General features: G+C 41.0%; 4 protein-coding genes and 1 long non-coding RNA gene across 12 annotated transcripts; 3 read left to right on the top strand and 2 right to left on the bottom strand.

Annotated features, from left to right (window-relative positions):
- Nucleotides 1-22,299: 22,299 nt before the first annotated feature.
- On the bottom strand, nt 22,300-31,092 carry GFRA3 (GDNF family receptor alpha 3). The gene is made up of 8 exons (XM_042016099.1): nt 30,975-31,092; nt 27,252-27,527; nt 26,465-26,557; nt 25,695-26,040; nt 25,512-25,621; nt 24,298-24,432; nt 23,197-23,327; nt 22,300-22,896 (listed from the first exon to the last, which is right to left on the bottom strand). Exons 1-8 carry the CDS (start codon nt 31,015-31,017, stop codon nt 22,762-22,764), a joined length of 1,269 nt encoding a protein of 422 aa, XP_041872033.1. The 5' UTR covers nt 31,018-31,092; the 3' UTR covers nt 22,300-22,761.
- A 5,523-nt stretch (nt 31,093-36,615) lies between these two features.
- Nucleotides 36,616-37,267, bottom strand: LOC121658799. Its single transcript, XR_006014051.1, has 2 exons — nt 37,177-37,267; nt 36,616-36,906 (listed from the first exon to the last, which is right to left on the bottom strand). It is a non-coding gene; the product is annotated as an uncharacterized LOC121658799 (long non-coding RNA).
- Nucleotides 37,212-48,563, top strand: LOC121658798 (C-terminal-binding protein 2). Its single transcript, XM_042016097.1, has 9 exons — nt 37,212-37,377; nt 37,970-38,124; nt 38,215-38,359; nt 40,827-41,033; nt 41,642-41,856; nt 42,642-42,772; nt 43,057-43,184; nt 43,731-43,851; nt 44,895-48,563. The coding sequence occupies exons 1-9, from the start codon at nt 37,212-37,214 to the stop codon at nt 45,064-45,066; spliced, it is 1,440 nt and encodes a 479-aa protein (XP_041872031.1). The 3' UTR covers nt 45,067-48,563.
- Nucleotides 48,564-50,504: 1,941 nt separating this feature from the next.
- KDM3B (lysine demethylase 3B) lies at nt 50,505-101,168 on the top strand. Of its 3 annotated transcripts, none has more exons than XM_042016095.1 (24): nt 50,508-50,752; nt 58,124-58,291; nt 60,711-60,824; nt 61,275-61,380; nt 62,843-62,967; nt 63,690-63,758; nt 64,678-65,259; nt 67,657-68,941; nt 69,261-69,462; nt 70,795-71,009; nt 72,071-72,223; nt 73,203-73,310; nt 74,777-74,904; nt 75,572-75,848; nt 76,715-76,971; nt 80,524-80,790; nt 88,588-88,759; nt 92,358-92,448; nt 92,535-92,665; nt 95,825-95,944; nt 96,447-96,586; nt 96,920-97,096; nt 97,690-97,824; nt 99,822-101,168. In XM_042016095.1, the coding sequence occupies exons 1-24, from the start codon at nt 50,582-50,584 to the stop codon at nt 99,900-99,902; spliced, it is 5,274 nt and encodes a 1,757-aa protein (XP_041872029.1). In that variant the 5' UTR covers nt 50,508-50,581; the 3' UTR covers nt 99,903-101,168. The 3 variants fall into 3 exon arrangements, 2 of the variants coding, with proteins under 2 accessions (XP_041872029.1, XP_041872030.1); XM_042016096.1 differs by having other exon boundaries at nt 50,509-50,752; nt 67,657-68,899; XR_006014050.1 differs by lacking the exons at nt 88,588-88,759; nt 95,825-95,944; nt 96,447-96,586; ... (1 more) ...; nt 97,690-97,824; nt 99,822-101,168 and having other exon boundaries at nt 50,505-50,752; nt 92,535-92,626.
- Nucleotides 101,169-107,191: 6,023 nt separating this feature from the next.
- On the top strand, nt 107,192-128,084 carry REEP2 (receptor accessory protein 2). Of its 6 annotated transcripts, none has more exons than XM_042016082.1 (9): nt 107,880-107,894; nt 108,263-108,335; nt 111,627-111,684; nt 113,547-113,623; nt 114,890-115,010; nt 115,577-115,690; nt 116,051-116,198; nt 116,486-116,643; nt 118,551-128,084. In XM_042016082.1, the coding sequence occupies exons 3-9, from the start codon at nt 111,634-111,636 to the stop codon at nt 118,623-118,625; spliced, it is 744 nt and encodes a 247-aa protein (XP_041872016.1). In that variant the 5' UTR covers nt 107,880-107,894; nt 108,263-108,335; nt 111,627-111,633; the 3' UTR covers nt 118,626-128,084. The 6 variants fall into 6 exon arrangements, with proteins under 6 accessions (XP_041872014.1, XP_041872012.1, XP_041872010.1 ...); XM_042016081.1 differs by having other exon boundaries at nt 111,627-111,699; XM_042016079.1 differs by lacking the exon at nt 111,627-111,684 and having other exon boundaries at nt 107,781-107,894.
- Nucleotides 128,085-141,324: the final 13,240 nt, after the last annotated feature.

The raw sequence follows: 141,324 nt of genomic DNA, 5'->3' as shown, positions 1-141,324 counted from the left end.
CATAGCCCCTCGCGTCGGCCCGACCAATCATAGCCCCACGCACTGCGCTCTCCCGCCCCTATACGGACTCCTCTCCTTGCCCGGGCGCGAGGGCTTCCGTGACTAATCGCAGGCGCGCGCCAGAGCTTTGCCGTCTGATTGGCCAGTTGTGGCGGGCACGCGCTCTCCCGGTGTGGGTGCTCAGTGCCTTGCGCCCGGGGCGCGGAGGCAGCGCCAGTGGCGTTGAGGTATCAGGACGTTCCGAGACCAAAACCACCAGGCTTTCTTATGTCTTCTTTAGTTCTTAGCTGATAGGGGAAATACTCATTATGTGCCACCCTGCCCTCAGGTTCTAGTTTTCAAGATCAGATGATTGTTTCTTAAGGAGGTATTTCAGTTTGTATTGCTAACACCTCCTCACTTAGTATAATTTCAAAATTTTTACTATAATTTAAAAACATTGAGTAGAATCAATCGGTGTCTGATTCTAACAGTACAGAAATTGAAGTACTTGTTTAGGGATGACCGTGCTCCACAACTTTTTAAGCTTTTCCAGAAAATTAACAACATATCTGTGTGCTCATCCTAGGCTCAGAATGTCAAATTTAATTATGACTTTTAAAACAGAAGTGAAGAAAAAATAGTGTGAAAATTCATTTTGTATGTCATTTGCAAGTTACAGTTTTTGATTTTTTCTTTTTCTGATGGTAAGGGCAATAAATGTTCTGTAGCATGAAAGTGTCCTTCATAATCACTTTTCTTGCAGAAGCAACTTGAACCAGAGGACCCAGTGTTTGAATTGGCAGCAAGTTCCCTGGTGATGAAAGGAGTGTCACTGCTGAGCATGGTGTCATCGTACTTGATTTGTTATTATCGTAAGAAAAGATTTTTTTGTTTTTTTGATGAGTTGTGAATGTCGCTAATTCTTACGCTGACTCCAGTATAGAGTCTAAGGCTACCACTGGCTTTCACTTTACTGATGATTACTATGAAAATTTCAAGATTGTGACTGTGTTGATCTGGAACCATTTCATCTGGAGCCACTTGCTGAAATTAAGGTTGTTCTACAAAGGTTTACAGAGGTAGGAAAAGCCCACTTTGTTGTTAAAGTGGGAAATGATGAGTTATTTATAGTCTTCCATGGTCTTTCAAATAGACAAATCAAATTAGTCCATTATTAGAAGTATAATTTTAGCATTACATGGGTTTTTTCCCCTCTCTTAATTTTAGCCAAATGTGTTGCAAGTTCAGTTGTAGCTTTGACAGAAAATGCGTCTATTACTCTGCCAGCCCATATATCCAAAATGTAAATAAAAACTTCTTTGTTATTGTTGTTACTACACAGATGGGTCTAGTCAACACAATGCCTGACTCATACCTCATTCTCTCTCTCTTTGCCCCCTTCCAAAACACGTATGAAAAGAGCCTCAGAATTTTTTTTCTGATGATAAATTTGTTGTTGTACTTACCATCCCTTTTATGTTCTCCATATGTAGGGATCAGCTGTTAGTGTTCTATGCTCCTAAACTTTGTATTTGATATTTGTTTGATAATTACATTGGTCCATTAATTGGACTCTATGTTCTTCGAACTCTTGTCCAACCTAAATGATTCTGTGATTCTCTGTGTGTTTTAATTTAAGGATGTTCGGTTTTTACATGAGTACAAAGAGTGATTAACTTAAAGAAATCTGTATGTATGTGTGAAGTCTATGAAGTAATTTTATTAAGGTCTGTTTATCTTCAGTTTTGAGCCCACTGGGTATCGTGCTATTTTCCTGCTGGAAACTGTAACAATGTGTTTGAAGTGAGATTTCAATATGAAATACGGAACCGGCTGCAAAAATGCACAAAGTGATACTTGTCTTCTTCCTGAAATCTAGGCAAAATACCCTTTATGTCATGTTCCTGGTGCGTCAGCCCTGGGCAGCTTTGATCCAGCTGTTCATATGACTGCTACTCTCGAAGAGCAGCGTTTCTGGCAGCTGTGACATACTGAGCTGTTCAGTGAGAAAACGTATTTCATTGTTGGTACTTACCCAGACGGATTTGAGTCAGGAGCAGTTCATCAGCTGCCGGAATCAGTATTTGTGGTTCCAGCTGCTTAGCAGGAGATGGCGCTTTGGGCTTTCGAAGGAGCAAGAAGAGGGTGAAAGGAAAGTTCGTATTGGGTGAGTTCAGTAATTCAGTTGCTCAAGACTTGCTTAATAATGAGAACTCGTAATTCTTCCTGTCATTCCATTCTGTAATAGCTAGGTCTGAAGTGACACCAGAGGCTGGCTGTTAGAGCCCTGAGACTAATTAAATCCTCTGTGTGTGAAAACAGATAGTATCTTGGGGAAATACAGATTAACTGAGCAGTACTAACTGGATGCTCTAGGAAGAAAGGAACTTGTGCCCCGTGTTATTGGACAGCTACCTGGATGAGGTTCTCTAGTCCCTCACAGAAACATGTTGACAAAACCAAGGAAGGTCGCTGATGGAAGGGTGGGAATTGTGTCCATCATACCAATGGGTTGTATAGGTGCTTTAAAAGGAATTTTTTCTTTCAAAGTTAAAATCTTCAAATGTACAGCTGATGCTCAATGAAATCCTGTGTAACTGGCCTTTACCAAGTGAAGTGTCTTGCCAATGCAGTGAGTTTCATGTGTTGACTGTTAGAGAAAATTTTGCATTATCTGAATTGAACTTATTTATTATGATGCTGTAAAACTGTGCTTTTTACCTTTTTTAAAGATTAGCTATGATTACAGTTTCTTGTATAATTTTACACTGAGAAGTTTGATGTGGTAGGAAGTTCTTTTCTACTACTGGTTGTATTCTCCATTTAGCATAGTTAATGCAACTCCCACTTTTGCTTTTTGTAGTCTGCTGGGACTTCATTAATGTTAAAACTTGGAAAGCATGTGACCGTAAAGTAGGAGGGAAACCTTTTATACTTGATTTACATTGAGACCAAAGACTAAATTCGCACCACCTGGGGATCGTTTCAAACGGTGGGAGATTGCTTGTTCCAAATGAAAAAAGGTCACCCAGAGATTTGTGTCATCTCTGTGACAACGGTTACTGAGTTCAGTAGTGTGGGGTTACTTTTATTTGTTTAATGAGACTCTTGTCAAACTTCTAATCCCATGCAGACAAGTTTTGCTTTCCAATATCCTTTCTATTTCTTCTTTCTAACAGTTAGTGAGTTATTTCTAATAGAAATTAGAGTTTTATTTCTGCCTAGACTGTATGAGTATGCTGTTAGTATGCACCCTTTAAGCGACCTGGCATAGGCTAGAAATTATCAATAGTTATCAATAGACAGTGGAAACTTTAGGCTGTGTCCAGTTCCTCTGGTAGGTACTGCCAATCCTTGAACTCCTGGTGAAGTGCTCAGAGAGAGTACAGTACTGGAGAAAAGTGGCAGAGCCATTCTTGGAATGTGAAAGGGAAGATTGGCAATGAGATGAAGACTGATAGGGAATTGGGAGGATATATGAAAAGGCTGGTAGAGCAGCACTAACAGATAGGAGTGGGATCTCTTGGATCCCAGTAGATGGTCCCTGTAATGGAGGGAGCAGCAGAGAGAGTGTGCTAGTGCTGTAGGGGAGAGGGTGGGCCAGTGCTGCCAATACACTTGTCCTGGTTGGATATTTCTAGAGCATTTATGATTTCAATAACTTTGCACTTCTCCTTGCCACACCAATCTTTCCTTCAGATTTTTATGATTGTTATGAATGTTAAAGTGCAGAAGGGGAGTGAGAGGTACGGAAGGTACAGAAATATTTAAATAACTCAAAGTTTACAGACAGTAAATTTCAGATAGAGAATTTCGCCGTGCCGCTAGAACCCCACAGGCCTTCGCATTTAGCTACAACAATCCCTGAGATTTTCTGCTCCAAAGGAAGCACTTAATTTTCTTCTGTGGAATGCAATATAGCATAATGAAAAAAGTGTATTAAAATAATGTAGCAGAGTAGTGAGGGTTATTTCTGTCAGTGCTGCTATGAAAAGGTGGTGCTGGAACAACAGTGTCAGAACAGGTAGTGGCAGGTATAAGTATAAAGTAAATTGTCTTTTCTGGAAGCAAGGAAACAGAAAGCCATATTGTGACATAAAAGTTACTGTGAGAAAGATAGAATTATTCATTTACAGTATGTACAAAATTGACATGGGGAACATTTTGAAGCTGAATAATGTGTTGAGGTGCAGTTGGGAAATCTTGACTTTCAGCAGCAATAACTTCATTGACATCTGAAATAACTTCTCCTGTGATTCAACATGCAGCTGTTCTTCTGTCTATATCTCCTGCTTTTCTGCTTCAAACCTGAATTCCAAGAAATCTGCCTATGACTCAATTAATACAGAATTATGACATCAGAGTAGGCTATTGTGTAGTCAGTAATGTCGTTTTTCCCCTCTCTCTTGTCCAGATCTCAATTGTTTTCTTGGGAGGTTAATTGAGATGAAGTGACATAAAATGCCTCTGAGGGCCATGGACTAATGCAGCAAAAGTGTTTACTGTGCCTGAATCACTTCTCCATATCTGAAAAATTCATTGACTCATGCCATATATTTTCTAGTTTTGAGAGATTTTATTTAATTGCAGCTTTTGATGAGCTTGAAAGTAGTAGCAATTAGGCATGCACATCTAGCCCATATGGTCTGAGAAAAGCAGCATGCACCATTTGCTTAGCATATTGCCCACTAAGACCTCTGGATATCACAGTGAGGTTGTAAAGAATTATGCAGGTGCTTAGGATGCTGTTATTCAAGAACCTTCATGTTGTTGCTAAACTACAGTTCCCGATTTAAATGGAGCACGGGCTTGCTCCCTTTTCAGGAGACCAAGAAATTTGTTTTAACCAGTGGTCAAAATTATGCTTAGGCTGAATGTTAGGAACTAGATTTGTTTGATTGGGCCACATTTAGTGTACTGCTGTGCATCCTAGAAGTCATGGAGGAGAGGGGAGCCTGGAGACAATACAAGGAGTAGTGATCATTTCGCCATGTGTGCAGCTGGAATCTGCAGTGGATGAGCAGTCTGGGCAGTGCTAAGGCCCTGCAGCCTGTGGTTCCACAGGCACTGCTGTCTGACACAAGTGTGTGGTGTGTGCTGAGAAGGTTAGTCTTACACCTATCATCCTCCCTTCAGTGCTAGTGACTGTGTACCTAGGCAGTAATGAAAAACTAATCTGGTTTCAAATCCATTGTTGTTTTTTCTTGGGGCCACTGAAGTCAAGAGTGAGGCAAGTGAATTTGGGAAGGCAGAACTTCCCCTTCTGTTATTGGTGAAAGCTTATGCTGGAATAAATAGAAGTTACTGGTTTGCAATGTTTTTTTTTTTTTCCTACCCTCCCTCCAAGACGGAAGTAAATGGTGCTGTTGGTAAAAAAAAAAAGTAAAAAAGCCACTGGTAGCTTCTTTATGTGTGAGCTTTGTTACTGAGCAAGTCAGAACAGATTTCTAATGTCAGGAAACTTAGAAGTTCTTTCTAGAAATCCTCATTTATGTTTGGTCTGTCCAGGCACTTTCCCCCCCCTTTTTCATTATACTTACTCTCCATTTGAGAAAAGAGGAGGATGTTTTATGGTGACCAGCAGTCCATTACTATGTTTTAAGGCTGTAGCAATTTATACAATTTTGACCTTGCAAAATAACTAACTAAATGTCTGCTACCCACAGCTCCTCCTGATTGTAAGAGGGGACTTAGTTGAGGTTGCTCAGTGTATCACACAATCGGAATGCTTGGTAGCATTTCCATTTTGCAAAAGTGTTACTGAGAGGATATATTTAATAGGAAGGATGTCATCATCAACTTGATCTTTTCAAATAAAGCACAATGTTTCTTTGATGTTCTTTTGAACCTTAGTGTTTAATGTTTTCTGCATACTGCATCAGTGAAAAAGCAATTATTTAAATACCTGCTATAAAACCAGTGAATCTCCAGAAAAGAATGTTCTGACTGTTTGCTGTATAACAGTTCCTGAGAGGCAAATGAAGGCAAATGAAGGCATAGTGCAAAGTAGAGCTGTATGTACTGGAGAACAAAAATGAAACAGAGGTGGATAGTTGTCAAAAGGGTGTGGTTAACATCTTCACGAATATGCTGAAGGTGTTGGTACTCTGGATACACTTGTAGAATTTACCTTGAAAAATAGCTTGTCTTGGCAGCTATGGACAGCTTATGAGAGTTGATGAGCATCATCATCACTGCTCAAGAGCAGAAATCCTAACTAATGTCTGAGCAAGATAATAAAGAGAGTCACCAAGTTTTGGTTTGGATACGATTTTGATTTTGCTTTTTTCTTTGGTGGGTTGCTTTTGCTTTTGTTTGTTTGAGGGTTTTTTTAATAGCCGGAGTAAGTAAAAGTTCAGCAGATAAGTAAATGAAGGATAGTTGAAGAGTTTATAAAGCAGAACTCTTGGGTTGTGTGTTGTCCTTTACTCCTACAGGAGAAAACTAGAATGTGACAGGAAGAAACGTGCATAAAACATGATACTTTAGAAGGCTTTTTGGACTACTGCAAAAATCTTCTTCATTTGTGAACTATTTCTTGTTCATCAGCTTTGTGGCCCCTTTGTGGGACTCTCTGCAGTATGTCTGTGTCTCTCCTGTACTGGGGAGACCAAAACTAGACACAGCACTCCAGGTGTGGCTTCATCAGTGCTGAGCAGAGGGGCAGGATCACCTCCCTCGACCTGCTGACAATGCTCTTCTTAATGCATCCCACTCGGTCTGCAGGAATGGTCACGCTCCTGGTCTCTCTGCAGCCTGGTGCCTCCAGGATCAAGGTCCTTTCCTGCAGAGCAGCTTCCTAGCTGGGTGGTCCCCAGCATATATTGGTGCATGTATTAAGAAAGTAATTTTCTTTCTGCTTCGTAGGTCTGTTGTTAGAATGAAGTTTAAAATGGTTTTTAGCAGGTTATTTTCTACTGTTGTGGTGATAAAATGAATTTTAATAAACTTTCCAGTATAATTGTGATGACTGCTGAAATTTCAACAATTCTTTAGGAACGTAATGATTTGTAAGCCTTGCTCAAGTGAAGAATTTCTGAGGACATTGTGAGTATCCAAGTAAATGGCAGTGCTAGATTACAAGGCTTTTTAACCTGTGCTAATTAGATTAAAATTTCTAGCTTGTTAACTGAGGTGTACTGATTTGGATGGAAGACAAAGTAGTGCGCGTGTAGACTTCTACCACGTAGATGAGTTGCTGCAAAAGTGTTTTCTGTTGTCACTGGATCTGATTCAAATGCAAAATTTATTTCCTTGGTGTATCAGTGTATCATATTAGACATCCTGAGGAAAATTACGTTAAGTATTACTAAAGTATGTTCTGCACATAATTGACTTTATTTTCTTTATTGGAGAGTGATGCTGTTCTGAAACAGAATTTAGTATATCTAAATTGTCTGGTTCTAGCTGCATTATGATGGAATAGAAAGTCCAAAAAACCCAATAGTCACTTTGGTGACAGTTTATTTCCTATGAATTTTCCATAGGTCAACAGCAATTGAGGTAATAAGGACTTCCAGTTTAACTCTGACACTGATATGTTCAGTGCTACCTCTAGCCATTGAAGTATTTCTTTTCTGTAATTCATGCTTTTAAACTGTTTCTGGGAGAGTTCTGTGAATTTTGTGTAGATGCCCAGGTTGTTAAAGTATTTTAAACATGTGTATGGGTTATGTCTTTTTTCTTCCCTTTTAAGAGCAGGAAATATAAAATCCCCACAAAGCCCACTAGATCGCATCTCAATAATGGAGATGCAATATAAGGGAATTTATAGGGGTGTTTTTGATAAAAGTAGATTACTTTTTTATCACAATGAAAAATTAGGATGAATCCCAGTAACCATAAGTGCATATCAAAATATAACATTACAGGAATTCCTGGTAACTGCCTTGGTTCAAGAAAGAAAAATACCACTTTATATAGGTTTTCTTGCAGTGGCACATGATTTACTGCTTATCCTCATTCTGTGTTGACATGATCTGGAATAACTTTTATTGCACTTGAGGCCATCTCTTCCAAGGTTGCATAGTATCATTTGGTCACTGAAATCATTAAGTTAATAGTGATTTACACTACTACAGCATCCTCTGTGAAAGATACCCCTTCATCTGCTGAAGGAAGGCAGCTGAACATACATTCTCCTCTTGTCTGTTATCACTAAAAGCAAAGCAGGTAAGCTTAAATCACCATGGTGTTTCAGTGGGCTAGAAATGTATAGCCATTTGAAGGATACTCATGTTTTAAAGTTGCTCAATATTTGTCTGAAGTCATCTCCCCACACTGCTGTTGCACTGTTAAGGGAGATGAGTAAGAAGATTCTGTATTCAAAGGCGAAGAGGAGGCTTTTCATGCTCACTGAATCAATGCTTTATGCCTAACTGAAAACTGAACCTAAATCAAGTGCCTGTGTTGCTGCTTAGTAAATTGAATTTCTTCTAGTAGTTTCACTTCAAGAAATGTTGGTGTCCTGTCCTCCTTCAACCTCTTGGCCACTCCGAAGAAGCAAGCTACAAGAGGTATGTTGGTACCCAGCTCATATGATTAATTCAGTTCTACACACATATCAAATCAGTAACTAGCAAAGAAGGGTCCAAGGAGGACTGAGTCTGAGAGTCTGGAGTTTTCAGTGAGTGACAGGTACAATAAGCAGGGATGACTGGACTGAATCCAGCCAGTTTATAAATGGAGAAGTCAGCACTGGCAGCATGTCACAAGAGTGTAAGCATAAGATTTATTCAAGGAATATTTAATTAAACTGGAAGGTAATGGAAGATACAGTGTATAGCTCTTCCATTACAGAAAGTACTAGACTGCTTAGATGATTTATTACTGGGGAGAAGTAATGGCTTCATGTTTTTTCCAAGACACAGAATGAAAGTGATATGACATTTTAAAACTACACAGATTGCATTGATATAAATGTAAGAATTTTTGTTAGGCGGAGTTGGTTTTTTTGATCGTACATGCAAAAGCAATACATTCTGATAGCATGTGTGAAAAGTTTCAGGTAATGCTGTTTAAAAAGTACTTTTGACAAGCAGTACAAAAGTCAGAAATGGAACCATAGGCTGTAATTCAGTTCCTTGTGCCCATGTATTTTGTGAATTGATAGTTATTGGTAGGCATGGCACTTCCTTGATATAATTTATTGTCTATTAGTATGTTCTCTGTTAAAATGCTTCTACGATTCCCTAGAAAGACTTGTCATTCTTTTTTCTTCTTTTCTTTTTTTCACCCTGTGATTTTGGGTATTTTGGAATGGAGAAAATTTGGGTGGATGTACTGCTTGTCAGCTGGAGTTTGACAGTGCTGCATGTTTACATTGTTGGGCAATTATGTATTTTGTATTCTCTAGAAGTTGCGTAAGGGGAAGCTGATATTTGCAATGCATTTTTCAGGGGCATAGTTTTAAAAACGAGTAGCATAGTAACTGGGGGTTAATTGAGCAATACCTTCAGCAACAAGGTGCCTTGCAGTGAGTGAATGTCAGTTTTCTTCCTACACTAGGCTATAATTTTTTTCCAAGTGAAATCTTCTTCTGACAATCACATTGTGCAGTGAGCACTGCTGATCCTTTACTTTTGGAGTATTTTGCTTATTTATAGATTCTGTTCTTAAGGCTGTCTTCAAAAAGTTCAGTGGAAAACAGCTCTGTCTACTTTGTATGACCTAGTAATTAATATATTCTCTCCAGACCTTGAATGGTGCTTCATGTTTTCTGTTTCCCAGTATGCAGCCTTCCATGTGAAACCTTTCTGATGGTTTGGCCACAAAGTCACTCTTTTCATTTACTGAGTTGACCCCACAAATAAAAGTAAGGCTGGTGAAAGATACTATGTGAAAGAGCATGTGTTTTGAGATGACAGTCTTTTAGAAATAAGTATTGTATTGGATGGGACAAAAGGGCAGATTTTGGTAAAGTTTGGATAGACTTCAGTATCAAAAAATTTTGTGTGCAGTGTATTAAACCAACTGAAAATGTGTAGTAGTATTTGTAATCCAGCATTATAATTTGTGCTGTCATATAAATACTTTTGCACAAGCAGTTACCAGTTTCAAGAAGGCTTTTGGTTAAAGACACTGAAATATAGAGACAAACTTTGTGTCTTAAGCTTGAAACAATGGAGACTTGGTGTGAGAAAAGGGGAGAGAAAAGCTGTCAATTACCACCCTCCTTTTTATGCATAAGTGAAATGTGAGAATTTAAACTATGTAATAAGGTCTTACAATAAACTCCTGGGAATGGGAGTGTTATAGGAGAGGTAGAGATGCATGTATTTTAAGAATTTAGGTCTTGAAACATGCTTTAAACAATAAAAAGTTAACCAAAGCATTAATATTTAGAGAGCTCTTAGGAAGAGGGCATTTGAGGGGGGAAGATATAAAGACTTTTCTTTAGTCAGGCTGTTTGAGGTTTTCTTTATACTGTACCATGCAGTATTTGTGGGAAAGACATCATATTCAAGTCATCTATCATGTTCACTTGCATTTATGCCTAAATCCTTTGCAGGATGGTCTGCTGTTACGAATCTGTTTCTTTTGTGACACTTGAGCTTCTCAAGGTATACAAAATGGAGCAAAGAAACTTTTATCCAGACAGGAGGAGAATTTCACTCTAGGGTACAGATTATTAATTTGTTCTAGAGCATCAGAAATATTTTTGGTTACTTCTTTTGACAAAATGTTAGTATATAGGTGGGCTGCCCCAGTGAAATCTCTTATAATCAGACCTGCAGTATCCAAATCAGTGAGACAAGGCGCTGTCCTTTAAGTTGTCGTCCTATTGAGCTGTGTCATGGCCAGAATGGAGATAGGACATCAGAACTCTGCTCATGTCATTGTCTCTCCCAGAACTTTTACAACTGGGTTGTAGAAGCCATACGGTCAAAATTGTTTTACCCTCTATAATAAAAGGGGTACCTCTCAGAATTCCCTTCTTTTTGAAGGAATCTCTGCTTCCAAAATAGTCAAAAGTTAACCAGGGCATTGAGCACTTCTGCACCAAAGGCATGTGCTGTTTCTCATGTGTAGTTAGAATTCCTGAGTTCACTTTTATTTCTGATTTTTGTGTTCTGTAATATCTCTGATAACATGCTTCTCTGTCTGCTATAATGTTCCATGCTGTTCTGCTTACCCATCTAGACAAGAATAATGAAAATTCCATGTCACTGCTGTTGTCTGTCTTACAGATACCAGTTTCTCTTAGCGCATGGATGTTGTAACTGTTCTTGTCAGATCATAGTGCCAATCAGTACTAGCTGCAGTACTGTCTCTTCCTAATCAGTTATGGGATTTAAATTTTTGTCAGAAAATATTTAGACTAAATATTCTGTGGCATCTTAGATATAGTTAATATTAGCTTCTATTCTGCTTGAAATGTCAAAGCCCTCGGTTGCACACATCTGTGTAATGTGAACATGATTCTTGTTTCTTTCAGTACTGTCCTTCTGTAGATCTACTTGTTTCTGATCTTGTTAGATAAAACATTTCAGAGGAAAGATTTGACTTTGTTTTGCAACATCCACTCTACTGCGCAGAAAATTTGTGGTGTAGCTGCTGTATGCTGCCTTTAAAACAAAGATAAAATTCAACACAGTAAAAATAACTTCCTGGTTAGGGGACCAAGACAGTGTTGCAGTTTTACGTAGAGAACATACAGAATGGGAAGTGGTTTCAATTTTTGTCGTGAGAAGTGTATGCCGCAACACGTAATGTTGCCATGTCAAATCTCATACCAGTTACAGGAGTTCTCAGTTGAGTATTTTACATTTGCTGATTTCAATTTAGATTTGTGTTCTCTGCAGAATAAATACAGTAAACTGTCTGTTGGTATGACTGATGGGCTCTTGAGTAATGAAGCCGGGGACTGAAATAGCAAAAAGGGTGGATCTGCTGTTGCCAGTATGGGTGGGGGCTGCTGAGTTTTACAGGATGAAGCAGCTGTATGTAAAGATGCTTTTCAGCCACTCTTAAGGTAACTGTGAAAATAATACTATTAATACATGTTGGAAAACCAGTGAGGCTTTAATAGAAGTAAATGTGGCTTCTCCAGTCTGTGGGCTGCTGGTCCCATTTGGGAAGGCATCTACATTAATCTGACATCTTGTTTAGCACTGATAACACTAGAGAGTCCAGTTAAAATATTTCAAGAAGACGTCCCTATACAAGACTACACTGATTGTCCACTAATGTGTATTGAATTTTAGCTAAATACAGCCCCGGGTGCTGTGCTGGAAAGCAGGGAAGCTTGCTACTCAAGCTCTTAATTTCTTTTATATTGATTTGACTACTAATGATATAACCTTCTACTCTAATTAACGGACATCTGCATTAGGCTGAAAAAGAGCCCCCTGCTTGAAGCTGTCCACTTGTTTGTGTTATGAAATGTGTCCTTCTGTTATGTTATATTTTGCCCAGATTAGCTCAGTCTGTGCAAAATAGACCATCTAAAGGATTGACTTTCCTTTTAAATACTTTGTAAAGCAGGTTTATCTTTTTGTCTCCATTTCTGCCTGTTTTTCCAGGAGTTATGTTTCTGGGAAGCGTATCCAGAGCTGGTTCACTGACTGGGTGCTTTTCTAAACCTTCCTTCCCCATGGACTATTAGCTCCTTTGACTGATTTGAGGCTGCCAAGAAAGGTGTAAATTGAGATGAAGATGGGCTATGAAGACCTGAGGATAATGGGTCATTTTGTATGATTTAGGCTATGAAACAGCTATGAGATGTAAGGGACTTAAGCTAAAAAACATTGCTAGATTGGACTAGGCAATCTGCTTATGAAACCATGTTGCCAAAATTACAAATCATCAGTTCTCAGTTTGGGAAATTTTGATGTCAACATATGAAAAAAATAAAATACATGGGTTTTTTACATCACTTAATAAGTTAAAGACACTTGGGGACACTTAGTTTGCAAAAGTTCATCATGAACAGCTGTTTGGGTTCATTACGTGTACTGTTGCCACATATGTGTTTGCCCATTTTCTTTAGGAGAGGGTTGGGAATCTCAGGAAGTTATGTGAAGTCAGGATTCTCTGACATTTTTACCTTTGTAGAAGCTTCAAACCCAGTGACAGGTGCTGCAGGAAGCTGCTTTCCCTTGCTGTGTGTTTAAAATGATGTTGGGCTTCTTCATTGAATACTGTTTGAGCTGCTCATTTTCTGGTGTTATTTGAGGGGTTAGAGCTGTGTTTCTTATTCCTAAGAAATAGGGGTGTGTATGATTGCACTTCCAGTGCTCATTTGGTTTCTCTTTTGCCTAACTTTACAGTTAATAATTCTGTGCACTTCTGAAGCTAGCAGTTATAAGGAGAAATAAAAGCAGGTGCTGAGTGGGAAAGATCTGACAGAACTCAGGTAGCAGCTGCCAGCTTCTTCAGTCAGCATGTGCTTATGTCACTTAATGGACAGCACATACGTAATCCGGAATGGATTTGCAGCATTTTCCATTTCTTGCCTGATGGGCATATTGTTAGGAATGCAGCCTTACTGGGGGTGGGGCTGTGTGTATATACATACACACCCCTCTCTCTGTATACTGCTACTTCTAAGAGTCCTGAGTGCCATTAATAAATGGAGGGTGAACCCTCATAACAGAGGACACAGAGAAGAAAGAGTTTTTGAATGCCTTCTTTGCATCAATCTTCACTGATAAGACCAGCCCTCAGGGATCTCTGACCCAAAAGACCAGGGTAAATGAATGTTGGGAGGAAGACCTTCCCTTGGTCAAGGAGGATTGGGTCAGAGAACACCTAAGCAAACTCAACATTCCCAAGTCTATGGGCCCTGACGGGATGCAGCCATAAGTCCTGAGAGATTTGGTGGACATCATATCCAGGCCTCTCATGATCGTCTTTGAGAGGTCACGAAGATCAGGATGGGTGTCTGAGGCCTGGAAGAAAGCAAATGTCACTCCAGTTTTCAAAATGGGCAAGAAGGAGAACCTAGGGCACTACCAGCCAGTCAGGCCCACCTCAATTCCTGGAAAGGTGATGAAGTGGAAGCTGTTTCTACTCATATGTAAGACATTCTGGAGGCCATCTCTACCCATATGTAAGACAAGAACATGATCAGGAGTAGTCAGTATGGGTTCACTAAAGGTAAGTCATGTTTGACCAACCTGATTACCTTCTGTGATGAGACAACTACTTGGATGGATGAGGGGAGAGCAGTGGATATTGTCTACCTTGACTTCAGCAAGGCTTTCAAAACTGTCTCTCTCAACATCCTCACAGGCAAAGTCAGGAAGTGTGGACTGGATGAGTGGGCAGTGGGATGGAGTGGCAGATCCTAGAGGATCATTATCAGTGGCACAGGGTCTAGCTGGAAGTCTGTCACTAGTGGTGTTCCCCAAGGTAGTGTACTGGGCCCAGTGTTGTTTAACTGCTTCATCAGTGACTCAGATGAGGGGGTAGTTGCCTCCTCAGCAAATTCACTGATGATACAAAACTGGGAGGAGTGGCCAATACCTCAAGACAGTAGTGGAGCCCTTCAGAGGGACCCTGATTCTTGCAGAGATGGGCAGAAAAAAAATCCTTCTGAAATTCAACAAGGGCAAATGCAGGGTCCTGCACCTGGGGAGGAATAAATCCGAGCGCTGATATAGGCTGGGGTTGACCTGCTGGAGAGTAGCACTGCAGGGAAGGACCTGGTGGACAATAAGCTGTTGCTGAACCAGCAGTGTGTCCTGGTGTCCAAGAAGGCCAATAGAATCCTGGAATGCGTTAGAAAGCGCATTGCCAGCAGGTCGAAGGAGGTGATCCTGCCCTTTTACTCAGCCCTGGTGTGGCCATATCTGGAATGCTGCGTCCAGTAGTGGGCTCCTCAGTACAGGAGATACATGAAGCTCCTGGAGTGGGTCCAGCCAAAGGCTGTAAAGATGATGGAGGGACTGGAGCATCTCTCTTATGAGGAAAGGCTGAGGGAGCTGGGTCTGCTCATCCTAGAGAAGAGGTGACTGAGAGGCGATCTCCTTAATGTGTATAAAAGGTGGGTGACAAGACGACGGAGCCAGGCTCTTCTCAGTGATGCAAACCTACAGAACAAGAGGCAACGGGCAGAAGTTGATGCACAGGAAGTTCCACCTGAACATTACTGTGCAGTGACTGCTCATTGGAACAGAGACCAGAGAAGGCATGGTGTCTCCCTCACTGGAGATACTGCAGACCCATCTGGACACAATCCTATGCTATGTCCTCTAGGATGATCCTGCTTGAGCAGGGAGGTTGGACCAGATGATCCACTGTGGTCCCTTCTACCCTGACTGATTTTCTGTTTCTGTTAGTCCTGAAGCCAACCTGCAGTGGTTATCACTGAGCAGTGCCAAGGAAAAGAGTCTCGTGGAGAATTTCTGTGGTGTCCTGTTAGACAGAAAGCCCAGTCTCTGCTGGGGATGAGAACAGCTGGATAGAGGTGACACTGATGGCCTAAAAGGAGCACATCACAGAGTAATTGATGCAAATCCATGGTTCAGTTTGTGTTTTCTCCAAAAATCATTACTCTGTAATTCACATGCAGAGGAATGGAACTGTTCATTCCCCTCTCAAGCACCTGGGAACACAAGAACAGAAGAGAGGTGTTTTATTGGAACCGAGTTTTGATCTGTTCCTTAGGACAGCTTTGCTGCTTTTGCTGGGGAAGTTGGCTGACATGCCAGAAAGTCTTGACACATCAAAGGTGTTTCAGTTGATGGTTCTGCTGAAGTGGAGTTTGTCCTTAAGGAAGACTGCAGATTTGCCATACCCTGGTGCAGAAGGTTGTGGAACCTTTGACGTGATATGTGCCTTAGTTACCTGAGTAGTGCCATGATAGCAGGATGTGATAAGATTGAGCTTTAGTTTGAAAAGTTATGTTTGTATTTTTTTGCAACATGTAAAATTATACAAACTTTTAACCCAAAAGCAGAAGTGAATTGTTATCAGGAAGTGTGCAGAACATTTTTACTTGTATCTGTGTGGCATTGCTGATTGAAAATATAATCAGAACTAAACCACTAGAGACATCTGAAGAAGAAAAATTAAAACAGGGCATTAGACTCAGTCTTGGAACCTTAACATAGGCAACTGGAATCTGAATTGAAAAATTAATGCTTGAAAATATGAATTAAAATACAGACTTGGGTGGATACCTGAGCAATACTATGCTATCGTGAGTAACAGCAGGACTCCTGGTGACATCTGCTAACTGAGATCAATCAAAAACAAATGAAAAATAGTCTAGTAAATTGATCAACTCATCATCTTTTCCATTTAATTACCATTTTATTTGGCCTGATTTACCAGATGGAAGATGTAACTCAGTGGTGCTTGAGAAGAGAGGCCAGCCTTGATCTCTTAGTGTTAGCATTTCAACCTTGTAGAGGGACTATTATGTCCTACATAGTATGTATAAAACAGCTCAGATATTACTCCAAATATTTTAGTAAATTGCTTCATGACAAGTCATAATCTTTCTCTCAGGGCTGAAAATGTATATGAAACTGGCATTTTCACTGTGATTTATAGTTCTTTATTAGTTCCATTTACACTGTGATTTGTATTTGCATATTAAGAATGAAGTGTTCAGTGCACAACAGAGATTCTGTTGTGATATCACTGCAGCTCCCAGTTGGGAGCAGAACAGCAATTGGTTGTGTAGTGTATTTGTGGAACTGGATTCCTTGTGCATTAAAATTTTTGCACAAGAATGGATTGAAATTGAGAACAAAAGATGGGAAATCTCTTAGCTGATTTCTGCTAGAGCTATCATAACAGGTGCACATACTCTGATTTGGAATGATGGGTGTGAAATGCAAAGAACTTGAGGCTGGAAGAATTAGCTGCTAATCTCACATTTCTACAGAAAGACTGAGTAATTCCTGTTTTGTAGCCCTGAAAACATAATGGAGCCCTGGGGATCATTGACAAAACAGGCTTCTTAGAGCCACTAGCACTTAGCAAAATTGACTTCAGTTAATCAAAAGATTCTTTTGGTGGGGGGGGGGGGGGGGAAATGGAAGAAGCTGATGGTTTGGAAAGCTGCAGAACAAGTAATTGTGTGCAGATGGTTAAAGAAATTTCAGTTTCTTGCAGTGAGGCTCAGTGACCTATAATATCAGTATCTAATGGGCAAACTTATATCGAAGATAAAGTAATTTAAGTACTAGACTGGTGGTGAAAAAAAGGTGAAAGGGAGGAGTGTACAGTGACACTTTGCTCACCCTGTGTGGACATAGAGCCATTGACCACAAGTCTCTGGTTGCATCCATCCAGCCAATTCCTTATCCACCAATTTGTCCACCCTTCAAACCTCTATCTCTTCAATTTGGAGATAAGGATGTCATGTGATTTACTAATTAACTTTGATTCAGCCATATTATCAGTAGAGCATTTCTCAGTCTTTTTACGGTTATCTCTGTATATAAATAATCTTCTTCTGTGTTCTCAGGCTCACTAGCAATTCTTGTTGCAAAGTACTTCTAAAGGGTCCAGTCCATACCTCTTAGCTCTTCAAGCATCTCATGGTGTGAACTCTGTGATTCTAGCCATACAGTACAGCAAATGCAAAGATGATTCTCTCTGCATCAGGATAAGTGATTTGAGTGTTGCTTAATAAATTTTGTCATCTGATGGGGGGAGGAACAGCTGAATCACATGCCTTACAGGAAAACAGGTGGGACCAATGGGAAGAAAGATGAGCCAAAAATCACACTATTATTTTGTGCTAGCTTAATGTCTGCTTGTTCTGCCCAAAGGTAAAGACATAGTTATCAGCGCCATTTATCAGGTACACCATTTTAGTATAAACTTGTTTAAAAAAGGGTAGAGCCCCTTTGTCATCTTAATTAGACAGTAACACATTGATTCCAAGTAGGCCTTCATTTTCTAATTATTTAGTACATAATGTCATTAAACATCTTTGAGTGGACATGATTGCTCTAAAAGCTTTAGTTCCAGAGCCCTAATATTAGGCTTTTGGCATTCATCCCTGTGTGTGAAAAGCAGTCCGTTTGTTTACCAGGAATTTAGATTCCCATTACTGGGGGAATTAGCAGTGAGCTATTAGTCTGATTCAAGCACTTAACAATTGCTGATCATCTCCTGCTAGCTTGGGGATAATGGAGGTGATCAGCTGTAAATGGAAAGTATGTGGGGCTACTTTCATGAAGGCACTTGGAGAAAGTGCAGCATCCCCTGACCTCTGCTAACCCTGGGGTTTGCAAGAAACCCAAACACCAAGTCACTTCCTGGAGGAGAGCTAATCACCGATCAGAAGAGCTTCCATTATAGACTAACCAAGCTCAGCCTCAACTGACCTTGCCTCAAATGAAAAAATGTTCAGCCACAAAATCCCTGGGGAAGAAGTGATTAGCCTCTGATTGTATTTACCAGGATCTGTTTCAATGGAGGAAGCAGCTGTGGAATAGCTGTGGGTTGTGATTGCATAGCAGTGCTGAACGATCCTGTGGAGCTCAGCAGTGCTGGCTGGCTTCCTCTTTCTCCACTGTTGTCCCCAAAAGCTTTGCATGGTTCATGGACACCTCAAAGATTACTTTGACAATTCTCCCTTCTATTCTTGTGTAAAGTTGCCTACCATTTTGGCAAATAGAGTGACATGATTTTTAGGATGTATTGAAAAAGATACTTTCATTCTTTACAGATGCTGAACCTGTAGCACTTTCCTATCAACTGAAAGTTACCTTTTATTGTCAGCAGATTTTGAGAGGTGTGCCAGGGATCTGTAGCCAGGAATCACTGTTTAAAACAAACAGTGTTTTAGCTTTTCCTCATCTGCAATAACATATTGTTCCCCCTTCTAAAAAGAAAACTGCAGCCACTTGATTCTTACTAAAACATAGGCATTTCTTGGAGGCAGTGGGAATGATTTGAATGAGGCAAGGACATGAATTCTGGACTTGCAAATTCAAGGTTTATCTCTGGCATCATCTAGCTTATGACCTCTGGCAAGAAATGTGTATTGCTTCTCCCACTTGTCGCAAGAAACCACTTATCTAACAGTTGGCTGAGCTCACTGCTGGAGGACTATATGAATGTCCTTCGTAAATGCTACATTAGATCATGTTAAGGGATCTAAGGCTCTATCAGAGTTCTAGAAGCCACATCTGAAGCACCTGACAGTGAGTGATGTCTGTAAAAGTTGTCAAGATTGCTTTGTAAGAGATTCTAACCCTGTTCTTTACATTTCTTTCCCGTAATGCCTCCAGCAGTGGAGACAAAGAGTGTAGCTTCTATGAAAGGCAAAGGAAGGCAAGAGACTTCTAGAGTTGCAAGATAAATTTTATTAGTCAGACCTTGCATTATTTTACTCTTTAAAAAATAATCTATATTAAATAATTAGAAGGTTCCCTCCTCATATATGCTTGCTGAAAGCTCATTGTTAAGACTGTCTGGATAGAGAATTTTTATTGGATTATTTTTGTGTTTTGTGGATTATCTTTTGTGAGACCACAGGTGGTCACAGGATGTTGTATTCCACTTTCCCGGAACAGAAGCTATGGGGAGGTTGTTAATTGCCCTGTAGTATGGTTAGTAGGCTGTTCTGAATGGGTTTAGGAAATGTGCCAGTCTTGCAACATTGGTGGTGCTAACAGAACTGAATTGATAGTGATACTGGCATGACATTTCTAGTAGCAGTTAACTTGTGCATGCATATATGCTGTGCAGTTGAAAAACTGTGATATTTGGAGATCAGGTGTTAGAAAAGTCTAAGTGAAAATGGGTTTGTACTCACAGCAGTGTGAATACCTGTGAATGAAGGTGTAGTTAGAAGTGAATTTTGCTTACAGTTATTGGTGAACAAGCTCCTTTATATACAACATGTGTATATAAAGGTGCATGAAAAAGGGACACGGGACACTTGGAAAAAAATCCAACAAACTGACATGTTTTGCTTCAATTTCAGTCTAGAGCATGATTTGTCCGAGTGTCAAGCATTTTCCTGTACAATCCAGGATATGACAGAAGACTGCAATTGCAATCAATAACCTTCTTAGTAGGGATTTAGTGCCCTAAATATGAACAGTAAAATGCTAATTCCTTTTTCCATATCAATCTGTCTTACAGCACTAAATTTGGGAAAGAGGAAAGATCACAGCACAGATGAGTGGATGATCAATGCAGTACACTGTGTACCAGCGTGCGTGGTACAGATCACTCACAAATCTAATCCATTATTCTCACAAATATTCTCTCTGTTGTGTGGAATAGTAGAAAGAATAACATTTTCTTCTTCCCTGTCACTCTCCATTAACTTCTGGAGATGACAGATGCTATTACATTACAGTCAAGAGTCTTGACACGTTTCTAAGTCCCACCATATGGAGGACGGTCTAATGTAGATACTATATTATGGTTACTCAAACTCTGTTTTTATTAAATAATAGTAGTAAACATGTGGAAACAGTGCTGTCTCTTGCTCCAAATAGCCATATTTCAGTAGGTAATGAGAAATACCAGCATTAGTACTCCTGTTTATTAAGAAGACATATTTGTTCCTGCTGCATGTAAATAATACATTGCTTCTCTGTGTGACAGAGGAGATGATGCTGCTGCATGCATGATTTCTTTGCTCTGCCTGCCTAGGAAATAAACAGAAGTCTGGAATGGAAATATTACCACTGCAGAAGGATAATTACTTCAATACACACGACAATGTAAGATTCTGCAATAAGGTGTCTGACAGTGACTGGGAATCACAGCATACTACCTAGCTGGTAGCATAGCACCTAGCACCTAGCTGGTGCTTCCCTGGCAACAGATAAAGAACAGCATAAAAAGAAATACTCAGCTGTTCTGCCTCTGTTTGGGATTGTAATCTTGTTTGGATGTGTATAATATTGTTCAGATCTGTTGCCTCTCAGGATGAGCAATGGGTACTATATGTGTGCATGGAGCAGCGGTTTTGAGCTGAATTTCTGGCTATTTGAAAATGTAGGCTGGCTGATGAGGCAACTTTTGCACACAATTGATTGTAGACTGTTAACCTATGCTCAGAAATCAATAATCACTTAACACCACATTTTAACAGACAAACACAGTACAAATTAACAGCAGTTACACAGTGCACACGTTTACATTCAGAATAAACAGGTCATGAAATAGCGCTTGGCAGAGGAGGAAGATGGGGCAGGTGGCTGGAAGGGGACAATGGTAACTTGAATATGTGGACAGGTACAAGGAGATTTTTGCGACTGAATGTCCCAGGGTTTTGTGGTCAATACACCTTCAGTGAGCCAAATGCATTCTCTAAGAGTTACCCAGAAGATTTGTCCTGAGGCCAGGCAAGATCATCTTTTGCTAGATAAGACTAAATCTACAGAAGTTGAGCACCATTCATCTTGAACAACAAAACCCAAGTGGGTTGCTAGCAGCGATAATGGATTATATATATGTTGAAGGGACAAAACAGAATGGAGCATAAACTCTAGTATAGTACTCTTGATCTGGACTGGTATTTTTCATATACTTAAAAGAATGGATTTGAAAAGGGAACTGAAAGTAATCCAGAGATGGTGTTTACCAAGGACTTCATGTGTATGTTTATTGAGCTTTACTTGCGACCCACCCTGAAGCACAGGCTTCTAGTCTTTAGGATGATATGCTCTACTCTATGCCTTCATAGGCTTGAGAATTGGATACCAACAAACATCATTAGGTTGAACAAGTCCAAGTGCAAGGACAACTCCCAATATCAGTACAGAGTGGGGGAGTGAATGGATTTGAGAGCAGCTTTTCAGGAAAGGACTTGGATATATGGGTAGACGAAAATTAGGCATGAGTTGGTAAAATGCATGTGCAGCCATCCTGCAGCCTGGGCTACATAAAAAAAGGCATGGCCAGCAGGCTGAGAGGAGATTGTTCTCCTCTACCCCACCCCACCTCCCCACCTGGAGTTCAGCATCCAACTCTGGGGTGCCCAGTACATGACAGACATGGACCTGTTCAAGCAGGTCCAGATGAGGCCATGAAAATTATGAGAGGGCTGGAACTCCTCTCCTATGAAGAAAGGCTGAGACAGTTGATGTGGTTTGGTCTGGAGAAGAGAAGGCTCTGTGGAGACCCTGTTGTGGCTTTTCAATACATAAGGGAGGTTGATAAGCACAGAGAGACTTTTTACCAGGGCCTCTACGGGCAGGATATAGAACAATGGTTTTAAACTGAAAGAGGGTATGTTTAGATTGAATATTAGGAAAAAATGATTCCCTGTGAGGGTGGTGAGGCACTGGCACAGGTCGTCCAGAGAAGCTGTGCTTGCCCCATCCCTTCAAGTGTTCAAGGCCAGGTTGAACGGAGTTTGCAGCAACCTGGTCTAGTGGAAGGTGGTCCCTGCCCATGGCATGGGGGTTGAAGCTAAATTATTTTTTAACATCCCTTCAAACCCAAACCATTCAATGATTGTGTGCCTGAGGAGGAGCTCCAGATGGTGGGGTGGTTGGAGACACTGTCAGGTCATCCCTACAATCAGAAACCAAACTCTGCAGAAGTTCTGACAGAAATCAGACCTTTGATTGAACCTATTAAGCTGGAACATTAGCCTGTTACTCAAAATGTGTGCACAGCAGAAGCAATGGTGAGAACCATACCTGCAGAGCTCAGTGCAAACTGATGGGGGGAAAGCAGGGTGCAAGTATGTTGGAGGTTTCCAGTGATTGCCATTCTGGGTTAAGGCCATTCCTCTTGTCTGAAAGCCTTCTGTTTCCCAAAGGTAAATCTGTATTGGGACATGCCTGGATATGGAATAATATTAATAATATGGGAAGGAAAGATTCCGTTTATGCTACGTTAATGTGGGCTCAGCAACAGGGGCAGGAACAGAGCCAGGGAAGGCCAGGAAGTAGTAGCTCCAGAATATACAGAGGAGGCTATAGGCATACTGCTCTGTACGGAGCTGTCTCGCTCCTTCTTCCCTTCAGCCACCTAGGAAATAAAAAGCAGGGATGAATCCCAGTTAGGCACACTTATGCTCAATCTTCTGGCTGCAGAACCTCCAGTTCTGAGCACTAATGTGAGACTATTGAAACTCCTGTGGCCAGACATACAGCCTCTGCTTGTCTGTGGAAGGAATAACTTAAGGTAGAGTAGTCCAGTGTTCTGCATGCACATGGTATCCCTTGGTTTGATGTTTAAAGTCACGTATTTCCAGATCTAAGGTTTTTCAACTACTGTCTCTAGGCTACTTGACTCACTGCTTTGTGAAGGCAACAAAGCATTGCATACCTGGGACGTGTCTGAAGAGAGAGATGTGCTGGCACTGTCTCCTTGGAAGCTTAGGGAAGATGAATAGAGTAAGTCTTCCTGTCTTTCTAGAGCTGTCTGCTTCAGGTGCATTTGAGACCAAATGGTATTTTCTGCAAATAGAAGTAAAGCAAGAGTCTTACTGTACTTTCCTTGTGCACACCTTGGAGTCTAGCGAACAGAAGTCTAAAAAAGCTATTTTAGGAAAGGCACTCATGGGCTGTGTGGCCTTGATTTAGAAAATACGTATTCTCTGTTTGGTGAATGGCCTGTCAGTTTGCGGGTTTACTTGTGAGATTGAGCAGACTGCAAGAACAGTTTGAACTGTACTTGAAGACTTTTGGGTCCCTCTGTGACTTTCCCAACTCTGTATTTTGTAAGGGGCAGGTTTGTAGTATCTCAGATGAGATGATTAAATTGTAGATGTGTCTATAGTGCTGGGTGTAAGGCTTTTATATACTGCAGGAGGTAGGTTTAAATATTAATCATTTATGTAATTATGCCATTTTCTTTTACTTCCTTTTAAAGCTTTTATAAACATAAAATATTTAAATCTCATTAAGGTATGTTGCTAAAATGCTAGGGCGAGAAAAGAAATACAGATTTAGGATTACACAGTTGCATGTAACAGGACTTCTGCAACTGCTACACTGAATCTAGTAATAGGCTGCATCAGAAGCTACTTACCTTGACTAAGTGAGGGGCAGGAGTGAGTACAGAAACAGAGGATGAGGAGGGGAATCCTGACCCCATAATCCTGGTGCACAGGTGTAGTTACTCAGCAACCTATGGATACAGCATGTCTGACCTCCCCATCGTGATGTTTTTGCAGCACCCTTCATTTGAATGATATTTGGAAATAGCTTCAAGGGTGTTTGAGACGAACAGAAATGTTGCCAAAAGATACAGAAACACTTCTTAGAGCAGATCCAGGCTGGTCCCATAGGTTGCAGAGGAGATCACAGAGACATTGCAGAAGAAGGTAGAACTATACACAAGAGCAATGCAACACAGGATCTTGAAACCACAGGAGTTAAATTTCCCTCTGCTCAGCTGTTTCTCTGTGATGTGACTGATGCTTACCAAGGCATTTGTTGCTCTCAAACATGCCGAGTATCTGGTCACACTTCTCCTTCTGGTTGCCGCTGTTCTCACATGTACACCACAAGGAGACCTCCACACTGGAGTTACTGACATAGTTGGGTGTCATGGGTGTGCCTGTCCCAAACCCCCAGAGGAAAGAAGCATTATGAATCATGTTATACTAAAGGAAATGCTGCCCTTTAGGAATGCTGCCCTAAAGGAATGTAGAAGCCTTCCACTGTAATAAGCATGTTACCCAGGCGAGGCCAGGAGTGCCAGCTAGGTGGCCCAGGCTTGATGAACCTACCTGAAGTCTGCTGGGCTGTGAGAAAGTGTTGAGATTGCTACCCCTGACTCAGGCACTCTGTGAGATGTGTTGAGAACTGAAGCTGGTGCAAGCATTAAATTGCGAAGGATTTTTATTTTAGGATGTGAAGGACCTTCGTGGACTCAGCTGTGGTACTGACATGGCAGCAAAAGGTACCCTTGCTTCTTGTGTAGCTGGCAACACTGTGTAGCCAGGTGCCTTTTGACAAACAAATACTGCACAACTGTAGTGTGCCACTCAGGCAGTGTTCATTTAGCACAAAACCAGCTGAGCCATCTGGAAAAATTGAAGGTATAGTCTAGATTTACAGCTTCTGAGGTACTGCTGCTCTTTACATCTTCCTTTGAGCCACTCTGCAAAAGTATTAGTAGGTTGGCAGATAGTAAACTACTAAAACCAAAGATGACCATCCTTCTAACAGTCAGTAGTGCTATCTTCTGGCTGGCCCTGAGAACATAGTGTGCACAATACTAACAAGCCATCAGGAGTCTAAAAGTCAGGCAGTGATGGAATGCCATGTTTAATCACTGCTGTGATGGGATGTAACTCCAGCATTAGAAATTACTTAGTTCACATAAGCCCACAGAGCGCTGTTTAGGAGGCACTTAGAGGACTTTCCACCAGCTGATGATGCAAAGAGGTGTTCAGAAATCTCAGGCAAGGATGGGGCAAAGTACAGGAAAAAATGCCATGGAAGATCTCTCTTTGGACTGCATTTACCTCAGAGGCAAGGCAGAGCACTAGCATCAATTAGTAAGGCATATTCTCTGGTATACTGAGCACTACCTCCTGCAGGAGACCAAGATGGTCCTTCACAGCATCAGTGTGCCTGCAAGTTTGTGGCCTGAAAGCATCCACCATGTATGTTTCTGTGGATGTCACTTACCAATCATCCCCATGTAAGCCTGCAGGCATGCAGCATGGTTGTGCAGAGAGCAGCCATCTGGAGACATGTCTACAGGTTGACAATTTTGTTGGAAGTCAGCCAGTCGGGATCTGTAGGAAGGAAAATGAGACCATCAGTGTCGATGTTGTTCTCTTGGATAACACCCTCTGCTGCCTGACCTACTTGCAGATATGGTCTTCTAAGCAGGAGTCCAGAAGCCAAAGGCAATTTGGTTTGGTGTTATACTGAAAGGAACAATCAGGAACAATAGTTTTCCGGCGTCTTTCTCCACAAAATTCATCTTGACATGGACAAAACAGGATCCTTTTGGTGAAATCCTCAGGAACTTTCTCAAAGAAATTTCTTAGCCCTCTGTGGCACTTGCGGCGGTCACACACATCCTCACTTCCTGCTCCCTTGGTGCAGATGGAGGCATAGTCTGTGCGTAGACGAAAACACTTCTTGCTCAGATTACAGACGTGTGTTGCTTTCAGGCATGAATTTGTTGCATCTCCTGCTAACTGTGAGCCTATAAAGCCAAAAGAAACACAAAAACCATGAAGCAAGTCTCCAGAAGAGATTCTGTATGGAAGCAAGAGTACTCCTTTCTTGATGGTCAGATTTGAAAAATCAAAAAGAACAAAGCAAACCAGTCCTTCTATGTGCCGCAGTATGACACTGTAATTATACTAGTTACAAAAGAGTATTTTTTAATTGGTTCATGGTAGGGTGCTTGTTTCAGAAGATGGATCATTGTGGGTTATTACTGGTTTCATGGGCCTGGATCTGTGGCTATATTTACACTTGGTAGGAGTGACAAATTTAGGCAAGTAGCCAGAGCAGACATTCCTTTGATTAAAGGGGCCATTACCCCAAATTGTTCTTAATAATCTTCAACCCATGAAAAAGTAAGAGAGGGCAGCATTATATCATGTAACCATTACAATTCTTACCTGAGACCAGAGCTGCCAGTTTATTATAATCTGTCTTCCAGTGTTCTTCATTTGCTGGATTCTCATAGGGAGAGGTCTCCAAATTGAAATAACCTAGGCAAGATACAAGATATTTTATGCAGTGGGAGATGGGAGAAATGCTTTGGGACCAGCTTATTTGTATGTTTGTTTGTTTATTCTTAAATGGATATTTTTCTTATTTATGCCTGGTTCTTTCCTCAGGCTGGAGTTCAGAAATGCTCTGTCTCACTCAAAGCTAAATGCCAAGAATGGTTCTTCTGGAAATGTGAAGCTATTACTGTGTAAAACCCTCATTACATTTTGTCCAGCTGGAATTTGGTCTATGTTGTCATTTGGATTTTTCTGCTTCAGTAAGTGTGAGGAGCTGAGCAGCACAGGCAGGCTCTAGTGGGAGGTCAAGTAGAAACATCCCACAAAAGAAAGCAGCAGAACACTTAGGGATGCCATGGCAATATGTGTCATAATCACATGTGTTTTCAGTGATGGACAGACAGTAGCATTTTGAGGTAATTTTCGCTAAATCTAACTATCTCAGTGTAGCTGTCTTTGTCTCTTAGGGTCACTGGTGTATTTGAAGGGCTGGTCCCATACCAGATGAGTTTTCTCTGCTTATCAAACAGAGCAGTAATGAATTCTCTTTACCAGGAGATATGGTTCCAGAGCAATTACCTACAGTGCTGGGAAGTGGACTTTCACAGTTGATTTCAGCTGGGGGGTGGGGGTAAGCCTTACTAGTAACTTGTAAATTTATATTATTTCATCTCACCATCTGTCATGCTGGAGTGAACAGTCCAGAAAATGCGTAAGCAGTGCTCCTGTTTTTTCATGCGCCGGTGACACTTGCAGTGCAGCAAAGAGCTGTTCCCGAGGTCAAGCTCTGCATTCAGACATCTGACCCTGCTATCATGATCCAGTGAAAGGAGGCGAGTCTTGGCCAGGGCACAGTTTTCCAGGGTTCTGTACGTGGCATTGCAGGTGGAGTCAGAGAGGCACAGCTGCTCTGCCACAACACAGTCACTGCTGGGCAGAGCCATGAGGTCTCCTGATCAAGTAGAGAAAAGACTGTTAGGACTCCAGTCAAGATGAATGCCACACAAGCACTTTGTCATTGTTCTGCAGGGATCCTGTTTTCAACAAGGACTCCTGGCAAGACACAGAACTTGTTGGGATCTTTCATGTGGAGTAGTAAGAAACAAGAGCTGTCTCCATTTAGAAAAAAAAGGATGAGTATAAATGAAAGAGGGAATAAAAGGTTAAATAAAAGCCTCCAAAATAATTTTGTTCAACTTAGCCAGGATCAGGGATTACTCTGTATTTTATGGCCTAGTAAATCCCTGCGAAACCTCACGGTTGCTGAGGCCTGTTTGAAGAAGCTCTTCTATCTGGGCGCTGAAAACCGCAGTGCAATAAGCACATAGTAATACCATACTGTGTACCATGAGTCAGTGCTGCTGCAATTACTAAAGTATATGCTGGTCATTAAGAGATGTACTGAGAAAACCATTTATAGGGTATAAAAACAACTACTTTAATGAGCCTGAAGACTTAAGAATGGTGGGGTTTTTTTGCATAATAAAATTAATCCTTAATAAAGGATGCAAGTAGCTTCATACGGAAGTGCTGATACATAGTCAATTAAAGTACATGGAACCCAGTCCCTAAAATCCCTACCAAAAATGCAGATGAAGGTTTGGCCCATAAGAACCTCCTGAGGTTCAACAAGTCCAAGTACAGGTGCTGCACCTGGGTCAGGGCAATCCCAGACCCAAGTCCAGACTGGGAGATGAACCAGTTGAGAGTAGCCCTCCAGAGAAGGACCTGGGAGTTCTTGAGGTGAGCTGGTCACATGCAGTTGCAGCCCAAAAAGCCAAACATGTCCTGAGCTGCATCAAAATCAGCATGGCCAGCAGGTCAAGGGAGTAGATTCTGCCCCTCTGCTCTGCCCTCGTGAGACCCCCACCTGCAATGCTGCATCCAGCCCTGGGGCCCTGAGCACAGGAACAACATCAACCTGTTGGAGTGGGTCCAGAGGAGGCCCAAAGATGATCCGAGGGTTGGAGCACCCCCTGCTATGAGGCTGAGAGAAGGCGTTATTGAGCCTGGAGAAGGCTCCAGGGAGACCTCCACTGGACCTCTTCCAGTACTTAAAGTGGACTTATAAAAAAGGAGGGATAGCAACTTTTTATACAGGCAGATAGTGATAGGACAAGGGGGAACAGTTTTAAAATAAAAAGGCAAGATTTAGATTAGATGTTAGGAAGAACTTCTTATTCAAAGGGTGGTAAGGGCCTGGCACAGGGTGCCCAGAGAAGCTGTGGCTGCCTCATCCCTGGAAGTGTCCAAGGCCAGGTTGGATGGGACTTGGGGCAACCTAGTGCCTAGGTCTAGTGGATGGTGTCCCTGCCCATGGCAGGGGGGTAGATCAAGATGATCTTTAAGGTCCCTTCCTGCCCAAGTCTTTCAATAATTCTATGATTATGTTGTCATGGGTAGGTGAATTCAGTCTGTAATCTTTCTTCATTTCTGCAGTATATGAATCTATGTTAATAGTACAATAGTACAAGTACAATGAAGTCTCAGAACAAGAGAGTTTGCTAATAAAATTTCTATATAGGCTGGTATGTTTCTTCCCTTCAGGTCAATATTCCTTGGCTGGCTTTAGGAAATGACTGTGTGGAGCCTTACATCTATCTGTAGTGTTCTTTGGGTACATCATCTTACCTATCATTCTCTTGTTCAGCAGGTGCAGTAGTACTATTTCAGTCTGCCATCACTATGGTGCAACTCATATTGCCCAGTGCACCATCTTCACCATGTAATTTGTTCTCTCACTTCCTTCACTTTTGCTTCATCAGTTTATTTGCTGTAAGCAGTAGAATGCATAATTCCATGCCAGCCTGCTTCTCAAAGTTTCTAGTTTCCCTACAGCCCAGTAATATTATCTAGGTACCTCTGTCTCACTTGTACAAGATTCTTTGTTCTTCTAGCAATTTACTGTACTTTGTAGTTCACCTGCCTCTTACATAGAGACTTGATGACTTTTCAAGCTCCCTGAAAAATCTCTCATCAGGAATGCTTTGTATCCAGCACAGTGGGTTCAGGCGAGGCTACTCTAAACCTCAAATTTAAAACATGATGACCTCTATAGACATAATTTACTAGCTGTGCATTGTTGTAAGCCCCGAAATCTGGCAAGTTATTCAATTTTTTTAAAATCTTGTCTTAGTAGTCCAGTAACAATGTGAAAGAATGAGAAAGCTAATTCTTCCCTAGATCTCTGGTCTAGGTTGCAGAACATGTTAAAGATGTATGTGTATGGGAATCCCACCCATTTTTTAAAATACATTTTAAAAAAAACACGTTAAAAGGTAATAACCAATTAACACATTATGATTATTTATACCTTAGAAAAAATGGATAGGTAATACAATACACCTTTATTCTCCCTTTTCAATGTCCTGTCATATAGATATGTCTATCTTGTTGCCCCTGGCGCACCACACTATTTAAAGAGACAACAGTCACAGAAGAGAAGCCCTTCCTTTATTAAACACAGTTACCAAAGAAGCATTGGCATTTGGACATGGCAAATTGTGGGAAATCTTTTGTAATCGTGTGGCTGCTACTGTGGTCTAAGTGCAGCAGCCCATCTTTTAGCAGTCAAAAAGCTGCAGCTTTTTCTGAGTGCAAAGCACCCCTAGACAGAAACTAGGAATGCTTCAGAGCAGTTTCTAATTTCCTTATTCCTAGTCACATCAGCCCTGAAGACTGAACAAGATATGAACTGGGAAAAGGAATAATTTCAATCCTCAGTTCTTGTGATTTGGCAGTAGTAGGAGGCAGAGTAGAACACAATCAGCTTCATCTCTGCAGGAGTTCCTTGGATTGGTCTTGGCAAACTCAGCCTCGTCTCGGAAAGCTATGGGCCTGAAGCATTCCAGAGGGGGAATGCATGGGGGGTAGGTATCAAAAACTGCTCTGGGCGAAGCCAGCGAGAGCGCGGCGCAGTCGGGACCAGCTCAGGCGAAGGAATCCCCGCGTTATGCCCGTCCGGCCGCATTCAGGGATCGGCTCCCGGCATCTCCTCTCACCTCCTCACGCCTTGCCTCCAGGGCAGACGTTACCCTGCCCAGAGCGTCCCTCTAGTTTGGCCACAACTACACTGGAGGTTCCCCGTTCGGGCCAAAGCAGCAGCCGCCTTTCCCGGTTTGAATCGCGAATTCCTACCCGCCGCCTGCGCCCGGGGCAGCTGGAGCCAGGAGAGCCAGTTAGGGGCTGGGAGCGCGGCGCTCGGGACGCGCTCCGCGCCTGCCCGGCATCGGGGGGAGCAGCGGTCAACCCTAGCGACCGCGACCCTGGCGCCGCCCCTGCAACCCGCAGCCGCCCCGCGGCGTGACCGGGATGCGGGCGATCCCGCTATCCGCCCGCCGGGAGAGGGACGGGGACGTGCTGCCCTGCCCAGCCCGCCCCGCGCCCCGGGCGCTGTTACCGGCTCGGGAGAGAAGCAGCCCCAGGAGCAGCGCCGGCCCCATGCTGGCGGTCGGTGGCTCCGAGCGCCAGGGCTGCAGCTCACATGCTGCGCGCGGCACCGCCTCGGTTCTGCTGAGCCCGGCCCGCCCCGTCGAGGTGCGGGCGGCGAGCGCCGCCCCTGGCCCGACCCACCGCAGGTCCGAGACCCGCCCGCGGGGCCACGGCCGGTGGAGAGGGTAGGCTGCCGTCCGGGCTGGTGCGAGACGGGGCAGCTGGGACGGTCATCGAGCGGCCGCTGTCCCCAGGGCGACCGGGAAGCCGCTGGGCCCGGGGCCGGGCAGTGCAGGGATGCTTCAAAAGGGGCGTTTTGGAAGGGGCTGCGCAAGGCGTTTGTTTATTGATTCATAGCGCACCTCAGTACCGAGAGCAGAGCTGTGACTGCGCACCCTCGGGGGCGTACTTGGGTAAAGGACAGTAAGTCCCCAACGGGAGGGAGTGTTCTTGGAGGATGACCGCCTTTTGAGTAGATTCCCCAAGTGATTCTTGCGTCTGTGGACGGGATGACTGAGCTTGCGGCTTCTTCCTTTTGGCTTTGTTGTGAAGGTTGTTATTTCAGTTTCTTACCTGTTGCTGGATCTGTCTTGATTGAGCTGCTTGTCTGCACTCACACAAAAGATGGCATTTCTGAGAGCCCACGTGGCATTTAGGCAGCTGTGCTTCTTTTGAACAGATGCTTCCTTTTAGTTTGCATCCTAAGATCAAATTAACCAATGGGAAAAAGTTACAGTCCAACATGTCAAACATTAGTATATGAAAATGAGGGAAACGTTTTGTAAGTCAATTGTTTGCATAAGTAGAGAGACTTACCCCACCTTTCCAAAAGCCCCAACGGAAAGTGTAATAACTGTGCAAATACATTAAGTATTCACAATCAAATTCAGTGGTGCCCTCCTCTTCTCGAGTTTTTAAAAAAGATTAGTCTTCCTGCTTCTGAATGGAAATTACTGTATATCACTGTATTAAAGCAAGTAGCAGTTCCAGTGATCTGCTAGGCATTTCCTCTCTACATCCATGACTGCCACAGCCAGTGAAGAGGGGGTTTGACCAAGGAGGTATTTTGTTTGCTGTAGGTGCTGAGTTACTTAGTCGTACCTTATTTTTTATAGTACTAATCTTATGAAGATTATAGCACACTGGTGCTTCTGCGGCTTTTTTTCAGGATTTGACCACTACAACCCTTCTCGAGTCAAAACCAGAGGACGTTACTGGGAAGTGCAAAAGATGCTGAGCCTGGTCCATTTGTCAGGAGTACTATCAGAAAACTACTGGGGGAGGTAGCACAGAGGAAGGCTGAGCAAACAATTCTCTGCCTGGGCTAATATTTACAGCACCACACTCTGCTCTTTACAGGGCTAGAGACAGACAGCAGACATTCACAGCTAATAGTAACACCTGTACACTACAGAAATATTAACCTAATGCAAACAACCCAGCAGAAGTTGATGTCTATATTTATGGAAAACCAAATAAAAACTTCCTCCATTTCCTAGCATGAGTGGTAGTGCCTTAAACAGCTCTGGCTGCTCATTGCCAAAGAAGGTTCAAGGGTTTGACATTCATAGCAGCTACCCACAGTTTTGTGTTTCAGTTCCTGGGATACTTGGCCACGTCTGGCTCAAACAGTTTTACTCTTTTGTTCCTACTATGAGTAAAGAATTCAAAGCTGCTCCTGTATTTTAGCCTCAGTGTAGTTCACAGCAGAAAGGTCAGAGACATCTAAGTGTCTATCTGGTTAAGTACAGTCATACAGCTCAATGGGTAGACTATATCTTTGGTAAGAATAATTGTAAGTCATTCTACAGGAAAAGGGAACTAAGAAATTTTTGATGAGAAGAATTCAGGGTGAGCAATGGAACTGCTGAACAACATAGCTGCAGTCCAGAGGGACTTTGAGAAATGAAAGAACTGGGTCAACAGGTGCCTTATGACGTTTAGGAAGGAGAGTCGAGTTCTGAAACAGGGCAGAGTGACCCCATTGCATCTTTCCTGGCTGAGGACTGATTGGATGAGGAGCAGTCTGCTGGAAGGACCTGGAAGTTGCCATAGATACCAGTAAGTTGTGATTGTGAATAAAACAACCCACACACCACACTGTATTAGGAAGAACATGGCCAGAGACTGAAAGAAGTTATTCATGTCTGCTTAGCAGTGGTGTGGCCACACCTGGACTGCTGTGTGCAGTTTCCTGCCCCTGAAGTTCAAGAGGGATGTGGAGAAAATAGAGAGGGTCCAGTGGAGGACTACCAAGGTCATAGCACATGATCTACAAATTGATTATCAGAGCTGGGCTTGTTTGCTTGGCAAAGAGGAATTTCAGAGATGATCTACTAACACCCTACAGCTACTTGAAGGTGAGCTGCAAAGGCAATAAACCCAAATGGCAGGTGACACAAGAAATTATGATGGCCATAAATTCCATCTTGGGTTGTTCAGGCTGGGTGCTAGAAAAGAAAAACTGTTTCACTAAGAAGTTGGCGCAGTGCTAGAACAGGTTATCTAGAGACATATCAGAGTCTGTATCCGAAAGGGCAGAAAAAGCTACAGCTGACTTTCTCTTTTGTTGGTGTTAGTACTGACTAGCACAAGGACGTTGGATTAGAGACCCTCTAAGTCCCTTTTCACCAACTAGTTAAGGCAATGGTTAGTTTGCACATGCTCGGATGACAGAAGAAATTTAAGGCATGAGCAGTTCAGAAGAAAAATTATTTGTAAAAGGAAAGCAAAAATACTTTTTCAAGAGAAGAAAGGAGGAGTACCTTAGAACAGCACTGCTCTACTGCCTTAAGTCTAAATTTTTTCAGAGGCAAAACCACAAAGTAAGTAGTTTTAATAATGCATTACACTATATTTTGATTCAAAGACGTTTAAGTGATGCACTGTGAGCCCATTTTTCTGATCCAGGTATATCCATGAGGCATATTGTCTCTCCTTGTGTCAAGTGAAGCTTAATTAGCTTGCAGGACAGTGGATCTGGCAGTGGCAAGACAGACCCAGGCCTTAGGGGTTATAGCTGTTCAATGTAGTCAGAAAAATAATGGAACTATCGTGGTTTCGGAATGGTATTTCCCAATTTAGTGCTCCCACTAAAACAGCCCTTCTTGCTCCCCCGCCTTCCTTCAATTGGAAGAACAAAAGGCAAAGATCACAGGTAGAGATAAGAAACAGCAATGAGATAAGGAATGGTAACAGCAACAATATTAATAACAAAAGGTATAAGACAAAGAAATTATTTGCATGGACGATACTGACTGGCTCTTCCCAACCATGCTTTCCCCCACCAGAAGGAACCGATTCTCCTCAGAAGCGAGAGTCCCTTTCTCTGTCCCCAGCAATGATATGATAATATTAGGGTATTGGCCATGCCCCCTCCCACTGATCTGTGCCAAGACCAGGACAGGAACAAAACCAAAGATTTTACTTTCCTGTAGGCTGGAAATGTACTTAAACAGGTATTAAAGCAATCAAGTTAAAGAACATGGAAATAATCTAATGATTATTTCCCCTTGTTTCAGCAGCAGTCCTGCTGCTTTCCACAGTGAAATGGACTGGACTTCTATTCATTCAAGCCATGAGACTGTGGACTCAAGGCCACATTAGGCCACAAAGATCAGTGGTCCCACTCTGCTGCCACTCTCACTACCTTTCTGGAACACAGAACCAGAGCCAGTAGGTTCTTATTTTAATCACTCCTGTAAATTTTGTCTTCTCTGCTTGTAAAAGAGATGGGCACATGGCAGCATGGCAGGGCAACAGCACAGGGGCTGTTTACTTTACATCTTATCAGCAGCTTTAGGTGCTTTAGAGACTACCGGGAAAGACTGAGGTATGAGCCACTCCTACTGAGTCAACAGTATGCCCTGACCAGGAGGGCCAACCATGTCCTGGGGTGCATCAGGCAAAGCCCTGCCAGCCAGTCAAGGGAGGTGATTGTCCTGCTTTACTCTGCACTAGTGTGGCCTCACCTTGAGTAGTGTGTGCAGTTTTGGGCACCACAATATTAAGAAGACATGAAGCTACTAGAGACCATCCAAAGGAGGCCACGAGGATGGAGAAGGGTCTAGAGGGGAACCTTATGAGGAATGGCTCAGGTCACTTGGTTTGTTCAGCCTGGAGGAGACTTGAGGGGAGACCTCATTGCAGTCTTCAACATTCTCACGAGGGGAAGCGGAGGGGCAGGTGCCAATCACTTCACTCTCATGACCAGTGACAGGACTCGAGGAAAAGGCATGGAGCTGAGTCGGGGAGGTTTAGGTTGGATATCAGGGAAAGGTTTTTCACTCAAAGAGTGGTTGAGCACTAGAATAGGCTCCCCAGGGCATTGGTCACAGTGCCAAGGACCTGTCTGAGTTCAAGAAGTGTTTGGACAATGCTCTCAGGCACATCATGGGATCCTTGGCACGTCCTGTGCAGGGCCAGGAGTCCGACTCGATGATTGTGATGGGTCTTTTCCAACTGAGCATATGCTATTATTCTGTGATTCTGATACATGGCAGGACTTTGGATCACAGCACAGAGCTGCTGTATTAGCTGCTGACAGATGAGGCTTTCTTTACTAATTTTGCCCCTGGCAACAAGGTTTCTAGGATTTCCAATTTCTTTGTGTGTCCTCAGAAAAATCCTCTCTTGCCTCCTATCCCTTGTGGTTTTCTTAAGCATCCAACAAAGTACGAGCTATCAGCAAGAGTGTTGGCAGGTGAGGAGGATACCTGAATGCACTAAGGGAGATTTTAACTGAAATTTTTATACAGACATGAAGGTCATCCAGCAAAAATGTAAAGGGCGACTCCATGGGCCATAGGCAATTGTGCTCCAGAAGACTAGGGCTGTTTGGGTAATGTGTTAGAAGGCTTGCCTCTGAGGTTTGGCATGCAAACCAAATGGGTAAAACTACCCCATTTTTTTTTTTTGTAGTAGCTGCATATAGCACAGACACTGGATTAATTCTTGACAACTGTTGGAAACAAGTAGTAATCTCACTGATGGCCACAAACAATTTACATGCAGCAGATTATTATTTTTTTAAATTACAGGGAAGGTCATGAATTCATATTCCTTCGCCTATCCTCTTGTCTCCACACAGGCAGATTTTTGCCTCTTCCAGCTTCCTGGTATCAGTCACTCTTCATGGTTCTGTCACTATTTCAACCAGTTCATGAAACAATCTGAGATATTTAGGGGTCATCAAACCCAGTGGGCCTGAAAACACATTTTTCTAAGCACTCTATCTTTGCCAAACATTCTTACCTTGCTATTGTTTAACTGCCTGAGTGTGTGTCACCACAGGCAGGCAGCAACCACAACAGCCACACGCCCACGGCTAAACCCCAAAGAGTAATTTATTTCCCTTCCCTAGCTAACTGGGGATCCCCAAAGCAACCCCTTGGCAGAGGCACACAAGGAAACACAGGCACCATTAAACTGGTTTCATGCCAGAGGATCACCGGAGTGTTCACACCGGTTTAGCAAGGGTTATTCCCAGCTTCGCGTTTACAGTCCTCCTCAACAGGCAGTCATCTACTTTTAACCCATTCCTCCCAACACATCGTCGCCAGCTGGCAGTTCCAATTATCATGTTGCTTTTTGCCCACCAGACTCCAACATAGAGCAGAAGGAACTCACACAGATTTATTAAAACATATCGTGGCATATCTGAACGGAATGTGGGAGGTATTGAAGGAAAGGGTCGCGTGGAACTAGATCAACTGTATGGACTTCAGATCAGGTACCAGGAACGTTTGTGTAATAAATAGCTTGATTTTGTTCTTCAATAAACTGTACAGAACTTGCTTAGTGATGTCCTTATCGTGATTTATGCAGTGGATTCTCAGGATGAGCGGGTATTGCAGCGCTGATCCACTCCCAGGAGCACGGGACAGGTGTTGCAGACCCGGCTGCAAAGGTGGCAAAACAGAAGCAGAACCGCTTTGAATGGCTCCCTGTTTTGTCTCATGCACAGAGAGCTTCCTAGGAAGACCTGGAGCTACATCCCAGGATCCACCTCCCAGCTTTTTGTAACCACCCTCCTGGCCCATTCGCTGCAGCCCCAGCCGGCCCGAAGCCGGCTGTGACCCGGGAGTACCGAACGACCCCAGAGCGGCCCAGCCCCATTCGGTCCCGTCCCGCCGGGCCCCGAACCCCCCGCATCCCCAAGCTCCACGGACCGGAAACGGAAGAGCGCGCCACCTCAGTGGCGGCGATGCCTCTCGCGTGGGCCAAGTCCCGTCTTTCCGGTTCCGCCGGAGCGGCGCGGGCGGCGAGTGACGGGTCTCGGGTCCTTCCGCGGCGCCGAGGGCGGCGCGGCCCCGCCCGGCCCATGGACCGGCACAAAGTGAAGCGGCAGCGTCTGGACCGGATCTGCGAAGGTGAGGCGGGGCGGGCGCCCCCCGTCAGCGGCGGCAGCAGCGGACGGCGGGGAGCGGCACCTGCCCTATGCCTCGGGGATCCGACGCAGCCGCTGCGCGCCTGTGGGGCTGAGCGTCCGGCCGGCCGGCGGCGAGCAGGGCCCCGTCGCCCGCGGAGGCGCTGCCTACGGCCTTCTGGAAAGGGCCGGATGCTAGTGACTGACGGAGGCTCTGTGGACGTACAAGTTCTGCTCACTTAAGGGGGAAACAGTATCTGGGCATGCTGGGATGGGGGGGGGGGGCAGGTCACTGGGGAGGAGCTGTGAAGCGACTTTGTCACTCGTTTCAGGAGCCTGGAGTAAGATGGCATGCTGCTGAGTAGATCACCTCTATTATCTCATTGATAAAACACGCTTTGTTTTCCTTTATTAAGTGATGGCAGAGGTGGTTGTGAGTTTTTTCCTAGCCTCTTTTCCCTGTGTTTGTTTCCTATTCTTGTCTTTTGCTTTGCCTAAGCTGTTCCTAAATACTATTAGTGACTTATTGGACTAGCAGATGAGGGTTTCAGAGTTCTTGTCTTTCATGTAATCACTCCTGCTGACTTTCTTAATAGGCATACGGCCTCCTATTGTGAATGGCCCAATGCCAGCACGGCCACTGGTTGCGCTCCTGGATGGACGAGATTGCACTGTGGAGATGCCCATCTTGAAGGATGTTGCTACAGTGGCATTTTGTGATGCTCAGTCAACTCAGGAAATCCATGAAAAGGTGAGCAAGAAAATGTGCAAGATTCAGAAGTAGAGCTCAGCCTCTTAGGTAACCAAACCAGATATTGATTTGGACTGTTTTTTGTTATAGGTGCTGAATGAGGCAGTAGGAGCTCTGATGTATCACACCATTACCCTTTCTCGTCAGGATCTGGAGAAATTCAAAGCCCTCAGGGTCATTGTGCGTATTGGCAGTGGCTACGACAATGTTGACATCAAATCCGCTGCAGAATTAGGTATGATGACACCATTAGGTGTCTGTTGCGATCAGAATTGAATGTGAAATGGAACACTGCACCTGTTTTTGTGCTTTATAGCTGAGTGCATTTAAAAACTTTTATGTACAAAGATTTGGAGCTGCTCAGTATCAGGTGTCTTTAGGAAGCTGACCAGTAGAGGCACTGGTAGTTGGCTTAAAAGAAAGATTCTCAGTTTTCAGATTGCTCAGCTATGGATGTTGGTGTCTTTGTTGTTGTTTGGGATTCACGAACCTGAATATGGTGTCTAGGTAACATTTGGTGAGGTGACTTTGGTTTTTTTGTGACCCCTGAGCAAGCTGATGTCTGAAAGCTGCCTGCAAATGCTGATGCAGGATAAACTCTCTAAATGCTTCATGAGTTTTCCTCTTAATTTTGTATACGCAAATAAGTTCTGATTCAAAACTTTATTAGTTATCCCTGTAGAACCCTAGGCATGTGAAAAGCGTCTGGATCAGGCAACAAAAAGCTGCTCTTTATTAAACAGATGTGAGTGAGACTTCTGGACCTTTTAGTCCCCTAGGTGAGATGGATCACCTAAGTACCTTTCCCCTTCTTTTTCAAGTTTTACAAGTGTAAGGGATTCGAAAGCTTCCTTAATGTAATGCAGGTCTTGTTAAGCTTAAATCAAATACAGGTATTAGTATATAAAACTGAAATAGGTAAGCATTGCAATTTTCAGATCTGTAAGAACAGATGAATTGCTATTAAATGAAGAGTGTGTATTGGGCTAGTGCTTGAATTAGGTCAAAAGAGCCTTTTCATCTGGATGATTCAAAGGAATAGTCTCAAGAGTTGCTGTCAAGGCCCTTGGCTTTCATCCAGCCTTTACATATTTGTGCTGAGTTTGGAACCTAACCTAGTCTTACGTTTCTCTACTTAAGGTCACCATCCATATCTTTGATTCGTTCAGATTCAAAGATTTCCCTTTTCCCCCACTGCACACTCATTAATCCAAGGTGAAATTAGTCAAAAGTTCTTTCACCATCAGACCATTGCTTGCCACTTTTGCTTTGGAGTGATAGTATGATGACCCTTACACGTGGTCAGATTTGCTTTTTCATGGACAATTAATGGTTATTTTCATGCTTAGCCAGGCCTTTTAATTCATTCTGAGGTAAGATACTGTTCCTTGTGTGTTCTGAATCTTCAGACCAAAGGGCTGTTGTCTGTGTTTGTGCTTTTTTTACATTTAGGTATAATACTGCATGCTAACACAAATCTGTGTCTGGCTATGTAACAGATGGATGCATGGGGCTTGTCTGGAGTTGAATGAGATGGTAACCAGTGAGACTAAGAGAAACTGGGTTTTTCTATCACCCCTACTCATGTCCTCTGAGTTGTCTGTGTGGCATTATGGCACAATTGGAAATAATTTGAGAGAGAAAAGCAGTCAGATATCTGGGATTGTCTGTGGCCATTGCTCTCCTAATTCTCATGGGTAAGCACAGTCTGAGTTTAGCCAAATGTCTCCTCTGAATAGGCTTACAAAACAATGCCTTCAACCATTGCCTAGATTTTATTTCCAGTTTTTAGCTAGGTGGTGGACTTTTGAGGCAGAGGAGTTGCCTTGGTTTGGCAAGTGGCTAGGGTTACATTTGGGAAGAGACCATTTTTCCATCTAATTATTTTTATTTCTTGGCTGGTTTGTCAAACGAAGGATAGCAGGAGTGAAATGGTATGTGGCCAGCTTCCCCCCCCCCCCCCCTTTTTTTTTTTCATAGACTGCTCAGGACTTACCAGATTTTGATACAGTGTTCCACCTTTCCCTGTTCTGACAGTAATTTATGCTTCTAGAACTTCAACTCTGTTTGCGTTACTAATTTACCTGATAGTTGTAGTCGTGGGTTTTATGGTCCTTGTGGCTGTATGTTATTCTAGAGTGGGAGTGTTATGTGTTGTTATTTTTAAGCAAAACTTCAAATGGATTTAGAGAAGCTCCTGGGGCTTCTGTCTGCATTTAATGAGTTAGTTACTTATTGTTGCTCCTGGGGAGGCTGATGCTTGCTGTGAGCATCTGGACCGTGAGGCATGAAGAGCTCAGCCATCTGTCTCAATTCTCCTACAGTCTGCCTGTTAATCTATCAGGAGCATCTGTGGAAGGAGTGCATCTTTTTGAATGCAGATCTCTTAAAACAGTCAGTTGCTTGTATCACTTGTATGGCCCAGTTTTCTCATTTCAGCCTGTTTGTTTGTTTGTTTGTTTGTTTGTTTTTCTGGTGAGTGTGTTAATCAAATAGATATTTATGAAGGAATGGTATTTCCTGAGGGATTGAAAAGATGACTGGTCGCATCTGTGTTGTTGTAGAGTGAGGTTCTGAAATGAATCCTGTGTTTCTTGAGTTCTAGAGTACTGAATTATGTTTCAGCATTTGTGCTTAAAGAGCTTTATGTTGGTTTAGAATTGTGATGCTTAAAATCTTATATGACCTCTATGGCTTTGTAGGGATTGCAGTTTGCAACATCCCTTCCTCCTCAGTAGAGGAGACTGCTGACTCTACCCTTTGCCACATCTTGAACCTCTATCGCCGTGTTACTTGGCTACATCAGGCTCTGCGGGAAGGGAATCGAGCCTCAAGTGTAGAACAGATTCGAGAGGTGGCTGGAGGTGCTGTGCGTATCCGTGGGGAGACTTTGGGCATCATTGGACTAGGTAAGTGATGGGAATTGTTAGACTGAAAAGAGAACTGTGAACGTTTTTGGGAAGCTAAGAATCACATACTGAGAAAAGTGATAATTCTACAGCTGTTCTTTGTGAAACACACTGACTCCTAAGGAATGCTAGTGCCCTATTCTGGATATCTTCAAGAGCTGGGTGTATGTCAGGGGATTGGGTATTCTTTTTTCGATTTCAAATGGTTAGAAGAATTGGAACATTCATACAGCTCTTCTCGGTGACTGTTTCCCTGTGTGCTAGGCTCTGTATCAGTAACAAAGCTGCCTGAAAGGTGGCTACCAAGTCCTTCTCCAAGTTCTTGTAGCCAGATTATTATCTCTGACTCAGAGTCCAGATTTGGTTTGAAAACAACTGCTTCTTGACTGAGCTCTGGCTATTGCATGGGGAAGAACTAGAATTAGCTACATAGGAGCAGCACTGAATAGCCTCCTCTGGATCCCTATGGCAATCCTAGGGGTTTACAGGGCTGCAATACCTTGGGCCCTGGCAGTAAACTTCAGTGTAGGCTCCCAGTCTACCCCAGTATCTTGTCTTTAAAGTTTGTTTTACCTTTCCTTGATGATTGTGGGTTTTCTTTTGTGAAGGCCGAGTTGGACAGGCAGTGGCTCTGCGAGCCAAGTCCTTTGGCTTCAACGTGATTTTCTATGATCCCTATCTGCCGGATGGAGTGGAGCGATCCTTGGGTTTACAACGAGTAGGAACCCTGCAGGATCTACTAATGCACAGCGATTGCATCACATTGCACTGCAGCCTGAATGAACATAACCATCACCTCATCAATGACTTCACTATTAAACAGGTGCAGCAGGAGCTTGATTTCCCCCACAGAGCACTGTGGAAATGAATGCAAACCAAAACTGCTGCTTTCACAGAGGCTGAGAGCGTGTGAATCCTGCTGCCTCTGTTGTGTGCCTTCTGCTGCCTTTGGAGGCTGGGCGCGTGTGGATCCGGGTGCCTGTGCTTTGTGCTGAATAGAATTTTATGTTAAGAGAAGAATAGGATTGGCTCTTCTTGCAAAGTAGTTTCCTTTCTAAAGAATATTTTAGATGATTCTATAATTTAAAATTATCTTTAAAATAATTTACTGCACTGGTTAGAGCTAGGTGTGGTGTGGCGGGGACTGTGTACATTGCTTTACACAGCACTGCCAAAGCCTCTCTGCCCAAGCCCACTGCAAAGTCAGTCTCGGGCTAAACTCCACTAGCCTATGAATGATTTCCAGTGCTTTTATGAGAGGCATTTGGACATTGTAGTCCAGTTTTGTATAGCTGGATACTTGATTCACGATTCATGTCCTCTTTCTTTTTTAATGTAGTAGGATGAATATGGAGTGCAGAACTTGAGAGTTCCACTTTTGCCCTTGTTGTCTTGTGGGTTTGTTTGTTGATTTTTAAAACAAATTTCTCAAGCATTGCTTGCAGGCTTTTTCCCTGTGGTAAGCTTTGCAGTGAGAGCACTCCTAGTTCCTCCAGGCCTCATCTAGTCACTGCAGACTCCTGCTCATTTCCAGTAGACTTCGCAAGATTCACTTAGCTTCCGTGACGAGTCTCATTCTCAATGCACGTAATATTTTTCTTCTTCCAGATGCGTCAGGGCTGCTTCTTAGTGAACACAGCCCGGGGAGGGCTGGTAGATGAGAAAGCTTTAGCACAAGCCTTGAAAGAGGGGAGAATCAGAGGAACAGCATTGGATGTGCATGAGTCTGAGCCTTTCAGGTAATGTTACCTGCATGCTTGCTGCATCTGGTGGTTCACCTACACTGGATGATTCTTTTGGTGGTTTGGTGGGGTTTTTTCGTTTGTCTTGTTGTTGTTTTGGGGGTTTTGTTTGTTTGGTTGGTTGGTTTGAGGTTTTGGGGGTGTTTTTTTGTTGTTTTGGGGTTGGTTTTTTGGTTGGTTTTGTTTGTTTGTTTGTTTGTTTTTGTTATTTGGGTTACAGTGATGCCCAAGACGACAGGTGGGGTTATCACTTCTGGAAAAAACCTTTTTCTTCCCTCCAGTTTCACTCAGGGGCCATTAAAAGATGCACCCAATGTTATCTGCACCCCTCACACTGCCTGGTACAGTGAACAGGCTTCCATTGAATCCAGAGAAGATGCAGCTAAAGAGATCCGCAGAGCTATTACAGGTAATGAAGAAGATTTGCAGCTGCTGCCAAATTAGTGGTTTTTTGTTAGTTCACTGCAAGGATTATGCTGATTGTTCTGAAAACTTAGACTTATTAACTGGTTTCTGGAACTGGAGTAAGTTGATAATTGTATCTTTGCCTTCTGAGAATTCTTGTGCCTAATGCCAGAGTGGCTGTTTCTCTCCCTGGGAAAGCCTTTTTACCTATGTCTTCCAAATCCTTTGCAATATTTCCTTTGACAGTTTTATTGTATGCTTTTCTCTTTGAGTAGTACATGTTGTCTCTTGAAAAAGGTGAGGCTTGGCAGTTGCAGTTTGTGGCAATAATTTTCACAAGATCATAGAAATGGGAAGAAAGGATCAGTTTCTTGCCATCCCCAGACACCAGATGCTTAGAGGAGAGTCTCCCATACCCGGTGTTATCCTGTGGAGGTGGATGAAAAAGAGTTTGTGTTTTTCCTTTCTACTTTCCTTTGTAAATGCTGCAGGGAACAAGTCTCTCCTACCTGTTTTCTGGGTTTTTTTGTCATTCTTGGTGCCCTTGCAGGTCACATACCCGACGCTTTGAGAAACTGTGTTAATAAGGAGTACTTGCTGTTAGCAGCTCAGTGGTCCAATATTGATCCTGCAACTGTCCACCCAGAACTCAACGGAGCTGCAGCTTACAGGTGAGATACATAGGTTATCCAAGCATATCTTCCTGCTGAAGTAGGCCAGGGGTTTGAGAACTGCTTGTACCTGCAAATAGGTATGTCTCTGTTCCTATATACTCTATATGAGCTCTTTCCCAAAACTTAACAGCAGCTCTTCTAAAGCTCTACTAGGATTTAACATGTACTTGGTCATATTTAGTTCCAGCTGCATACTGGTCAATATTTCTGAATGCTTGGAAGACATGCCCAAGAGATACCTTGATATAAGAAAGCCTGCTGAATGCCCCCAAAAAAGGACTGGAACTCGACATTAGAAGTTGTGCCTATCATTAGGGCTATATAAAAAAAGCACAGTTCTTACCTGTAGCCCAGATGTGGACTATTACTGAGACATCATCCAGTGGATTTGTTCAGTAGTCTAAATAGACTGTATTTGAGTTTATCTGTTTACCTGTTAAGTGATTGTGGGCAGGTTGCTTCCCTTCTGTTTGTCTCCCATCTGCAAAGCAGGAAATACATTGTCTTTCCTTCTATGAGAGATGTACAGAGGTTGAGATGTATTTATGAAGAGGGCATAGGGAAGTAGAATGGAAGTGATGGAAGAATAGTTCATTAGCAATTCATGACTGTCACTCTCCTATTTTTCATCTTGCATCTAGCTGTTTTATTAGTTCAGCTTCTTACTTCTTCTGTCTTGGAGCCCAGTGAAGGATAACTGCAGCTTACACTCCACCTGCTGATGGGGAGGGAATTCCTAGCCCTCCAGGTGCCTTCATAGAGTGCCTCACAACGTTTTCAGCCGGAGATAAATTTTGTATCTGTTTTCAAATGTTTAGTGTGTGACCTCAGACTGTCTGGGTCTGTCTGCAAACAGGTGTCATTTGGCATTAGGATACCACTGCTACTCCTCAGCTCTGGAGACTTTTCCTGCGTTCTATCTCAGAGCATTTCTGTTAGAAAGAGGGATTTGTTTTCAGCACGTCTGAGGGCATGGCTCCTTTTCCTTTGAATAATTCTGTTGGACAAGCTTGTAATTTCTATGTTTTTGTTGGTTTTAGGTTTCCTCCAGGAGTAGTGGGAGTAGCCAACCCTGGGCTACCAGAACCACCAGTAGTGGAAGGGATTGTAGCTCATGGGATCCCTCCTGTTTCTCACTCTGCACCACGTACCCCTTCCCCAGGAGAGACAAGCAAACTGGATGCAGACAGAGAGATTCCTGCTGACCAATAGCAGCGTGTTTCTCTCCCCTCCTTTGGCAGCAGAAAAAAGTAGGAGGGCATCTCCTCCTAGGACCTTCTTTAACACCCTACAGACACTGTTTCCTGTTCACATGGGACAGGAGAATGCATTTCATTGCTGACAAACTTTAGCTCTTGCCTTTATTTTGTAACCCTTTAGTTAAATTTCTTAATGAATCTTTCTCCTTCTCTGGGGCATGGCAGCAGTGACCTTGCCTCCCCTTGACTTCACGAATCAGTTCTCCCATGTATCTGCTTCAGTTGTCTGTGACAGGGAACTGTCTTTGTGCGCTTGAAAATGGAAGTGAGGCTGCCTGATCAGGGATGGTCCTCAGTGTTCCGAACACCGGACTTAAGTGCACACTTTTCAGTTGTGACTTGTAGCTTAAATTTAATTTGGCTGAACCTCTTTTAAGTGTAGCCATGGGGAATATTAGAAAAAATATTAGTGAATTGGAGAAGTTGTGACTATTGTCTTCATTATGCCCTTGATAGAATGCAGCCAGGTTAAGCTCTGTGTGTTACTTTGCTTGTTTTAATTAACGTTTCCTGTGAGAACAGGCATAGCGCAGGCACTGTTAGTTCTTGACCATACCAAGTTTTCTCTATGCAGTTCTAGGCCTGAAGTTAAAAGTAACAGTCTCAAAGCCAGCCTTTTAAATAATTTGGAAACGATTAAAATGTCATCAAATGTATTTTGGTGGCCACCATGTTTGTGAGGCTTCAGAATAGTTCACCCTGGAGTCTGTAATTTGGAGAAGGTAAGAAAATGCAGAAATGGGAAAAGCTCACACTGAGAGACAGCAAGTAGCAATAATGTGCAGATGTAGTTGCTGGTTCCTCGCACCCAAGTACCTCATAGGCTATGGCAGTGTTTATCCACAAGGGATCCATCAGGCTAGAATTCTAAGCTTTAAGATACAGATTTTTTTTTTCCTTTTTGCATAATTGCATCAGCTAGAAGTAACGTTCCACTTGTCTGTGCTGGTGGAGAAGGCAGCTTTTAATAGTCAGGAAAAAGTTTTTCACCCAGAAGGTGGCTGAGCACTGGAAGAGGCTCCCTAGGGAGGCTGGCACAGCACCAAGCCTGTCTGAGTTCAAGAAGTGTTTGGACAATGCCTTTGGGTACATGGTGGGATTCTTGGGGTGTCCTGGGCAAGGCCAGGAGTTGTACTCGATGATCCTGATGGGTCCCTTCCAACTCAGCATATTCTGTGATTCTATGATATACTACATCTCAATGGCAGGGCAGGGCAGCAGGGCAACGCAAGATAGCAGTTTGTTTTACGTGAATAGGCTTTGTGATACTAAAGGAGAATTAATACTCTCAGTTTTCTACCTGAAGCCAAGGCAGGATTGTTTCTGGCAAGTCTTCTCCATTTCACATTGCTTCTTTGAGGAGTGGGGAGCCTTCAGCAAAAGAGGTTCCACAGGAGAAGATTTTTCTTTAATTCCAAGTCTTCCTTTAATTTCATCTTGTTACACTTCAGTTATAGCCTTTCCATGCACAAGATGTAACAGTATCTGATTGATTTGTTCATGTTGTTTGGATATATTAAAGTAGGTGCTATACGGGAGGCATACCCTATGTGTGGGTTTCTCTGCCTCCCTTGATTATTCTCTCTGTTGTGTGTCTGTGACTGGAAGCTGAACAGATGGGAGCAGACTGGAAAAACAACTTAAAGTATGGACAAAATCCTCTGTTTAGGCTGTTTAGTTTAGGAAGGTAAGGAAAGCTTTCAGAATAACTAAGTTCTCAGATTTTTTTTTTTTTTCCTGGTGAAACATTTTTCTCCAATACTGCCTTCTCTATAATGGCTTACTACTAATACAGTGATTCATTCCTTTCTCTTCCCCTTCTCTACTCCCCCCAGCAATTCAAGAAAGGAAAATAGTCAAGAAGTAAACTTCAGGTGTTTTCTTACAGATTTTACACTTTAGCTGTTTAGCATTAGTGAGATAATACTAGTTTTCTAGTGCTGAGTGTCTTTTTTTGATAAGGTATTTGTCTCTGTGAAGTTTCTTGGCTTCTGTGTTTTTGTGGATGATGCTGATTCTACTTCAAATTCATATACCTCCTTGGCTGCTCAGGTTTAGCAGATCAGACTGAGATGGTGGTAGGCATGAGTTACAGGAGAACTTTTTCTGAACAAAAGCCTGGAGCTCAGAAGCCCGTTGATTGCAGATGTACCTAAAATAACCATCAGCACTTTCCTGAGTTCTCTAATCTCTAGGAAATTCAGATTTCACAAGCTACTGTCTCAGAAAGCTCTTCTGACAGGCAGGTGTGGAAAAGTTTTCAGAGAGCTCATCTTCTATTACCACATTAGGGAAGCAGTCTGTCAGTAACTACTCTTTATTTGCTGCTGAAGATTCCTGCCCTGCTTAGGGGTTCAGGTCTGAGATTATTTTGTGGTAAGGGGCTTCTAGTTACGAGCTTTGAGGATCAGAGTACATTGACCTTGTCTTTTCTAGAGCACAATGCAAGATAGATTTATTTTTTTAGAAGAGGCAATTTATTTTTTTTTCTTCTTAACTGCAAGTATCTCTATAGACCATCAAATAACTGACCAGAGGAAGAGTGGAAAGATCTCATTTGGGGGAAACTTGAGTTTCTCAGTTCATATTTTTGGTGGCTAGATACACTAGTGACTAGTAAGCATAGGAATTAAATGATTGATGTTGCAAGAAATATTTCCAGTTATGGGTACCAAGGAGTTGAAGCTGACAGCATTGATAGCGGCTCTGTTCTATCCAACATGATGTAGGCTTGTTATTGGATATGACAGTAATTTTCCCTTGACTAAAGCCACAGCAGAAAATGGTGAGGTAAAAATGAACAGAACCCTCATTTAGTCCTCAAAGGACTCTCTTTGTATTTATAGGATTACTCTGCTTGTGTGCTGTTTGTACCTCTGCTGAGAGCCTGAACCTATTACCACCAGTCAAAGGCTGTTCTGAACGGATAGCTCAAAGAAAAATTTACCAGTACTTAGGCATCCTGAGGTTTTCTTTCCCTGAGTGCCAAGTGCTTTGTTAGCAGTCTTTACTGTGTGTTACACTGAACTTGCAGCTCCCCCTCCCAAGCTTAGTGCAGTATACAGAAGTGGAGTATCTTTTTTTTTTTTAATGCCTTCCTTCAGGACTAGTGCAGAGCTTTAATCCCAAAGAACAGAAGTCTCCCAGGGTGAGGCAGGAGTTCCCTAGCCGCACTAATCTGCTTACAGGAGGTGCTCACACTATCCCAAGGTACATTCTGTTTGTCAGGGTCACTGCTGCTGACCAGCTTTTTTTATAGAGGAGTCAGAGTTTCAGAAATATATTTTTGTAGACAATGATTAAACTGTGAAACATTGAAATAAAGCATGTAAACAAAAACTTACAGCACTGTCCTCTGTACAGATGTTTTTCTCACTTCAGTTCTCTCCTGGCTCATTAGAAAATGTTTGATTACTTCTTGGATATATTTTAATAAAGTTCTCCAAAGAACATGGCTGCTGTCTATGGAAAGGGGTAGCCTTAGATACAATATCGAAAGGGAGGGTTGAAAACCTGTACAGGTGTGTTAATTTCCAGGTGTTCCAACACAGGTGAGTGCATCAGTCCCACTTTGCCCAAATTACGTAAATTCCACAAAATCGGTCCCTGGATCAGCCACTCTGGCAAATTACTTTCTTGTATTCTGGAGCACGACCATCAGTCAAGGCTGTGAAGGTGGCAGTCTGGAGAAGCCATCTTCAGTGCTTAAGGGACTTTGGATGTAAACTGATGGTTACTTGATTTCTCACAAGCTGAAATTGTGGTATCTGGTTTTGCAGCCATTTGAGTATGTAGTTTAAGAGCAGTAGCTGTCTTTATGCTTTCACAGTAAAGTAGTATTTGAAGTTAACACACAGCCCATGAAACTAATTTTTCTAACTTGTAATAGAGGTTGGTGCAACAGAATTAGCGTAGAAAAGTTAGGTATTTCATAAATTGAATTTAATTCATTCTTTATGGCCTATGCTGTCCTGGTCAATCATTAATGACACCTAGGAAACCCCTAGTATTGGTGTATTTTATCACTGTTGGCCCACCTGGTGCTGTATGCCATTGGAATATCCAGCATCATGCTTGGGAGATGGGAAATGCTGGTCTGCTTTATCGTGGCAATGGGAGTTTGAGCTGGTGGAATGGGAAGGGGCATAGGAGCACTTGGAATCTTTCACATGGTGGTCCTATTTCTGGTGCATAGCTGATGATCTTACTGTTTCAGTAAAGAAACTTAAGACATGAGGGCAAAGACTGGTCTTCAAAGAATGTAGTACTGATCTTGGATTTACCATGGCACTCAACTTAGATGCAAGACAATGGCTCTGCTACCATTCAGTAATGTTTCATGTAGGTATTGTACTTAAAAAAATGGGGGGAGTTAGTAAATCTAGTGGTGTGTAGTAAATCAAAACTCAGAGATGTTGTACAGCACAGGAGGAGAGCACTGAGTGCTGATGCCGCTGATACTCTGAAGTTTTGGGTAGTTGTTCAACTGGCTTTGGGCATTGCCTTACCCATATTCCAGTCAGTACATTGTATCCCTCTAACTAGAAAGTAACAAAGAGGAAATGTAATCTACTTAAAACAACCTGGCACAATCGTTTGAATAAATGAAAGTAAAAGCAAGCAATTTGCCTTTGCTGTTGCTAATTCAGTGTCAAATGGGATTCTGCCAGAGTGAAGAAACAATAGAGGCGAAAGAAAAACCTACTTCCACAAGAGTATCCTTGTGGTGGTATGGAGTATAGCATCTGCTCCTCTTTCCAGTTTATATCAGTGCTAGTGTGCCTTTACTGCACAAGCAGAAACAGATATAAAATCGCATGTCATTTTTCAAACTGTAGGATTATTAAGTATTTTGTGGTTGTTCATATTGAAAAGGGGCAGGTTTAGGACATTGTGCTACGCTACATGACGACTGTTCAGATGTATTAGCTAATTGTAACAGCTGAATTCATTAACATACTGATTTTGTACCTTAAGTAATTCCTAAATGCACGCCTTTCCAAAATCTGCCTCACTGGAAAGCGAAGCACCCGGCCCTGTGCGGCGCTGCCGGTCCTCTGGGGCCGGCAGCAGTTCCTCATGCTATCTGTGGGATCCAGCCTGAGACGCGGGCACTGGTTCTTCTGTATGTTTACCTCGAAATTTAGGTTAAAACTCCTTAATTTCTGCAATAATTCCAGGTTTTGAACTTGGCGGTCGTGAGAGATTCTGCCTAGGGAAGGCTCATACCCGCCGATCGGCCCACCTACCCCGCCGCGGGGCTCGTCCCTCCCGACGGCCCCTCAGACCGCCCGGATCCCGCCCGTCCCGCGCGGGGCGTTGTGGGGCCGGGAAAACAAGGTTGGGGGGGCCGGGTCCATCGCGCAGTGCACGCCGGGACGGCGGCGGGCGGCGCTCGGGCCCAGCGCGGGGCAGGAGCCTCTCGGTGACTCGGGCGGCGGCGGCGGCGGCGGCTCTGCCCGGCGGGGATGGCGGACGCGGCGGCCTCTCCCGTGGGGAAGCGGCTTCTGCTGCTACTGGCGGCGGGGCCGGGCGAGGGCGAGACGGCAGGGTCGGAGCCGGGGCCTGCGTTGCCCGCACGGGCCTGGCGGAGCGGCACCGTGAGGGCCATGAGCGGAGCGGTGCCCCAGGACCTGGCGGTGAGGCCCGGGGCGGGAGGGGGAGGCGCACACTACCGTGGACGGGGCTGCGGGTCGAGCCTCTCGCTAGGGCCGCGAACGGGCCGTACTAGACTGGGGGCGGGCGGGGTGCCGTGGCCGAACTGTGTCGGCGGCCCAAGCCCTCCCTGCAGCGCCGGGCCCGCCGGACGCGCTCCGGGGCTGGAAGCGGCGGGCCTAGCCTGCGGCGAGCGCGACGGCGGAGCTGCCGGGCAGGTATGTGACGGGTCCGGCACCGTCGGTGCGGTGGTTGGAAGTAACATACATATGAAACAAATACGTCTGGGACATTTCTGGTGCTGATCTGTCTGTGTGTATATAACCTCCAAACGTTGTTTTGGGTTTTCTTCGGTTTTTTGTTTGTTTTTCCACCGGGAAGATGTTACATATTCTCGATCAGCCTAAATTATATATGAAAATATGTATTGAGGGCGCAATTTTGAGTGAGGATCATCCATTTGGTTTTGTCTCAGATTTTGTTTTCAGTTGTAGGAGTTTGGGCTTAGTGTAATGTATTTAAGCACTCTTTAGCATTTGTTTGGTTTATTTCTAGTATAGCTCAGTGAACCGCTTGGGTGGAGATCCTAAAAAGAGCTCTTGAAATGTATTGGTGGAGTTTCTCTTTGCATGTATTAGTTCTGCAGGCCCTCACTCTAAGTGCTGGCATGCTTTGGAGGGCTGTGTCTGATTTAGTGACCCATGGTAGTGGGAATGAGGTTCTGTGTTTGTGAAGAGTTTTAATTCTCTTTATGATTAGTTTTTTAAAAATTAGTAGTTACAATAAGTTTTTTTGGGCTTGTTTGCAGAGTTCCAACTTTGAGAAGTTTCCTTGACATCCATCCTCTAGTGATGCTGCTTTCTTTGGCCTTGTTCTAGAACTGCACCTACAGCTGTCAGCAGAAAGCAGTGTGCTGGTTTTGGCTTTGCAAATCTGGGCAGCCTGGCACCCTGTGTCTGCAGTTGAGAGCTGTGGTTATGTACTCAAGCTGCTGTCTGACTTGTTCAAGGAGGAGGAAAGAAAAACCCATGCAGAAAGGGTTTCTTCAAAAGGGAAATGTGTCAAGTGTTTGAGACTATCTGAATTGTGAAAGTGTATCAGGGCTAAAATCCAGTTGAAGAGCCACTCTTGTAGCAGACTGCATTGGAGGTGTGTCATCAGTACTCTTGCATTTTCATTGGTTTGTGAATTCATTACCTTCATTCAGCACTGCAGTTCTCTCCCCGGTTCTTTTCATCAACAACCTTCCACTTAATACTGTTTCAGGGGTGCAGCTGTCTCTAAACAGTGTGTTCTCAAAATCTATGAAAGAACTGTAAAATGTGAACTGTGTAAAATAGTCAGGGCAGAATTTAGAGTAATGTGGGACATTCAGTGCTTTCATGGACTCTTCCATGCATAATGAATACTACTGTGACAATGGCAATGATATACTATCAAAAAAGAGTTCTTTTTAAATTCGTTCTGTCAGAAGAAGTGATGAGTTGGCACCAAGCAGTCAACCACTGTTTTGGAAATACTCTTCTAAGGTAATAATGTGGACTAGGTGTGATAAAGGCTAGGAAAAATGTATTTTCTACTCTTTGGTCTATCTGTCTGTCCTTTCTCATAGTATCTTATAGGGATGGTTTCAGTTACTAGCCTGTAGTCTCACATTGGGCTTTTAGAAATACAAAACTGCAGTTGCATATCTGCACCTTTCTAGGGCATAAATCTTGGGAATAGACAAGAGGTATAAAACTTAAAACCATGTTTGTTTGGGGTTTTTTTTTTTTGTCTTTAATATATTGGAATTCTGGGAAGCTATTACTTTTTCTGGTAGAGCAAAGCCTCTGAAAGATTTTTGGGTTTTTTTCCCCTGTAAAAATTTGGTTATGGAGAGTAGCTCTTAGACATTCTTACTTTGATATGATGTGGAGTAATCTAATTGTGGTTAGTCCACCAAAAAATAAAAAATATATATATAATGGTTAGTCCTAGTTGTGGTCCCATCTTCAGAGCATCTAGAACAAATCCTGAGGAAAAACTATGCTGCTATTAGAAAACAGCTTTGCCTCTTCTAAATGGAAACAGGTATTACCCTCTTTCTCAAAATGTTTACTAGAACACAGTCGTTAAAGACCTGTTGAGCTTTATCTCAGTATGTTCCTAATATTGTAAAAGTACATGGTACATGCTAATGGCAAAATAACTCAATGTGTCACATGAAGGACAGTACTGCTTTTCTTATGTGGAACAGAAGTATGAGAGATGATTGTTTTAATGGATAGGCAAGCTCTACAATACCATGAAAGTTAGGAGGCCTGGGACACAAAGTGTTTTGAATAGGGACTGTTGTGGAATAATCCCATGGTAGATGGTGTACAAAGGATTGCCCCTTCTCCTGCACTCCCCTCCCCAATGTATAATAAGTTATTTTTTCTATGGAATGTTTTGTCTTATCCAAGTTTTTTGTGTCTTGAGTTTATCTATTTCTTACAGTAATCTGCACATAATTGAATGTATTCTGAAGATATTTTTCCTTGTACACGATATGTAGATTATACATCTTAACAAAAACATGTAATTTAAAGTATTTTATTCGTAAGGGATTTCATGCAATAAAGTTGGTATTTAGAAATTATCTGGATTGTGGCATAAGCTTAAATACATTGCAAGTATCAGAACTCTGAATTAATCGGAAGTATCAGGGTATTTCAACTAGTTTGTTTAACTAGGTCACATTGAGAAAGAATATCTTCCTATCTGGAGGCTGTATGTAGTAGATGAGGGATACCCTACAAGACTGAATTTAGCACTTGTGTGCTGTTAAGCAGTTTTTAAGCGCTACATGAAAGTCATCTTGAAAGCAGAGAAGCACATGGGAAAACATGCCTATCCTGTTTGTTGTGCTGAGGTGTGTAGAAGTTTTTGTCTGTTGTGCACGTGTCTGCTGCAGAATTTCAGGTCTTTCTGGGACTGAATGGGGAGCTTGGAGGGACTTTCAAACTGTAAGGGATTTTGAAACAGGAGTTTTCAGACTGCGACTTTTCACTGTGACTGTAGAATGGTGGGAAGGTTCAGTGCAGACTGGAGTTGCGTGAGTCTAGGAGATTGAAATTGTTTTCTGTGCCACTCTATTTTTCTGCATTTCCTTCCATTCTGCAGAGGTGATCATGTTCCTTGATCATTCTCCCTGGCAGCAAGGCACTTGCATGTTTTTGCGTATCAAAAGAATACATGCGGAGAAGGAACACCAGGAAGTGATGTAAGGCTTTGTCTCATTCCCTAAGTAATGTCTCATATTGCTGCTGTTGAAGGCAAAACACTGGGCTGGATTGGTGTTGGAAGTAGGCATATATTTAATGCTTCTTGTTGTAAAAGAGATTTTTAAGAACAAATGGAATGTCAAATGTTTCTTCAAGTACATTTTTATCTGCTTTGCGATTAAAATACAGTTCTGTGAAGAAGAGCTGAGTGCAAAAGTAGTGGATGTACATTTTCTCTGCTCACTCTGCGATACTTTGTTGGTGGCCTACGTATAAAGTCCTGTGAATCCTTGTTATGCCACAAGGTTTTTTTCCCTGCTGATCTTTCTGTTTTCTCTGTTTTATGTGAGAAAGATAGACATCCACACTGAAAAATATGCACATGTGCCAAAGAATGTCTTCTATGGCTCCATTGATTACTTTTCTCAGGGCTCAATAGGGTAATGAGGTATTCTCTAATCATTTGTGCTACTGAAATGGAAGGAACAGGGATGATATGAGGGGGATGGAATACCTCTGCATTTGTAGCTTGTATAAGTTTACAGGATTTATTAAAAAAAATCTTGGCTTCTTTGTCAGTGTAACTGCAGTAGAGAAAACTCACTGCGACTTGAAACATTCACAAAAGGATCTTAGCAGATTTGATGTGGTTATCAAGTTACAGATGAGGAGTGGGGTGAGAAAGAACTCTATTTCTGTCTTGTTACTGATTATGCTCTTTTGAGGTAGCGCTGCTGGGTACTGACTGCCTTGATTCCAGTGCTCACTCTTGGGAGTCCCTTTGGAGTGTCTCACCCACACTGGATAGTGACATTCTGTTGGCAAAACACAAAGGAAAATGGGGAGGCTTTCTTGCATAGTCAGGTTTTTTTGGCAGTTTTTGCATGCTTAGCACACAACAACGTCTTCCTAAATTTCTTCCAGAATGTCATGCTTTTGTTGATGTCTACCTTGTTCATTTTGACATTAATTATTGTAGTCAGGGATGAATTTCATTTGTTAAGAGTTGCTTAGTATGCTAAATGACATTGAGGTAGGTGCTTCTGGAGAGAGAGTGACAGTTTCTGAGACATTCTTCTAAAGAATTTGCAACTTGAGAAGATTAGCTTTGGTTTCTTATTTTCAGATTATTGAGAAGGTGGCATTAAGCTCCAGGTCAAAGCTTGTTGATTATACAAAGAGTGTGTGTATCACAAGGCAAATAATCTTAGAATCATTGAATTATCGAAACATCAAGGTTGGAGGAGACCTGTAAGATCATCAAGTCCAACTGTCAGCCCAGCACTACCACTGTAATCCCTAAACCACATCATCCAGTACCAGAGCCAGATGCCTCATAAACACCTGTAGGGATAGTGACTCTACCATCTCCCTGGGAAACCTATTTCAGTGCCTGACTACCTGAACAGTGAAAAATTTTTTTGTAACATCTACTCTGAATCTCCTCATCTCAGGTGAAATCCATTTCGTCTGGTCCTCTTGCTGCAGGCACAGCAGAAGAGACTGGCCCCCACCTTACTGCAACCTCCTTTCAGGGGGTTGTAGAGAATGATGAGATCCCCCCTGAACCTCCTCAAGACTAAACAAATGCAGCCTCCCTCAGCCACTCCTCATAAAACATGTTTTCTAGACCTTTTGTGGGGCCTTGTTGGTCTTTGCTGGATACGCTCCAGCACCTCAATGTCCTTTTTAAAGTGAGGAGCCCAGAACTGAATGCAGCGATTGAGGCGTGGCCCCACCAGTGCTGAGTAGAGGAGGACGATCATTTCCCTAGTACTGCTGGCTACACTATTCTTGATACAGGCCAAGTTTCCATTCAGCTTCTTGGCCACCTAGGCACGTGCTGGCTCTTACTGAGGTGGCTGTCAACCAGCACTCCAAAGTCCCTTTCTGCCGAACAGCTCCCAAGGCACTACTCCCCAAGCGTGTGGCTCTGCAGGAGGTTTCTGCAACCCAAGTGTAGGACCTAGTGCTGCAAGGACCCACCTTGTTGAACCTCATGTCGTTGTCCTTGGGCAGTGATTTTGATTGAGTCTGTCCAGGTCTCTCTGCAAAGCCTTCTTACCCTCAAGCAGATCAACACTCCCACCCAACTTGCTCTTGTCTGCAAATTTACTGAGGATGCACTCAATCCCTATGTCCAGATCATCAATAAAGATGTTAAACAGGAGCAACCTCAAAACTGAGCCCTGGGGAATACCACTTACGACTAACCCCAACTGGATTTAGTGCTGTTCACCACAACTCCCTGCGCCTGGTGATCCAGCCGGTCTTTTACCCATCGAAGGGTCCAGTCATCCAAACCATGAGCAGCCAGTTTTTCTAGGAGTATGCTGTGGGAGGTGGTGACAGACGCTTTACTGAAGTCTGGGTAAGTACATCCACAGCCTTTCCCTCATCTATTAAATGGGTCAGTTTGTCATAGAAGGAGATGTAGGCTGGGCTTTTTTAAATCTTGAGTGAAGTAATAAAATGAACCTAATAGGTATTCTCATTTATTTGGGCAGGGTGGTAAGCTGTACTTCATTGCTTGTTTGAGTTTGTCTACCTTTGGTGATCCTTGCCAAGTAGTTTAGGGGGACATGCCAGTGAGAGGTCCTCTCTGTGTTGTTACTTATAAAATCTCCCCATCTTTTAATCAAATTCTTAAATATTTTGCAAAAAAGCATATATTCCAAAGTCAGCATTATTGTAGTAATTATTTATGACAACCTCTTTTCATATAACCTTTGTGATAAGAGAATCATAACAGGATTATTACCTCACTAATGCTGCATGCATTGTAAACAAATTATTCCATGTAGTTATTTTTCTGTGATAGTTTTCTCATTATATCACATGCTACTGGCAAAGTAGCACAAATATAATACTAAGAAAGCTATAGGCCCACTGAAAATGGAAAGGTGTTCAGTCTAGTTTCCACTCTATTGCTGAAAATTGTTGAATTGGTGGAAGGATATCTTGAAAGGTCCGGTACTGTTTCTCAGCAGGGCAGCTTAAGCAGTAATGGAGTTCAAGAATTCATCAGGAGAATTACTTCATGTTCCTTCCCTCTTGCCTTGGACTTCGAGCTTTTGAGTCTGGGGGGAGGAGTGGGGTAGAGGAGTAAGCGGTCTCTAATACTTGTCTTAATAGGGTTTATTGGTAAAGCAGAGAGCTGTCTGTCTCTGTACCTTGTCGCTCCCCAGTGATCTTGTAATGGTTACAAAACTCTGTTTTGACCATCCAGCTTAAGGTGTTCCTTAACTGATTAGTAATTTTTTTGCCGTTCATCTGACATGTTTGATTATATTTGGCAAGTATGTAAGTTGTGTAGATGAGAGATTGGAATGTGACTTTTCTAACTCTTAATAGCTCCAGTTGTTAGGACATGGAATGAGATTTGTAACCTTAGCATTCTTGCCATGTCATTTCATATGACTTTAACAGTTGTCCTTTGTGATGGGAAAAAAGGAGGATGATATCTCAGAACAGCAATTTGGATTTGTAGTGTGTGTAGTGTGGTTTATATTGTTACACTTGTAAATAAGGTAATTAAAAATTTAGCAAGTAGGTAATTCTCAGTAATCTCGTGTCATCCAAAATATTTGCATTTGTTCAGGAACTTTAATAATGTACAAGACAAGACAAACGTCTGGTTTAGAGTGGGTTTTGTAAACACAAACCTTGCAGGCTGAAGCATTTAGTTCTGTGAGTGTCAGTTAACCATACTGATACAGGCTGTCTGTTGAAGTGCCAAGTAAGAGGGTTGAAATTCTCTAAAAAATCCTCCTGCAAAAGAGGCTTGCACTGGGTCATTAGCTGCATTTTGGGATGAACAATTCTCATGTCTTTAATTTTGTATAGGAAAACGCAGCATTTGGAGCCAGTGATGTGTGTTTGGGGATAAATAATTGGTCATAGGTTAGTAATTGTGAATTTGGTTCCCATTTCTTTTGTAATATTTGATAGCTATGCAGATGTGTTCTCAGTGTTAATATTGCAATACTTATCGTGATGTTTCTTACTAAAGCTGCTGTCTCATTTTCCGTAAGGATTGTAGGAATGTTATTTTCTATTAAGTGTCTGAAAAGAGATTAAATACCTTCTAATTTTTTTTTCAATCAGATCTTTGTGGAATTTGATGGCTGTAACTGGAACCAACATGCATGGGTGAAAGTCCATGCTGAAGAAGTTATAGTGTTGCTGCTGGAAGGATCATTGGTTTGGGCACCACGAAATGATCCAGTTATGCTTCAGGGGACTCGAATCTCGCAGGCACAGTGGCCTGCACTGGTGAGTATTTGACCAGAAGCCCTTAGATCCTCAGAAGTTTTCATCAGCTCTGCTGTGAAACTTGAGGCTTGGATATTGTACAGGGCACCATTTTGCAGGTTCAAAAATTTCTTGGGGATGGACTTTTACTAATAGGAGTTTCTTAACTGGCACTTAATAGCGCCTTTGGGAAAGCACTGGAGAGGCAGTATGCTTCCAGTTCCTGCCCCAGGAATTGCTATGACATATTTTACAGAAATGTGTTATTTACAGGTTAGTCTCTGAAGAAACGTGTTATATATCTGAAAAGATCATTTTGCCCTATTTTAAAATTTTATGTATGTTAGGCTTTTCTGAATTGTGAGAATAAGCCTTTTAGTCTTATGAAGGACTCTCCGGAGCTCTGTATGGTAAAGGCTGTTGCATCAATTAAGTAGGTATACCAGAAGGCATCTTGGGGAAGAGAACAGACTGCGTGCTGTGCCTGACATATTGAATTGGCCACTTCGAATCTAAAAAATTTATTTCCATTTTGCTGTCAGCATTAACTAATGTGACATGCAAAATTTTCTCATGTTTCTTGATGTGGTTAACCATATTGCTGTTTACATGGCAGCTACATGTCATGACACTTGAAAACAAAGCCAGTGTATTTTAGCTAGCATATCTGAATATACCCATTCTGCAAACATCCTGATGAGTCGTATATAGGGATGAGCATTCCTTATATATTTCTTCTCTTAGTGGCATCTGAAGAGGAAAGATTATATGTGAGAATCCTTCCCTCATTTTTATGCTGTTTAATTTTTATTATTTGGCCCTTCTTTTGTTTCTTTTCTCCTCCTACAGTCCTTGGACTGCTTGGGATCCTACTCTGCTTTTTAATACATTTTGTGCATGGCTACATTGAAACATTTTTTCCCCATCAAGGATTGTGTGCCTTGGTAGAATTTGAATTTAGTGTTTTAAAGGGGCACTTGGGCACCATGCAATGATCAAGTTGAGCAAGTTCATCACTGCATCTTTCTCTGAGGATTTCTTTATTGCACTTGGCTTAAGGCAGAAGAAAACCAGGCCTTTACAGCAGAGACTCTGGAGAGAGTGTTTTTTCCAGAGGTGAAGTTTTCCTTTCAGTGTATTTCCAACTTGTCTCCAAAAATTAACTCCAGTTAGTTTCATCTGGGAAACTGTTTTTACACAGGAACAGCATTTTTCAGTTGATTGCCAAATAGGTCAAAATCCAAGTGATTTGGGTGTATTACCATAGTCTGCATGCTGACTGTGTAATGATTCCAGAGTATTTCCACTACAACTCGAGCTTTACCTGTAGGCTTGCTGAAAAAATATTTCCCTACTCTGGACATCCACATGAGCATTGAAGCTTTCTCTAGGTACTACAGGCCTACCCAGATAACTGTATGGGAATGGAGATTGGAGTTAGTCAAAGCACCAGAGTACATATTGGCAATGGGTAACCAACTACTTAGCATTACAAAGGGGATGGTATGTTTCAGGGGTGTGGGGGATGGTGGGTTTTGTTGGGGTTTTGCTTTTTGGTTTGTTTTTGTTTGTTTTTGTTTGTTTGTTTGTTTAAGATATATCACTTATGAATGTGTTTTCATTCTTCATTGTCTCTTTTTTGTAGTCCTGTTTGCTTTCAGGAAATAGTTCTACATAAACTGAGAAAATAAATTTTTATATTTATACTGTTGTGTACAGGAGAATGGAGTGTAAACAAACTTGATGAGAGCTGTTAAGGGAAAAATGTCATGAATACTTGTGTGTTAAAATCATGTAAGTGTGAGCATGAGACAAATAACACTTCAAAGACTCTTGCTGGCAACATCCTCTTCCATCAGCAAATTATTTTATAAGGTTGTCTGATTCTGCTATTACAAGGTTTCTGAATCCACTAGGTATTTTTAGTGATTTGCCCTGCATCTTGAACATCAATAGTACACTTGCTATGAACTTCAGTTTTTCACAAAACACTGGCCAAAAATTCTCTCATTCAATAATAAGCATATAAATTCCTTACAGCTAACTTCTGTAGAAAAATAAAACCACTCCTTTCATAAGGCTGTATCTGAAATACGTTAGATAGTTTGAATCATTAACCAAAGCTTTTTTTTAACCTGAGCATCAGAAGGTGTTTACCTGTGAAAAACCAAATACCACCACAGGTGTTTTCATTTCTGCTTTAAGATCTAATGAAAAAGTGGATCCAATTGTCTGTAATTCCTGCTTGTAATGCAAGAATTATTGGCTTAGACATAATGACTAATATTTTGCATTACAACTTGAGCACTGGGAGGTAGAAGTTGAGAAATTAAAATTTTTAATTTTTTAAAATCTAAAAAGCTTGTGAAATCAATTGTTGATGGCATGTATGTGTGCTCAGTCATTTTGGTAACTTCTTTTTTTTTGTCGTTTGTCACAGACCTTCACTCCTCTAGTAGATAAACTGGGGTTAGGCTCTGTGGTCCCAGTGGAATTTCTTCTGGACAGACATTTACGTTTCCTGTCTGATGCCAGTGGATTACGTTTATTTCAGGTATTTGAACTGTATTCAGTTAAAATGTGAATTTATCTTTGGGCTGTGCTTGTCAGATTAGTTTTGGTTTTTTCTTACTGTTCCACCAACATATCCATCTTTCTCCTTTCACTGCCCTGTCACATATTTGTGTTTGTTTCCCTGCATAGCCAGGTCCTTACACTGACCTCCATTTGCATGCGAAAAGTACTAATACTCTCTACATTGTTCAGTTGGAGAGCTAGGTATCATTGTGTAGCTGATAATTGCAGTGGAAGTTTTGCAACAGCTTTTGCATAGTTAATTCTTTTATTCCCCCTGGCATGCTCAGTAATTTTTTTTTTTTAATTTTACTTTTTTTTTTCTTGTTTGTCATCTCTGACTGCAGTCCAAGAAGAGCTGTCCTGTAAAACCTAATGATTCTATTACCCTAGAAGACTGTACTTTGTTAAAACTGTTTGTTTTTGGCAGATGGCAACAGAGAGTCAAAATCAGATTCTGCAGGAACAGCCTTCACTAAGAGAATCTGTCAATGCACTGATCAGCGACCAGAAGCTTCAGGAGATATTTAGTAGAGGTGAGGTGTGTTTTCTATCTCGGAGCTACTTTGTTGTGCAACAGCTGTAAGACTATGCTGGAATTTGTGAAGGAGGATAGTAATAGTATCTGTTACTGTTTCATTTGGAAGGTCAATTTTCTGTATTTTGCAAGTTCTTTACAAAGAAACATTATTTTATCACAGATACAGGTAAGCAGTTGCTGAGATACAACCAGAAATACCTACTGGGAATGGTCACTTAAGATGTAGTTAAAGTAGGACAATATCCATCTATTTACAGCTTCCCTATTTTAAGTTTTAGTTTTGAATTTTTAAAGTGTTGCTCCTTTTCTGTGGGTCTGTTCTGTAAATGTGGAAATTGAGAATTGAAGTTCCTTTGTATTTGCTGATCCTCAGAAACTTTCTTTTGTAATGGCAATTCAAATTTTGACATTTCTATAATTAATACATCAGTTGTTTAAGTTGAATATACGTGTGGATGTGGCTGGTCAGCATAGAGTTAGTACCTTATCTGTTGTCTGGGTTGTGTATTAGGGTTAAGCCTGATTGTGGCTTTTGTTGTCAGATTTGGGTCATTTTGGTCAAGTGCTAAAATAATTTCTATGCAGAGTTCATGTGCCAGGGAGGCACCCTAGAGACAGACCACTGTCTTACATTTGAAGGATGATGTAATTCTTAAGGGAATTTGGTGCCTTTTGGTCAAATAAAATGTGTATTCATAGAAGTTCTATGAGGACAATACTTCTTACATGAGCAAGTAGCTTAAGAATTGTCCAGTTCGAAGTCTTCTTCTGAAGTCCCTAATTCTGGCTGTGTCACAACAGGTTGTTGGATCACGTGGATTTTGATGATCCAAGATTAGCAGAGGTTTATTTTGTCTGGGCTTAGGGTAGGAGGAAAGCTCAACATGCTGATGTGGAGAGCAAGGGGAGGGTGAGAGGAGACCTTTATGTAGATAATCTGTTACCTGTGTGAAAGAACTAAGACTGGTTGATTTAGAGATGTTGGATATCCAAATACGTTTCTACTCTGAAACGCATGGGGTTTTTTCTGGGATTTGACACATCTGAACTAAGTCAGAATACTGGGACTGGTTACTGGATTGAAGCTGCATGATTACTAACCTGTAGGTTAGAAAGCAAAATAATTTAGTTCGCAAGGAGCCCCCATCCAGCATGATTTTGTCAAAGGAGTGAGTTAATTTTGGTCTTTCACGTTTGGTTTTTTTATGTGTAAACTGTATTCATTTTGTCGTCACAATAGCTTTGAGTTACAACAATGAGGACCTATTGACTTTTTAGGATAAAATGCCTGGTTACACAGAATTTTTAGCAGAAGCCCTAGTGTTTTAATTTCTTTCCACCTGGAAGATGACACGTCAAGTCCTAATTAAGTGCACAGAACCATTTTTTTGTATGACTCCTAACTAGTATGACGCAAAGCTTGTTTGGAAAATGTACTCAAAGTCCTTATTTTCCAGGTCCTTACAGTGTCCAAGGCCAAAGAGTTAAAGTTTATCAACCAGAGGATGAAAATAGCTGGCTCTGTGGTGTTGTGAGCCACCAAGATCCAATAACTCGTCTTATGGAGGTGTCTGTGACTGAGGTAAAAATACGAAGCACTGCTTTGGTGTTCCTAAAATACCATGCCTCAATATCTGTATGTGGAGAATGACAGCTTCGCCCAAACTTACTCTTTTGGTTTGTTTTTTTGCTTTAAAAGATGAGTAATGATTTGTGTTGGGATTCACAGTATTTTTCTAGTATTTTTTCCTATTATGTTGACTTTCCAGAATAAATGATGTCACACAGACTATTAAAAAAAGAAAAGCTGTAAGAATTTCAGTACTGTGAACTAAAAATGTAACCTCCAAGCACAGATACAGAGATTGGATATTTGTTGCTCCTTTTGGGGAGAAACTGGTGAGGATACTTAGGCTAAACTGAGGTGCTTCTTCCAGTAGTCCTTTCTACACCTAGAGGAGTGAACATGGAGAGGGCTGGAACAATGTTGAATCAAATTTAAGAGCTGTGTTTAATGCATGAGTACCTCTAGAAATGCTCAATAGAACAGATATACATGGAAACAGCAGTAGGAATCAAATGCAAAAGTTTTTCAAATAGAGAAGGAGCAAAAGGATAGAAGGTGAACTGGAAGGCTGTAGTATTACTAAGAAAGTGAGACAGAAGGAAAAGGTAAATGGGAGAGGGCCTGCACAGTAACTGTGTATTTAGGTCTCTTATGTTGATACTATATACTTTGAATTAAAAATTAACCTCTGCTTTTCTTTCTCTTACCTCCTCATTATCAATCCGTATAAAAATTAGAGTGGTGAGATAAAGTCGGTGGATCCTCGACTGATTCATGTGGTGATGGATAACACTTCTCCAAGCGAGGTAGTACAGCAGTTCGTTCAGGTCTTGTATATGCAGTATGAAACTTCATAAAATTTTTGATCTGAAATAAGTAAAATCTGGAAAGGACTAAAAAATTCTGCAGTGTTCACTGTAGATTTTGGATAATTCTCATAATTTTCCTCTTAAAGTTGGAACAGGAAAATTTTGTTTACCATTTTGATGGTCATAGCTTTCTTTAAACAATCTTCTCTTTTTGTTCAGGCCTGTTTACTAAGTTTAGCATGGATCGTGGAGGGGGGATCAGTAACTGTGTAACCGTGGTGGTTGTTCTCCATTTTAAGGTGTAGTGTTGCTGCCTTTTTCTAAAAGGATCATTCTGTGCTGGTTCACAGACCTTTTAAGGCATTTCTAAAAATTGCCATCTGGCTTCTCTGCCTTGTAAGCAGGCTTGTGTGTTTGTGGCATTTCATTGCTTCAGTTGAGAGGTTCCATGATAACATTTGAACCTGAATTTTTACCGTAGGCTGAAGGGCAAGCTATCTCCTGTAGTTAAATATTGTAGGCTTTGTGTAGTGGACAGACAGCGTGCCCTTGAAAAGAGTCGTGGGGTCTATAATTGGAGAAAAAATTAGTGTGCAGATGGTATTCATACATTATGAAGAGCTTTGTTGGAGTATTGCATATTTCTCAAAATTTGGCGTGATGTTCATGCTACAGCAAGGTAGCTCAGCTAAAAAATTTCTTGTGCAGATCTTGTTCTAGTACAAAAAAGACAAGACTGCACTTAATGCTTGTGTTCTGTGCTCACGTAGCATCTCTCTTTAGATGTCTCAGTTTCTGATAAAGTGTTCCTAAACTTCAGAGCAGTGTAATATATTCTGTTCTTACAGAAAAGAAGTTCTTTGAATGGGTATCCTGGTTGTTCTGTTTAGTGATTGCATGGCTTTGTCTATTACAGGGAGGGGGCCTAAAAGCAGCTAAATCATCAACTAAAGGGAAAAAGAAGAAAGAAAGCCTGGAGGGAAAGGACGGAAGGAGGAGGAAAAATGTATCAGATCCTGGTTGTGATCCTGCAACAAAGAAGCTAAAGGAGAGGAGTGAGGCAGATAGCAATGGTAGTGACGGAGGTGAGGCAAGCAGAGGTCCTTGGAAAGGAGTCTCCAGTAGTGAAACAGGACTGGATCCAAGGGCCAAGCAGTTGCCTTCGTTTATTCCTCAGATTAATCGCAATATTCGTTTTGCTACTTACACCAAAGAGAATGGCCGAACACTAGTAGTCCAAGACGAGCCAGTTGGTGGTGACACACCATTGCCCTTCACTCCGTTTTCTTCTGTGACTGGACAACCATTACTAGTTGGATCTGGATGTAAAGAGGCAGGAAAATCACTGGAACAGGTTGGCCAAGGCACAGTGACTTCTACAACTGCAGTTACTACACCTGCTTTGACACCGACAACTGTGAGAATCTCTGATACCAGTTTGCCAGCTGTTACTGGACAGGAGAAACTGAAAGCAGTCCGATCCCAAGCCCAGGGAGAGGTGAGTAGCTCATGATCCAACATGTTTCAGAAAGATTTATGTGTTTGCAGCAGATGTTCTGCAACATACTCCTGTTACAATGTGTGTCCACGGAATTGAAAAAGCCTACTTTTTCTCTCCTGAGTCTGTCTCCTTCCGAAGAAAACCTGTTACCTGACCTAAGAAATTACTCAAAAGAAAATTAAGAGGATTGGTGAAGGAGTATTAAGAGACAACTGTGTAGCACTCTTATGCTTATTCAGCCTTAATCTGAGAAATGCAGCTTTAACATAACACTAAGCACTGCATTTAATTAATTTTGTTGCGTCATATGGCAGATAACCTGCTTAAAATCTCTTGCCTTTATATAAACAAATCTGCGTGAAAATGCGTACTGAGTTGAACATTCAAGTTACTTTAAAAAAAAAGCCTCAAAACCAGAAAAACGATAAACCTACATTTAGAGGACCTTTAACAGATGCCTGTCTTGTGTGTTAGAGCTGTGGTATCTATATAGTAGTAAAATGAGCCAGTTCCATTGTATACAATCTAGGACTAAAACCAAAGAAATAATTAAAGTATTTGAGATGAGAGCTCAGTCTGAAAGCATCTTGAAGGCCTTTTAGTTATGTCTTTGTTTACAATGGAAAGAGTAGAAAAATAGAAGGGAAACCCTGTTAAAATAGAAGACTTTTTAAATAAATCAAATGAAGATTTGTAAAAACAAAACAAAAATGAAACTGACCTCAGTAAGTACAACAAAAATAAAGAATCTCGCCATCTACTGTATAAAAAAAGAAAATAGGAGATACGTTAAGAGAGTCCAGTGTGATTGCCTGGAGGTTAAAGGCATTGTTATCATCCCTGTCTTTTGTATAAGCCAATGGAATTGGTGGAAGGGTTAGATGTTTACCTTGGGATAAAGATGCCTAGGTGGTAAGGTGTAAAGGAGAAATAAAATTGTTGAAAACAGGAGTGTTGCATAATGAGCATAATACAATGTAATATGACCTCTTCTATCCCCCACCCCCCAAAAAAATAAATAAATTCAGAGTTGGGAGCAACTACAGATTGTGTAATTGTACTGAGAAATTACGGTATCACCTGTCCTTCTTTCCCTCTCTCCAACCCCAAATCACTTTTTTAAAACATTTATAATTTGGCTTCAGAGTTGGCAGGCAGACTATTAGTCCATTTTAAACTATTTTTTTTGAGGGAAGGAACCTGACATAAATCAGTAAGAGTGTTGTAGGTAGTTCACATGTGTTACTGTTTCAGACTGTCTGCTATATCATAGTGTGATTTGGTCCTTGAGATGACTTCAAAACCTTGGTTTCCATTCAAATTCATATTGTTTTTAAAACTATTAGAACTCAGTTTTCTAAAATTATTTTTATGTCTAAAAATAAATATCTGAAATTCTAATATCTGAAAGAACTGTTAATGGGTTATTAAAGTTATTACAGCTGGAGATTGGTAATGAGGAGCAAGCTAAACATTAGTATGCAGTAGAGTAGGTGTGCAGGGACACTAGTGACCAGTAGGATGTGTTGCACAGAGTCTGTGGTTGTATTTAACATGACCTTGAAATAAAATTGTGTTAATGATGAGCAGATTTCTAAGTGGAAACTCAAAAAAAAAGGAGTAGAGCTGATTTAAATGATTCTATGAGGAATTAATCCCAGTATATAATAGTTACAGTAGGACTGTCAGAATTGGAAAATCTGGACAAGTACCAACTGAGAAGAGAGCAAGTGAATATTCCGTATCGCAGTTATGGTTCTAGTAGAAATCTGCCATTCACAAAACTTTCTAGTATTTAATGGTCATAAAAACTAAGCCTTTTGTGCTTAACCTCTACTGAGTAATTCCCTGGAAGGCACCGTGTCCTAGGCATCTATCTACCTGTCAGCAGATGCGGCTTGCTGGGACCAGGAACAGTTTGTCTGCTAACTGCTAGGGGGCTTGGTTTGTTTAATTAACTTGCAAACTAAGTTACTTATTTCAACGGTGCTACTTAAGTAGATGGAGCTTATCAGAATGATCTTGGGTGAGGGTGAAAGGTGGAAGGGTATTCCAAAGCAGTTTCAATTAAGGTTCCCTCGTTGTTGATTTGACTTCAAAGGATCAGCAGTTTTACTAAGTTGCTTTTGTATGAATTAGTTCACCTGTCTTGTGTCTCACCTTTGTTCTAAAGTGTGATAAGACATTAAGTGTTAGTTTTCTTTGTGTGTCTTCAGTTTCAATAGCTTGTGGGTAGGAATCTTTAAAGAAGTTTCTTCATTGTAAGTATGTCTGCTGGAAATTTCTATTCCACATGGGTAAGTAGAATGCTAATGGTACGATGAGATGAACCAAACTATTCTTGAATCAAATAACAATCCTATAATAGACTAATGCTTATTAATTTTGTTTCAGAATTCCCGAAATTCACTTTTGACTTCTTCTGGATTTGGAGTCTCTCTTCCAAGTGCTTCCCAGTCCTTGGTATTTGGGGCTGGAAGGAGCCAATCAAATGGAGTGATGGCTCCAGAAAGCAAACCTTCTGGATTTCCTTTTGGCTGTGGTACTGGACAAGAAGCTCAGAAAGATTCTGATTCATCCAAGAACTTGTTTTTTCAGTGCATGTCCCAGAATCTTCCTTCCAGTAACTATTTCACAGTCATTTCAGAGAGCTTGACTGAAGATGTCTCTAGTCGGGACTCATTCAAGCAATGTACAGAGAGTGTGGGTGCTGGGACTTGTAAAGGTAAAGTTATTTCAGTGGACACTAAGCCGGGAGCCCAGTCTGGTAGTTCTGTGGAGCGGAAGCTGCCTGTAGAATCTATGCCTACCCTTACTCCAGCCTTTTCACGAAGTCTGTTGAATACTCGTCCCCCTGATAGTCACGAAAACCTATTTTTACAGCCCCCAAAACTGTCACGAGAGGAACCCTCAAACCCTTTCCTGGCATTTGCTGAGAAAGCAGAACTTAGTCCTTTCAGTGGCTTTGCATCTTCATCTCAGACGGGGGTTTGTGCTCCCTCGACACCTGTGGGTCATAAGGCCACTTCTGGCTGGCCAGAAACACTCACCTCTACAGACTCTTTAGCTAAGAAGAAAACATTGTTTATAACAACTGACTCCTCAAAGATGATCTCCAGTGCTTCTGGTTCAACAGCTGCTGCTGGTGTTCAAAGCCCTTCCACTGTAGGGAATGGCCGTTCCAGCTCACCGACCAGCAACCTGACACAGCCTATCGAGATGCCCACACTTTCCTCCAGCCCAACAGAAGAAAAACCAGCTGTTGGGCCTGGGCAGCAGGACAATCCTCTTCTGAAAACTTTTTCTAATGTGTTTGGCAGACATCCACCTACCCTTTTCTCTTCACATGTAGAGTTTCCACAGGAGAACAAAGCCCCTTTTGAAGCTGTGAAAAGGTTCTCGCTAGATGAGCGGAGCTTAACATCCAAACAGGACTCTGACTCCAGTACAAATAGTGACCTGTCAGATTTGAGTGACTCTGAAGACCAGTTGCAGGCTAAGGCTTGTATGAAGGGTATCCCAGACCACTTGATGGCGAAGCTAGGCCCCAATGCGGAGCGCAATGCAGAATTACTGCTGGGTAAAGGAAAGGGGAAACAAGCCCCAAAGGGCCGGCCCCGCACAGCTCCCCTAAAAGGTGATGACTTGAATGCGGATAATGTTTTGGAAGCACAAAGAGGTGGGATACTGGGTTATCTCCTGTGTAATGAACTGCGTGAACTAACCACGGTTGTAAACCTCATTCATGCTCAGTAGACAGCACACAGGATGCTTACAAGGCTGAAGCTTAATGCTTCTTGTATGTGAATTTGATGTTCACTTTGAGAAATGTTTAAGCATGTATTTGTCAGAACAGAAGTGTGGTATGCTGCAGGCTTGAACAGACTTTCTGGTTTTACGTGGGTATGAACATACAGATCTCTGAAAAGATGATTGTTGGAGCCAGTATCCTTTTGCTGTTTCAGTTAACTAATAGATTTTTACTTTGCCTCACCCAGTTGGCCAGTCTGTGCTGAAAGATATGAGTAAGGTGAGGAAGCTGAAGCAGTCAGGTGAGCCTTTTCTCCAGGATGGCTCTTGCATCAATGTAGCTCCACATCTGCACAAGTGTCGGGAGTGCCGTCTGGAGCGGTACCGCAAATTTAAGGAGCAAGAGCAGGATGACTCAACTGTGGCATGTCGCTTCTTCCATTTCCGGAGGTGCTCAAATTCTTCCTTTCTTCATATGTAGTCTATGTGCAGAACTTGGGCCATGTCTAAGCACGAAGTAATTATGTTTTACTTATTAAATATGCTTGGGGGTACAATAATGAAGGTTTTGAGTGTCTTGCGTTTCCCTGCATCACCTGACCGGAATTCCCTCACTGGGCCGGAAAGAGCTGCTTTTCAAAGATAAAGCTGTAGGATACTAAGTGAGCTGCCAGGTACAGCCTCAGGAAATTGAATTTGCTTTATTGGGTAGAATTTTACTTCTGGGTAGCAATTTGTATGCAGTAACTCTCCCTCCTTCACAAGACATTCAGAACAAAGGTAAAATTTTAATCCACTCAGCAAGTAACTGGACATTGCCAGCATGAGGCTAATGTTTGACCAGATTCTGTTAAGTACAGGACTAAATTTTAGGAGTAGAACACTATGTCTGTGTTCTCTCTGTGTTGCGCACATGTCTTACACTGTTGTGTTTCGACCTGTCATGTTTCTCTTCGTCTTCCTTAACTGCCTATTCTAGCAAGTGCTATGCATCTTTTTCCAAAAGTATGTTCATTGACTTTCTGGCATGTAAAGGATGAAGTGAATTTTTAGTATGTGTCACCCATCCAGTAAGCATGCTGCTTCTTTTCCTAAACTTGTTAAAAATTAATCTAGCTTGAGGTTAAAGATAAGATGGGTTCTGCTTAAGAATGAAGTTACCTTTGATATTGACAGGAGATGTTCTGTTGTACATTTTTACGTCTTTTACCCCACAAGAATTAGGAAGGTCAACAGCTACTGGTAAAACAGTAGTGATTCATCAATGGGGAGAGCAGTGCAACAAGGATTTTTGCATATCTCTTAATGTGAGCTGTTAGAAGAGTTGCTGAGTGCTGGCAGCCCTAACCAGAACTGAAATACTGTTTTCTCAAAAGTTGGGAAAAACTTTCGCATGAATTAAAATTGAGAATGACAACCATTCAGAATTTTGCAAGCAGCATCATGCAGCAGGTCAAATTGAGTTTTGTCATCTCTTTCTATTAATAGGATAGAGAAGTGGGATTTAACAAGCTGTAGCAATTCCTTTTAGGTGGAATTTCCCACCAATGTTTACTAGGACCTTGGGATTTGTTCTAGTGGGTGTTGCAGCCACAGCTTTGTATGCCTTATTCTCTGCGTTACTGGGATGTGCATAATAAGTGTATTGTCTGTAGAATATAGCACTTTAGCTGAAGTCTTTTTTCCCCCCCTTTCTGGGTTTATGTTCTGATATAGATGTCATTATAAGTTAATTAAAGGTGGTTAAGCAGTTTCTCAATTACTCCATCCTATTTCGTGCAGGCTGGTATTTACCCGGAAAGGTATACTACGAGTAGAAGGTTTCTTGAACCCACAACAAAGTGACCCTGATGCCATGAGCCTTTGGATTCCTTCTTCCTCTCCTGCAGAGGGGATCGATCTGGAAACTTCCAAATATATCCTGGCCAATGTTGGGGACCAGTTCTGCCAGCTTGTTATGTCAGAGAAGGAGGCAATGATGATGGTAGAGCCACATCGTAAGTTGGGCTTTTGTCATGGGTTTTTTTTTCCATCCTCTCTGTATAATGCATGTACAATACAGTGGAATAGAATTGAAAATTTCATATAATTTCGTGTTGAAATGCTTCTCCTGCTCTTCCAATGAGAAGGCTATGTTCACCTCCTTGGGGTGTAACTGTGGGACCAGCATTTGAGACTTCCTTTTGGATGAGTGCAACATTACTACCAAGGAAGCTAGTGGTAACTGTCCTAGACATTAAATTATTTTTTTAATAACTAAATGCAGAAATCAGCTGGCTCATGCTCCTAAGAAAATAGAAATAAGCCAGAGTACCTACCACACTGAGCAGCTATGCTTTAATGAACAGATTTTCTGATCTATTTGTGTCCTTTTATGCTCCAGGCACATCATGTAAAAGCTCACGGTTTTTGAGGGAGCAATACCTTCATTCAGCCCGCAAGGACTTAGCTGAGCAACTGGTTGCCAGCTTTGCACTTCAAGGGGAAAAGGTTTAAGGAAAAAAAAAGGTAGCCAGTTTAGCTTATCACATGGATAACTGACTATCTGATTTTTTCCCTTTAGTTTCTGGAACATACAAGGGCAGCCATTCGGAGAGCCCCTTCCTTAGCAAATATGTTGGTTTAGAATCTGAATAGTTAACAGAGATCTGATTTTAGTGTATGTGTATTATGTGGTGAAACTAAATACACATTCTCTGTGGTTTTATGTATTGACATCACTTGTTCATAAAACTAGCAGAAGATTTGTAATTTTGCTGGAAGTTCCATTAGTGCTCCTTTAAATTCAGTTATTACAGAACACTGCAAGGTGCTGCATTTCCTTGTAGTGTGCCTTTTGATACCTGTCCTTACCTATTCTTAGAAATGGGAACTTGATAGTGTCACTGGACTAGCAACTCAAAGAATGGGGCTACGAATGTAAAAAGTATGTGTTTCTGTACTCTGCCTTCAGGTCATGTTGCTGTGAATTTTTCAATGTTGCTGTGATATTCTCAAATTAGGTGGGAGAAATGAAAAATGTCAAAGCAATAATTCGTAGTGTGCCTTCTCTCTATAGAGAAGGTGGCATGGAAACGAGCAGTACGTGGTGTGAGGGAGATGTGTGATGTATGTGAGACAACACTCTTCAATATTCATTGGGTTTGTCGGAAGTGTGGTTTTGGGGTCTGTCTGGACTGTTACCGGCTGAGGAAGAACCGTCCACGTAGTGGTGAGTACTGGGCATTTTTCCCCCACTGTAATCTTTGAACTGACTGTAGGCAGGGAATAGTTTCTGGGAAGTTGCAGAAGGTTTTGTGAGAGAGTTACTGAGTATCAGCTTGGAAGGCTGCATGTTTAGAACTTGTCTTGTATGCTGCTGTTCCATTCTTCATTTCCTTATGTACCTGTGTTTTATCTATTTGTTTAGGATGTGATTATTAAAATTACAGCATTAGCAGGCATAGAGTGTCTGCTGAGACAGTCAACTATATAGTTCTGTCCTTTCCTCAGAAAGTATAAAAGAAATATTGAGTAGTGTCTTAACAGTTCAGAACTGTTGCAAGGGGAACTAGTAAGCAGACACTGAAGAGAGCTGCTGTCTTTAACAAGGAGTTAGATTGGAAAGTTTTCTTCTTTTTTTTTTGATTCCATGACACACCAGGGCTTGTAATTCAGGAAGAAGTTAAGTAAGTTCAATTTTAGGAAATAGAGGCATGAGAAAGCAGATACCTGTTTGGGGTTTTTTGTGTACTTTACTGTTTTGAGACCACTCTGGTAGCATGGATGCTAACAAATGGCAATCTCAGTAAGATTAATTTGTGGGAGTTCCATTATTATATGGAGCAGATGTATAAAATTCTGGATGTTAATAAGTGTGAATACCGCTGTCTATTCATTATGATAACTTAGAAAAGCATAATGAGAACAAGAGTATCATATTTTAGAAATTGAGGTTAGAAACCAAAATTTTTAGTGATTGAAAATAAGCTGCTAGAGATGACTGAGGGAAAATTACTGTGATAGCTGTATACTATGAAGAGGCAGAAGTTGCGGTATATCCAGTCCTAATGGTCTGTATTTATAGTGTACTGCTGAAATCACCAGGTTAGTTTCCTGCACTGTAAAGAATCTAAAGAAACAATATTAACGCACAAATACTCTGTATGGTAAAGTTTTAGTACAAAATCTGGGTTTTTTCTTTATTCCAGAGACAGAGGAAATTGGTGATGAAGAAGTTTTCTCATGGCTGAAGTGTGCAAAGGGTCAGTCTCATGAACCAGAGAATCTCATGCCAACACAGATCATCCCTGGTACAGGTAATGCTTGAAACATGAAAGGAAAAATAGCAAATTTTGTATTAATTCTGAGAAAGCAAGTGGAAAAAATATAAAGATGGGTGATGTTGTAGCTGATACCTCTTCTAACATGGATTTAGAGGACACTCCCACTTGCTACAGCAGAAGGGTTGAAGGGAAGGTAACCCAAGTACGACCAAACTGTGGATTTGAAGTGCGCATCCTTCTAATATTAGCTGTGACTTGTGCTCAGCTGTTTTTAAGTTGTATCAGTAAATTTGTTTAAGTAGCGAGAAAGAGTTTTTTGGGGATGGTTTGTTTTTATTTTTCTTCTCTGGTGAGGGGGAGGGAAAGCTTGCAGCTTTCTGTGTTGCTTTTCCAGCAGATGTCAAGGTGATTGAATTTCCCTAATCATGCATGTGAGCATGATGCTTCCTGTAGTTGAAGTAAGAACACACTGTCAACAGGCTCCCCTTGGCTGGGTGGACTGGAGTAAAACCCAGCAGTGAGGTTTTCTTTGTTGGCTTGGTCCCTAATTTTTACGCATGAGTTCTCAACCTGTTCATCACTGTTTTTCAAGGACAGCTCTGTGTGGACAGTATGTTGTTTTATGTGGGGAACACCTCCTCACAGTGCACCAGTTCTTTAATTCATTCCATCGTGTTGCGGTGATAAAGATTAGATTGTTGCTTTCTAGTTGCACAGTGACTTCTGGCTCCTCCTGCTCATCACCCAAACTGCATGCATTAGTATGAAGAGGCCCTCCATCTGGGCTATCAGCCTTGCCCCTCTTGACAGGAACATGCCCAAATTCCTTTGAGTTATTTCACAGGTGTGTCCCTGTTGCTTCCTAATAGCTAAGTAGCCCCTGGCTCTTGTCTGTTGCTCAAATCTGCATCTCCTTTCCCCCTAGTAAATCTAGTTTTAAAGTTCTCCATATAAGGCTGGTCAACTTGTTGGCAGAGACTCTCTTGCCCTGCTTGGGCAGGTGAATCCCATCTGCTCCCAAGACACCTGACTTCTCAGAAGTAGATTTGTGGTCACAGAAGGCAAAACTGTTGAGTATGGCATCAGCCATGCAGCCAGGTATTCACCTGTTCAATTCATTACATCTCTCTGTGTACCAGGAGGGTAGAGGTGAACACCTGTGCTCCAGATCCTGTCAGCATTGCTTCAAGGGTTATCTAGCTTCTTGTGGTGGTTCAAAGTCACCTCATTGCAGTATTGTTGGACCCTACATGCAATAGTAGGAGCAGATGATAATCTGTAGGATTTGTGGGGTTTGACAGCCTCTCAGTGACATCATGAAGGTAGCATTAGCACCATTCGTCACGTACTGTTCAGGGACAATGTGTTGTTATATATTATGTGACCTTAAAGATACTTTGCAGTAATACTAGAAAAACCTCACCCCTTTGAATATATAGTTTAGGCCTTTTTTTTAGATTTCTTTGCATGTGATATTAAAGACTTGACTTTATTTACAGCGCTTTACAATATTGGAGACATGGTTCATGCAGCACGAGGCAAATGGGGTATTAAAGCCAATTGTCCATGTATTAACCGACAGAACAAATCGGTGTTGAGACCAGCTGTCACTAATGGAATATCACAGGTGTGTAATTTGAAGCTGAAATTACCTTGTTTGACATCTACATTTTTAAGATCTATTAAGGTGTTATATCCTTTAGGCTGACCTGTTGTGAATTTTAGTTTCTCCATATGTACTCTGAGTGTTTTAGTTTAGCAAAAGTCTTCTGGGGCATTTTTTGGGGACATGAACTGCATCTGTTATCTACCAAGTGGTTATTTGGGCTAATACTCTTATGTAGAAATTGGGTAGGAAGCCATTCATATTGATGCTGTATTTTAAAACAAACTACTATGAGTAGCTTGGAATACATGCTTTTATTTTGTTGTGGTTCCTGAAGGAATCTGGAGCAGTTCTGTTACTATCGATACAAAAAATCCTCCTGTAATAAAAAACCCCTGAAAGAACGAAAAAGAAAGAAATCAGAAAGTTTGGTCTTATGTTAAAAGATGACTAAATGATAACATGGTAAGAATTCACACCACAGTGCAAAGGTGAATACACACAGACAAGAAGCTCCTGTATCGTGCTGCTACCTTAGCATAAGTTAATTTTACTGTGTGCTTATAGCAAATGGAAAAAGAAAAACAACAGACAAAACCAAATGCATTGGATATGAAAAATGTCTTCCAAGCTGAAGTCTTCCCTTTATTCAAAATTTAGCAGTTGTTTATTTTTTTTTTTGTTTTAGCTTCCAGCTGTAAATCCTAGTGCATCAGTCTCTGGAAACGAGAACACCTTTTCCACTGGAGCAGGGGCAGCAGCAGTGGGGCAAGTAGAAATGGACACTGTACCAAAATCTGAAGCAACTGATAGTAGGATAGAAGATTCTGCAAAAATGGAGACATTACCAACCAATAACACTGAAGTAAAGACTAACAGACCACTTTGTCCAGAAACAGCTCCATCGTCAGCTTTACACTGGCTTGCAGATTTAGCAACGCAAAAAGCAAAAGAGGAGACAAAAGGTGAGCAGAAGAAATGCCCTCTGGGGTTGGAATCAAAAGACAAATGATAACATGCTGTTCGATTGCTATACTTCGTGAGAGTGTCTAGCCCTAAATAGAAAAGAACAAGGTAATTTTTCTTCCTTTGCCTCTTAGAACCAGTTTTGTTCTATGGGCTTAGAAAAATGCAAAGCTGGAAAGATGATATAGCTGAAGACAATACTGTCTTGTCACTCACAGTTTATTTCTGTGCCAATTTATGTATTTATTTTCTCAGAAGCTGATATCCTGGTGTAAAATGATAGTAATTAATTTCAGATGCAGTTTTGTCACTTTATAACAGTTGAAGTAAATATAACTCTTTTGTGTGCTATGTGAAGAGTGCATTTCCAAGGAACTGAGACTGGAGTCCAGTTGGAGAGTTAGATGAAAGCTTAGAGCATCTTTAATACTCAGTAGTTTGAGTGAATACACTTCCTAGATGTCAGAGGTAGCATGACTAACACAGGATTTATTCCTGTCCATATGTCTGGAAGGGACTACTTTACATGTTGATGTTAAATGTTGGTGAATCACTCACGAGTTCTGCAGGTCTTAGTCACTGTAATATTGAAATATTTAATATCAAAACGTTAATTCAGAAAGTCAGGGAAATGTTTTTTAATTGAATCTATTAAAAATTGTGTGTTTGCACATCTTTTCAGATCAGATCTGTTGAGGTGCCTCATTCACTGTTACAGTGATAATTTACCATTACCACAAGATTCTGTTAATATCCTATTTAATGCAATAGCAAATAATTTCAGAAAACTTTGTGATCATTTGAACTTTGCCTCTTGGGGTTTTTTTCCTCTCCCCTCCCTGTAATGTTTATATTTATCTTGCAGAATCAGGATCACTGAGATCAGTGCTTAATAAAGAATCCCATTCACCCTTTGGATTAGATTCCTTCAACTCCAGTACAAAAGTTTCCCCGCTAACCCCAAAGCTGTTTAATAGCCTCTTGTTGGGCCCAGTGACATCTAGCAACAAAGCCGAAGGCTCCAGCCTCAGAGATCTGCTACATACAGGGCCAGGAAAGCTTCCGCAGGTCCCATCAGACACAGGAATCCCCTTTCCTCCAGTCTTTTCTGCAGCTTCTACGGTAAATAATTTTTTATTCTTTCAATGATATCTGTCCTAGGGAACAATTGTCATCTATATGTTTTTATAGTATTCTACTCTTGAATGTTGGAACAAATGTAATACCTTGCCAAAACCCACCACTCTACAAATTTGTAGAGAATTTTAGTTTACTACTGCTGAGGAGAGGCTGTTCTTTTGAAGAGACCAAGAAAATGAGTTTAATACAGCCTATGAATTGTTTAGTTGATAATCAGCATCCCTATAAAAGCTCACTTTAAATTTCACACCTTTAAAAATATTGTAAGGGCATACCAGAAAAAAAGACAAAAACTCAATAGTAAACCAGTTGCTTAAACTTATGTATACTTGAAAGGCATTTGAGCTAAAATATGCTTGGGCAGGATCTGCTGCTCCAGCTGGATCACTACAAATCTATGGAGCCTGATGGGATTCATCTGAGAATCTTCGCAGAGCTGCTGATGTGATTGCAAAGCCTCTCTCAACGATTTCCGTGCAATCTTGGGAATCTGGAGAGGTCCCAGGTGACTGGAAGCTGGGTGAACATTGTCCTGATTTTCTAAAGGGGCAAAGAGAGGACCTTGGAAACTACAGGCCTGTCAGGCTCACTTAAGTGCCCAGTGAAATAATGGAAAAGATTATTCTGGGAGGTGTAGGTAAATATCCAGAGTACAATGCAGTCCTCGGTCACTGCCAGCATGTCCTCGTGTGGGTGAAAGTCCTACTTGTTGAACCTGATTTCCTTCTGTGACAGGGCCACCTCGTTCATCTAGGAAAGCCAGTAGATTTATTTAATCTTTCTGGAAGTAAGATTTTGATGACATCTCTCTCAGTATCCTTCTGGACAAAATGTCCAGCAGACAGCTGAATAACCATGTTTGGACAACGTGCTCAGGCCAGGGTGGGATTCTTATTGTGTCTCATGCAGGGCCAGGAGTTGGACTCGATGATCCTGATGGGTCGCTTCCAGCTCAGCACATTCCATGGTTCTGTGATTCTGTGGGTTTAAGGTGTAGTTGCTATTTCTGAGTGCTTATTCTGGAATAACAATACTTTAATCCATTTCGGAAGGAATAACTTCGAAAAAATCCTGAACAAATCAATGCTATTTGACGTGGTCAGAAGCATTTAGTTTAGGAGAAGGATAGATTCTGTGGAATTTATCAACGCTTAGCTCTTTTTGGCTAATACTTTCTCCAAAAGCTTAGGCAGAGTAAGGAGGAAGATGAAATGGCTTGTCTCATAGCAGATTTTTTTTTTAACTCTCTGCCAGGCAGGCTGGCTGACTGTCTGGAACCTTGATTATAGTTCATGTTGGTTGGTTTTGGTAGAGGGAACAGTGCATGAAAATATGCTGCTGCTACAGGAAAGTGAATCCAAGAATACTTCTGCCTCTCATCACTGAGTACAGGGGGAAGAAATTGTGGTCACTTGTTTCAAAGCAACTTACTCCTTCAAGGCTTGAGATATCCCCGTCCCAGCAACTTGTATCCCCCTCCCAGCAACTCTATGCATTCTCTCACCACATCTAATCAGATCTATTGTGTAATGTGTTTTTTCACTTTCCTGACTTCTGATCTTCACTGAGTAATTTAGATTTGAAAAAACTTGTGGAGAACTCTGGTCCAGCTCCTGACTTGAATGTCTGGATGCTTCATGTAGAATGAACAAAACATACCTGAGAAACAACAGTTGCATTGCTCAAATTGAGAGAAGCAGGACTGCTGCTCATGAAGAGAATCATCTTGATGTCCCTGGAGCATTGACAGTCTGTTGTGAAGAATTATAAGCATTGTCTTTAATAATTAAACTGCATATTATCTATCTTACGGCCTCCAGAGAATCAGAGTAATGGTACTCTTTTAAGACCATCCAAAGTGGATGACGTCATGATCTAGTCTTACTTGCCTAAGATGGGCTGTAGAAAACTAGTATAATTCCAGGCAGCAGTAGAGAGTGGGATCAGACTAGCAGTGGCGCAGCTCCTCTGAAAGGAGCCTAGAGTTCTGGAGGACAGCAAGCTGCACCTGGGCCAGGACTGCACACCTGCAGCTGGAAAGACAAACAGTCCTGGTCTGCATCAGGAAGCATACAGCTGGAGCACATCCAGGAGTGTGGTTATTTCACTCAGCCCCTGTTGGGCCACACCTGGAACGCTGTTTCCAGTTTTGATTTCCCCAGTTGAAGAATGACAGTGCAAAATTGCATGGGATCCAGTGAAGGGCCATAAAGAATGATCAAAGCATTTTGGAGAGCTTGACACATTTGGAAAAGTGGTAGATACTGGTTCTATGCATCCTAGAGAAGAGAATGCTTTGGGGATCTGATCAATCTTACCATATCTAAAAGATGGTTGTAGAGAATAGGGAGGTACTCCTTTCATAAGAATGCATGGCTAACAGGGCAAGGGGCAATACCAGTTGCTTCAGGAGAAATTCTGTCTGGATATAACAAAAAATTCTCCCTTTACATGCAAGCAGTGGAATAGGCTGCCCTGAGAAGTGAATTAATCTCCCTAAAAAGTTCGGCATGACCCCGCCCAGGGGAACGAAGCCTAATTTCAACAGAAATTTACACCAAATGATCTCTAAATCTTCTGTTGGACCTAGACTCTTCTACAATTCCATAAGTGTTTTTTACTGAATTGATATATTCAGTAATGAATAATGTTATGTTTTATATTGATAGTTCTGTATATGGTAAATTTTTTATCTATTGAACTCTAGTTTGTAAGAAGATGGCAATTTTTGGGAGGGAGGAGGGAGTGGTGTTGATTGATTTGTTATGACTTTTTTTTTTCACTTGAATGAGAAGGTTTTTTCTACCAGAAATCTATCACACCCCTGCCCCCTCCTGCAAATGTGTGAATAAAGATCCAGTAAGTGTTTATCTTCTGTTGAATATATGAAATATATTTAGTGTCTTAAGTTTTTTGCTATAAACAAGGCCTATGGGCAGGCTTTTTATTTTTTTAAGTTAAAACAAAGTTTAAGATTGTGTTGCTAACCTGCTACAAATTTTAAACACCCCTTGAGTTTTAAATGTCCCCTGAGGAGCATGGCAACCAGAACCAGAGAATCTGTCTACTAATGGTTCCACTGACATACAGGAAGCACTTTCTTCTCTCTCTGTCGTTGTTTGCTTAGTGTTTACATATCCGTCAGCTTACGTGTCCCAAGGTTGAATTCACTTCCTTAGTAATGGGATGAGGAAAATGGAGAAATAGAGTTGAGATATTAATGAAGTTAGAGAAAATATGAACTTTTTTTACTATCAAAGTAGCTGAATTTAGATCATTAAAGTTTACTATTTTATGTCTGCGTAATATTTTTCTAGGTAGCCTGTAGTTGGTTATTTTAACTTTTACCATTGTAGAACAGAGCCATAGCCATTTCTGTTCTTACCTGGATATGTCTGTCTCTGAGCCAAGTTGTTTCTGATGCATGTTTTCCTGGTAGCACAGTGTCTGTGACTAAGTCTGAAGGAGAGCAGATATACGTTAATACTTACACTGTTGCAAGACTAGATTTACCTCTGGATTTACATCTTCTAGGGGGCCAAAGGTAAAGCCAGCCTGCCAAACTTCTTGGACCATATCATTGCTTCTGTGGTGGAAAATAAGAAGACATCTGATGCTGCAAAACGAGCTAGTAATTTAGCTGACACACAGAGAGAGGTGAAAGAAATGGTGATGGGATTAAATGTGCTGGATCCACACACTTCCCATTCTTGGCTGTGTGATGGTAGACTTCTTTGCCTTCATGATCCCAGCAACAAAAACAACTGGAAGATCTTCAGGGAATGCTGGAAACAAGGCCAGGTAGGTGATAAGTGTCCAACCCTTGCTGCTTATAAGTGTCCTGAAATTGCACTCTGCACCTTGGTAAAAAGAGCCTATTCAGACTTTGGCCAGTTGCTCCTGAGTGAATATGGTGAATGAATATTTCAGCTGTAGCTTTATAAACAGGGGACACAGCAGCCCTGTTCACTCTATGCTATAGTGACTTGAGCCCATGTACTCTTGCACTTACCATTATGAGAGTGTGTGCTGTGACAGCCTTTTTAGTTGTAGTGTGCTTTGTGCTGAACTTGCTCTGCTCTGCTACAGCCCAGTAGTGAATCCACTCTGATTTCTGTTGTGCACCCACACTTGATGCTTTATAGCCTCAGGGAAAGGTCCATTCCTTTCAGCTGCAGCATGTGCAAGAGTGAAAATGCTGAATGCAGTCTACTGAATTTTGGGTTTACTTGATACAGTATCTCACCCTGAGCCCTACAGCCAGTGGGAACCCAAGTGTTGTTCTGGACTCAGCAACTCATGCATGGAGCACTCTCGTGGGTTGTCTGAGGTGCCATCAAGTGCTTAGCCCTTCAGACAACAGACTGTACCTTAGACCTGCTCTCAGCATAGCCGCTTGTTCAGATCTCAGTCTGTAGTGCTGCAGCTTAGACTTCTCCAGAGAATCAGTAAGATCAGCCTGGTCAGACAAGCTGAATCTTAAAAAATGGGTGAGTAATTGCTGCTGCAAAGGAAGTGCACCCACAGCTCTAACAGAGGATGATGTCCATCACTGTTCAAATTGTATTCTTGACACTTGGTTCTGCAGCTGCCTCTGACACAGTTACCTTCACTAACTACCTGGAGTTGAGACCATTCATGCTAGACCATTAAGTGTCCTCATCATCTTTTCTGGAGAAATGCTTGTTGTCGGCTAGTCTGTTATTACAGTGCTAGTGCGCTTGGCAGTCGCATTCCATTTTTATTTGTGGTTGATCACAAGATGCTGAGGTGGGGTGGAGGAACAGGCTGCATGTATCTCATTTAGCACTCAGAGTCTATTCCTGACAGAAGTAGAGTACTTTTCGTTTAAGTGTAGCCTGTCCCATGGAACTGCACATTCTCTGGGTTCCCTGGGCACAAGCACAACTAGCACATACATGAGAACTGCAAAGATGACTTGTGCCGCCAGCCGCATTCCTGTTCATGACTCCTCTGGCCAGCTCCTAATAGTTGGAGGAAGGTACTGTGCAGCACACCCTTGTTTGTCTGACTAGAAACTTCATTGCCAGCTTCCCACTACATGCAGTTATCTTCCTGTCCTGACTTTTTTGGGGTGCATAGGAGTCTCCTTTTATTTTTTTTACTTTTCATCCTGTTGTATTTTTCTGATTTATGAGGGATTTCAGATCATTCTTTTGCAGTGCTGTGGTGTCCATCATCTGCCTTTCTTTGCAAAGAGCTTCTTAGTTTCTGGTTAGTATACTTTGATAATTTTCTCAACACTTTTTGTCAGGAAATACTACTGTCTCTCTGTGAAGATCCTAAATATTTTGGGAATGCCTACAAAAAATGTGCTTGTCAGTTTCTCTGCCAATGAGATGGTTAATCACCATGTGCAAGATGCTGCTTGTGACCTTGGGGTCCTTGACTGGTAATGAGTCTTGAGAGACTGCTTATGGAGTCTAGAGATGTGATCACCAATCTTGTGTCCGATGTGTAGCTTGCAGTGTGCATCGCCATCCAAGTTGGTGCACTCCCTGAGGCTCTGGCTACAACTGCCATGCTCGTGTACTCTTTGCGACCCACTATTTTAGGCTGTGCCCCAAGGTGTGCTACTGATGATTTTGGATCATTTTATCATTCAGAAGACCCCTTGAATAGGAACAGACTGGGCAAGTCCTTTGCTCATTCAGGGATCCTCAAAGTGGTGTTGCAGTCATTTGAGTTTTCTGTTGAAATGTGAAAAGGAATTGAACAACCTCCGTTGTTCCTGCCTAAGAGCATGTGACCCAGGCAGGCATTACTGTCTCAACAAGGTTATTTTAAAAAGAATTTCTTCAAGCAGAGACTCTCTCAAGAAACTGCTCTGTCAGAGTTCTTCCTTGGCTTACATCCTCCTGTAAATCCCAGCTGCACCTTTAAAAGTGAAGTGAAAGAACATTAATTCTACCACCATTCCCCAAATCATCCTCCTGTTTTGTGGTTTTGAAAAGGTTATTTGGAAAAAAAACCCTTATCCACCCTCCCCAGCAGAATAAATGCACACTGGGCACGAGATCCATGCCATATGAAGATCTTGGCTATGGTGGCATCCCAAATTGTTAAAAGAGAAAATTATTTTCCCTTAATGCTTAGATAATAAATGGCAGTCTTTCAGTGTCACTCAAAAAGAGCAACATTTTTTGAGTCCTTTCTCTTAGAAATTGTCAGAAATAAGTTCAACTGTCTTATCCCAGAATTCACTGAGAGACCATAAGATTAATTCTTGCTGAAGCTGTTTTTCAAGAGCATTTTGCTCTCTGGAAATGGTTGTTGCTCATCTGGGGATAGTTAGGATTCTCATCCTGTAGCAACCTGATATTTTCTGAATTTTCATGCTAGGATTTCTCATTTTTGAGACAGTGAAAATCTGGTATGGTACTGGAACTTTTTATTTTGTTGTTATCTCCCTGTAGTTTGAGAGCAGATTTGGCAGGAGATGTCTACCAGGCAAGTCCACTGTCCTTTTATCTTGGAGCCCTATCTGTGTTCTTCGCTAGAGAGAATACTTTATTTCTTCCATGGCAAATTTGCTGCCATGGATGGCAAGAAGGGGTCTACTAAGTTAAGTAGTTTGGTTGTTTTGGGGTTTCTTTTAATTGCAATTTACAAGTGGTCAAGTGAATACAGCAGGGATCAAAATGTCATTATTTTTCTGTACTGAAGGCAGCTGGTTTATCCGTCAGCTTAAAGTCTACCAGGCAGTCCTTTCCACACATCCTGTGAAAGGTACTGTTATTTTTTACTCATACATGATCCCTAGTGTTTGTTGTAGAATATGCTTAAAACTTTTTTATTGCCTTAATGTTACCGTTTTTGCTGGGATGAGGGACTACATTAAGATTTGAGATTGCTGTATTTGCTCTTAGGGAGGTTTGCTGCTTGTCAGGGTCTCACATTTGGAACATAGTGGAAAGACTACCAAAGCTTACCTGTCCCTCAAACATGTGCCCTCTGCTGCTTTTCCATATTGGCACACACAGTACTATTGGGGAGACCAGGACAGTATCAAGAGTGACTGTGTGGCTCTGGGTATTAATCAAGGCTATGGAGCCCTCATGGTTTTCTTACTCATGCCAGTGAGGGGTAGGGGAGTGGAGAGATCCTGCATGTCAACCATTGTTTGCACAGCTGGTTTTAACCAAGAGGGTTTTATGATCGTGGGAACCTCAAAGAGGATTGGGGATTGCTTGGAAGAGATAGGATCCACCAAAGCAAAAAAAAAAAAAAAAAAAAAAGGCATCTTTGCCAACACGCTGGCCAACCTTATTAGGAGAGCTATAAGCAGGAACAAGGGAGGGAGAGTATGACCAGTGATCAAGGAAGGAATTAGTTGATTGGTTTGGCAAGTGAGCAGTGTGAGGTGAAGTGAACAGGGGTAATCTCATACTTAAGAAACCAAGGATGAAAGATGTCCACCTCAAGCATATGCATGTAAGTAAAGATCTGTGTGCATCCCAGCATTGTGAAGAAAGCTCTCATACTGTTTCTGGGAAATCAACATGACTAGGTGTCTTTCTGAAGTACCTGTACACTAATGCATGCAGCACATTGAACAAACAGGAGGGATTAGTGTGCTGTTGCACAGCCGTGGTCTCATTGGTATGACAAAGTGGTGGGATAGCTCATGCAGCTGTAGTATGGGAAAGAATAGGTACAGGCTGTTCAGGAAGGACAACACAGGAATGACAGGCCAGGAAGGTGAGAAGGGAGCATTGCTGTTTTTGTGAGGAAGAAGCTAGAATGCATGAAATTGTGAAGGAACTGATGATTCAAGAGCTTATGGGCCAGGATTAGTGAGCAGAGTAACATGGACAACATTGTGGCAAGTATCTGCTACAGACCAACTGACCATAAAAAAGTGATAAGGCCGTCTTCAGAAAACTGGAGGAAGCCTTGTGTTCACATTTCCTGGGCCTCATGGGACCACTGTGATACCTGCTGGAGGAACAACACAACAGGTCGCAAGCAGTCCTGAAGTTTTCTGAAGTGCATTGGTGTCAATGTCCTGAGACAGCTGATCAAGGAAACAGCTCGGGAAGGGCGCTTGTGCTGGACCTTGTGCTTCCACACAAGGAAGGTTGTTGATGTGGAGATACGCGGCACCTTTGGCTGCAGTGACTATTAGATGGTGGCATTCAGATCAAGATTTTGAGAGGAGGGAGCAAAGCAAAAAAATCATGATCACAAATCTGGGCTTTGGGAGAGCAGACTTTCACCTTTTCAGATACTTGCTTGGAAGAATCCCATGGAGATATGGTCATGAAGAGAAGAGGAGCTCGGGAATACTGTTTGAATCATGCTTAACCTGCCTTGTAGCCTTCTGTGATGAGATGACTGGCTTGGTGGATGAAGGGAAAGTACTGGATGTTTTTTATCTTTAATAAAGGCTTTTTACACTGTCATGGTGTCATCAGACAAAGTAAAGTACAGACTTGGTAAGTGAGCAGTGTGATGGACTTAAAATTGACTGAAATGCCATGTGTGAGAGCACTGTCACTAGTGGTATATCATAGGGGGTCACTTCTGGGGTGAGTAGTATTTATCATGTAACTAGTGACCTAGATGGGAAAGGGTTCATAGACCCTCAGCAGGTTTACAGACAATACAAAACTAGGAGGAATGACTGATACAGCAGATGGTTGTGCTGCTACTCAGAGGGTCTGAACAGGCTGGAGAATTGGGTTGAGAAGAACCTGGTGATGTTCCGCAAGGGAAAATGTAATGTCCTGCACATCAAGGAAGAATAACATGCTGCAGCAGTTGCTGAGGAGCAACCATTTGGAAGGTAGTTTTGCTGGAAGGATCTTGGGGTCCCAGTGGGCAAGGGAGTGACCATGAGCCAAGAATGTGTCCTCATGACAGAGAGAATTGTCAGCAAGTCAAAGGAAGTGATGGTTCCCCTTTACTCAGCACTGTTAGGGGCCTCACCTGGAGTACTGTGTCCAGTTCTGGGCTTCCCAGTACAAAAGAGTCGTGGAGTTACTAGAGGAAGCCTAGCAAAGGGTCACAAAGGTGATGAAGGGACTAGAGCATCACTTAGATGAAGAGAGGCTGAGCGAGCTGGGGCTGTTCAGCCTAGAGAACAGAAGGCTCAGGAGAGCGTGGGGAGGAACTTTTAAGAGGGAGCTAGGCTCTTCTTGTTAACGCTCATTGGCAGGACAAGTGGGAGTGGGTGCAGAAAGTTCAGCCTCAACACAAGAAAATACTCTCTTTCGGTGTGAGGGTAGTAACTTCCAATCTAAATGTTTCTGTAGGGTTTTTTACTTCTTTTCATTCCCCTGAAATTGACAGGAGTAAAGTAACAACCCTTTTTTGTTTTCTTAAATCTCACTCTTCTGGAGTTGAGGTTTCATTGCTGCCTTCTAGAACTTAATGGCTATGTTGTATTGTGTTTGAAAACCAAGGCTATTTCTGTTATCCCCAGAGTTGGGTTTTTGTTCCGTACATTTCTGAATCAATAGTTGCCCTCATTTAGGGACAAATTGAAACTAGGCCTTTTAGAGGCCATTGGGCAATAAAAAGGAAGCAGCAGTTAGTTACTGGAGTGTTTTTAAGCAGCATAACTTTAGAGTTGCTTGAATATAGCTCTGTAGGTACTTTTGCCTAACACACTTTTACTGCATCTAGGGACATCTGTGCTTCTCAGGGTTGTGCTGAGCTCTTCATGTGAATAAACCAGACCCACCATCAGATCATTGTTAAAGTATAGGGCACTGCTTGGAATTAATTCAAACTTGTGTAGACATAGGAACTGCTATTTGAACATAGGCAGCAGTTACTAAAGCTAAAGGTCTTCAGGTGGGAATCGTTTATGTGCAAATTCACTTTGTACCCTCTTCCTTTTCTCTCAAGTTTGGTAACTCTCTTTTGAGATGGCAGGGTGAAAGGAACTGAAAAGGTTTTGGCAGTGTTGGGAGGATTGTCTGGTATACCTTTCCCAATTGTTGTCAGTTTAGCAAATGCTTTGAGTGTTTATGGGGAGAGGCCACTGAAATATCTGTGTGGAATATATGTACATCATTAGCCTAAACATCTTAAAACCCCTTTTGCAAGTGAACAGCCTTTTTTCTGCTACTTGGTTTTGTCTTAGGGAATTAATGTTGATCTGTGATTATACATAAATAACAAGCGAAATAGTTGAACAATTCATATTAAAAGACAAAAATTTCACGTGAGAAGGCTTTACTACAAATGCTGTTTCTAGTGGTAGTTGCGTGTCTGCTTAAGAAAAAGGACAGGTGCTGGGATTCTACACTTACTGTACTGCCACAGACGGATTGACCCTGTCTGGCTGCCAGACCCCTCTATCCAGCTGCTTTCTCACTCCCCCTTCTCAACAGAACAGGGGAAGAAAATCAGGTGAAGAAGTTTGTGGGTCAAGATAAAGGCAGGGAGATCCCTTAGTGATTGCTGTCATGGGCAAAACAGGTTTAACTTGTGATAAAGGAGTTGAATTTATTGCCAATTAAAAATAGAGCAGGATGGTAGAGAAAAAAGACAAATCAGTAAACACCTTACCCCTCCCCCCCAAGTTACCTTTTTCCTAAAGGCTCAACTTTACTCTCTCATCTCTGACTATTCTACCTCCTCACCCCCACAATCCCTGGAGTGACACAGGGGGGATGATGGGGGTTGTGGTCAGTTCATAACACTGTCCTCCTCACACTTTCCCACTGCTTCAGTGTGAAGTTCCTCTCACAGGATACTATCCTTCACAAATGGCTCTAACGTGAGTTGTCTCCATGGGCTGCTGCAGTGTGGGTTGCCAGTGGGCACAGTTTTTACCAGAAAGTTTGCTTATTTGTGGGATTCTCCCCGCAGCTTCTCCCAGAGCCTGCTCCAGCATGGGCTCTCCATGGACTGCAGCTTCCTCCAGGGAATATCCCTCTGCTGCAGTGCAGGATCCTCTGTGGACTGCAGATGGATCTCTGCTTCACCGTGGTCTTCCACAGTTTGCAGGGGGACAGCCTGCCTCACCATGCTCTTTGATGGGCTGTGAGCACCTCCTCCGTCACTGACCTTGGTGTATGCAGAGTTGTTTCTCTCCCTTCCCCCTGCCTCTTCCCCCTGCCTGCCGTCTGTGTGTTGTGTGTGTCCCCGTCTATCTCTCTCTCTCTCACACACACACACACACACACGCAGCAGCTGTGGAGAACTTTTTAGCCATTCTAATTATCACAGAGATGCCACCAGCATCAGTTATGGGCTCAACATTGGCCAGTGATGGGTCTGTTGAGCCAGGTGGAACCATCTGTGTCCACCATGGAGCAGCTCCCAGCCTCCTCTCACAGAGCCTACACCTGCTGCCAGCACCTTGCCATGGAGACCTAATGCACTTGCCTTGGCAAGTCTAATCCAACGCCACTTCTAAGGCAACTGCACACGGCGTGGAATTAAAGTTTGCTTTGACTCTGGTTATTTGCTTGATGCACAAAACCCAGACATGGATGAAAATAGATTTGTGGTGTCTTTTGTATGGTGGTAGCCAGGAGTCTCGGCTCTCTTAAGAAAGTTTGGCTGCATGTGTAAGAAATTTGGTTATGGTGGAGTAAGCATTCATCTTTGTATTCTCAGCCCGTGCTGGTATCTGGTGTCCATAAGAAGTTGAAGTCAGAGCTTTGGAAACCAGAAGCTTTCAGCCTGGAATTTGGAGATCAAGATGTAGATTTGGTGAACTGCAGGAACTGTGCCATAATTTCAGACGTGAAAGTGCGTGACTTCTGGGATGGCTTTGAGATAATATCTAGTAAGTAATATTTATGGCTGACTAGTTTAACTGAGCAGTCTGTCTTGCTATCTTCCAACTCTTCATTTTCCACCTGTTTTCTTAAAAAATAAATTAAGAAAAAAATCCGGATACCTATCAGTCTCATCCAAAGAAGCCATTGTTCCTTACATGTAGCACACCCTAGAAAATACTTTATTGAAGATTAGGGCAGGACTGCCCAAAAGGACTGTCTCTACTGCAGTGTGTTGGGGTGTGTTACTTTCATATGTCAAAAAATTATCCATTTCATGGGAAACTACTTTTTTTTTTTTTACCTTTTCCCAGTGAAATTAATCATGAGTTACCATTATTAAGACAGTAAGTAATATGCCTACCCTTGCTCTCCTTTCAACCTCAATTTTTATTGTAAAACTAAAGGGATCCTGCAGAGCTAAAACAGACTGAGACTTTTGACACTAAAACTTGGACTTGGTGGAATGCATCAGTTAAGTACACTTGACATTGCAAATTCTTTTTTGGTAGATCATCTGTGAGTACAAATACAAATTTATATGTATTACAAATGGCAATGCTATATGCATGCCTCACATGATAACACATTATTTAATGCTCAAGTTCTTCTTTGAGAAAACCTTCTGTCAAGTGTGAATGGGGAAACTAACCAGCTAAAATTTCTGGGGGCATAACTGGTTAGGTTAAAGAGCTTCTGAAAAGCATTTTACATTGTATATACCTAGATCCGAGTCATTTTCCAATCAAATAACTCCTTGCTTTTGACTTGTTTTTTTTTATATGGGTAGTACAGAGTATTGTATTTTGTACTGTTAAGTTTCATACTGTTTTTGTTATTAATCAGAAATAAATGGCCTAGGAGGATATAATGGTGTGGTCTTTGTGTATTGACAGTAATTGGGAAAGTTCACAAACTCTTCACTTTTGTGCTGGGGTCATTCATGAAAATAGTGAATTTGTATGGGTCAAGTTATCTTTGAGAAATGTTACTTGTAGTTTGTCTCCAGGCAGATACACTCCTTTCAGCAAAATTAGCTTCTGCTTTTCTTTTAGACAATGCCTTTACCACACTTTACCTGAGAACTATTAGTGACTAGTTGGAAAACCTTATCATTCTTGATAGTTTCTTTTAAATACATTTTATTTAGAGTTTTTTCAGCCATGTTCAATCCCTAATATAGAGGAGTATTATTTGCTACTAGTCCAGAGATTTCACACGCTAATTCTTATGAAAACTGTTGGCAAATTGCCTAATGTCTCTGACTTCTCTGCATGACCTGAATTCTAAATTTTCTAAAAATGTGGCTGGCTCCCACCCTCGCTTTAAGTTACCAAAGAGCTGTAGAACAGCCACTGACTTTGGAGGTGTTATTGAGATTATTCTATAAGATACTTTATTCTAATTAATTTTAATCTTTTGCTGTTCTTTTAATACTTTTGGGCTTAAAATGGACTTTTGAAAGGTCTGACTTTTTGTTTCGATCCTTCTTACACCTGCTTTTCTTTGCTGATCAGATATTTTCTGGGGTTTGTCCAGTTTCATGTAATTTGTCAGATCTGTATGTTTTCATCCAGGTAGTTCTTCACTCTGTCCTTTCTGAATAGCCTCCCTACAAGCTGCTTCTTGTTTAGAACAAAGATCCTTGATGAGTTCAAAATCTTGAATATGGGAAGTTGTAAAACATCTTTAAATTCAAGTCCTTGAGCTTTTCAGTTCACTTGCCTCTCTAAAATCTGTAGCATATCAAAGTTTGTTATCTGTAAATCAGTCACTTCAGTTTACATATCTGCAGTTCTTAATTCCTTTTAATTTCAATAATTTTTTTTTTTTAATTGCAAACTCAGGCTGTCTTCTGTAGCCTGTTGATATATAGCGCAGATGTGATTCACGGGTCTCCAAGTTCTAATTTCTTAGATATGCTTTCACTTCTGATGCTGTCAGGAGCTCTGTTAGATCAGTTTGGCTGACAATCCTTGGGAAGTCAGGAAGCAGTTAAGGGTGTTACTCTCTGGGGAGATGGGGATGCTAAAGTGTTAAGACTGCTGTACACCTTGTTTTTCTATTGGTGGCTTCATGTAGAGTTGTGAAAAATCTGGTAGAAGAGTGAACTTTGTTTTTCTCTAAATGTTACACTGAGTTCTAAGCTGCTCGTGTTCCACTTCCAGATAGACTCTCTTAGCCTCGAGATCTAGCCCTAAGATCTGAGGTAAAACAGCAGTTGATATGGTCAGTGCTGTCATTGATTTACCAAACTATGAATATCGATCTAATATCGATATCCAACTGAGACGGACAAAAATTCTCAGTTTAGAGTTAGAAAGTGCATGTTTTATTTGGTGCCAGGCACTGCGTGGGATAGCTCCCTAAGACGCAGGGCCCCGATCCAAGCAAACACAAAGCTTTTTATTTACAAAAATTATGACTATCCAAAATACAAATGCATATTCATAACATTAACACCTCCCATTCTCCATTTCGTATGGAAATGAGCTTAAATGTCATTAAGCATGCGTAGTGTGTGTCCTGAATTGAGTCGGTGGTCTTGAATTGGGTCAGTGGTCTTAAAAAGATGAAGTAGCTCGTCTTCCTCATTTTGACCTTTTCGCCTCTCTGAACTTTAACAATCCTAATTACTTTAGTGACCTCTAAGTTTCCTCTTGCGTGACTTTTGAATGGGTTCCCACCAAGGGAGGAAATTGCTAATTGTCCTTGTTCCCTACACCAACTTATCAAAGTTTCTATTCCTCGTTCTAAGCACAGCTAAGCAAACATGCAAATGACAGATCGTCAGTTATTTGGTAATCAGTTATTAACATCTTAAAACCCATTTCAGGTCCAGCTCTCTTAACTATTTTAATTAACTCTAGCTGGGCCCAAATTCCTTCCTATTCTAACTAATTTCAACACAGCTAGCCTATAACTAAAATCTTTATGTTTCTTCTAAATCTATGTTTCATCATAGCATACATCCACTGTTGCATATGTAATGCCATCTTTCTGTGTTGCCAGCTTTCTGTTTCCAGTCAGGACTCGTGTAAAACTCTTAAAGTGAAGAACAAATGTTTGGTTTTGGTAGTCTGCTAATTTGAGTGCCTCCAGCAAAGAAGAATTAAAAAAACTAAAGGCTGTCTTTCTTTGTGACCACCTGCCCTTTAGCTTTTTCGAATGTGGTGTACCATGGTTTATTGCTTTACACTGAAGTTAGGGTTGATTTCAGAACAAGAACCAATAACTTTTATTTTATAGAAGTACCACTTCTCTTGAAATTAAAGATAAAGCTCCCTCAGACTTTGGTAAAAGGAGTTAGGAAGAATGCTTTGGAAAGGCTTGTTTTCGAAGCTGAATAAAAACTATTCTAAAACTTAGCAGCTGTGCGAGATCTGTCAAACTTGTGCTGTAGGTAATTATACTTGTATCTATCGATAGATATACTTGCTAAACTGCTGTGGGTCATACTATGACAATGCTTGGAAGCCCAAAACAAAACCAGGATCCATTTTGCTGTGCCCTGTAAGAGGTGCAGAAACCCTTTACAGCTTTAACAAGGTATTGGGCTGTGGTAAAAAGATACTGCATGAAGAAATCTTAATTTGTTTCTTGCAGAACGGCTCAGGTCAGATGATGGTCAGCCAATGGTACTAAAGTTAAAGGATTGGCCTCCAGGGGAGGACTTCAGAGATATGATGCCTACCAGGTAAGTAACCTTTAGTATCAGTGCTGACAGGACTGCTGTAGGTGCTACAGGAGGATAACCCACCTTTGTCTCTCTTTGCTCTCTAGGTTTGAGGACTTGATGGAAAATCTTCCTCTTCCTGAATATACCAAGAGAGATGGCAGACTGAATTTGGCTTCTAGGCTGCCAAGCTACTTTGTCCGTCCTGACCTGGGTCCCAAAATGTACAATGCGTATGGTATGTGAGTATAGTTCTGCAGATACTGGGGTTTGAGACTCTTTATTATACTTAGGGCAAATACATGGCTGTGGCATTAGTCAAAACTCTGTGCTTATCCTAGAGCCTGCTGTTACTTTTTTTTCGTTTAGTCCTGCGATCTATTCTTACTTAGTCCTCTCTCTGTCAGATGTGCCCTTTTCTGCCTTGTATATCCGATTTGTAATACATTTAACAAGCATAATACCAGTACAGGGTTCAAGGAAAAGTTAGTATCTTTTTGAGACCAACTGATGTGTTTAAGAGGAAAACTACCCACCTTCTGGGCACTTTAACCTGTGCATTCATGTTTCCAACCAGAGTTGTAATTTTCTTAATCCATGTCTAATAAAATAGACCACTGACAATATGCAAAACAAAACTGTCACCATGTTCAGCTACCTGAATTGGATAGTTTGTCCTCTTAAGGCTAATTATTTAGTAGGTAAGTAGCATATATCTGAGCACATAACCTACATGGGGCTGTGAAGCATTACATTTTCTGATGATTGTAATATAGCTGTGTGGAGGATATGTGAACAAAAAAAGCATGTCAGCTTGAATTATTTTAGTTCCTGAATGTACTGACTTTGAGGTCATGGCCCAAAGCAGGTTTTGTAGACTTTTAATTTAAAACCAATGGTTTTTACAGGATGTTTTTAAATAACTGATTGATTTGGAAGCACATACTTTTGCAGCTTTAGAATAAAATAACGTTTAGAGTAGTTGGTTTTTGTATATGCTGTAAAATGTCAAGTGATACTGATAAGGAAAAAGTTGCAGTCATCTCGCAAAGCAAGTATGTGGAAGCAAACTTACCCTAATGTAGTTTATGTGGTTCTCTTTGAATATTGGTGAGACAGGTGCAGTGTTTTTTAAGGTTTTGCATTCTGATTGTTGTTACACCTACAGTAACAACTCACCCAAGGACATGGAAGATTTTTCACTGTTTCATCATTTTAAGAATGTTGTATCTCGGTAACCAAATGTGGGTTAGACTTAAGCTGTGAGCCAACATATTGCAGTTCTCAAAGAGATGTGGTGCTATTTTGGATTTTTTTTTTTAAGCAGTACGACATTGCAAATAAAAGTTAAATAGGTTGTTGCAGCTTAGGCAAATTGAGCTTATTCCAGTATTTAACAGTGTTCAGTGTTTTGGTTTATGTACTACTAGACATGTAAGTTGAGTGAAGGAATCCGTACACCAAAGAGCTTATAATGTAATCAAGCAATACATAAATAAGAGTGCAGCAAGAAGGAACATAATCAGTCACTGCTGACTTGTTTCTGTATATTGCTAGTTGCTATCAATGGAAGGAATGGATTCATTTTGTTGAATTTTTCTTAAATGTCAAAGTTCTATTTTCCTTTTTATCAGAGCTTGTGGAGGCAGGGTTGATGGTATTTTTCTTAGTGTAGATCATAACCCTTTACTGTTTGATCCTTTTTAGACATACAGGTCTTGGTCCAAAGAGAGAAAGTATTACACTCTCTTTACTTGGAAATTAAAAGAAAAAAAATTAGCTAGGTCTGTCTTCAAAATTAGTTTTGTATCTTTTTGCTCTTAGCTGCTTGACAGGCGAATTAAAGGGTGGACCTCAATATAAAAATAGTAATTCTGTCTATGGTGAATATGAGTAACATTTCTAGCAACTTAAATGTATTTTGGTTGTAAATATATGGCTTTGTTTGCAGAGTATGTGGTGAAAAAAATTCACAATAGCGAAGTCTTTCATGTGCTTAGCATTTTAAAGCATTAAGATACAAAATTCATGACGTTTGATTCGTAGCGATACTCAGTTACCTAAATAAAAGGACTGTTTATAGAAGTTAGCTTTGAAGAAATCTTTTGTCTAGAGGACCCTTAAATACTGACCAATTTTTATATAGAAATACTTGAACTGTTTAACATGAGACTTGCCATTGATGATGTAATTGTATTTCCCAGCATACTCTGTGTGACTTAGACCATTAGCAAACAATTAACTTTAAAAGTGTCATTCTTTCCTTTTGTCCTGCTGCATCTTGCAAAGCAGAGGTTTGAGGTGGAGGTTGTGAGGGTCCTTGAGGTCAACAATTAACCTATCTTTAGTGAATTTGTCTGGCCTGGATTTTGGACCTATGTATTGTGTTTCTCCATGTTCGTATTTTAGGTGTGCTTTTTTAAAGTTCATGTTACAAACTGTCTATATTAGCTACTGTTTCTGGTCTGTTATGATAGGTACTGTTCAGTGAGTTGAGTTCTATCTTCAGAAGCTTGTATTTTAAACAGAAAATCGATAAATATGATGGTGATCCTAAAAACTCTTGTGGGCACACTTCTGTTAGTGTTTGCTGATACAAAGATATATATTTTTTTTAATGTTCTAATTTCCTGCCATGTTACTTGCTAGAGATGGTTAAGCAGAAGTAGAAAGAGAGGGTGCTACTGAAGGGCCAGAGGAAAAAAAAAGGAACATGTTAATAAGAAGGTGAAAGAATTAAGCAAACATTTTAAATCTTTCTCCATTACTTTCAGTCACTTGAGAGGTGTAAGTTCCTTCAGTGTATAAAGGTACAAGCACTTGAATCTGCAGGTGTTTTTCCTTACTGAATTGTAATCTGAATTGCTAATGATGGGTGGATCAATAACTACTGTGAATTCAACTGGTCATGGATTTTACAGCTTAGTATGAGAAAATAAAAATCTGCTGGAGGCTTATACTTGTAACAGTCCAATGACTTGCTCCACACAGTAGGATGCTAATGCCACTTAAAGCAGTTCTCTCATGCCTCCAAGCAAACGAAGACTTGCTTTGTGCTTATGATAGCTAAGTTCTCTAGTACGGACTGTATAAATGACCCTCAGAGAGACAAAGTTGTGAAGTACAAGTTCTGGCTTTGGTTTTAAAATGCTTGTTTCCTCATGACTTGAAAACTAGGTTTGGTACTTCTGTTTCCTGTAAGATTAAAATACCAGTTATCGGTAAACTTTTTATTTATGCTACACATGACACGAATATACCTACTTCAGTTGCTGTTTGGCTTTGGTTTCTGCTCTCATTGCTGTACAAAGTTAGCATTCTAGACAGATTTCTCAGGTAGGTTATTTCTATAAGAGATTAGTCACAGAATTTGATTTTATTTTGCACTCTATTGTAGGCTTAATTACTGCAGAAGACAGACGAGTTGGTACCACAAATCTGCACTTGGATGTGTCCGATGCTGTTAACGTCATGGTGTATGTTGGGATTCCCATTGGGGAAGGGACCCATGACGATGGTAATGCTTGAGGAAAGCTGTTTTCTGTACACTAAATTCAATTGTGTGTGTGAGAAAGGAGACTGTGTCTACTGCTTAAGCTTGTCATATCTATGATAAGTAATTCAAGTATACAAGGCAGTTTGCTGCATTTGCAGCACGTAATTAAAAGTGCAGTAATGCTTCATTAGTTTCCAACTGTGGGAGCAGCAGAGTTTTGCTGGAAATTAGGTACATTCCTGAAGAAAGGAGGGGAAAGACTACATTACTACCCTTTCTTCTCCTTGTGTTTGAATAACCATAGTTCAGTTTAAATTCATGACTGAGCTTTGTGATTAGCTGTCACATGACACATTCCCTGAATTCTGTTAAAATGAAGCTTGGTGGGCTTAGAAGGGGCACTGTATGATGCAGCAGTTGCAGTGTGACTGAATTTAGTAACTCAGAATGCTTCTTCCTCTTCTCTATGTCAAAAATGAGCAGCTTTGTAATCATACTGCTTTTACATGGATTCCCCTTTCAGAAGTTCTGAAAACAATTGATGAGGGAGATGCTGATGATGTAACAAAGCAGCGAATCCATGAAGGAAGAGAAAAACCTGGAGCATTGTGGCACATTTATGCTGCTAAGGATGCTGAAAAGATACGGGAACTTCTCCGGAAGGTATGCTGGTTACAAAGAAAGCTTGAGCTTACAGGGTTCCTTGACTAGCTTGCTTATAGCACCTGAATGATACAAATTGCTATCAACATCAAGTGCATAGGTATTGCACTTCTGTCTTTGAGGGCATTAATAGTTACTATGTTCCCAGGTTTTCAGCCTGGTCTGGAATCTTCATACTAATGCACCTTGCTATTTAAGACCTAAATGACCTTAATTAAAATAATGTTCTACCTTGAAATTGTTTGTTATGATTTTTGGTACAGACCATTTTGTGAGCCAGCAATATCAAGGTGCTGTGTCATGGTTTCCCTCCACCCCATATCTTGGCCCTAGGTTGGAGAAGAACAAGGCCAAGAAAATCCTCCAGATCATGACCCCATTCATGACCAAAGTTGGTACTTGGACCAGACCTTACGTAAGAGACTATATGATGAGTATGGTGTGCAAGGCTGGGCAATAGTGCAGTTCCTTGGTGATGCAGTGTTCATTCCTGCAGGTGCACCCCATCAGGTAACTATACCAACTCTAGGCCATATTGACAAATAGAATTGAATTTGAGGCGCAACAGAACTGCAGCTTGGAAATAATTAATTAATTATGGTAATTAATATTGCTCACTTAAGATTTTGTTTTCTACATATGCAGTTCTTACATTACTATAAGTTCTGTAAATATCTGAATGATGTGTACATAACTGATGAAATTACGGGGCAGGGGGGAAAAGCTGGGGTGAATGGAGGGAAAACATTTCTGTGTAATGAAGCCTCAGCCAAGGAAACCAGATTCAAAGGTTAAGAGAACTTGCTTTAGGGAATGCTAAAGTTTGTGGGAGAACAGGGAACCTGTTGGATGTCATGTATTTTGTTCTGGTTTTACTATTAGATACAATTCTGTCAGTTTCTGTTTCTGATGAGTAAATGTGGCAGAGCCTAAATATGTGGGGGGGTATTGGGGTTTTTTGGGGGTTTGGTTTTTGGTGATTGTTGTTGTCGTTCTTTCTTTTGGGGTTTGGAGGTTGGTTTGTTTTCATTTTGGTGTTTCGTTTGTTTTGTTTTGTATGGTTCATTGTCTTGATATATCAGTCATTTGATACGGGTTTTTAGGTCCATAATTTGTACAGCTGCATTAAAGTGGCAGAAGATTTTGTATCTCCTGAACATGTGAAGCACTGCTTCCGTCTGACCCAGGAGTTCAGGCACCTGTCTAATACTCATACAAACCATGAGGATAAACTGCAGGTAACCGATATTATGTCAGTAAACACTAAATATATCCTGTGTTTTGCCAGCTTTGTTCAGTACCAGAAATGTATGGCTAAGGAAAGAGTAACAACTTCCCACAAATCTGGAGGTTCTCATTTGATAGGTACATTAATTAATTTTTAAATACTTCTGTCTACAGTATTATGTAAACAAAAATTAGTAATAGACTTCTGCATTTCCAGAGAACTTTCCCCCTATTAGACTAATGGCATGCATTGGCATTAATAAGTTTTTGAATGGCTGAATCCTAATGACAGCAAAGCAGACCAGAAGAAAAAAAAACACTATTAAAATTGAAAGAGCAATGCTTTGTTTTGAAGAGAGATGTTTATTTGACCAAGTACACTTATGTTTGTTTCTTTATTGCCTATAGGGAAACTCCTCTGAAAGTGAAGGCTGGCTTATTTAAGTCAGGGATATGGTTTAGTGGTGGACTTGGCAGTGTTAGGTTTGTGGCTGGATTCGATGATCTTTAAGGTCTTATCCAACATATGTTAGTCCTAAAATTAAATGTGTTTTAGTTTGAGGAAGTGTGACTGCTTCAACTAATAATTATGCACAGAACATAATAGGTACACAAGTACATTGGATATAAGACAGTAAGTTCTACAGAGAGAAGACTGTAGGGGATCTTGCTGAATTTTGTCTAATGCTTCTGAAGCATTAGTATGTGCTCAGTTTGCAAATTTTGTTGTCAGCATTTTTTGTGTGTCAGTAATCACATGCATGTAAAAGAAAGGAGGGTGGAGATCTGCAGAATGGCTGTCCTCATCAAAGTAAGTACACAATATATAGTCACTCTCCAGGATGCCACCCGCGGATGTCAGAAATCTACCATGTTAATTCTCTAATACCAATTTAGTGAAAGTTTGCTATAAATTTCTATGTGGATTTTCATAGGATTATAAAGGAAAGCAAAAGTAGGATCAGCTCTCATTCTGGCTTCTAACTTTGTACCTCTTCAGCTGTGATGATGTGACAAATGTGGAAGTGTTTCTGTAAATTAAGAGGTTTGCAAATGAGTAGTGCTTGTTATTAAAAAAAAAACCAAACAAACCCAAAAAAACCCAAGAGACAAAAACCCACAAAGTGCAACTCAATATTCCTGTGAAAAGGAATACTGGTTGTATTTGCCTCAGAGTTTTTTTTTTATTATTTGTAATTTTTAATGTATACTTTTATATAAACCTTTGTCTATATTTATATATATTAAAAATACACAGAGACAATAACAGCCACATAAATGATACCAAAAAATGAGGTCACATGTACATCAGGAAAAGATTATGGTGCTTGGCAGTTAGTTGAAGAAGTGCAATTGAGCCACTCACTTAGGAGGTGAAACTGTTCCATTCAACACCTGGAAACAGAATTCGGATAAACTTAGCTCAGAAAAAATCAGAAACAAGACAGAGCTTTGATTCTTAAATAGGTAACCGTGAAAAAGATTGCAGTGAATACTAGTGGATTTCTCATTGCGTGCTTGTCTTTCTGCAAGATTCACAAATTCGAAGAATTTCTAGCCTCCATGCAAAGACAACAGGATGATTTGTTGCATCATCTTAATTTTCATAGGATTAAACCATATGATTTTCTTGCATCTTTTAGATTTGATTCATGTGAATCTGTAAGTGACTTGGATCACAAGGACTTTTTCAAAATAAACTCATATATATAACTTCATAGTGCACTTCCTCCTAGCTCTCACAGAAGAAGGAATTATCTTAAAATAACACGAGTAAAAATACGTTGCTGGGTGACCAGAAAATGAGTTAATAAATCAGTGCAGTATCTAAAATACTTGTCATCTGTGACAGTTAAAATTTGTGCTGTTGATATCCTGAAGCAAAAAGAGTATATATTTTGTGTATACTTGCCAACTGTTACAAATTCAGCTGTCGAAGTTGATTGCGTAGATGTGTAAGACTCTCCTTGTTAGTCTGTAGAAGTTGATTTTTTTTTTCCTGTTGCAGGTGAAGAACATTATCTACCATGCAGTGAAAGATGCTGTTGGCACACTGAAAGCTCATGAATCCAAACTAGCTAGATCATAGGAATTGCTAATTCCAAATGCCCTGTCAAGGAAGCCTTTTGCTCACGGTATATACAGGGACTGCACACAACTGCCTCTGCAGGAGCAGAGGCTTCTCACTGAGAGCTGGTGTGGTCAGTATTACACACACTCTTCAGCCACTGTTTTCTACGCTGCCTCAACACTGAAGGTCTAATGGAAGGTCGCACTGTTAAATGCAGAATTCCATATTCTAAAAGGTGCCATGTCCCTTTCCTGTGGCCTTTTGCAAATTGAAAGAACATGGAAACCACTTGGTGTTCCTGCATATTATGATTAGAAATGGTATAAAGAGTGTGGATGTTTTTTTCCCTCATGCCTAGTTAGTCTCCACAAAGTTAGACAGAACATGCTGGAGGTGGGTTGTCCTACTGCAGACTTGTTGATAGCTGCTGAAGGAATGTGACCAACTGCAGAAATTCAAACAAACTTCCCATGTGAGATACAGGCCAAGGAAAAGGATAAAGCTATTCTCTGCACTCCCCTTCTTCTAGCTGTTTCTCTAGACACTGTAGAGTTGCAGAACTAAAGGGAGAACTCACTTTTTTTTTCCCCCGGGAGACTCCAGAAATAAGAGAATTGTGTATTTAGTGAAAAAATAGGTTTGTAGTGAAACAGTTAATATTTCATGAAAGTAGATATTTTTAGTATTTTTGAAGTACCACAATTGTTCCTGGATTTTCAAGGAAAGGTGTATTACATTTAGTCTTCCTTTCAGTAAAATCAAGAAGTGATTTTTAGAAAGCAGTCCAAAATAGCACAAAAACAGCCAAAGGAGAATTGAACAGATACTGACATCCCACCTCCCTTGCCCATATTACCTCACCTATCTTCCCCCCTCTCTCTATGCCACCCTGCTTCCTCAGAATGAGAAGGAAAAAGGAGTGTAAACTCTATTCTCACATGGAGATGTTGTACATCTCTCCCTTTACTGGTGACTGCAGGCAATATTCACCCAATACCAGTGCTACCTGAAAACATCTATAAAACATCTATCCTTTCCAAAGTGAAGGAAAAGTTAACTTTTGGTGTCAACTTTGTCCAGAACTATTTTAAGTAAAATGTTCCTGCTTGATAGAACTGTATTCAGAATTTACTAATGTCAGCATTGATGCAATGGATTTCATTGTCCGGGTACATGGGGAAATGTATTGACCTTATCTCCAGCTGTACTGTAGTGCCACTTGCAGGCCTGTTAATATGTTCACGGTTATTTCATTTTTTAAAAAATAAAAGTCATTTACTGTAACAGCCTGGGCAGTTTCTTTCATACCTGTACACTGATCTTCCTGCCTTGAGGTTGTCTCAGCCTCTGCCCCTGGTAGTGTAGGCTGCCTGCTAATTTTGACCTGCTGTATTTGACCAGAAGGCTCATGTGGTTTAGCCTGGCATCCCAAGTATGTGCTGGGAGCATACCAAGCTGCCTGCCACTTTTTCATTCTTCGAGGTAGTTTGGGTAGAGGATCTGTCTTGTCATAAAAAACACCTCTTGTACTGTGCTCCCCATCTCTCACTATCTTCCTAACAGGTTGGGATCCAGAGATGCCCTCTCCACTGGAGATGCGGATAGGGTGGTAAAAGTTCTGTGGTTTCTGACCTTGGAGGTTGTGATGGCAGCAGCAGTTCTGTTCACTGACATGCGGCATACTGACAGCTTCTCAGTTTGGTTATTGGGTGCAAAGTCCAGTCACAGGCTTTTGCTGCCTTATAGCCTTGCAGCAATCCTGTGAATATGGGCTAATTCAGTCCACTAGAGATAAAAAGGGTTATTCGAGACACGTGAATCATTCTGCTTCACTGTATTATGTTGTGTACAAATTCTTGTGCTCTTTTGTTGCACTCTGTGCATACAGATTAATTATAGCTGAGGTGTTTCCCTCATTTCTATGTGTATGTATATATAAGTATTAGAATTGGATAAAGATCAAAAAGGCAGGGACTTGGCTATGTCTAATACAGTAGCATGAGTAATTTTCAATGCAGTGATCTACAGCAGGAGTTTTGCATCTCATGCTAAACCTTTGTTTAGTTTGAGTCTATCAAGTACTGCTTCTGTCTCTTGAATTTCCTTTTTTATTAAGCATAGAGTACAATTAACCTAAAGCAATATTCAGCCAAAATCAGAGGGATTATTAAAATTAAGAACTATCATAGAATCATAAAATGGCCTACGTTGGAAGAGACCTTAATCTAGTTCCAGCCCTCCCTGCTGTGGGCAGGGATATCTTCCACTAGACCAGGGTACTCCAAGCCCCATCCAACCTGGCCTTGAACACTTCCAGGGATGAGGCAGCCACAGCTTCTCTGAGCAACCTGTGCCAGGGCCTCACCACCCTCACAGGGAAGAATTTCTTCCTCATACCTAATCTAATTCTAGTCTCAACTTGAAGTTATTCCACACCTGTCCTGTCACTACTAGCTCTTGTAAAAAGTCCCTCTTTGTCTTTCCTGTAGCTCCTTCAGATACTGAAAGGCTGCAGTTAGGTTACTCGAAAGACCTTATCTTTTCCAGGCTGAACAATTCCAATTCTCTTAGTCTTTCCCCATGTGAGAGTTGCTCAGTTCCTCTGATCATCTTGGTGGTCTTGTCTGGACTCATGCCAACAGGTTTACGGCAATACAGACTTTAGAGCAGATGGGGACAGGAAGAATTTGTAAACTGTTCTGGCAAATCAGTTCCAGTAACTTATATTTGAAAACTTTTATCCTTTATCTGGATCATACGTAACAGGAGATGGAGACTGCTGCTTCTTTTGGCAAGTTTTTCCAAGTATTTTTTCTTATATGGGGCACAAACTTTATGTAGTTTCACAGTCCATTTCATACTTCTTGCTTGTTTTACACCAAGAGAAAGTCTTCAGTTGATGCTAGGTGGTAATTGTCAGCTCTTAGAATTCTGTTCAACTGCTCAAAATCTAGTTGTTACTGACAGCAGTTTCAGAATTTCTGAAACAGAATGTTCACGTATTGTGTATCTGCAAACACACTGGTTTTTGTTAGTTAATATTAATCAGATACATATTTATATATTATGTATATAGATAATATATAATGCTCATATACTTATGGAGGTATATGTTATACATTACACATTATACATGTATAGATATAAAACCCAGACAACTGCAGGCATTTGTCTCCTTTCAAACACACTTAGCTTCTGCTCCCTGCTGTAGCCGTACATGTTCAGGGACATTTTATGGTGCTTGGAATTGGACTGTGAATCTTGCTGCAAGTCTTGTCGTGGTGATGCCAGAAGTAATTGTATTTAGAGCTTCTACTACATTCTTTGACAGAGTTGCAAGATTTAATTATGCTTTGTTTGAAAGATGTACCTTTGTTAGCTTTGTAATTTAACTGGGCTCCAGAGCCGTTTTTACTGGAACTGTTTTTGGCCATTTTCATAGCTTCATAGTTCCTTTGTCACCCAACACATCTCTCTTCCAAGATGAACAGGTTTCGAGTGTATAATGTTTGCACAGAACCTGCTCAGTGCCTCTGATAGTTCTTGTTGATTTTCTTGTGATTGCTTTTTGTTCAGCTACCCCATCTTTGAGCGAGGGTGATCCCGGTATGTGCAGGGTTTTCAGTGTATTCACCATGCATTTCTGTGGTGAGATTCCTGTTGCTGCATTTCTTAATAGTGCTAAGCATTAAGATTTCTAGTAGTCATGACTACACTATCTTTCCTGAGTAGTGACAGCTAACCTGGGGCCCGTCTCATACACATTTATGTGTGGACATGTGTTACAATTCTCTCTTACGAGGAGAATCCTCTCCCTCCAGTACCCACCACAAACTAGTTCTGACATATATCATACAGCACTTATACCACAAGTAGCCAGCCAAAGTGATTATAAAATTGAATGAAGATATATAATCAGTATTTTTTATCACAGTATTTTCTAATTACAGATTTTAAGGGGCAGCTGGTATGTTACCTAGAATGTAAGCAGATTAAAGCAGACATCATAAATCAGAGGGGTTTTAGCAGAGGGAGAAGAAAAACTTGAGTTACATGTCTTAATATAGTTTGCTGCAGTCCTCACACTTGTTCTACTTGATGCTCTCTTGCCATTACTAAATGGAGGTGCGTGAGATAGTAGGCAGCACCATTTTTGAATATAGGCTTCAAACTCGGGCAGCCTTTTAGCCAGTGTCCTGTGGAACTACAGACAAGAGAAGCAAGATTTCAGGAATATGTGGCTGTTGGTCTGCCCGAGTGAATTTAGACTGCATTCACAATACTGAAATTTGGTGTGTGCTCAGCCATGCAAGGGTGTAATGTCCCCATAATGTCCCCAGTGTGAAGACTTCACTTCTTTTCAACCAAAAAACTTCCTTTTCTTGATACTGAATAAAAACGCAACAGCATGCAAGGTTTAACTTTACAAAACCTAAATCTTTACTCTGAGACAACTGAACCAGGCAACAAAAATATAGGAAAAAAATAAGTACCTAATACATCAAAGGTTGTGTTCCATGTGTTGTTTTTCTGAAAGATTCTTAGATGGCCTTTTGTAAAACCTGAGGATGTGGAATCAGAATAGGAGCAGCAGAGTTAGATTTGTTAGCAGTAACTTGAATTTACCTACAATCCAAATTAAAAAAAAAAGTTATGAGGCATAGATAGTATTTAAAACTATTGCTCCCTTGTATGTATCATTTCCTTCTCCTTCCTCACTCCTGATAGCCCTTTGATAGCTCTCTGAGCTTCTACAGGTCAGAGGTATTGGTTGAGGTATATGACACACTAGTGATTTATTCATGCATCAAGCACATCTTGTAAGCAGTGTTCAGTGAAAATGATTGTGAAACTACACATGTGAGTGAAGCATAGCACAGAAGGACCTGTTGGCAGTGCATCTTCCAGGCTCTGGTTACTGGTGAGGAATCTTCTGATTGTCATCTTTAGTGTTTTCCCAAACTTACCCCCCATAGCTGGGATGCATGCCAATGCCTGCTCTCTTCCAGTGCATCTCAGAATCTGAAATCAGCCCACAGCTTCTTTCCTCTTAGTTGGCGGTGTCTTTAAGATCCCTATTTTCAACCTTTGAAAAAGAGCTGCACATCCCCATCAGGCATTTGAAAAATAACCAGTCAGAAGTCATCTTACTTTTCTCTCTCATCTCCCTCATTCCCCTGCCTTGCAGGCGTTTTTTCATTTATCTTTTCCTTTATATAGTCTAATAGGAAAATGGTAATGTAAGTTTCAAGAGCTGGATACAACAAAATACAGCTGTTTCCTCTAGGAAGGTGTCTTCTAAGAGAACAGCTTTCAATCACAAAGCAAAACAGATAAAGAAATGTTCTCAGAACAACTTCTAGTTCTAGAGCCCTAGCTCTTACAATGTCATTTTTGGCTGTGTCAGCTTGTGCTTTTTCTGTTTTCCTTACTTCTTCCAGCTTTTGATACTCTTCCACTACAATTGACACCTTTGTGCTGCAGAGAGGATTCCCATTGTGCTCTTCCACTTCACCTTTATTCCTAAGACCCTTATTTAGTCTGCTAAACTTTTCCAGAGGGAGTCTTATGTTCTTGAGCCCTGATGAATTGCTGTTCCTCTTCATCACAGCAGCTTCTGCCTGAACCTCAGCTTCAGCAGGATCTCTGGATCTGACCTGCCATTTTTCTTAGTGTAGCTTTGCTTCAGCTGCTCTATTCGAGGAACAGCTTGTTTGTTTTCCATGCCTTATTGTTTAGCCATAGCAGATTGATAGATATTTGGTGACCTATTTGGACCTATTTGTAGAACACAAGTTTATCATGAGTTGTTTCAGCAGTAGCATATCTGCAAAAAAACCATGTAGCCTTAACTTGAAAACAATTGATGAATTGCTTTCCTGGGTGGGTCTTAAGGTCTTAATGACACAGCATTATACAGTATTACTAGTAACTTAATAGAAAGAATACTACTAATAAATATTTTTAGTTTTACTTGACCTACCTGCAGCTGACACTTTTCCCAAAACCAGCCCTTCAACTACCAGTAGTTTCTCCTTGTGGAAAGGTAAGTTAATGAATTAATCTTTCATTTTTGTTTATGATATGGAAAGAAATTGAGGTTCTTATTGCTAAATGTAAATTGCTATCTTAAAGTACCTTTCCTAAAGTTGTTCTAAAGCTCAACATGCTACTTAACAGTGAGCCACCACTTACAAGACTACTGATGTTGAGATTCTGTTGTTCTTACCACCATTTGTGTCTAATGCACTGTAGATTTTCATACTGCCCCTTGGCACATTAAATAGCTTAAAACACTAAGGCACATTTTATTTAGGTGTCACTTATCCAAGCTGCACTTATTTAGCGTTCTCACACTGTCATATGTGTTACTCACCAGATCTCTGCATTTTCCCTCTTCTGTTTGCATCTTCCACTCACCCAAGCACGAACAAATTACTCAAGTAACAGAGCTGTGCTGGTCACTGATAGGAAACTGATGCAGTTAGAAATACAGTTATTTTGTTGAGCATTTTGCGTGCTTGTGTTACTTGGGTGTGTGAAAGCAGATTCCTTTTATCCTATTAGTAGGTCAGTTATGCCATCAGTGGTGTAAATTGTGCAGTCCCTTATGCAATCATTTTGTGGCCATTCATATCCAAAAGCAGACTGTGACAAAATGTTCTTTGTCACTGTCTGTAGAGACATTCATGTTTTCATCTCTTGCATGTAATGCGGAAGTAGTCAATGTTTTGTATTTGTCATCACTGCTCATTATACTGAATTTCACGCATTCATGAGAAAATTCTTCCTGAGCAGCTCTTTGGTTTTGTTCTGACTCTTTCCTTGGTCTCCTTCCTTTTCATAAAGACTCTTCGGCAACCGATGAGACTTTGCCATAGTGCCTTTCTTCGGGTTTTTTTTTTTGGTGGGGTTTTTTTCTTGTTTGGTTTGGTTGGTTGGTTGGTTGGGTTTTTTTGGTTTTTTTTTTTTGGTTAGCTGAAGAACTATAGTAGATTTCTAGCGATTTTTTTTCCTTTTTTCTTTAATTAAAAACCAGCTTATGTAATGGTTATCTCAGTGTGATTCAGAGATCTGTGTACTGGGCCTAACCAATTCTTGACTGTAATATACATACAGGCTCCCAGGAACCCAGTAATGAACTCGGGCATTGACTGAGGAGGAAGATTCTCTTAACAATATTCCTTGGTGAGCTGTTAAAATACAACAATTTCTGGCACTCCAGTATGCTTAAGCATACACATTTCCCACCCTGCACTAAGGGTATTGACACGCACACACATACACTGTTCAGCCTTGTTTGTGTAGTTAACAAAGTAATCCTTGACCTCTCAACTGACATTTCGAGGAAGAGTATCTGGCAACACTGAAATAACCTGGAAACTACAAGTAACAGCCATCATTCTTCTGGTTTGATAACGCAAACGTCAGTATCGGCAAGTTGAGTTTTGTTTTGCATCCGGTTTTGGGTGAAACTTGGAGCCGTTGAACTCTGTATCCTGTTTGCAGCGTGTAACAGCTGTTGTCTGGACTTCCCTGGACGACGCAACTGGAGGGAAGATGGCTTCTTCTGTGGTCTCTATTACTCTGTCTTCCCAAGTGCCCGTGATCTCACTTCAGCACCGTCCTGTCATTTTCCTCACGTTGCGCATATTGCTTCTCTGCTATCGTTCCAGCAACGGCACTTGTCCGCCTCACTGCTGCCGCTCCGCTGGCGGGGCTCCGTTGCCGGGTTCCCGCCGCACCTCCCGACCTGGTGCAAGCGAACGCGGGGCTTCCCCCCGGCGGGGGGGCGGACAGCTCGACCCGCCAGGGTTCCGCAGCGGGGCGGGATGCTGGGGGCCCTGTGGCCTCTCCCTCCGCCGCGTCGGCTCCTCCCATCCGAGCACACGGGGCGGAGCTGCGCTTGCTGCAGGAACCTGCCCTTTAAGAGCCGCCTCCCGCAGCTGCTCAACCCTGAGCCGCGCCCGGCGCCGCCATGGTCTCTTGGATAATCTCTCGCCTCGTGGTGTGAGTGCGTGCGGCCGGGGCGCGGGGAGGCGCGGGCCGCTGCGCAGGGCCCTTCCCCGGTGGTGCGCCTCGGGGACCGCGGCCCAGAGCGGGGCTCTGGCGGTGGCGTCGGTGCTGCTCCGCGGGACCCCGCGCCCCGGGAAGGGGCGGCTGGGGGGCGGGCGCCCTTGCGGATGGCTGCGGCCGCGGACGGGCGGGTCCGCGCGGGCTGCGGCGGCCCACGGGCGGTGCCGTGGTGAGGGCGGCTGAGCCCCGCCCGGAGACCGGCATCACGCCGGCACCGGCATCCCGGGGGGGGAGTGCCCGCCACTGCGGCCGGGGGCGGGGCGGTGTGCCGCGAGGCGCTGAGGGGTCTGTTCTTCTCGTAGGCTGATCTTCGGCACCCTCTACCCCGCGTACTCCTCCTACAAGGCCGTGAAGACGAAAAACGTAAAGGAATATGTGAGTACGGGCTTGCCGTGCCGGCGCAGCGCCCGCCCCGTCCTTCGCGGCCGCCTCGGAAGCCCCCGGCCTGTCCCCGGGGCGATGGCGCCCCGGCTCCGCAGGGGCTCGGGTCAGCCAGGCCTCCGGAGCAGCAGCTCCAGTGGTCTCTGGAAGAGCTGCCAAGGAAGGGTGCTTACTGAAATGGGAGGTTTCAAACCGTAAACGTGGGCTGTTTTTTCTCAGGAGATGCTGAGTGAGGAAGGGAAAGTGGGGGAAACACTGCAATCTGGAAGCTTATAAAAGTCCAGGACAAGTTCTTTCTTGTAACTTTATTCGTACTTTGCGTCCTTTACTGCTTTTTCAGTACTACTTTTGTTTTCTTCCAAAGGGCTGAATAATCTTGCTTGGTTTGTGGCTGCCTATCAACTTTGCTTGTGATCAGTGTTTTATGTTGGTCAAAACTTCATTCTCTTTCCCCTCTGGAACCGTTTCTCTCTCTCTCTCTACACCGTTGTTACAATTACCGTATTTAAAACACCAATTTTTTTTTTGCGATGTGGTGTGTTGCCTTCTTACAGAAGGGACGCTCTAAGTGGATCAGTTGAGACAAGACCTATTTCTCTTATGGGTGGGATGAATTTCCATTTACGTAGAGCAAAGAATAATGTGATGTAGAAGTAATATGCGTGAATAGGATATAATCTGTCAGTATTACTTTATGATGCAGTCTGAGACTTCCTTCAGCTGTCTCTGTTTGATCCTTACAAAATTACATGTCAGTAATAAATGTTGTGGGATATAGTCTTCTTTTGGCTTATGCTGCTTCAGCTCTCTAGCATTGACTAGACCCTTCCTGTGCATTGGCTGAAAATTCAGCCCACAGGTTTTTAAGGAGACACCAACTGGCCTGAGAGTCTCGCTCATAATGGACAGCTTTACAAACTGCAGGATCTGGCCTGAAGTGTTTGATTTTCGTTTTTGTTTCAATACTGGCCTCAGCAGAGAAGTTGAAATGTGAATGTTCAGGAGGCACTGATAACTAATAAATTGTTTTGAGTATTAAAGAGACAGTCTTGATGAGCCTTACTAAACTTTAAAGTTTATTAGTAGTAATATTAGAAATGCAAAACAAAAGCACAAAAGAAACTATCTGAATCACGTGATCCTGTGACTTCATAATTACCTTTGAAGTTATGTATTAAGTGGTATCATATTACTATTGTCTTCTCTGGCATTCCTTGCTTCTTTTATTTCAGTTGCCAGTGACCTTTATTTGTTGCATAAAATGTGTATTTTTTACCTGGAATTTTATTCTGTTTCATGAATGTCAGTAACAGAATGATTTTATCCGGTTACAGAATCTGAACTTGAAGACAGATTTCAGAGTTTCAAATCTTTTTATTGAGAACTTGTTGTGAGAAAAAACCCTCAAACCCTCATTTTTTAAAAACAACTGGCATTCTTTACCTGCTTATTTTCTGTGGGTAGGTGCTGTTGAGGTACATAAATGCTTTATTTCTTTGCAGAATGTAAATGTTTATTGATCCGATTTTCTTTTGGTGAGCGTTACCTGAGCAGCTGCAAGACTTACTTAATCTGCTGGTGAAAAATCACAGCATCACGGAATGGTTTGAGTTGGAAAGGCCCTTAAAGTGCGTCTATTCCAATCCCCTGCTGTGGTCAGGGACACCTTCCACAAGACCAGGTTGCTCCAAAGCCTGACCAGCCTGGCCTTGAACACTTCCAGGGATGAGGCATCCACAAGCAGAAATGAGATTAAGTGCTTGAGTATCATGAGGTTGTCTTAACAATAAAATCAACTGATGGCTTGGTTGTAAGCTCCACTAGGGCTGATGTGGAAAAGCGTGGCATTAATTTTTGGGTTTTGTTTAGTGATTCAGCAGTATAGGTTTCCTGAAGTAGATAGTCTGGATTGCTGCAGCAGAAAATATAATCTTGTTTTTAGTTTCAGTGAAATTGCTGGAGTGATTCAAGAAAATGTATTTGAACTGCTAAAACTAACATATTAATTATTTCTTCTTGAGAGGACTGCATCAGAAATAAGCAGTTAGATGTTGGACTCCCATCTGCCTAATTCACTTACATTTGAAGCACTTCTTCCTTCTCAACACAAGTGGAAAGATGGGGGAAAAACATCGCAGAAGGGGCCAATATCTGTTCAAACTGTTCTTCATGTGAAAAGTCAGAAAACTTGAATGCTATACTGCCCATTTGCAAAGCCAGCTGTTTTATGTACCACTGCTAGGTCATAGTGCTTAAGAACCAACACTGATTAGGCTTTGGTGGTGGAGAAAAGTCTTACAGGTGTATCTGTGCTAAAGTGGTGTATTGAAGCTTGAGTTGACAGACCAAGCTACCACAAACAGTCCATCAGTGGCATTAGAATACAGTGCAAATTTACTCTTCTCTACCACCATGATAAAAATTCAGGATGAGCCCTTGAGCAGTTGCAGCAAACTGCTTCTAGTAGCTCAGATTGTCCTAAAAGCAATTTCTTTCTTTTTACCTGTCATCTTCAGCTTTGGTCAAGTCTACATTCCAGTTATGCTTTTGCACTTGCTGAATTCATTTAGGTTCTTGGCACAAGCTGGGGACACTATATATGTGCCATTAACTGAACCTGGCGATCATCAGGTTGAGCAGCAAAGACCTGACTCCTTTTAGTGGATTGAAAAAAAAAATGCAGCCTCATTTAACCCTCAGTTTTGGAAGGTGTTTGTAATCTGTCACAAGAAAAAAAAAAATAGTGCTTCTTCCCATCTGCTTTCTGCTCTTTTAGTTTCTGGTCATCTGCAGGGACTTCTAGAACTAGAAGTTGGATCCTTCTGGTTTATTTAAGAGCTATACTTCTTTTTTTCTTTGGCTTTAGAGCATAGAGTGAAGGCTGACAGAAGGAGACTGAGGCAAGAGACCTGCGTCCAGTATCAAAGATATCAACATGAAGTTTCTTTAAGCAGTAACGAAACAATGTTTTCTGTTCTCAGTTCATACTCCTGAGCATTCTGTTAGCAGAGTGAAAAATGAGCACTAAGCTTACACTCAGGCTGCTTACAGTGACCCCTTTTGAGTGACATCTGCTAATGTATGTAAATGCAATAGTTTTCACTAAGAAAAAGCAGACACTGTAAGTTCATTGCTTTATAATTAAGCCCATTTAGAGACAAAATGTCAACTGAAGATCAGTCAAGATCCTCTTTTTTAATTCTTTAATCAACTCCTACCTAATCTCTTGGATAGAAAAGTATCTTCTGCACAGTTTGTCATTTTACTATTCACAACCTTTTCCAGATGTTTCATGAAGATGAGCAGCACAGATCTCAACACTGATTCCTGTGGGATTCCACTGGTAACTTTCCTCATTGTGAGAAGTGGCCATTTATTTTATCCTTTGTTTCTTTCTTTTTAACCAACTGTTAATCCTCAATAGTCCCTTCCTTTTTATCCTTGACAATTTTGTTTCTTTAAGTGTTCGTTTAGACCTGTTAGAAACTATTTAGAAACTTCATATACTCTGCCCTGTAAGGAAAGCACTATAGCTAGCGCAGGCTTATGGAAACCTAAGACTTCTGCTACACTTGTGAATTTTTTTTTTCTGAAAAAACCCCATAATCTTGATTTTGTTACATATATGTAGGTATTTGCTAATTGCTATTATTATTATTATTATTACCTTCATTTTGCCTAATGCTGAAGTAAGATTTACTGCTGTTGAGCTTCTCTGAAATCTCTCACCCTTTTGGATCCCTTTTTGCAAACTTAGATTTATCATTATTCACACACTTTTTCATACAAGAGCTGGTTCATGTTGCTGCACCGAGGACTTAATCGTTTGTTTCGAAAAGTTGCTTTAGATCAGCTAAATGACACCTGGTCTTGTCCAAACTGATAATACAAGAAAAAAAAAAGGCAGGAGAGAGCCATACAATACAAATTTTGCTATTTTCTGTTCTGAAAAAGAAAGCTTACAATAAAGTGGAAATAATGTTTAGTAGTCCAAATTACCTTCTAAACTGTTCACTGTGTTAGAGCAGCTGGAGGCAGATTAATTTTCTTTTATGAGAAATTTGTGGAGGGTCTTTCAAGAACAAATCACCAAATTTTCCAACACATGCAAGTTTGGGGAAATACCTGCTTTTATAGTATTTGCTGTAATGAGGATTGTCAACATGTCATTATTATATGAACATAATTGTTCATGTAATTTTAATATATGGATTAATGTGTGGATTTAATATGTGGCATTTCCCTGATTCAGTTTAGTTCTTTTTTCCCATTCTTGGTGACACAGAGTGTTAAATTGTTTTTAATTAAGGTGTCCTCTTCATTTATCTGCTACTTATGCTTATTTTTAATTCTCAACAGTATAGAAAACTAGCAATCTTCCTTATAATTCAGCTGACTCCTCTTGAGGAGTAAGTGGCTTGTAGCTGAGAAACCAGTTACCAAAACAGCAGAGTGTGCATGTGTGTTTGTTAGGGGGAATTATTTTGTGCTTTGAAAGAAATACTGCCCCAGATAAAGGTGTGAGGTGGTAGAGAGGTAGATGATAGGCATACAAATGTGCCATAATAGTACATACGTATACTCTAAACCTTAAACAAGAAGATTAGGTTGATGTGGCATGTTCTTTGCTTTTTTACCTCTCTCAGTGAGCCCTTATTTAAAAAGAAAAATGAATTGCTTGTGTAATTTCTGGGAGTAATGATTAAGGCAAAGAATGCTTATTAATGAGTTAGAGCAAAATAATATGTTTCTTGGTTTGTTGTTTTTCTTTTTTCCTTAGGAAAACTTTACATCAGGAAAATACAGGGCTGCAGTTGAAACTTAAACTTTTACATATATGTGTGTGTATATATATCTTTTACTGTATTCATAATATATGGGAGAGTGTAACTTCTTAAAGTTAACTGATAAATCTTTTTGGATAGGTCATTTGGGACCTTAACACTGTTGCATCATAATGTTGCTACAGGGCATGCATTCAATAATGCATCTGTCTGTGTTTATCTATTTAGAGCACAGTAATCCTATGTGTTTTCTCAGACTAAAATGTACCATTTAGTATGTGGCCCTCTCCATTACAGATTATATATGCCTTCTTTTTGAATCCGTCCTCATGTGTGGAGATGAGTCATTTATACTGAGGACATTTCACTTTTTTTTCTGATGGTTCTGATGTATGTCCATTGAGTGACTGCTCTTTTGCAGGTGAAGTGGATGATGTACTGGATTGTGTTTGCCTTTTTCACCACTGCAGAAACACTCACAGACATTGTTCTTTCTTGGTGAGTTCCTTGGTGGCACATTGGGGACTTTTTTGTTGTTGTTGCTGTATCTTTGTTTTGGTTTTTTTGCCTTTTTTTAAGCAGAGAGGAGAAGTGTTAGGATGCTAAGAATAAACTCTCTCCCCTTTAGGAGTTTTCAATCCCTGTGAAGAGTCGGCAGGTTTCTAAGTATTGTGGGTAGTAGCGGCTATCTTAGCTGTTTCCACTCCTTTGCTTGCAAAGTTAGGGTAAATGCACAGTATCTGTAAAAGGATCTTCATCCATTCATAACTTGAAATATTTTTGAGAAGCTGTTAATGTGAACTGGTACAGTTTGAAAAATGATGGTCTAAAAGACACCTTAAAAAATGGTAGAAGGAAGGGATCTATTTTGCTTTGACAGCCTTTTATGTGGCTTCAACTGAAGCTTTGAAACAAAATATCTTCAGTTGCCTCATTGCTTTAGTGCTTGAGCTTTGCATACATCTTTGAAACAATGTTAGTCAAGAGTTTCATTTTCTAAAGAATCATGAAATGACTACACATGCCTTACAAAAGTGCTCAGCAGCTTTGTTTCTACCTGCATAAAATTTGAAAAGCAGAAAAAGATCAAAAAAGTACAAGAATTTTAGCTTGTTCACATACTTGAAAAGGACTCCTGAAGATTCTTCTTACTGAGTCACTAGAGAATTTGCATTCACTTGTTTCAATCTCTGCTACTGTATCTTCCCAGACTTCATTGTGTAAGGGTTGGAGATGACAGGCTTACGTCCTGCCTGCTCTTTCTCATCTGCACTGGCCCTGCTTTTGTGTCTTATCTGAGGAGTACCTACTGGAAGTTTCAGAAACAGCCATCAGCCTTAGCAGGAACGTGACATTATTAAGACAAACAGTTGAAAATTTTGGAAATTGAGAATGGAAGCGAATGTAATACTAACATCCACTGGATGCTCTCTGACGAAACTTCAGAATGATGAGAGTAGCTATCAGATTGTAATTTGGTGTGTTTGCAGGGCTGAGAGATGCCCTGTTTATGAAGTTTTCATGGCTATGGATGAAAGACTAAATGATACTCAAAGAAGGTATGTCCTAGGACTTTAAAAAGGGTTCTGCTTTTCTGACCCGAATAGTTGATTCTCTTGTTTCTGAGCCTTTACCTTGCCTACACTCTTTCTGCCTGTGCTGCTCTCTGCTAGTTATCTCCATCTGTCTCTGTGCTGATCTTGATTCCAGTTCTCCATCTTTCTCTCTCCTCTTCTTTTTTTTTTTCTTTCCTCTTTCTCTCAGGTTTCCTTTTTATTTCGAGCTGAAAATCGCATTTGTGATTTGGCTGCTCTCCCCTTACACCAAGGGCTCCAGTGTCCTCTACAGGAAGTTTGTGCACCCAACGCTCTCCAATAAGGAGAAGGTACTTGCTTGTTGTTGGAAGATACTGACCTGTCTGGGAACTGACTGACTTCTAATTCAGTTACGCCACAATAAAAACTGAAATCGGTGAATCTTGCTTGTGCTGACCTTAGTGAATGTGGAATGATTCTGTGTCTGACAGTGATGTCATACTGCAGCTTACTGAAGTTTGTAATGTAGCCAATAGTTTGCCTAATGCTTAGAAAGCATGTTTGGCTAACCCAGTGTCATGAGCCCTTACAGTTACTGTGAGTAGTTAAGCCTTTTGAATCACGATAGGAGCAGCATGTTCTGTAGCCAGTCTGTTTTTTTCACATTGTCAGTATAAGTAACTGCTTTGTTTCAGTTGTTACAATTTGGAAATAGCATACTGTAATTTAAAGTTGCGTTTAGATGCTTTCTGTAATTAGCAGAGAAACTCGAGTTATGTGATCAATGACACCGGATGCTAGTAGCCTGAAAAAAAAGTGTCCAGATGAGCTTTGTGTTTTTAAGGGTGATGATGGGGAGACTTTGATCATGTTTGTAATGAGGAGCTAAATGCCATGTTCCATGTTGCATTCCTAGGAAATTGATGAATACATTACTCAGGCTTGTGACAAGAGCTATGAAACCATGATGCGAGTTGGCAAGAGAGGGTTAAACCTTGCTGCCAATGCAGCAGTTACTGCAGCTGCAAAGGTAATGCAACGCCTTCTGTAACATTCAGGAATTCTCCAGCAGTTTATTTTTGTGTACCAGCAGTTAGTGCTGTGGGTCTGTTAGGGATACTAGTATTTGTTTGGCACCAACCTACTTTTCTTTCCTTCCAGTTTGCCCTGCAGCTAATCTCATCATTTGTCTTAGAAAAAGTAGAGGGGGAGTGGAGTGGATTTTGCTTTAACCTCTTTGTTATTGTTCTTGGGAGCATACATTTTCCCTTCTTTTTTTCAGAGTACCCTTGTGGGAAATAGGGCACCTTTCCTCCTCTTCTGAATGAATGATCCCATGTGAGATGAGATTGGTGAAGTGCCCTTCACCCCAATTTTTATGTCCTCTTAGGGCCAGGGAGTTTTGTCTGAGAAGCTTCGAAGTTTCAGCATGCAGGATCTCACTCTGATCCGAGATGAAGATACTGTGCATATGCGGAGCCGTGATCCACAGCTGCACCCCTCTGGGGCGAGTCTTCTGGAAACCATTGAAGACTCAGGTACAGAGCACCTGCTGGGCCATTGTATGAGACCTCGCATGGTGAGCCAGGAGGGCTCCCCTGAGCCTTGGGTCTCAGAAGGGAGTACAAGATTGTAGATTATCTGGGAGAAGTTGCACTGTCTTCCCTAGAGCCTTCTCATTTAATATACATCCCTGTACTTTTCCCATTATCGTTATTCAGGATGGTTGACTTCTCTCTGTCGTGAGTTCCTTCAGGATGGGCCATTTTAAGCCCCATATGATTCTTTAAAAGTATTTGCTAAAACTTTCTCTCTTGTTCCTTAGCTTCCTGTTACTCCTCAGGAGAGGAGAGCAGTGTGGCACATCGGTCTAACGGAACCCCATCAGATACTAGAACAGACCCATCAGATGAAGATGCAGGAGACAAACTTCCTAAACGTACCCAGAGTCTCAAAACTCCTAAAAAGGTGGTGAAAGCTGAGGTGAGGTGGTGTATAGATAATTTCCAGCACTGACATTGATTTGTGAGCTTGGTTGGAAGGCTCCAGCTTCATAGTCTCAGCATTTAGAAGCTGTATATATAAATTTTGTTGGACTGTCTTTGCTAGTTGAGTCCTACATCAGTGGACTTGTCATCTACTTGCTATACTTCTCTCTAGCTTTGCTTTTTTATCATGCCTGTAAGCCTCTGTCATAAGCCAGAACCCAGCTTTTCTTTCATTTGGGTTTTGTGTTGAAGGGTGGAGCATTAGATTTTTTTAACATGTTTTGTTGACAATGTCCTCTCTCCTGCCTGCTACAGTCTGAATACGTAATAGTGACATTTATCCCTAGGACAGTCACTTTCTCTTAATCTAAAATGCAGCAGTTGTGTATCCTCTTGACTTTGACACATTAGATATTGGGAATAACACCACTCCCCACCTGTCCCATTCCTGGAGTTTTGTCTTGAAGTTTGGGTGACTAGTGATTGTTCAGTTGTCTTCTTCTTATGTTCGTGTGATGATCCAAGGTATTTACAGCCATTCAGATGGGAGATTAATTCTTATTATTAAAATAAACCGTACACGAAAGTAAATGCAGTTGTCTCCAAGAATCATTTAAGCTTAGCAGTATTTTTTTCAGCTGTTTTCAGGTGTGTTTTGTAGAAAATGCTTTTTGAGGTGCTGCTTTCCAGGTTTTGACTCTTACTTGAGTATTTCTTATGGTTTGATTTGTACATGATAAAATGCTTTTCCCTTTTTATGAAGCTGGGGTCCTATTTGCTTGATTCAGCTTGGACTTCTAATGTTATCATTTTTATCTAAGATAAAGAATGCTATATAACTGACTCACATTGTCAAGCTATTCAGGCTAAATATTAAATAATTTGAAGGAAAGTAATTTCTTAGAGCATCATTTTAAGTTATACTGTTAACCTGTTTTTATAGTGTATGGGAAACCTTTGCATGTGCTTAAGTACTCCTTGTAAGAGAATCACAGAATAATTGAGGTTGGAGGGGATCTCTGAACTCATCTGGTTCAAACCCACTGCTCGTGTAGAGCCAGTTCCCAGGACCAGGTCTAGGTGGCTTTTGATTTTCTCCAAGGATGGACATCTATGTCCAAAGATGCGTTTTAATTTAACTCAGATCTTCCTATGGCTTATTTCTGAGTTGAGCCCCTCTTCTTTCTTGTCTACTATATTAGACAGGAGCAGGGAAACAAGAGGCTCAAAATTTGAATTGATGCTTCCTAGTGAGGAATTTTCAAAGTGGAATTGTGAAAAGACAGAAAGAACTCTTATATGCTGTTTATTGTGAATACAGAAATGCCGATAAAGCCCTTTGCAGGCGTATTGATTTTCGTGCACAGACTGTTGGATCTTTGGGTCAGATGTAGGACTTGTAGGAGGTCTTTGACTGAGATCTCTGAGATTGCCAACCAGGGCTGAATGCATCATAGATGAATAAATGCTCTTCTTGCCAGTATCTAGAATGAAAGACACAGAAGTAAAGCATGCAAATTAGTTCAGGATGTTTCTACAGCTTTTAGAGAGCTGCATTGGTGATAGAAGTTAAGAAGCAGTAGAGCAGTGCAAGTGTAGGTGTTACCAGTTAGAAATATCTGTGTTTAACCTTTAGTTTAGACAGCTGGCTTTGATTTTACTGCCGTACATACCCTGTTTTAGAATGTCTTCTCCTGATTGCTATTTGATGGATATGTTGAGTGATTTGTTCAATGAAAAAAAAGGAATGGTTAAATAGTCTTTTGAGACAACAGATGACATGAGTAGGGTCATGTTGTAGTTGTTTTGTCCTAGTTTCACTCTGCATTCTTGCATCTTTCTGTTAGATACTTAGGTGTTAAAATAAACCAGCCTAAGATGCCTCTTTTTCTTTCTCCTCAGCTTCCAGTAAGAAGCGTAAAAGCCCGCCCTAAGAAGAAAGCTGCTGGCTCTCTTGCTTCTGGCGAGTCATCCTAAGGCGACCTCCCCGTCCCCAGCACCTGTCTCTGTCCTGGGATTTGCCTTTCACTTTTATGGGGAAACTCTCCAAAGGAAGGGAGCTGAGATTCTTGTACATAACAGATACTGCTTTATAGAGCTCATTCCAAGGCAAGGGGGAGGCTGGGATTCAGAAAGCAGAGTAGAGGATACAAATCCTCAGGAATTTTCTCCTTTTCATCCCTCTGTTGGAGGGAATGCTGATATGTCTGTACATAGCCAGTTGCTTTGGAATTCCCACTGTATAACCCTAGTTGAGAATTCTTTGCTGGAAGAACTGACTAGGGTTAGAGACATCCATTGCACAGAAGCTGGAAAAATACTAGACACTGGAGTTCCACAGGGTGGGTGGCTCCCTAAAATGTCTTATCTTGCTCTGGGTATTCTTCTGCAGCTGTGTGTTGTTAAGAAGTGCCCACCATGAGGCATATTCCTTAAGAATGGACCATACCTGATGTGTCCATCCCCTTTGAGAAAGTGACTGAAGTGATGTATGCTGAGTGCTTTTGAACATAAAGGATTGGCTCATGGGAGGTATATGCTAGATTCCCATTACTCATACTGGAAGATGAAGAGATTGGTTTTTATTTTATTTTTTCTGGAAGGTGAAGGGAGATAACTGGAAAAATTAATAAAGGAAATGTGCTATTACATGCACATTATATGATGGAGTAGGTAGGAGTTACTGTTGAGAAGGAAAGTTTGGCATCTTTAAGATTTTGGCTCTTTTTGAAGCTGCTCGAATTTTATTTCAGGTTCTAATGCTCACTTTGACTCCTATGAGAGCATCAGAATGAGGTGAGTCCCATGCAGTCCCATGGCAAGCGTACTCGCTTTGCCATTTAGTGGTTGAACTCATGTCGTTTTGTTGCTTGTTACTGCAGTCAAATTCTTTTATTCTAGCAGATGACTGGGGAAAATCTGTCTCAAAATAGTCTGTGGTCATACTTAAGAATTTCAGAAGCCCTCACCTCTCAGCTTTAGGAGATTCAATCCTCAAGACATGAGAACTGAAACAGTTGATTTTTTAACAGCTGAGTTCCGCTAACTTCAGGATTTCATGGGGGATAAAAAGCAGGGACTAGGGCACAGTAATGTGATTAATCAGTACTCTCGCTTTATCCTGCTGCAGCCCTTGCACAAATTTTCTGTCTGATATTTGCCGTGTTTATCAGTGTCCTGAGACTTGAGCAATATTTAACACTTGGGACAGAAAACTACAAGGAATGTAGAATATGTACTGTGGGAGTGAAATTGCAGTGCTGCAGAGAAAATTTGCATCATGCCAAGCCCTACTGATCTCTTGAACATTGTTGTTAAGGGGAGATCCCCTGTACACATGCCAGCTGAGTCAATGAAAATTTATGATATTTATGAGTAGGGTTCTTGTTGTCAAGATCTATAATGAAGGTGCACCATTATAGACGTGTGTCTGAATGAATGGTCTTAATTTTCACTGAAATTAGTTATCAAAGGAACCTGATTCCTACATGCAGGTGTTTGTGTCCCACATCTTTAGCTGTCACATCTCTGAAATGACAGTGAATTCTTCACAGAGCCCAGTATTTTGCTGTTGACAAGGTATAGAAGCACTTCTGCAGCTAATGCTCCACAAGTATTTCTGTCCCAGAGAACAGCCTTTCAAAAGTTTATAAAGTTGAGGATTAGGATTGAATTTTTTGTTTCCCATTGTCTTGGTGGCAAATTGTTTGCTGTTGAATTGACCGGTTATTTCAGGAAGCCAGTTAAGTTGGGTTTACTACTGTTTGTAGCTTTTAAAAATTTAAATCTTTACAGACCATTTTAGAAACTTGCATCTTGTCAGAAGTATTTGTTCTAAATTATCTATAAGACCTTATCCAGAAACCAGTAGAAAATCCTTGATTTGGTTCTGAGTTTCACAAAAAAAACCCAATTATTTTGTTCTTTTTTAGTTTATTAGCAAACTTCATATTCATGTCTTACTAGCACATGCAAATGTATGTCCTGAAACAGGAATACTTTCTGTTTCCAAAGGAAATTCCTCTCTCCAGACAAAAGATAAAAATCTTTCATGATTATGTGGAAGATCCAGTTGTGAGGAATTGTTGTCCTAGACTTTACTGTACTGACCAAGAGAACCATTATTCTCTATATACCAAGTATGTCTATGACTGTGTTTCTTGATTTTTTTTTTTTTTAACTGAAATTTTGCAAAGCAAATTATTTATGTAAATCATTGTGAGGGACTTGATTTGGAAGCCAAGTCTCCCCTTGTGCTGATCTTCTTGCCCTTTCCTCGTGCATGCATTGTGGTAGTCTGTGATTACTAGGTTTCCACAGAGTGACTTTCCAGAATCTTCTCCAGAATCCATTTATTTGTAGTGGCTTTTCTGCTTTGAAGCACAGGAAGAATTTCTGAAGGTTTGGTTCTGGCATTCGGATTTATCTTTGTCTTCCTGAGTTAGGTCCTGTGCTAAGTAGCTTTTACTTAGCATTGATGCTTGATGTCATTAGCTTGCGGGTAAATATGGGTCAATTTTACTCTGAGTTTTTTTTACATGGGGGAATTGGCTTTTAGTTGCAAGAGTGAGTCTGCGGTAGAGTGAAAGACTATTATATAGTGTGTGATGATGATGTCAAGCTGATGTGAAGCTGATGATGCCAAGCAGCAGAACTTACCCAGAGCAAGAACGGTGTCTCAGCATAGATACTGTTTTCTTCTTCTAGTACACATGTAACTGCTAGATTGTGCTTTGCTTGATCAAAGCCACTGCAGATCTACCACCACCCACGTGACCTCTTAGTGAGTTTCTAGATATAGTTCTGCATTGGATGGCACTGTCTTGCATAGAAATTCTCTTGTTAATGAGAACGCTGAATGTGCTGTTTTGATAAAATGCTTTTATCAGCTGCTGTTCGGTATTTTCAGCAGGAAATGCTGGAATGTAGTTTCTCTTCAGTATCATCTGTGGGCTTCATTGTGCAATTAAGCGACTGGTTAAATCTTCACCTAGCAGTAGAACCTGTTGTGTTCAGTAAATGTTTAGAACCTTTTCCTAATATGCCTGGCCACAGAGAGAAATGCAGTAAAAGAAAATGATACTTGAAGGTAGGGGCTGAAGAGGATGGTATGTGTGTGTCAAACTTTGTGTGCCTAAAAGTTATCCTAAAATACCTGTACCATGAGATACAAAATTGAAGCCATGACTGCCTTTTGAAAAGAAATGTTCTACTTTCATGCTTTCTAGTAGTACGAGTCAGTGTTCTGCTGTTGGAAAAGAAAATAGTGAAATGTGGTTTCTTGTCTGAGAAATGTAATGATTTGTTGCAGAAAAGGGAAAAATGTTTTCTTGTTTGGCAGTAATCCTCCGTGGTGGGTAAAAACAACTGTCAGGTTTTAAACCTTTACACTTTACCTAAACATCTTTATTACTTACTTTTTAAAATTGAGTTTGTGATTCTCCAGCTTTACATTTCTGGGACTGATTCCTTTTAAACTAGAATAATCTTCTTGGTAGGTAGAGCATATATATAGAGAGGGGTGCTGGTGTTCTTAAAATTGTGAAGCTTGTTCTGGGGAAGTGTCACCTTTCCTCATTTCAGTGAATTGATTTCTGTTCATTGTGGTTTTGCAGTGCTGGGCTTTCTTTTATACATCCCTCTTGGAAGTACGACTCCCTCACAATATAGTTCCTTGAAAAGCAAGATTTCTAGAGAGCCACAACATTCCAGAAATGGTTATTTACCCTGTGCCATCTTAATCAGTAGGAAATTTAGTGCCTTAGGAGGAAAGTAAGATATCTGTGGAGAACTCTGCTGGTTCTCTGATCTACGCATAGCATTGTATTAAGGAGGCTCACAAGTTAACTGTGAAGAGTCATTGTATGCTTGAGAGCAGCTGTTGAATTGAGCTGATTTTTCCTTTCTGTCTTCCAAAGTTGCATATAACACCGGCAAGTGTGGATTATTCCCTAAGAGAGAAATCTAGGGAAAAAAATTGTATTCTTATCATGCATTCTAATGGGAACACTGTATTGTCACATTACTGCTTGCTGGGGAGACGCTGAATGACATCTCTGTGTAACTGGTCTGTACTGTAGCTTTTCTTGCTTTAGCCACTAGGAATTTGTAATGTGCTATCTGGCTGAAGCATCTTGTGGTGCTGCTTTCTGAGTTGTCTTGCAAAGTCCAATATGTGAAAAAACAAGAAAGTATTCTGAAGTTACATGAGCTTGTAGAACCATAGCGGTGTTAAGAGTTGGAAGGGACCTCTGGGGGTCATGTGGTTCAACCTCACGACTCAGTCAGGGCCACCCACTGCCAGTTCCCGTGTACTTTTTCTGTTCTGGAACCTACTGAGTTTAATGTTTAAGAGCTGATAATATGTGCAGAAATGCATATGCTGTATGGAAATGCGCTTTAGTGTTACCGAGGAGAATTGTTTTCTGGTCACCTTTCATCTGGAATATGGCACTGTTGCAAGACACTATGGATATAACTCATGTTCCTTATAGGTATTGTTAAAAAGCCTAGAGGCCTCAAAAAAGATCTTAAGAGGTATGCAGAGTAAGTTGTGAAAACAGCTGGCTTTAACAGTAAATTGAGACAGTAACTGCATAGCAGCTAAGAACCTGTCTTGTGAGAATTAGAGTAAAAATTGAGCTGTGTATAGTACAGAGTTGTCCAGTAAATACTGCTAACTTCCTGAGCCTTGAGCAACACTTAAACTGTGCATTCTACAAATAAGAGCTTGATTTCTTTTTTGAGCCTGATTTCTCTCTTAGAGTCAATCTGTCTCCCTTTCTCCCTCCCTCCTCCCTTTCCTTCTACCCCTCGCCTTCTAAACTGGGCTTGAGCTTCAAACTTTCATCCCTTCAGAACAATAAAGTTTGACTTTTAGCTCAGCAAGCAACTGATCTGCAGGAAGGACCAGGTGAATACCAAGTATCTCTCATCACTTCATAGATGTGTTATGCTGGAGAAGCACTAGCAGGAAGCTTCAGAGGATATGTTTGCCTGGGAAATTCGACCCTCTGCCCCTTGCCAAAGCCTGCGTTTTTGGATGAACCAGATGCTGGACTTAGGTATGCTCATACATACAGCTATCTGTAGAATCCCAAAATTCAGTGTCAGAATTTCCAGTGCTCTGCTTCTGATGAGAACGGGAAATAAAATAATATGAAGCAAAAAGAAACAGTGGCAAATTGGTGGGGGGTTTTTCGGCAACTTTGCAGGTAAATTTAGGTCATTGCTGTTTATATGCCTATAATCTTTGCCTAAAGGCCCTTGCAAGCAATCTGTTGCTTTCTTGCTGTTTCTGAGCTTCTGTTCTTCTGTGAATTGGTTATGTTTTTGATGTTTACTCTTTTTAAGCAAGGGGTGGCTTCCATTTTACTGACTGTGGAGACAGGAAATGTACTGTATTAGAGCTGTAATTTAGCCTTTTTTCGTTATTCAAACCTATGACCTAGATTAATACATGTAATTTGTACAACAAGGCCTAAGGCTGGATTCGCAGGTGGAATCTGAGCATCTGTTGCAAAGAGCATAGGTTGATATATTTCCCTTTTCTTGCAGTGCATTCTGGCTGAAACGTGCTTACTGCAGACCCTTTGGACAAGGGCATTCTGTCTGCATTTAGCCAGATAACGTTAGAAGTAACATTTATGGGAATACTGCAAAAATAAGTGAACACTGAAGGAGCAAAAGCTCAAGTCTTCTGTAATATACTACTGTCTGAGACCATGTAAAACACTAAAGCTTTTCTGGCAGCAGTGGGAATACATTGCTGTACTGACTTACAAAGGTAGGGAATTCAATCATGGTCTTTGTAGCAAGTTTGGAAGGAAAGTAAGTCTGGATGGCAAGCATATAAATTTTACATACCAGGGAACTAAGTTTTTATCACAAGTAATGCGTATTAACTTAGCAAAAAGAAAGAAGTAAAAAAAATTTGGTGACTATAAAATGGAGAGAAATTATCCTGATCATCAAACCTAGTACTGAATATAAACCTTCTGTGTTCATGCTGCTGCCTTACTTGGGAAAGCACTGAGTTAATGGACTCCTCATTTCTGGCTCTTCTGTTAGATTATTTCTCAAATGTTGTGAATGCCACGTAGAGATAAATGGAATTTTAATTTTGGCATTCAACCATGAATTCAAGTCTAAATTCAGGCATGCTGAGCTTTGTCTGGGACAGTGTTGGCTGAATGACAGCCCAGTAAGAAAGTGGGGAAAGCTGAGACAGATCTAACCAGGTAAAGACGATTGAAGGATCTTACATGAAGTCCAGAAATTAGAGATGCTTGGGTTCGACTCAGCATTTTAATGTCAAAGTTCCCATTAACACAGTGCTGATCTAAAGGCAGTACGGCACAAGGACGGCTGTGAATTCCTTTTTGTCCACCAGAGGGTATAAGCATAACATAAGATCACTGAACATGAGCGAGCAGACACGTCTGATAACGGTTAGTTCAATTATGACAGTTGAACAGCAATATTTCCTGTGTATGAAGGTCCTCCTTGGGATGAGGGGGAAAACAAGCTGGGGCTCTAATGGAGAAATATGAAATAATACTGCTGTTAACCTCTGACTGAAAAGTCTATTTAAGCTTTCTGGGCATTCTAATTGAGCTACTATCCAGTGAGGCTTGCTGAGACAATAGTGTTACAGAATAACTGTCCTCACTTTTTTGTTGTTGTAGTTGTACATTCAAACCATTTTCTAGCTGCAGGAAGCAGCTGTGAAAACAGCAATGTTTGTGATTCCCCCCTTGCCCCACTGCTTTTGCACTTAACCAATTGCTGGGTGTTGCTCTACTTTATACTCTGAATTTTAGTAGTATTTCCTGGTAAGGATGAGTATTTTCTTTCAGTTGGATCTATTTTCTATGAAAAGAGAAGCAATTTTAATCTAAAAATACAGATGTATCTAATGTTACTATGGTAATTTGTGACCATGGCAACAGAGAGTTAGCATTCTGAAGCACAGACAGATTTGGTTGGTTTTTTGGTTGGTTGTTTCGTTTTGGTTTTTTAAAGTCAACGACCTAATTAATGATGCACACATTTCAGGAAAAGAACCTGACTTTTTGTATTTGTTAACCGTACAAGATCATATGGGTCCAAGGGATTTTGATATTCTTACATAGAAAAGTTGATCAAGTGCAGACTGAACGAGCAGACTGTGCAGTGGAGAAAAAACTGGCTTAATGGCCAGGCCCAAGGGGGAAGATCAGTCCCAGAAAGTCTAATCAGAGGCCAGCAGCTAGCAGCATACCCCAGGGCTAGACCTATTGTCTTCATTAATGTTGGGGCAGAGCATGCCCTCAGCAAGTTTCCTGGCAATGCAGAACAGAGGAGTGGCTGAGTCTCCAGAAGGTTATGCAGGAAGCAGCAAGAGGAACATAGGTTATTTTACCTTCACTTTGAAAATACATGGAAATCCTAGTAGGAACATAATGAAACAGTAAGAGATTCTTTCCAATGTTGAGAAAATCTTTTATTTGCAACAGCAGAGATGGAGACTTGCAGACTGCAGGAGGATCCAGGACATACCAGGAGGTTTCTGTAGGAAAGAGGAATAGAATCTAGAATAGTCCTGGGGATTCTTCAGTGTCAGACTGCGGGGGGGAAAAAACCAAGAAGAATAAAATATATTCAATATGTGTCTATTTTTCCATCATATGATCAGAATTAGGTAAACCAACGCAGTGCTTTTGGGCAGGTGCTAAATTTCAAGAATGAGTTGTGGATTGCCCTGACATGCCCCATCCCAAGAGCGTGTACTGCGTTGTATGAAATATTTAGTAATGATTTAAAGAGTTATAAGAAATTAACTTATTACTGAGGGAGGCAGGAATGTGCTTTTGTGGCTAAGCCTTGTATTTAGTGTATTTATCTCTGCCAGTATAGAGATAATGTAAAGGCTCTTTGCTGTCAACACTCAATGTTGGTTTTATAGGAAGTATGTGGATATAAGTTTTGCCAAAGCCAAGCCACAGATTTTTCCAAGCTTTTTGTTTTTCCTAGGCTCTGTTGGGGAATCTAGAAACTGAATGGAAATTATAACATTGCTGCTATCACTTGCTTATTTGGGGCAATGAATATATTGAATTAAGTAGAATTAAGCAGCATTTAACAGCTTCATCTTTGTAAAAGCCACCTGTTGTGACTGTTCTCTATTTACCACAAGAATGCAGTAACTGATGCATGGAGCCATTATAGTGCAGGAAGGCTATTACCTCCGAAAAGGGAAAGCAGAGAAAAGGCCAACCCAAACGGGGAGTACGTTCAGCTAGTGCAGTCTCCTGTCTCTGGTACTGCTCAGTCTATTTGATGACCAGAGGGCAGTCTGGAATTAAACACACATTGGAAAATGCCTTGTCATGACACTGTCACCTTTTTACCCGTGTGCTGAAGCACGGTGGTGTTAAATGACTGGGTTAATGGAGTTTTCCTGGGAGGGAGAGTTGTTTGGATTCTGTCACTAATTTTTTGTAGTCATTAGGTTTGGTTACTTGCTGTAGTATAATGACTTGAATGCACAAAACTTAAATCTTGTGTTGTGCTTGCTTTAATACCTGGACTCTTCCTAGGTGTCTTTTAACATTCTCTTTTTTGAAGAACCTATTTTAAAGGGCCCATTGCTTATCTTCCATTTCTACCCAGAGTATAATATAAATGGTTTTATCAATGCAGATGTGCTCTCATTCCATAGGGTGGCAACTAATCCTTATTTCTCTTCTCAATTATTTTGACATTTCCACTAGAAGTAGCTTTCCTGGAAAAGTTCCCTTCTGAGGCATCAGGGTCATAAACATGGAAAGACAGCCCTTCTATTGGGGTTAAAAAGCATTTGGAAAAGCTCATTATATTCAGGCTGTGTCAATTTGCTGAAGATTGATGATGAGACCAAAAAGGCATCATCTAAGGACTAAATTTTGAACACTGCTTCTTGCTACTGTCTCATGTGTGTCTCTCTGGTAAGTGGTGCTCCAAGCACAACTGATCACAAGTATATGATGGCACCTCTAAAGAAAAAGTTGTTGTGATAAGGTTGAGTTATTGATGTGGGTGGGTGTCACCCCAAGACAGTGGGGCAGAAAGGTTCTGGAGGTTATTTATTCACTTTCTATTTCCACTTTATTTTGACAGATAAGTGTCTCTGATAATTTGAATTTAAATCTACATGTGTCATTAGAATAGGCTTATAGATTTATGACTTGCAGGTATGGCTTTTTGTTCTTTGCTGTTGAGTTTACATACCTTTCTCCCACCTCATGCTCCAGTTTCTTGCTACTGATGCCTGTGAATATTATTTTTTTAAATGCTGTTTTGTTATCTTCTCAAATTGTGCTCCTAAATAATTTTAGTTTATCTTCATGTCTTATGTATTTAGTCTTCTGCCTTTCCCCTTCTCCATTGTTGAATGAATAAAGATATGAAAATGAATACAGAGTCCTGCTATTTCTGCTATGTAAAAATAAGGCAAATTTTGAGAATCTGGTTTCTCCTGGCATTGTTTCCTCACTTAAATGTTGCCTGTCAGGTTGTGTCCACTTCCCAGCTGTTAACTGAGGACTTGGATTCATATCACAAGTGTATTTGTTGGGTGGCCTTTTTGTTTCTGCAGAATAAAATACTGTTGCTGTTAAGCATTTGGGAGACCTGCCTGAATTGTAATTGCAAATAACTTTTGGGGAGGATGGAGGTTGGAAAACATTCATATGTGCAAAGCTAGAGAATGGTGAATATCTGTTTCTGGGTCCATGTGCAGAAGCATAAATGTTTAGTCGGTACTACATAGCTATTATACCTAGGCATGAAATATTAGAGTGGTCAAAAAATAACTTATTGTCTTGCAGGGCAGGTAGCAAGAACTCAGCTTACTGGGAAACCTGTGGTACAGACAACAGGTGGAGGGTATGTGAAATTACAAGTTAAAAATGGGCTGTGAGAAGAATTTTCTGTAGCCATCACCAACAGCTGGCCCTCCATAGACCCAGCTAGTGGGTAAAGTGGGTAGCTGCGAGCTAGCAGTTGTAGTGGCTGGGATAAGAGAGGAAGTCAGCTAGCAGGGTTTTAGTGTTTTGGATAACATAAGTCTGAAGCTGATGAACTGTGGCCTCTAGCTGGAACTTCACAACAGTAGTCATGGACTGAGTCTGTTTGAATTGAGTTGAAATCCTTTTTGAATTTGAAATTCAGCCTAGCTTTTTTTTTTCCCTCCCCAAAGTAGACTCTTGTGTAGGTGGAGCCTTTCTCTTTTTACCCCTTTGCTGTCAGTTTTTCCTGCCAATGCTGTGAATCAAAGAATCATACCTTGGATTGAGTTGAAAGGACCCTTAAAGACCCTTAGTAGTCCCAACCCCTACTGCCAGCTTTCCATCTCTGTGGATGTCCTCATGAAGGAAGCAGATTTTCTTCTAGTTTCAGCCAGCTCAGATTGGTCATTCCTAAACACAGCAGTTGAAAGTCAAAATGTTCATATAATAAATAGAAAGTGTTTGCCTATACTTCTGGGCATATGCAAAAATTATGTGGTCATTTTCCTCTTTTTATATGTCTGTGACATTTCATATCCCCACTCGATCCAACAGCAGTTGACCTGGGCAGAATGATTACAGGAGCAGTTAATGAGCTGCCCTGGGTTTGGATTTTGAGTTTGCCTGTTTATTAGAATCATTGGCAACTCTTGAGGCTGAGCCTCTTCTTCTCCTGGGCTAGCAGGCTTCAGTGGAAATTACCACTGAATTTGTGAGTTGCTAGCCCTAAACAGTTTTTTCCTTATCTTTCATGAAACTGAAGCAACGAACAAATTTCATCAACTTGATCGCACAGAAATCTTACTTGCATATTCCTTTAGCTTGAGCATTACTATGCACCTTAAAATTTTAGCATAGTTTCTTTTCCTAACTGCAGAAAAAAATAATCAAACATGGGAGATATATTTCATGCTGCTTTTGAAAATGCAGCTTCTGCTTTCTAATGAGTTACCTAATACATTGTGCAATGAAATTTCCATCCTTCCCCTTGTAATTGCACACAAACCCATTATTTTTAGTTTTGCTTGACAGGTTGGTAAAATGAAGTCATTTGAGAAGGGAGGAGGGCTGAACTTTTGTAGAAATTCCAAGCAGTTCTGCGCTGAATCATCAGTCCCAAGAGCACAGACATTCCATAGAAATGTCAGACAGTCCTTCTGGCATATTAATGAGGAAGCAGCAATGAATTTTCAGTCATGCTGATTTTAGAGTTCTTGTTCAGCTTCCAATAAAAATTCTTAGCATTCGATAATAGAACAATTTAAGAAAACCCAAAATCAAGATAAGGATACAGTCCAGATTTGGGCTATTTCAGTCATGGCGTAGGAGGGGAACCTTGCTTCTAGCGATGTGTTCGTGTGTTATTACAATCACACTTCTTTCCTCAGCTTTTACAATCAAGACGAAGAAAACCCTGTAAGTCTGCCATTATTCTAACTACTATGAGACTTGTCCTATCGGAAGATTGTGAATTTTAGCTTACTATGTACTTAAGCATTGGTTTATCTTTCAATACTCTGAAGTAAATTTTGCCTTCAGATTTTCTTTGAAGCAAGACTTGTGCTTTATTTTGGAATTTTTGTCACCTTGACAACGTTGATCAACCTTGAGAAATAAAAGGTAAAAAATATATGTTCAGGAACAATAATTTGCTGAAGAGGTAGGGCAGGAGATTAGGTAGTTAAAATGTCTGTGACTTTTTTTGTCGAAGGATTTAATGTTTATTGAATGCAATGCAAAAAAACTGTTCATGTACCACTGAAGTTGGATATCTAAAAATAAAAGGAAGTGCAAATGGGAATGTTAACAGAGTGAGTGCAATATAGGCACATTGTATTTCCTCCTATTTAAGAAGTACGAGAGGAAGTGTTGTCAAATTCTTGTATTCTATAAGAATTAATTCCTTGGGGTTCCTTAGTCTGGGAATAAGAAAAAGTGAATTGACCTGTTTTCATTGCAAGAGCCAAAGGTTTGTCTCCCATAAACAAGTCTATAACACTGTAATTGCTGGCTTGTGGAATTCATTGTCACGACATGTCTAAAATTAATGGGTTTATTAGATTTCAATTCAAGTATTTGATTTGTTTCATAGCATACATGGTAACTGAAAATACTATAGTAAATGATAAAGCAAAAAAAATCCAAGAAAACTACAACTACTGCTCTTCCCTCCCTTCTTTACTCACCTGCAAATTACAGAAATTCTAGAAGCAGCGTTATCTGGACTGGGCTACAGACCAGGTCCAGTGTGCGTGTAGTACTCTATGGATGCATTGCTGCGTATTTGTACTCTATATAACACAGCATTTCATAGAATTGTTAGGGTTGAAACGGACATTTCAAGATCGTCTAGCTCCAAGCCCCTCCATCCAGTGCACCCTCCACTAGACCAGTCCAACCTGGCCTTGAATGCTTCCAGGAATGGGGCAGCCACGGCTTCTCGGGGCACCCTGTGCCAGGGCCTAGCCACCCTCACAGGAAAGCATTTTCTCCTAATATCCAATTCTAAACCTACTTTCTTTCAGTTTAAAACTTTTGCCCCTTGTCCTGTCCCTACCAGCCCTGGTAAAAAGTCTCTCTTGTCCTTATCCCCCTTTATATATTGAAAGGCCACAATAAGGTCTCCACAGAGCCTTCTCCAGGCCAGACCATGTCATTGTCTCAGCCTTTCTTCATAGGAGAGGTGTTCCAGATCTCACGTGATTTTCATGGCTTCCTCTGGACCTGCTTGGAAATGTCCCTGTCAGTCACGTGCTGGGCACCGCAGAGATGGAACCTGCTCCTTAGGCCTGTCATGATCCTACTTAGAAAGGATCAGCTTTTGTGTCATCCACAAACTTGCTATGGGTGCACTCAATTCTATTTTCGATGTTATTAATAAACATGTTGAAGTCCGTCAGTCCCAGTATGATCTTCTGAGGGTCACTACTTGTTACTGTTCTCCATTTGGGGATAGAGCCATTGACTGTAACTCTTTGGACATGGCCAACCAGCCCGTTACTTATCTTTTGAATAGTCCATCTATCAAAACTATATTTCTCCAATTTAGAGACAGATGGATAGAACCCTTTCAACAGTATCAAGCAAGGGCACATGCATTAAAATTGCCCCACCAGTAACAGTAGAATGACTGTTTTCTGAAGACTGTTGCAGAGAGGAGGGTAATGTTTTCTATCCCATGGACACCCAGGAACCACAAATAGCAGTGTTAACACTAAGGTGAGTCAGAAATATCAGCGTAAATATTCAAGATGGTTTTGATACCGTATAGATACAGCTAGCCTGTAATATGCTGCAAACCCTTCTTGCCTGAGATGACACCAGCTTGCTAATCAAAAGCATGGGAGAGACTCATTCTGTAGCAAGATTATTCCATAATGGCAAAGCACCTTGAATATTCTTTCCACCAGCTTTGCAATTGCTGTTGTCAAGGACAGGATTACCTAGGCTTAATTTACAAAAAAACCAAACAAAATTCAAATATTGAGTCAAAAATTAAATTCTTTGTTTATTTGCTTTTTAAGCTGCATAGCTACAGTTTTGTTATTGCTTTGATGTCTGGATCTCTGGATTTTTGGGTTTTGGCTTGGCCCTTTAGCTACGGAAGAAACTGAAGCTGAGTCAAAGAATAATGAATGCTAATAGAAGAGACATTCTAGTTACCTGTTTTTCAGGTAACTTGCTATGTAGGACTTAAAGAAAGTGCAAAGCTGCTCTGTTTTTATTTATGGCTTACTAGAAGATAAGTAAAAAAAAATCTATTACTAAAATCTGATATCAAATGTAAGATTGAACAAGACCCAACAGTTAAGAGAAAGTAGTTGGGTTTTTTCCTCATTTCTTTTCATGTATACTAGAAAAATTGCCCTTTTAGTAATTAGGCCTTGCAATTTACTTTATTTTTCTTAGAGTATAAAATGTTCAAATTTAAGTACCTCTTTTTAACATTGACACTTAGTGTGGGCTTTAGCTCTTTGAACATAAGTAACTATAACAATCTCTTTCTACTAAAAAGATGTCTGTTTACTTGGTGTTTTGAGTATGTTTTTGAATTCCAAAATTGATTCGGAATTCTCAGGGCAAATATAATCAAACCATTTGTCCATACTGTGATTTGCATATATAATATGAAATATTTAACTGCAAGATCATATTAATCTAATAATGCACTGGGTAATATAATAAGTCCTCTATGCTACGGAAAAGTATAGACATGAACTCTTTCTGTACATCTTAAAAGCTGAGCAGTAGGCAACAATAGCCACATCATTATATATTGGACACAGATGTTGTATCTGTTCTTTTCTGAAGGTTACCCAAAACCTTCAAGAGTAACATGCTATCCAAGAGTAATACGTTGCTAGCTGAAGAGACAAAGTTTATATGTTAATAGCTTAGAATTCATTTCATTCAACCATACTGAATGAAGAGTGAAACATATCTGGTTAGCAAGAAACAGCTTTTGGGATTATTTAGTATGTTAATTTTTTGTAAAATAAAATACCTGAAGAATTTAGAATATGCTAGAACCAGAAGATAATTATTACCTCTGGAAACCAGCAATAACATTTAGAACTGCTGCAGGTTCAAATCTAACTCAAGGCAGCTGTGCTCGAAAGTAGTTATTACCTGGTGTGTTGATCTAAAAAGTGAGCTAGAGCTAACTGACCAAGTATTTATGTTGCCAAGCGCAAATATGCAAAGACAGATATATTTTAAAGATGTGCAAGAAAAAAATAGAAAATAAATGTCAGTTAAATGTCACATATGATCGCATATATAATTGAATACATGAAAACACTGCTAAAGGTACTTCTACATTTTCCTAAAAGACAGGAAAACTTTTCCATTGCCCGTGAATCTGTGGCATTGTTTTCATTAATTATATTCTTGTACTTCATTTTTTCTTTTATATAGATCAGCTGAATCTTCACTAGGCAAAACTTTGCCAGTCTGAAAATAGCAGTATAGGAAGAACTGAAAGGACAAGGCAGGGCCTGACTGCTTCCCTGTAGTAGGAAGGGAGAAATGTCCTGAATTTCCATAGTTTAACTTCATAGACTCCTAGAACTGGCATGGATTGGAAGGGACCTTGAAGATCATCTCATTCCCACCCCTGCCATGGGCAAGGACACCTTCCACTAGACCAGGCTGCCACAAGCCACATCCAACCTGGCCTTGAACACTTCCAGGGATGGGGCAGCCCCAGCTTCTCTGGGCAACCTGTGCCAGCACCATTTCTTCATAATATCCAATCTAAACCTAGTGTCTTTCAGTGTGAAGCCATTCCCCCTTGTCCTGTCACTCTAGGCCCTTGTAAGTACTCTGTCTCCACCTTTCTTCTAGGTTCCCTTCAGGTACAGGAAGACCACAATTAGGCCATCCTGAAGCTTCTCTTTTCTAGGCTGAACAAATCCAATTCTCTTAGCTGTAGTTGCTGAGTATCAATGCACTTCTATATCCTGAGAACTCTGTTCAAATATTTTTCTCAACAAGGAGGCTGAAATGGAAGCTGCTCATTTTCAGCTGATTTTTCTTGTTAATGATCACAGGGGTTTTTTTAATGATCACAGTTTATTCTGTGAAAGGATGGATTGGAGTACACTTTTCAGTCTTATGAGAGAGGGAAAATACTAGTACCTATATTCTGAAACACTCATTTATTTATGAAGGAAATCTGAGAATTTACTTCAAACTTGACAAGTGTAATTGTATTACTGGTGTTATCCCTAACAAAACTATTATAAGAAACCGGAGTGGACCTGTTCTGGACTTCCTTCTCTAAAGGGCTGCACTATTTCCTGCATTAGTGAAAACTTCCATTCCCCAAAAATAGTTCTCTGTGAAAATGTTCTCCCCTCCTTCCCCATCTCCAATGCATTAAGTTGCCCTTCAGGAGCTTTAAAAAAAAAAACAAACAAACAACAAAACAAAACAAAACCAACAACAACAACAACAAAAGAACCCAACAGAAATACTGTGCTTCATAGGCTGGAAAAATTAGGTTTTCTCACTTCAGTGACTTTTGTGGAAACGTAGTGGATAGAACATGTTTACAAGTTGAATAAAATCAGTAGCACTCTTCTTGAGGTCCCAAAGAATCTTTCTGAACCACGTGCAAAGAAGAGTAGATGTTTAATTCTTCAGAAAAGAAGGATTAATGTGAGACTGATAAATGCCTGCAAAAGTAACATTTCATTTGCTAAAGCGAGGAGTGGCGGAAAGAGAATAACATTGAGACTTAGGTTTTAGCTGCTAGGTTAGTGGCTGAGGAATCATTGGTTCTCCTGTCCCTTTTCGGATGTTGTTCCCTTTGGTGTAGCAAATGCCATTTCCACCTACACCATTGCAAATATAGAGATAAACAAGCTGAGGTAGGGGGCAGGGAGCTGCCTGCAGTGGTATGGAGATAATCTTAAATAGCTTTGTAGAACTACTATGCTATACCTTGCTTCACCAAAACATTTCCAAGCAAAAGCAAACAATTGACCAGAGTATATAGGTAGTGGTAGAAGCTGTTGTAAAGAAGCAAAATTGAAAGCTTGAAGAGGCAAAATGGGAGGAGGCAAGTTGAAGCATGAAGATTGTCTGTAAAAGAGCTGAAGGGCAGAAGGAACTTCACTGCCAACATCTAACCCACCAGACAAATGCAGGTAAATAGAGCATCTGAATAGCACCAAAATTTGAACTAGTGCATACCTTTTTGAGAAACACAACATTTTATTTTCTTAAGGACAGCAAAGAAAGGCAAATAAACATAGAAAAGATTTCTATGCAAGCACTGTAATTGCATATGGGAAAAAAACCAAACAGAATGCTCAGTGTAGTATATAGTAGCTATAAGAGTTATCTTATTAACATTTCAGATTTTAAGGTATTGGTTTGAAATTTCTGTAATAATGGAATAGGGTTGTCCTTTTGTGCTTCTTAAGGCCCTTATATAAAAAAGATTTATTAAGTGGCCCTTTGACCAGAAATACACAGAATTTCTATTTTCTGTCATTCCTACTGCAAGCTTTAAACCCTTTCCAAAAAAACCTCAGGACACAATCGCTGAATTGCTTTAGTTATGTGGTCTAGCCAGCCGAGGTTTGTATCTCTGATGGTACCAAGTCATTCACAGGTAGATGATTGCAAGGAATGTTAATTGTCTTGACCTGGTGAACAGTGCTTCTGTTTACTAGTTACCTAGATTTAATTCAGATTATGCTGTAAAGGAGCAGTGACGGGACAGGAGAATAGTCTCTTTAAATTAAATCCAGGATGAAGCATGTTGCTAACCAGACGTAGTACTTAATGTTTTCTGCATCTGCTCAATGTATGTCTCCATGGTATTTCACGACAGTTCCATGGGTTAGCTATTGTACAAAAATATATTTCCTTTTTGCTTCATGGTGATCCTTCTCTTGTATTCTGAGAAATTATGTATTTAGCTCTCCATTGGTTTGGGGGTTTTTTAATAGTTATGTTGCATCCTTCTTGTTCCTTTTGTAAAAGCAAGAACTTCAATATTTTTGAGAATTTTTCTGTACTTTATTGAGCTTTACCTTTGTAAAAACTGACAAATCAAGACTCCTTAACCTATCTAATTGTTGGCCGTGACTTTCCAATAGTGGATGATGATAATATATAACAAACAAAGCAAGCACGGTGTGATTTTTCTTTCTCCTGCTCCCACTGTCCAATATAGTATTAGGTGATTCCTGAAACAGAGGCTGCTTTTCGACATTGTAATTAATAGCCAGGAATGGATCCATTTATGTAGTCCGTTTTGTAGCTGTTCATATTTATGGCCTATACAGCATCAGTCAGCACTGGGTTCCATTGTATATTACTACAGAAAAGTACTTTTGCTTGTTTGTTCTAGACTTTCTGCCTCATTGCTTCGTTGTGTTCATCCTTTAATCCTAAGCTCCCACCAAATTGTATTTGCCAGCTTCATCTTCTTTTAAGGTTCTTTTTAAGATCTTAGTAGCCTGAACTGAGTGGAGAGACAGGCAAAAGAGGTTGTATAAGAAATTTGTACTGGTTTTGTCAGTAATTTCTTAAGAGTAAAACGACTTGTATTCTTACTGCCTCTGAACATAAAGCAGGTGTTTTCACTGAAGTGTTACTTTATCCCAGTTCTTTAGGTTCACAGCTCTTGATGGTCTTTGCTGATGTGATGAGAAAGAGGCAAGAAATGAGTTGCTGTTTTTACAGTGGGTGAAGAGAAACACAGAGACAGGCTACCTTTGCTATGGGTGGGATGTAGGTGCGTGCCTAGTAATTTCTCCCTGGACTTCTCTCTGAAAGTCTACATCTGGCTAGCATCTTTGACAGCATTTGAATCTCTAGATGCCTAAAGAGTCTGATTGCAGGGAAATTGCAGCCTGAGATTGAGGAGTGATTAACCACAGATAGAGTCCTCAGTCTTGGCGGTGAGTAACAATACAACAAAGCATGTGATTTGTAAGTCCAGCTAGAAGGGGAAATTATTTTCTTTAAGAATACTGGTGTCCTTGTACTTCAGTAATCTTTCACTGGTCTATGGTATTTCTTCATCCTCCTAACTATTTATCTAACATGTCTTGAGTTGCCACCAAGTCAGTTCAAAATGTTACTTTCACTTTTCCCCTGCCTACATTTACCATTCAGAGAAAACAGTGGCGTTTAGCTATGTCCACAAATCCCAAACTGTTCTGTAATAAGTACATGCAGCTTTTGCAGCATCTGGAATTAACGGTTTAAGACCCATTGCTTATAAACTGTCAGCATTGGAGATGTAACAGAGCAACACAGCATAACTTCTTTGATCTAATCCAAAGACTTTATGCTCAGTCTGTGATAACATCCTTGCCATCTCTCCTGTGCTAACATTCTTTCAGTGGGCCTTCAGTGGTCATTTGTGGGAGGTTCTATGTCTCAATAGTGGAAACAAAAGATGGAGGACAATTGTGTGAAGGATACCAGTTAACATAAGAAATTGGCCTTTCCTGGCTCACATGTAAAATATAGAAAACTCCAAACAAAACTTCTCCCCTGGGTACAGGACACTAAACATCAGTTCAAGCAGCATCCCTGGCATTTAATGAGATCTGGTTCCTCGGATAATAGCAAGATCCTTTGCTGATATGATGTAGTTGTCATGGTTACAAAAGGACCAGCTGCTAAATACAAAGTATCAGAAAGATGAAAATGGAGAAAATCAATGTCCAAACAGAAAAGATTGCAGAGCAGATAAGATGATTTGGAGATCAGGAAAAAATAAAGGGAATGGGGACAGCAACTAGGGAATTCAACAGGAAATAAGAGAAAAGAAAGTTCAAAGGTAGATGTATCAGAGATGTATGATCCAGGAGCAGACCTTGAAGGAACTTGACATGCTTACGTTTGTAATTAATGAAAAGCATTCAAAGAGAAGTCTGGAAACAATATTCCATAGCAAAGGTCCCTTTTGGCTTATTCTCTTTGGAACTTTGCACATTATATCTTAGGAAAGAATGTACTGTGGAAGACAAAGTTGTGTTCTGATACTGAAGCATGGACAGTGAATTTTTCCCCCAAGATAATACAGCTAGTGGCATAGGTGAAAAATAGAGGTAAGTATATCATGTTGGACATGAGATTTGCATAGAGAATTCCTGTATGCCCTCTCCTGTTGTTGATGTTTTGGGCAAGTTCCATTTGAAAGTTGTAGGTCTCCAAGGTGTAGCCTCTATGTTCTCTGCCCTAGTTTTGAGGCGGTAAACATTTGGATGGCCTTTTTTTTTTTTTTTAAAGTTGGTGAAAGCTAATTGAGCCTTTTGTTCTGGTGAAAAGAGTATCTGAGATAATAAAGTGAGCCTCATAGCTGGATATGAATTAGTATCACAGTGATTCCCTGAGCAAGTGTGTTGGGATCTTCAATTAATTCCTGTAGCAAGATGGGAAATCAGGTTTCCATGGATACTGAGCCAGCAGCAGCACTGACACTCACAGCAATTGCAAGCTTAGTTTCCCTAAAGCTTGCTTCCGAAGGAGGCTTCGCCCCCTTGCCCCCGCTGCTCTGTATTCTGTATTTTCAAATAAAAACAGATGGACATTTGAGGAATAGTTAGACAAAAACTACTGTCCCCTTACCTAGAAAATTGTGTATAAGAAATGCAAGTGATTTGCATCATTTTAATCTACAATTAGGAATAAAAAAAAATATTAAAACTAGAGGAGGAGAAAGGCTGTAGCCTATTGAGCTTTTGACAGTCACTGAGGATGACAGCAAGGCCTCTGTAAGGACAGATTTATAACCAAGGACACAGTAAGAGCAGAGTACCTTTTTTAGTGCAGGGCTGTAGGTGGTTTCAACATAGCTGTTCACCCAGGTGATTGCAGCAATGTGTATATTAGCACTCATGAAAGAAATCTGGAAGAAAAAAGTGTCCAATTAGAAATACAATATGGAAACCCCAAATTATAGTTATTACTCAGAAGCTCACTGCCAGACATATTGATAGATGGTGTACTCGCATTAAAAACATGTAAGATAAGTGAGAGGAAGAAAGATATTTACAGTTATGTGCATTTTTGAGACCCTTTTGATTCAAAGTAACACCTAGCACTGTATTTTTATTTGCCGTGGGATACAAATTTGAGGAAGTTCACCACCTTATTTACACCATGTAGTAGTCCACCAAATACAGAATGAACACTGATAACATCCATGAAGAAAGGCATTATAACTAGGAATGTCTTCAATACCTGCTCTGATCTGATCTCCTCCTCAAGAAATCCCTAAAACATATTCTTGCTGATTGTAATTTAAACTTCCATTAACCTCTTACGCTGACTTATTTAAAATGATATTTACAGATCCTGGCCAGCTCCATCGGCAAATGTGTCAAAACAAAAGCCATTATTTGTTTTGGGAAGAGCCAAATATTAGGGAAAAATTGCTATTTTTTGGAATTTAAAGAGTTTATTCTCTAAGTGACCAACTTGATCTCTCAGGAAATGCATCCATGATCTTTAAATGGATTAAAAATTTATTCTTTTTCTTAATTTTTTAGATATTACAGAAAAGACATGGTACTTGAGTACAGTCCATTTTTAGCTGAGTCATGCACTTGGCACAGCTCACTGGCTGTCCACACTTCAGAGTTGTTAGCTTGCTCCTTGGAGTGTTCAGTTCAGGTGTATCAAGTATCCCAGGGACTGGTCTCGGTAACGTTCTGGGCAAATCTGCCTTGTTTTCCTTCAAAGGGAGAAGAGATGGCAGAGATGGAAGAAACGTGTTTGCTTACCAAGTGCCATGTCACTTCCTCTCCACAGAAAAGAGGAGCCTTGGGCTGCTGTGGAGAAATGCTGAAAGACAAAGCTCAGAAATTAATCAGAAAGCTCAGAAGTTAGCCTAGCTGTACCCAGTCCATCTGATATCTGAGGACTAATGGCAGTGCAAGGGGGGTTGTTTTGTTCCGAATTTCCTCCTCTAACGGAACACCTAGTATATTTGCAAAGTGACTGTGATTGTTGCAGTCACTGCATGGTGTCCTGCAGTTGGCTGCTGCCCTTTGCTGCCACAGTCTGAGTAGGTAAAGATCTGTCTTTGAATTGTTCATATCCTTTGACTATGGTTTGTCAATTAAAAAAAAACCATCTATATATGCTGTGGTGTATGTATGTGTGTGTATGATTACACCTACACACTTGAACACATGCTAGCACAAGATAGGAAGCTGAATAACGTAAAAGAAAAGATACCTGCGTAAAATTACAAGCAAGTGGTCATTTTCAAATGCAAGTGCACGTGCTGAGGGCATTGCTGTTGTGAGCGGGAAGCCAGTTGCCTCTGCAGAAGGATGTACTCTGACTTGGTTACTGGAAAATGACATCTAAGAACGGAACTTCAATCTTCTGAATTCTTGTTACAGGCTGGAGAGAATGTGAGATAGATTGCTGTAATAACACAGTCTTGTATTGTGTTACTTTCTATCCAGTGCTGCAGCGGGAGTGGGAAAAAACCAAATTCATGGGGTTTGAGAACTGGAAGACAAACTTTCAAGACAATAAACTACTATCCTTGCTATAACATATTGAGTACACAGCAAGCACTTTGGTTTTGTTTCTTTGTGAGCTGTCATACAAGAGGGAGAGTACGCTGCATATATATTTCAGGTTAAGCAGAAAGGCAGTATAGTTAAGAGTTCATAGGTATTTCCATGATGAATTTTCTGGTTTTTTTGCTGTCTAACTCCCAAACCTTTTGTTGTCAGGCTGGTTTGCCTCTGTGGTTTTGTGATATCTTGTAAATAAACACAACTTGTAGCACTCTCTGTGCTCTCAGAGTTGTTGTGCTTGTTCTCAAGGTTGGGTTATGTAACACTACTTGCAGTATGTGTTCCCTGTACTGTGCTAGGAACATACAAGTAAATTGCTCTTTGAAAACATTCTTCTTTCTGTCACTAGCACCAGTTCAAGTTCCCCTACAGAATTCAAGGCCTACATCAGAGGCCACAGTTTCATCTAGGCAGTAGCTGTTAATGATGAAGTGCTGGGGTGCAGAAGCCTACACCATCCATCTAACTGAGCTAATTTAAAAGGGCTCAGATTCAAAGCAGAACTTCCTATCCATCAGTCTATCAGTCTTCCTGAAAATCAGACTCCTCTTCCATTAAAGCTTATGAGGAATTTAA

The sequence above is a fragment of the Corvus kubaryi genome, unplaced genomic scaffold (genome assembly GCF_017639235.1).
Source record: "Corvus kubaryi isolate FWS band 111438036 unplaced genomic scaffold, C.kubaryi_AGA036_p1.0 split3-37374, whole genome shotgun sequence".
Classification (NCBI taxonomy): Eukaryota; Metazoa; Chordata; class Aves; order Passeriformes; family Corvidae; genus Corvus; species Corvus kubaryi.
Note: the sequence above shows the minus strand (reverse complement) of the source record. Positions and strands in the feature narration are given on the sequence as shown.

What these genes read in the sequence shown, in the direction of transcription:
- GFRA3 (XM_042016099.1), bottom strand. Translation starts at nt 31,017, where the DNA reads ATGGGGCCGGCGCTGCTCCTGGGGCTGCTTCTCTCCCGAGCCG. An exon ending in TCACTCCAGCATGACAGATG is followed by an intron (nt 26,558 to 27,251) that starts GTGAGATGAAAT and finishes TATCTTGCCTAG; the next exon opens with GTTATTTCAATTTGGAGACC. An exon ending in TGAGAGCAACAAATGCCTTG is followed by an intron (nt 23,328 to 24,297) that starts GTAAGCATCAGT and finishes TTCTATTTGCAG; the next exon opens with AAAATACCATTTGGTCTCAA.
- LOC121658798 (XM_042016097.1), top strand. Translation starts at nt 37,212, where the DNA reads ATGCCTCTCGCGTGGGCCAAGTCCCGTCTTTCCGGTTCCGCCGGAGCG. An exon ending in TTTGGGCATCATTGGACTAG is followed by an intron (nt 41,034 to 41,641) that starts GTAAGTGATGGG and finishes TCTTTTGTGAAG; the next exon opens with GCCGAGTTGGACAGGCAGTG. An exon ending in ATGACTTCACTATTAAACAG is followed by an intron (nt 41,857 to 42,641) that starts GTGCAGCAGGAG and finishes TTCTTCTTCCAG; the next exon opens with ATGCGTCAGGGCTGCTTCTT.
- KDM3B (XM_042016095.1), top strand. Translation starts at nt 50,582, where the DNA reads ATGGCGGACGCGGCGGCCTCTCCCGTGGGGAAGCGGCTTCTGCTGCTA. An exon ending in TCTTTTCTGCAGCTTCTACG is followed by an intron (nt 76,972 to 80,523) that starts GTAAATAATTTT and finishes TACATCTTCTAG; the next exon opens with GGGGCCAAAGGTAAAGCCAG. An exon ending in TACGGGAACTTCTCCGGAAG is followed by an intron (nt 96,587 to 96,919) that starts GTATGCTGGTTA and finishes TCTTGGCCCTAG; the next exon opens with GTTGGAGAAGAACAAGGCCA.
- REEP2 (XM_042016076.1), top strand. Translation starts at nt 107,445, where the DNA reads ATGGCTTCTTCTGTGGTCTCTATTACTCTGTCTTCCCAAGTGCCCGTG. An exon ending in CAGTTACTGCAGCTGCAAAG is followed by an intron (nt 115,691 to 116,050) that starts GTAATGCAACGC and finishes ATGTCCTCTTAG; the next exon opens with GGCCAGGGAGTTTTGTCTGA. An exon ending in GGAAACCATTGAAGACTCAG is followed by an intron (nt 116,199 to 116,485) that starts GTACAGAGCACC and finishes CTTGTTCCTTAG; the next exon opens with CTTCCTGTTACTCCTCAGGA.